Raw genomic sequence first — 138,752 nt, 5'->3', positions numbered from 1 at the left:
AAGATAAAAATATTTTCCAAATTGACATACAGATTCAATGCAATCCCTATCAAAATTCCAGCTGCCTTTTTTGCAGAAATCGACAAAGTGATCCTAAAATTCATACGGAAATTCAAAGAACTCACAATAGCCAAAACAATCTTGAAAAAGAACAAAGCCAGAGAACTCAGATGTCGCAGTTTCCAAACCTACTACAAAACTATAGTAATGAAGATAGTATGGTCCTGGCATAAAGGTAGACAGAAAAATGAATGGAATAGGATAAAGAGTTTAGAAATACTCTCACATTTATAGTCAATTGATTGTCAACAGGGGTGCAAGGCCATTCAGTGGTACTGGGACAACAAATGGTACTGAGACCACTGGGTAACCATGTGCAGAAGAGTGAAATTGGACTTCAACACCATAAAAAAATTAACTCATAATGTATCATAGACTGAAATGAAAGTGCTAAAACTATAAAAGCATAAAAAGAAAACAGAAGTAAATCCTTGTGACCTTGCATTAGGCAGTGGTTTCTTGGACACAAAACCAAAAGCACAAGTTATTAAATAAATAAATAAACAAAATGGACTTCATCAAAATTAATTTTTTTTTTTTTTTTTTGCTCTGTTACCCAGGTTGGAGTGCAGTGGCACAATCTCGGCTCACTGCAGTCTCTGCCTCCCGAGTAGAGAATCAAGGGATTCTCCTGCCTCAGCCTCCAGAGTGGCTGTGATTACAGGAAGCTGCCACCACGCCCGGCTAGTTTTTGTATTTTTAGTAAAGACGGGATTTCGCCATATTTTCCAGGCTGGTCTCGACCTCCTGACCTTAGCCTCAGCCTCCCAAAGGGCTGGGATTACAGGCATGAGCCACCACACCTGGCCAAAATTAAAATTTTTGTGCTTCAAAGGACACCAACAAAAATGTGAAAAGACAACCAACAAGGTAAGAAAAAATATTGGAAAATAATATGTCTGATAAGAGATTTGTACAGAATACTTACTAATCAACAATAGGACGATAAATCACTAATTTTAAAATAGGCAAAGGCCAGATTTCCTCTAAACTCTGCATGTGGTGATTTGGGACCACACACTGGAAATTCACGATTATATCTTGAGAAACTTCAACTTTAACCTCCTGTTACACACATAGGTCTGAAATACAATTGTGGAAAAGGTCATATTCTTCCATGGGACTGTTAAAGGCCAGACAAGTCGGCTATTTACCTTCTCAGGGTAAGATGGGCAAGAGAAAGAGTGAAAAAATAACGAATAGGAAAGGTCATCCTTGAATTAGGACTGTATTTGAAGGAATAGTTGATAATTTCCTGAAAATTAAAAAGGTTTTGTCAACACAAGGTACACATAAACTGCTGGAGGGCTGGGAATGGGAATAAGGTACTGCTACCTTTTCTGAGATTCAGTTCTGAGTCTGTAATCTTAGCACTTTAGGAGGCTGAGGTAGGAGGACCATTTGAGGCCAAGAGTTCAAGACCAACTTGGTCAACATAGTGAGACCCCATGTCCACAAAAAATAAAAAGTTAGTGTGGTGGTGCACACATTTAGCCCTAGCTACTCAGGAGGCTGAGATGGGAGGATCACTTGAGCCCAGGAATTTAAGGCTGCAGTGAGCTATGATCATGCCACTGCACTCCAGCCTGGGTGACAGAGAAAGACTCTATCTCTAAAATAAAATAAAATAGGCAAAGGATTTCAACATAAATTTCTCTGAAAAAATGATAAGCAAATGGCCACTAAGTACATGAAAAGATGCTCAATATCATTAGTCATTAAAGAAATACAAATCAAAACCACCAACAGATACCACTTCACATCCCTAGGATGACTATAATTTAAAAAAAAAAAAAAAAAGCACAGTGGCTCATACTTGTAATCCCAGCACTTTGGGAGGCCAAGCCGGGCAGATCACCTGAGGTCAGGAGTTCGAGACCAGCCTGACCAACATGGTGAAACCCCCATCTCTACCAATACTACAAAAATTAGCTAGGTATAGTGGCAGATGCCTGTAATCCCAGCTACTAGGGAGGCTGAGGCAGGAGAATTGCTTGAACCCGGGAGGTGGAGGTTATAGTGAGCCACAATCGAACCATTGTACTCCATCCTGGTTGACAAGAGCAAAACTCCGTATCAAAAAAAAAAAAAAAAAATGCAGGGCAAGGTGGCTCATGCCTGTAATCCCAGCACTTTGAGAGGCCAAGGCGGGTGGATCACAAGGTCAGCAGTTCAAGACCAGCCTGGCCAACTCGATGAAACCCTGTCTCTACTAAAAATACAAATAAATTAGCTGGGCATGGTGGCAGGCTCCCTCGGGAGCCTGAGGGAGATAACTGCTTGAACCCGGGAGGTGCAGGTTGCAGTGAGCTGAGATTGTGCCACTGTACTCCAGCCTAGGTGACAGAGCAAGACTTGGTTTAGAAAAACAAAAAAAAACAAAAAAACCCAGACAATAACAAGTGTTGGCGAGGATGTGGAGAAATTGAGACTCTAATACTTTAGTTGGAAATGCAAAATGCTGCAGCCGTTTTGGAAAATAATCTAAGTCTGACTGGGGTTGAAATAATTTTGTTCATGGCTCCTCCACTAAATGGCTTAGGCTCACGCCTGGCCTAAGGGTTGTGCTAAATGATTGTGAGCTCCTTGAGGTGGGCTACACTTAGTAGCCCCTTGTGTCAGACATGGTACCCAACACTTAGTGGGCACTAAATCAGTGTTTTTGGGGTTGAATGCTAAGGCACCTATGAGAAGTGATTTCACTAGATCAGAACCAAGTCTCAGAAAAGGCAGCACTATCCTATTCGCATTTCCAGCTCTGATGCGGTGTTATGTGTACCTTGTGTTGACAAAACCTTTTTAACTCTCAGGGAATTCCAAACACTCCTTAAAATACAGTCCTAGTTCAAGAACGACCTTTCCCATTCATTGCTTTTCCACTCCTCCTTCTGCCCATCTGTGCAGATTACTTAAATATCCTGACTTGTCTGGGGTCCTACAGTCCCACAGGAAGATCATGACCTTTTCCACAATCGTAGTTCAGACCTATGTATGTAACGGAAGGTTAAAGTTGAAGTTCTGATAGACCTCAAGATATAATTGTGAATTTCCAATGTGTGGTGCTACATCACCATGTACAGTGTTTAGAAGGAATGAATGAGAACTTGTTACATGATTCTTACAACCTCACACCACTTTGAGAACAGGGATATACAAGACTCCAGAATACAGGGGAAGGCATGAGATGCAGAGGCTGTCTTCGAAGAAAGCTTTGCCACACGCCCTCTTCTGACAAATCTAGCATGGCAATGGATTCTTCAGTTGAAAATCTCAGAAGACCCAAGATGTTTCTCTTGGGAGTCTGTGGGTGCTCTGGACTTGGGTCTGACTCTTGCCAGAACATTAATGGGTGAAAAAAGTTTGCCCAACTGCTTTGGTGGCCATGCCAAGAAAGGGCTGTAGCCTTCCTGGAGAATGGCAAAAGCTTTCAAAATTTATTGAGCTCATGGATAAATAAGTGTTTCCTTTGGGCCAGAGGTGGGCCTCACAAGACTCAGAGATGGCAAAGGGTCATCTTGGTTCCTTTCTAACTGAGCTGCCATGAGGAGGGCAGGATCCATGGTATTGAAAAGCTGGGGCAAATACCAGGGACTGGAGAAACCATGAGTTATATACAGAAGAGAGTAACATCTGCTCAGCCTCACAAACTCAGGAAAGCAGAGCCCAGCAGAGGACTTGCAGAAAGCCTACAAAACCACTCCAGAAAAGAAAAAGTCATCTTTAAACATTGCCAGGTCCAAAAAGCAGCACGCCAGCTTTCTACGGTTCTAGTTCAAGCAAGACCACTTCTTTTCCTTCCCTTTTCTAATCTTCTTTTTCTCCACCAACTCTAAAAGGCACTCAAAATGACTAGCAAGTTAGAATAGGGGGTTAGGGAAAGGAGAGAGAAACTTATTTGGCTGTTGACCCTCAGTATCATTTCTACCATTCCTCCATGTTGAAATTCTGCAAACCACATCTCCTAGATACCCTTGTTAGGAGCCTACAGTGAGGATCTGTCAACTGGAGGCATTAGTAGGAAATGAAAAATGGGAAGAAGCCAATTTTTTCTTCCTCTGGCAACACCTGAAGCAGCAGCAGCAACAACAGCAGCAGCAACAACAGCAGCAGCAGCAATGGACAGCTCCAGGCTTTGGCATTAACTGTGACCTTGAGCAGCATTGGTAGTGGTTTTGGCAGCATCGCTGGGAGTGCAGCCTTCTGAATTTCTGCTCAGCAGAACCAGCAGGTCCCACAGCAGCAGCAGTCCCATTTCTAGCAGATGAACAGCAAGTGTGGGGTTATGCGCTCCAGCTCACAGCTTCCTCATCACTTTCCTTCTTTTGCTCCTTCAGCCTTTTCCCTTTGGAGCCAATGTGCTGCATTAAATCCCTCCCTCTTGACATCTCTACAGCAGTGTCTATTTTTCTGACCAGACACTGTATGATACACTTCCTTTTTAAACTATAAGTTTCAGCCTAAAGTAGGACCAGATGACATCTGGGGAAAAGTAAAGTTAAATCAAGTTCGACATTTTAATTTGTTTTGGAGTAGATATTCTAACTTATGAATTAACTATGTTTGCCTTGTAAAGTGACAGTAGCTCTCAATGTTGTGTAAGAGTGAGCTGTTAAGTCATGGGCCTGCCAAGGGCTAGGAAGATCACCTTTGTGGAATAATTTTACAGGAATAGTAGGAGGCTACTATAAAATTGTGTTTTGATTGTGTCATGAGCCATGCTTGTGTAACATACTGTTTATATATGTAGACATGTGTGTTGAAGAAGTGGTCTGTCTTAATGACCAAAGTGAGAGAGCAGAGTCTAAGAGTGTGTAGTCACCAGGCTCTAAGATGGGCCCCAATGGCCTCTTTGTATTCATGAGCTTGTAAAATGCCCTCCCACATTGAATAGGGCTGACTTGTGTAATTGATAGGATATTCTGGTGGGGAAAAAAAGACACTGCAGCTTCTGCCTTGCTCTCTTGTGGATCCCTGGCTCTGAAGAAGGTCAGCTGCCTCATCATGAAGACTTTCAAGTAGCTTATGGAGGTGTCCATTTGATAACAAAGTGAGGCTTCCTGCCAATCGTCATGTGAGTGAGATCCTCCAGCTTCTGTAGAGACAATGACAGCCCTGGCAAACATCTTAAAGAGATCTCGAACCAAAATCACCCGCTAAGTTCCCCTTGGATTCCTGATCCACAGATAGTGTGTGAGATAATAAATGATTATTGTTTAGGTCTCTGAATTTTGAACTAATTTGTTATGCAGCAGTAGCTAACTAATACAGGGTAAGAGAGGCATTGGTTCTAGGTATAGGAGACAGAGCAGAGCACACAAGGACAAGGTCCTGGCTCTGCCACATGGTGGCTATTGATCTGATTTACATCTATACAAATTGGTAAAGTGAGTGTACCTGGTGAGCCCTATGGGACAGCCTGCCATAAGTGATAATGTCAAGGGAGACCCTGATGTGCTCTAGACAAGTAGAGAAGTGGGTCAAGCTTATATCGGAGACTATCTTCAGAGTCCTTCTACTGCTTTGTAACTCCTCCCAGACTCCCAAGAGACGTTTCAACTTACCCTCTCCTGGTGCAGTGCTACCCCTCCTTCCTTTATCTAGCTTGATGAACCACTTCACATCAACACACTCTGAGAGCTGGCTATGAGCAAGGCCCTCAAAGACCAACAAACCACTATTACCCTCCTGAAAGACCCTTCCATTTATAGACTACTTTGTGTTGGGAATATATTGAATTTGCCTCTAACCTCAAAGGTAGAGGTTAATTGCAGTCTCTTTCAGTGGGACCTGAGATTCTGCATTTCCAGGAAGCTCCTAGGTGACGTTGCTCCTCCTGGTCCCGAGACCACACTATGAGTATAAGGAACTGAGGGACTCTGCAGGTGTAGGGATAAAAGATAGAACAGGGTAACCAACAAATGCATGCACTCTCAGGAAAAAAGAAATTCAGTGACTCAAATCAAACCACCTGTATAGATTCTGGTTCAACTCAGGTCCAAGATCTGTCACAGCCACCATGACTGAAACCTGCAGCATGGCTGAGTCTTGTGTGTCCCTTGCCTGGGAGGCTTTCACAGAGAAACAGGCAGGATAACAAGGGGGCAAAAACGTTCCATTTTGTTCAGTGCATAGATCAAATATTTCAGGTTGGAAAGGACTTTCAAAGTCTTCTTCAGTCACCTAACCTGTGGTTGAATCACCCCCATTCATCCCTACCAAGTCATTATCCAAGCTGTGTTCATATACTTCCGGTGATGATAAACTCACCCTTTCCAAGACAGTCCATTTCTTGTTTGGGCAGCTGTGATTGCAGAAAATTCTGTAGAACAAATAACATTGTTTTGTCTTCAAGTTTGCAATGACTTTCTGAATGTTACCTTTAGAGTCATTTAAAACATTTGTAGGCCTTTATATATTGAAAGATGGCTCCCTAATCTGTATCAAATTTTCCTTTCTACAGGTTAAATATCACCAGTTTCTTTACCTGATGCTGCTTTGTCATGCAGCTTGGTCTCAGATGATTCTTAGATGGTCCCAATGAACATATTCCAGTGTTTCCATTGGAAAGAAGAGACTCTAGATGAAGCAGGGATAAAAGCAAAATTTAAAGGCAATTTTCTAGGCATAATGAGAGATATGTGTTTAAAATTCAGGATACTGAGTTCTAGAGGGTTCTAGCCACATTGGGTGAGGGCCATGCTTACTCTACACTCCCGCGAAGTTTACTTAGCTTTAGGCTCCTTTTACCTGAACTATGTAGGCCCGGGTGACCTCTTCTGTCCGGTAACTGTTTCTCAAAACCATGTCCTCAGAACACCTGGATTAGAATCACCTGGGGTCCTCTTAGAAATGCTGATTCATGAGTCTCACCTTAGTCCTATGAAATCAACAGCTTTTGTGGTAGGGACGGCGGAAGCTACTTTTTTTTTTTTTTTTTTTTTTTTTGAGACAGAGGCTCGCTCTGTCGCCCAGGCTGGAGTGCAGTGGCGAGATTTCAGCTCACTGCAAGCTCCACTTCCCAGGTTCACGTCATTCTCCTGCCTCAGCCTCCTGAGTAGCTGGGACTACAGGCACCCGCCACCACGCCCAGCTAATTTTTTTGTATTTCTAGTACAGACGGGGTTTCACCGTGTTAACCAGGATAGTCTGGATCTCCTGACCTCGTGATCCGCCTGCCTCGGCCTCCCAAAGTGCTGGGATTACAGGCAAGAGCCACGCCCCCGACCGGAAGTTACATTTAAACAAACTGTTCAGGTGGTTCTGCTGAATATGAAGGGGGAGAACCGTGGTTCTAGCCTGTACTCTCGGATCTCTGCTTGGCTTGCTCTTTATTGCACCAACTGAATGGGAATAATAGGAAAGCTCAACAAAGAAAAATGTCAAATGCTTCAGGAATTCTAAGAGGGAGAGCGAGGAACAGAAAAAGAAGGAGAACAAAAAGGAGGAGGAAAAGAAATAAAAACTTCCATTCCTTTTCTTATAACCCAAGATCCCCCTTCCGTAATCCTGTAGCTCCTGCAGGTACTTAAATTTGGCCTCAGCGGCAGCAGCTGCGGATGTTGGAGTAAAGGACCTCGCGCTCCCTCTAGAGGCCGACAGTAATAAGGTCACGGAGAACTGAAGGGTAGTTCAAAGTGAGGTGAAAAGAGAGGCTTGTTAACTAACTCCCTTGGCATCATTCACTCTATAGTCTTCTAGCCCATCAGTTCTCAAAGTGTGGCCTGGGGAACCCAAAGAAGGGTCCACAAAGTCAAAACTATTTTCATGATAATATAAAAATTTGCCTTTTATATTCTCATTATGAATATACAGAGATTTCCAGAGGCCACATGACATGCTGCATTCCCAACAGATGGAATATAGAAGCAGATATGAGAATCCAAACTTTTTTTAATTAAACCAGATATTACAGTTACTTAAAAACAATGTAGCTGAGCGCGGTGGCTCACGCCTGTAATCCCAGCACTTTGGGAGGCCAAGGAGGGTGGATCATTTGAGGTTAGGAGTTCGAGACCAGCCTGACCACATGGTGAAACCCCATCTCTACTAAAAATACAAAAAAAATTAGCCATGCGTGGTGGTGCATGCCTGTAGTTCCAGCTACTCAGGAGGCTGAGGCAGGAGAATAGCTTGAACCTGGGAGGTGGAGGTTGCAGTGAGCCAAGATCACACCACTACACTCCAGCCTGGGTGACAGAGCAAGACTTTGTCAAAAAAAAAAAAAAAAAAAAAAGGCTGCTGTTCTAGTTTTTTTTGAAAATATAGCTCTTTCTCATTTTTAAAAAGTTATTTATATTAACATGTAATAGGTTTGTTATTACTTTTAAGTGAATGAATTAAACTTTTTGTTTTGACTTCTAATACAGTAAATGTCTAAATATAATCAACATAAACAAAAACTCTGGGCTCCTCAATAATTTTTTTTTTTTTTTTGAGGCGGAGTCTCTGTCCCCCAGGCTGGAGTGCAGTGGTGAGATCTTGGCTCACTGCAAGCTCCACCTCCCGGGTTCACGCCATTCTCCTGCCTCAGCCTCCCAAGTAGCTGGGACTACAGGCACCCGCCACCACACTCGGCTAATTTTTTTGTATTTTTAGTACAGACGGGGTTTCACCGTGTTAGTCAGGATGGTCTCGATCTCTTGACCTTGTGATTCACCCGCCTCGGCCTCCCAAAGTGCTGGGATTACAGGCGTGAGCCACCGCACCCGGCTCCTCAATAATTTTTAAGAGAGGTGAGGGGTTCTAAGTTTAAAAAGTCTGAGAATCACTGTCTTCAAACTTGGCTGCCCATTGGAATCAACATAGGAAGCTTGAAAATAATACTGGTGCCTGGATTCCACACCCAGAGATCCCTATATAATTGTTCTGGTGTTTAGCCAGGGTATTGAGAATTTTTTAAGCTCTCAGGTGGTTCTAATGAGCAGCCAAGGCTAAGAACCACAGCCCTAGTCTAAGGACATTATGGACGTCAAAACAAACACGGCCATGGCTAAGGATGGAGAAAGCAAATATGGTCCATAACAGCAAATACAGACATAAGAGCAGGAAAGAGTGGACTATCATGTTGCCCCAAAAGTACAACAGGACAAAGGGGATATTTTGTAGCTCTAGTAATCAGACAAAAAGTTTTTCTCCTGCCAAGGATGTTGGATTTATTCATACACCACTGCTTCACCAGATGGGAAAAAGGAAACTAGATTAAAATGCCACCTAGGTGAGGAATTGAGCAGTTTGGGAGACATAAAGTAATAAAATCTGTCCGCACAGCCAGACCTCAAACATAGGAATCAAACCAAAGAAATATGCAGAATGCTCTTCTGGTTCCAAAGAGTCCTGGTGAAAGCTAGGGGTGTAGGTTAGGGAGGGGGATTCAGTCCCACCAGGAAACACCCCAGGGTGTGAGGGACACAGGTTAATTTTTATAGCCTTCAGCCTCTCTCAGAAGATCAATTCTTAGCATGACAAGCATGTGCCAGGGGAGGAGGAAGTAGAGCTAAGTCCTTGGGCTTCAATTGGGTCCAGAGCTACGAAAGTGAAAAGGGTGATGATCAGACAACAGCTCTCAAGCTGAAAGAGCTCTCAAGCTTTCAGATAACCTGCTGCCCTTCAAAAACTTAAATGTTGCATTAGGGTTTTCTACTCAGATATTATGCTCAGATTAGGCTTTGAAACTAAACATTCAATTCAGTTAAACAATTAGCTGTACACTAATTTACAATCATGGCAGCTACTATGAAGATGGTCTGTCTCTGGGTGGGAAGAAGATGAAAGAAAAGAGAAGCTCATAACAATTGTAATAACTAACATTTATTGAGTATTTACTATACCAGGTAATGTATTAAGAACTTTATATGCAGTCCGGGCACAGTGGCTCGCCTGTAATCTCAGCACTTTGGGAGGCCGAGGCAGGAGGATCACAAGCTCAGGAGATAGAGACTATACTGGTCAACATGGTGAAACCCCATCTCTACTAAAAATACAAAAATTAGCTGGGCGTGATGGTGCATGCCTGTAATCCCAGCTGAGGCAGGAGAATCGCTTAAACGTGGGAGGCAGAGGTTGCAGTGAGCCGAAATTGCGCTGCTGCACTCCAGCCTGGCAACAGAGCGAGACACCATCTCAAAAAAAAAAAAAAAAAAAAGAACCAAGAACTTTATATGCATTATCTCATTTAATCCTCTCAAGAACATAGTGGCTAGGAAATTGAGGCTAGGTGGCAGCCTGCCTCCAAGATGACCACCAAGAATCTTATCTCCCTGAAATTCACACCTTCACATAGCCTCTTCCACATTGAATCAGGGCTGGTCTGTGTGATCAATGGTATATGAAAGAAGTGACAGTGTGGGACTTCCAAGGCCACCTCATAAAATGCATTGTGTATTCCATTTTTATCTCTTGGATCACTTGTTTTGGAGGAAGCTGGCCGCCATATTGCTAGGACAATCAAACAGCCCTGTGGAGAGGCTCATGTGGAGAGGAGCTGAGGCCTAAGGCCAAAAGCCAACATTAACTTGCTAGCCACATTAGTGAGTCACCTTAGAGAGGGATCCCCCAGCCTCAGACAAGCCTTTAGATGATCATAGTCCCTGCAAACATCTAACAGCAACCTGTGAAAAACCTAGAGCCAGAACTGCCCAGACAAGCTGCTCCCAAATTCCTGACCCACAGGAACTTTTTTCTTTTTCAGTGTTCCTGAGAGAACTGAGCCCACACTGCCCATGCCAGTAACCCTGATAATGTACCCTTCCTTATACTCATTTTCTCCTTCCCTGCTCGTTCTTCCAGTTCCCTTTCTCCTGTTTCCTGGGATGGCCTCCCATGTTCTACACCTGAGTTCTTTTCTCAGGCTCTGTTTTTGGGGAGAACCCAAACTAACACAAACATCATGAGAAGTGTGCCTTTTTAACAGATTCAGATGATCTCCTGCTAAAAGCATATTAACCAAGGAGTTTAAATTTAGAGAACAAGTCCATCCCTATAAGGTTTTGTTGTTGTTGCTGTTTTTCCTGGCTACCAAGAAAATAGATTTAGAGATTCCTGAAAGCTTCACCCAAATTGATATGCATGACTCAGTTTGATTTCATTGGTGTTTGTTACAATTTTCTTTTTTCTTTTTCTTTTTGTTTTTTAGAGACAGGGTCTCACTATGTTGCCCAGGTTGGTCATGAACTCCTAAACTCAAGCGATCCTCCAACCTCGACCTCCTGAGTCACTGGGATTTCAGGCACAGACCACTGAACTTGTCTTTTATTGGCAATTTTCAACCATGAGTTTTTCCCACCTGCAGATTCTGACCTTGGAACTTTATTGTTAGTAAAATTTCTCCCAACTTCAAGGGCAGCTGCCCTGACAACTGGGCTTTTGGCCAGCGTGGCCTGTCTAGTCTTCCTGGAGTAAATTTTGACCAGAAACCAGAAATAATCAAGCTTTTAAAGAAGAATTTCTAAAGAAAGACTCTGGCTATTTATCGGCTCTTTTCTTGGGTCACTATAAAATCTTTCTTTGACTCTTAGCCAAGTCATGAATATTCTCTTGATGTCCTTGGTATCCCAGCTTTGGTCTGTGTAAAATATTACTGAACATAAAGATTTCCAGGAGAAGCTCTCAGAAAATAATATTAAGATATACATATCTGCCATACTTAAAAGCTGGATTGCATTGAGTAAAGTGAGCGCAAATACTTTCCAACAGTCTGTTTCCAAAGGTTCTAAGTTGACTTGAAATCAGTCACTGGGGGTGCAGCTATTAGAAACAGTTATTCCTAGGGTGATCAATTCATTGTGATTTGCCTGCGCCCCTTCCCAGTTTTAGTACTAAAATTTCCATATCCCCACATACTCTCAGTCCTGGGAAACCAAGATAGTTGAAGACACGACATATATCTGATGGTTATGTTTCCAGATTAGTTCACAGAAGCCTAATTAATCCTTGATATAATTGAAATTTAGTCCTGGATCATGGTTAAGATAAAACAGGTACTCTGGTAAGTTTGTAAATTTCAGGACTGATTAAGGAAAAGATGAGATGGCAATATTGCACAACAAGCTTATTCAATAGTGCTCTGACAGAGTTGCATAAGAAAGAAAGGAAATTCCTCCTACCAAGAGCTGGTCTAGAGAGAGCTGTGGGCATGGGGCCACCACCCGGAAGGAAGAGGGCAAGGGAGCTCTGAGTGGAGAGGAAAATGGGAGAGGGGGTACACGGGTCTAGGCAATGTCATTCAGCAGCAAGGTGGGGAGTCTCTGGGTCAGAGAGTTCTGAAGAGCAGCAGGTCTGTTGGGGTTTTTAGTAGCTACAGGATGTATCTTATATATGGCTAGCAGGTGTTGGGTGCAGTTTTGTGGGGTGTTCAAAGAAGTCAGGCTCTAATTGTCTAAAAATAGGCTTATTGGGGCTATATTTAAAGTAATATGTGTAAAAATTTTAATTGGTGCTGGCGGGCTTTGAGTTCATGGTTCTAGCCTGCTGCGAAGAAGTGAACACATGAGGACCAAGAAACAGGGCCCATCTTTGACCCATTTACATCACATATGCATTCAGATTCCTTTTTGTTTGTTTGTTTCCAGTTTCCAAAGGCTTTATTGGTAAATATCCTTCAGAAAAGAATGATCAATCCTGTTGCTTCCAAGTCAATGGAATGAAGAGCCGTGTCCAGGGACACTCCAAGTGGTGCTGATGGAGACTGCTGCTGTGTCCACCTCTTGTTCATAGGCCCAGTCATAAGCACAACACTTGTAATCAACCAGCTCTTCAGGTTAAGTTTTTCCCACCCACAGACTCTGACCTTGGAAATATTTAGTGCCATCAACTGTCTTGGTTTCCCAGGGCTGAGGGTATTTGGGGACATGGAGCTATAAACCATAGGCTGATTTATCTTTCAGCACTTTTTACTGAGTCACTGCCATGAATGATGTCCCTGCCAACCTGAATGCAGAAGTCACCACCAGTGGTGCCTGGCTTAGAATCCGTTGGATTGGTCTCCCCAAGCATCACTCGGCCTGTCTCCACTACACTCAGTCCCTCCTCCATGGCCATGAGTTCATGTACTTCACCAGCCCAGGGAGGAATGGACAGTCTTTCAGTTCAGGGTAGCGCTGCTTCAGGTGTTCCTCAGAGGCCCAAAGGTGGAATCCCTTCAGCTCAAAGTGCTTCATGACATTGCCCAGAAGGCCCCACTGCACACCGTGTGGCTTCATGGCAATTAAGGTGCGCTCGAGGTTGGACACGGTCTGGGAAGCTCATGGGGCAGGCAGTGGCTGCACTGCAGGAGCTGAGAGCTGCAGTGACCTGCACTCAGATTTCCTATCATGGGCATTAGAACACATATCACTCCTGCTTCAGCCTTGCCAGTGAGAACAAGAATTCTCCTCTGCAGATAGCCCCTGCCTCACTCCTTTCCATTCTTCTGCTTCCTTCTTCATACACCAGTGATGAATTTCCCACGACTTAGGGAGAAAAATCCAACTGGAAGTGGAAGGAGATAGTAGTGGTGGTGGGGGGGGGGGGGGGGGGGAGAGGAAGAGTTAGTGATGAATCATGAATACTTAGGTAATATAATGGGACAGGCCTGGGCAGGAAGAAACACTGGGGCAGGACAGTTTATGTGAAGAACAAAAATGTTGTTCTGGGAGATGTAGGTCAGAGCAGAGCCCTTAAGTCAAAACCACCAGCACTGTAGAGAGGAATATTGTAAACAGCTTTTATTTTAATTCAGGCTGTCCCCACATCCAACCCCCCTTTTTTAATTTGCAGGAATCCTCCACCTTGTGTGGTGTCAGTGGGATGTGGTACCTCAACTCTTACCAAGGAATATCAGGATGAAGTCTTCCTCCTTCACGCCCATCATGGAGGTGGGGGCACATGACCCAAGCTGGTTAATCCAATGCCCAGGGACCAGAGTTGAAGAGCAGTTAGTATCTTTCACCGTGTACCACATGGTTATGGTACCCAGTGATAGAAGAGGCATTCAGTACTGGCATGTCCTCTGGAAGTGGAGAGCTGATTTTAGATAGCCCCAGTCAGTTGCTGTTACTTGCATCAAGGAGTCCTGATTACATCATGACCTCTCTTTGATCCAGAAGCTGTAAATTTCTATATTCCTTCAGGCAAACTCAGCTCTGTCTTCAAATAAAATAGAGGCAAATCAGATACCTTTTTTCCCTTTAAAGACAAATTCCTTCCAAGGATTATCAATATGTTTATTAATCTCTTCTCTTTATGGGCAGAAAAAAGTCCCCATGAATTTAAAATGTGAAAATATTTTTATTGACTTAAAGATATAATAATTTTAGGGAAGCAAAATAGTTGTGTTCAATTATTGTCACAGCAAGATGCCTGTAAAATTTATATAATTGGATTGAATGGCACTGTTAATGACTCCAGATATGTACAAATCTAGTCATACACTCTAAAATTTGCAGAGACAAATCAATTTAATATGCTTTATTCACTTTCTAAGTTTAACATTGGGATATATTCTGATTGAATAAAACATTCAGACGTGCTCTAATTTATATTTTGCCCACAAAATAATTTCCAGTTCTGCTTCATTCATACCATTGTTTAGTATTGTGGTTGTGTTCATCATTTCTTAGCAAGGAGGACATAAGTTTCATCTATTACCAGCTGAATGATTTGACTCAAAAGGCAATTAAAAATCACACTCTTGGGAGGCCGAGGCAGGTAGATCATGAGATCAGGAGATCGAGACCATCCTGGCTAACACAGTGAAACCCCGTGTCTACTACTAAAAACACACACACGCACACACACACACACACACACACACACACGCACACACGCACACAAAATTAGCCGGGCATGGTGGCATGTGCCTGTATTCCCAGCTATTCGGGAGACTGAGGCAGGAAAATTGCTTGAACCCCAGAAGCGGAGGTTGCAGCAAGCCAAGATCACGCCACTGCACTCCAGCCTGGGCGACAGAGCAAGACTCCATCTCAAAGAAAAAAAAAAAAAATCGCATTCAACCTAGACAATGTCACCAATTGAGCCACAGGTCAAGCCCAGGTTTAATGTAAAAGAGGACCACACTGGGAGTAGGCATGAAAACTGAGAGTCATGGTTCGTTGGACACCATCTTTGAATGACTCGCTTGGCCACCTGCTTTTTATTTTCTCTATAAAATGGATTAACTATTGCCTGACTGTCAATCACTATCACTTTCAAGATATCTTCACTTAATAACAGGTTGTTATAAGGATTAAATAAAGCTTGGGAAAATTCTGGTGACTGCTCCCTATGGATGAACAGAGATAGACTCAAACTTGAAATGATACAAATCTAGTAGGCATAGAAAAATTCTGGATCCAAAGAGAAGACTTCAGTGGGTTAAAAGGATGGACTTACTTTAGGAACATGCAATTCAATAGAGGTAGAAGAAAACTCCAACAGTTTGATCTATGAATACTAATGAAAAAATTGATGAGTAGATGCATGACTTAATAGACCAATGTGGAAAAGAATGATAGGTTTAAGTAGATAATAAAACAGTGAGATATGAAGAACTAAAAACGCTTCATCCAGATTTTTTCAAATGCTTCAGTGGGACATAGTAGTTATCTTCAAATACGTGAAGACTTTCATATGCAGACATGGTAGGCTTGTTCTTGAAAGGGGTACCAGCGGGTTAGAGGTGAAAGTCTGCAAGAACAATTTCGGCTGCTCAAGAGATTTTCCAACTTGGCAAGAATGGAAAGAACCTTGGGACATAGTCTTGAGCTGCCCATCACTCTCAGGGCTTAAATGAGATTGAATATTCATTGCTGGAAATGTCAAAAAAGGGATTCAAAGATCAGTCGTCTGGCCAAGCAAGGTGATCTTTAGAGTGCCCTTCCAAACCTGAGATTCTAGATTTCCAAGCCTTGACTCTTAACATCTGTCATGGAACCATTATAGCACCATCTGCCCAATTTCCCCGCTGATGATTTCACCTGACTATGTAATCCTGGAAGAGGGTGTGATGCCCATTAACTTGTAGTTTGTTTACATAAGCTAGAGCAAGCTGTGTGGTTTGAATCATGTATGTGTCCATAGGAATCTAAAATAATTGGCCAACTGTAAGCAGCGTTGTTGAATTTCATATTTTGTGAATATGTAAAATGCTTTGAATTACACTGAAAATTCCTAGGTTAAATTTAATATGTTCATGGACATTCATTATTTTCTCATATTTCCACAAGTTAGAGATAACTTTCCAATGGACAAATCTTTGCCTTTTATCTTAAGGAGCTGAGGTGATTCAAGAAAGCCATTTGGAAGTTCATAATTTTGTGTTTTATTCCTTGTAAAATTGTCTTCACGAAGGAATTAAGTAAGCAATATTTGTTTGCATTGAGAATATAATTTTATTTACAACTGATCTATTGTAGAATTTGGGTTCAACCTAGGAAATTATTTTCCTCACATAAGAAAAAATATGTCCAGCTTCTTGCTAGAAAAATAATCACCTACTTTTTTTGTACATTTAAAATCATGAATTTCTATTCTACTGGTTGTCAAAATAAACATTTATTTTTTCCTCTGCCCTTGGCCCTTTTGGAGGGAGACTGGTCATTCCACAGTCGTTCATTCAAGCTTTGGCCACTAGGTGGAGTACTAGTTAAACATTGGCTGGCCTGCTTGCACTCTCACCTTACATTTGAAAAACGCCAATTTTTTAGTCTTGTTATCAAAAGGCCAATTTCATTCACTTTAAAATAATTGTACTTATTCTAGCATTTGTCTAACATGGAAGTATATATATATATTTTATCTGATAAATAATTTTTTATGTTGTCCTGTAAGAAAATAAGCCACTTAATAAAATGAGTTCCTCATCAAGGGAGCTGTCACAAGCAGAGGCTAGACAATCACTTGGCGACAAGTTAGAAACAGAATGACTTTTTCACTGTAAATATTTTCGTGTGTAGTATTTTCTGAAAGCAAGGACATTCTCTTACATAACCAGAGTGTGATGACCAATACCGTTATCTTACCCAGGGGGTGGCAAATTGTGGCCTGAGACTCAGTCAAATCCAGCCCACCATCTATTTTTGCAGGGCCCCTAGATAAGAATGCTTTTAGATAGTTAAGCTCTTTCTTTCCTTTCTTTCTTTCCTTCTTCTTTCTTTCTTTCCTTTTTTCTTTCTCTCTTTCTCTTTCCTTTCTCTCTCCTTCCTTCCTTCCTTCCTTCCTTCCTTCCTTCCTTCCTTCCTTCCCTTCCTTCCTTCCTTCCTTCCTTCCTTCCTTCCTTCCTTCCTTCCTTTCTTCTTGCTCTGTTGCCCAGACTGGAGTGCAGTGGCACAATGTCGGCTCACTGCAACCTCTGCCTCCTAGGTTCAAACGATTCTCATGCCTCAGCCTCCTGAGTAGCTGAGATTACAGGCGTGTGACACCATGCCTGGCTAATTTTTATAGAGATAGGGTTTCATCACGTTGGCCAGGCTGGTCTCGAACTCCTGACCTCAAGTGATCCAGCGGCCTCGGCCTCCCAAAGCGCTGGAATTACAGGCATGAGCCACTGCACTCAGCCAGTTAAGCACTATTTAACACATGAAAGTTATATGATATTCATGTTTCAATGTTCATACATTAGATTTATCAGAACTCAGCATGCTCATTTGTTCACACATCTGTGCCTGCTTTGTGCTGCACATGCAGAATTTACTGCTTGTGACAGAGACCTGCCGAGGTTCTCTCACCGTTTGGTCTACAGAGCCTAAAATATTTACTCTCTGGCCCTTTACAAAGAAAGTTTGCAGATCCCTGATCTAATCAACAAACGTTATTCAAATCTTTCCAATTGTCCCACTAATGTCCTTTATTTGGCCTGGAATCCAGCCTAGTTATTTAACTTCTGTGGACCTTGGTTTCTCTCTTTGTGCAGTTAAAATAGTAATAGTCTTTTTCCATTTAATTTTTGTGAAAATTTTATGAGTTGATTCAATAAATCTCTTGGAACAATGTTTGGCCTATAGAATAACCACCACATTAAGTGTTGGCAATTGTTACTACTTCAATCTTAGTTTTACTTTTCATTTTTAAAAATTCACGTATTTGGCCAGGTGCAGTGGCTCATGCCTGTAATCCCAGCACTTTCAGAGACCGAGGCAGGAGGATCACTTGAGCCCAGGAATGTGAGACCAGCCTGGGCAACATAGCAAGACCCCATTTCTATGGAAAAAAGAAAAAAAATTATCTGGGCATGGTGACACGTCTGTAACCCCAGCTACTCAGGAGCCTGAGGTGGGAGGATCGCTTGAGCACAGGAGGTTGAGGCCGCAGTGAGCCATGATTGCACCACTGCGTTCCAGCCTGGGCAACAGAGTGAGACCCTGCCTCAAAAAATAAATAAAATATGTATTTCTTAAATTAAGCAATACATACATTCAGTACAAAAGTTAAATGGTACACGTACAAAAGAGAATGCTGCGAAATGTAAGTTTCCCTGCTACTCTCTCCAAAGCCTACTGCTTTGGGAAATTTTAAACAACTACATAGTACTACATGGTATTTGTTAAAAACTTTTTTTTTTTTGAGATGGAGTTTCACGTTTCTTGCCCAGTCTGGAGTGCAATGGCAGGATCTTAGCTCACCACAACCTCCACCTTCCGGGTTCAAGTGATTCTCCTGCCTCAGCCTCCTGAGTAGCTGGGATTAAAGGCATGCGCCACCACACCCGGCTAATTTTGTATTTTTGGTAGAGTTCCTCCATGTTGGTCAGGCTGGTCTCGAACTCTCGATTTCTGGTAATCCGCCTGCCTTGGCCTCCCAAAGTGCTGGGATTATAGGTGTGAGCCACTGCACCCGGCCAAAAATCTTTTTAAAATTAATTATTATTATTGTTATTTTTTTCGAGACAGAGTCTCCCTCTGTCCCCTCTGTCATCCAGGCTGGAGTGCAGTGGCGTGATCTTGGCTGACTGAAAACTCCACCTCCTAGGTTCAAGCGATTCTCCTACCTCAGCTTCCCAAGTAGCTGGGATTATAGGCATATGACACCACACCCAGCTAATTTTTGTATTTTTAGTCGAGACAGGGTTTTAGCACATTGGCCAGGCTGGTCTTGAACTCCTGGCCTCAAGTGATCCGCCCACCTTGGCCTCCCAAAGTGCTGGGATTACAGGCATGAGCCACCGTGCCCATCCACTACATGGTATTTAACCAGTGCCTTGTTGGTGTAATTTTAGGTCATTCCCAATTTTTTGCTATTATAGTTACAAAAATATTCTTATGTTTGTGTATAGACTAAATTCCTCAATATGCTATGGAAGTACTGGGAAGGAAAGAGCATGATGCCTTTAAATGATATGAAAGCAAGGAAAGGAAGTGCTGGGTAGAGGAGGGCGTGCTCCCTGGCTAGGACTCTACTCCTACGGACCTAGATGAGGACAGGCATTTCCTGCCCAAATGTTGCATTTCCCAAGACCACCCTGGCCTGCCACGCCCCCATCCTGTGTCTATAAAAACCCGAGACCCTAGCAAGACAGACATACAAGCTGCTGGATGTTGAGAGGAGCACATAGATGAAGGAACACATGGGTGGCTAGATGTCGAGAGGAATGTACCAACAGTCACCAGTAGAACAACGAGGAGTTTTGCTGGGGCGGTCGGAGGAGAGCCCAGGCTGCTGAGTAGCCCGACTCCAGGGGAAAACCTTCCCACTATATCCCCTTCTGACTTCCCCCAAATTACCTCGACTCAGTAAAACCTTGCACTCATTCTCCAAGCCTAGGTGTGATCCGATTCCTCCAGTACACCAAAGCAAGAACCCAGGACACAGAAAGCCCTCTGTGCTTGTGACAAAGTAGAGAGTTTAAGCTGGTTAACACAAGCCACCTATAGATGGTGAAATTAAAAGAGCAAAACTAAAAGAGCACCCTGTAACACACGCCACTGGGGCTTTCTTAGGAGTCGTAAACATTCACCCCTAGACACTGCAGAGGGGTTCCAGACCCACAGCCTGCCATTCTGTATGCTCCCCTAGAGTTTGAGCAGCAGGGCACTGAAGCAGCTAGCCACATCCCCATAACATGCCCTACGAGGGGGACAAGGGAACTTTTCCCATTTCTACTGGGGGCTCGTGAAGGACATGAATATCTTTATTTTTGAGAGTTGTTACCAAATTTCCCCTTTGAGAGATTGTTCCAATTTACAGTCTCACTGGCAGCATATGAGGGAACATGTTTCTTCCAAATATGAGATTATTGTTTTAGGAGTTTAACAAACTGACGGCTGAAAATTGGTAGTTCCCTTTTTAATCTAAAAGTCCCTTATTATTAGTGAAAATGAACATCATTATCTATTAAGAATCAGTTGTATTTCCTCTTCTGTGAACACTCTATTCATATTCTTTGACCAATTTCTAAAAACAATTGAACATTTTCTTGTGAGTTACAGATATTAGACATTTACAAAATTATGGCCAGGTGCGGTGGCTCACACCTGTAATCCCAGCACTTTGGGAGGCCAAGGTGGGCGGATCATGAGGTCAGGAGTTTGAGATCAGCCTGACCAACATGGTGAAATCCTGTCTCTGCTAAAAATACAAAAATTAGCTGGGCGTGGTGGTGCTCACCTGTAATCCCAGCTACTCAGGAGGCTGAGGCAGGAGAATCGCTTGAACCTGGGAGGCAGTGGTTGCATGCAGTGAGACAAGATCACGCCACTGCACTCCAGCGTGGGCGAGAGCGAGACTCTGTCTCAAAAAAAAAAAAAGAAAAAAATTACTCTGTGATATGAACTGTATTTTTAGCCCAAATTGTCAATTGTTTTTCAATTTTGTTTATGGTGATTTTTAAATCATTTGAACTTTACTGTAAAGACACAGAATGATAATATGATACTTTATGGAAAGTTCCAAATTAGCATAAAAATCTCAGCTGGTGAAATGTCTTGACTTACTGGGGGGCAGTGGAGTGGCATGCAAAGAACCTGGGCTTTGGGTATTGTTAGCCTGTGTTGAATCTTCTGCTTACTAGTCGTGTAGCCTTTCTGAACCTGTTTCCTGATCTGTGCAACAGGGAATGAAGGTGGCAGAATATGCCACTCTAAAACACGTCTCTCTGGCATAGGGATTAGTTTGAGCTGAAAGCACTTGAAAAATAGCAAATGCAAGGAGAAGCTTTCTTTGAACTCCTCTTATTTGCCTAAAGATAGAAACTCCAGAAGGAACTCAGTTGTAATCAATCCCCTCCCCAGGAGTTTGATCAACCAGGGAAGATCAACTTTGATCACAAAATAGGAGACAAGAAGTCAGCACTGCACTCAGACAAACTTTGTCATGAACTATTAATGGGGTTCTGGACACAGTACCCCAAAATATGTTACCTTGGTGATATGGTTTGGCTGTGTCCCCACCCAAATCTCAACTTGAATTTTATCTCCCAGAATTCCCACATATTGTGGGAGGGACCCATGGGGAGGTAATTGAATCATGGGGGCCAGTCTTTCCCATGATATTCTTGTGATAGTGAATAACTCTCATGAGATCTGATGGGTTTATCAGGGTTTCCACTTTTGCTTCTTCCTTATTTTTCTCTTGCCGCTGCCATGTAAGAAATGCCTTTTGCCTCCCGCCATGATTCTGAGGCCTCCCCAGCCATGTAGAACTGTGAGTCCAATTAAACCTCTTTTTCTTCCCAGTCTTGGGTATGTCTATCAGCAGCCTGAAAACAGACTAATACAGTAAGTAAATTGGTACCAGTAGAGTGGGGTACTACTGAAAAATACCCGAAAATGTGGAAGTGACTGTGGAACTGGGTAGCAGGCAGAGGTTGTAACAGTTTGGAGGGCTAAGAAGAAGACAGGAAAATGTGGGGAAGTTTGGAACTCTCTAGAGACTTGTTGAACGGCTTTGCCCAAAATGCTGATAGCAATATGGACAATAAAGTCCAGGCTGAGGTGGTCTCGGATGGAGATGAGGAACTTGTTGGGAACTGGAACAAAGGTGACTTTTGTTATGTTTTAGCAAAGAGACTGGCAGCATTTTGCCTATGCCTAGAGATTTGTGGAACTTTGAACTTGGGAGAGATGATTTAGGGTATCTGGTGGAAGAAATTTCTAAGCATCAAAGCATTCAAGAGGTGATTTGGGTGCTGTTAAAGGCATTCAGTTTTATAAGGGAAACAGAGCATAAAAGTTCAGAAAATTTGCAGCCTGACAATGTGATAGAGAAGAAAAACCCATTTTCTGGGGAGAAATGTAAGCTGGCTGCAGAAATTTGCATAAGTAGCAAGAAGCCTAATGTTAATACCCAAGACCATGGGGAAAATGTCTCCAGGCCACGTCAGAGACCTTCATGGCAGTGACCCCTATCGCAAGCCTGGAAGCCCAGGAGGAAAAAATGGCTTCCTGGGCCAGGACCAGGGTCCCCCTGCTGTGTGCAGCCTAGGGACTTGGTGCCCTATGTCCTAGCCCCTCCAGCCATGGTTGAAAGGGGCCAACATACAGCTTGGGCTGTTGCTTCAGAGGATGGAAGTCCCAAGCCTTGGCAGCTTCCAAGTTGTGTTGAGCCTGTGGGTGCACAGAAGTTAAAAATTGAGATTTGGGAACCTCTGCCTGGATTTCAGAAGATGCATGGCAATGCCTAGATGCCCAGGCAAAAGTTTGCTGCAGGGGCGGAACCCTCATGGAGAACCTCTGCTAGGGCAGTGTGGAAGGGACATGTGGGGTTGGAGCCCCCACACGGAGTTCCTACTGGGGCACTGCCTAGTGGAGCTGTGAGAAGAGGGCCACCGTCCTCCAGACCCCAGAATGGTAGATTCACTGACAGCTTCCACTGTGGGCCTAGAAAAGCCACAGACACTCAACACCAGCCCATGAAAGCAGCCAGGAGGGAGGCTGTACCCTGCAGAGCCACAGGGGCAGAGCTGCCCAAGAGCATGGGAACCCACCTTGTGCATCAGCATGACCTGGATGTGAGACCTGGAGTCAAAGGGGATAATTTTGGAACTTTAAAATTTGACTGCCCCACAGGATTTTGGACATGCATGGGCCCTGTAACCCCTTTGTTTTGGCCAATTTCTTGCATTTGGAATGGCTGTATTTACCCCCATTGCATCTAGGAAGTAACTAGCTTGCTTTTGATTTTATAGGCTCATAGGAATAAGGGACTTACCATATCTCAGATGAGACATTGGGCAGTGACTTTTGGGTTAATGCTGAAATAAGACTTTGCGGGACTGTTGGGAAGGCATAATAGGTTTCGAAATGTGAGGACATGAGATTTGGAGGGGCCCAGGGCGGAATGATATGGTTTGGCTGTGTCCCCACCCAAATCTCACCTCGAATTGAATCTCCTAGAATTCCCACATGTTGTGGGAGGGAACCTGGGGGAGGTAATTTAATCATTGAGGCTGGTCTTTCCTGTGCTATTCTCGTGATAGTGAATAAGTCTCATGAGATGGGTTTATCAGGGGTTTCCACTTTTGCTTCTTCCTCATTTTCTCTTGATGCCACCATATAAGAAGTGCCTTTCACCTCTCACTATGATTCTGAGGCCTTCCCAGCTATGTGAAACTGTAAGTCCAATTAAACCTCTTTTTCTTCCCAGTCTTGGGTATGTCTTTATCAGCAGCCTGAAAACTGACTAATACGCTTGGCTTTTGAGAAAACAGCAGAAGCGGGAAGGTTACTCTCTGACCTTCTCCCACCCATCTCCCCTGAACTAGGTCAAAAAAGAATCCTCTGACCTTCCTCTGAAGCAGGTCATAAGACTCTCATTCTAGGGGTGGCCTCCTTATACCTGGAGAAAAGGAAATGTCCTTATCTCTGAAGACACGGGGACACAGAGAAGAATCTGACCAGACAGGCCTTGCTAAGTTCCCCCCAGTTTATTATCACTAGATTATACTTCCTTTGCCCAATTATACTTCTTCTGCACAACTGTCCACTTCATCAAGTCAAGCATAAAATACACACAGGTTTACTTATTTCTTTGGGTCTTCATTTCTGAAGGCCCCTATGTCACATAAACTTATATTAAATACATTTGTATATTTTTCTCTTGTTAATCTGCCTTTGTTATAGGGGCCTCAGCCATGAACCTAGCAAGAGATAAAAAAAGACATCTTTTCTTCCCTGCATTATCATAGCTCCCATTTATTCTTCCAAGAGCCATTCATCTTTCCTAAAAATCATTTAGTCTCCCTTAAGTGGCTGACATCTCTCCTCCTCATCTCCTATTAAAAGAGTGTATACACTCTCCAATCTCAGCACATTTGGGGGTATTCACATGTTTCCTGTGAGGCCCCCACACACCTAATAATAAAAATCAATAATTATGGCCAGGCGCAGTGGCTCATGCCTATAATCCCAGCACTTTAGAGGGCAGAGGCAGACAGATCGCTTGAGCTCACAAGTTTGAGACCAGCCTGGGCAACATGGCGAAACCCCATCTCTACAAGAAAATACAAAAATGAGCCAGGCATGGTGGCATGTTCTTGTAGTCCCATCTACTTGGGAGGCTGAGGTGGGAGGATGGTTTGTGGAGGTTTCAGTGAGTCGAGATTATGCCACTGGGAGGCGGAGATTGCAGTGAGTTAAGATTGCGCCACTGTACACCAGCCTGGGTGATAGAATCAGACCTTGTCTCAAAAAAAAAAAAAAATTAATAATCATGTATACTTTTTCTCCCATTGATCTGCTGGATGTAAGTCTATCTTATTGACCCAGCTATGGAACCTAGGAGGGTAGAGGAAAAAATCTTTCCTCCCCTATAGGATAAAGGACCTACCTCACAGGGTGGCAGTGAGGATGAGAGAAAATGGTGCATGGCCAGGAGCAGTGCCTGACGGCACCCAGAATCCAACCACTTCCTTCCACCTCCACTGCCACTGCAGTGGGCTAAGCACCATCATCTCCTCACACACCCCGTAGTCTATTCTGCACACTGCAGTCACAGATCCTGTTAACATTTAAGTCATATCACATCTGCTCAAAGCTTCCAACAACTCTCATCTCCTGGAGTAAGAGCCAAGGTCATCACAGTGGTCTCAAAGTTCACAAGATCATTCCCCACTCCAGCTACTGTCACTGTGTTGACTTTTGTCATGCAAAATTTTTTTTGTTTGTATAGCCAAATTTATCAATATATCAAGTGTTGGCGTAGTCAACTATATCGATCTATCTTTTATGGCATGTGAGTTTTGAGTCTTGCCTTCCTCATATGAGAGTAGAAAAAGGATTCCCCCCTTGTTTTCTTTTTAGCATCATTATGATTTCATATTTTATACCTGAAGCTTTGATTAACTCAGATTGAATTAGAATTAGTTTGAATTATATTTATTCTAGTGTGACGTATGAGAAAAGGAGTCCAAATTTTTCTTGCCAGAAGATAACCTGATTGTCCCAAATCTATTTATTAAGTAAACAGATGTTTTTCTTTTCGATGTTAAATGGGATTCTATTCTTTGACTATATCACAATGTATTTTCCAATCCCCTATTGCTGGGCACCAAGGTTATTTCTCTTTTTTGTTTTTTGCTATTTTAAATAGTGCTGAAGTATACAATAGTGAGTTTCCAGTTACAGTGTTGAACCTTGAACTAAATATTTAAGGATGATTCTCTTTTTTTTGAGATGGAGTCTCGCTCTGTCGCCCAGGCTGGAGTGTAGCGGCATGATCTCGGCTCACTGCAAGTTCTGCCTCCTGGGTTCACACCATTCTCCTGCCTCAGCCTCCCAAGTAGCTGGGACTACAGGCGCCTGCCACCACGCCCAGCTAATTTTTTTATATTTTTAGTAGAGAGGGGGTTTCACCGTGTTAGCCAGGATGGTCTCGATCTCCTGACCTCGTGATCTGCCCACCTAGGCCTCCCAAAGTGCTGGGATTACAGGCGTGAGCCACCGCGCCTGGCCAGATGATTCTCAACTATATTTGTACTCTCAAATGCTATGAAAATAAAAATGAGAAAAGAAAAACAAGTAGTCATACCTTATTTTCTGCTTTAGAACTCATTAGAATTGAGCAGTTTCAGAAAGGCCACAGAACTACTAGTTATGGAGACAGAAAAGTTGCAGATTAGTTTGAGGAAAGTTTAATAAGTTGGAAAGTCAGTGCTTTTTCTAAATCATACCTGAAATCCCATCATTCATTTCTTCAAGTTGTGACTTTGCATCTCCGAGAATACTTTGTAAAAATGGAAATGTCTTTGTTTAGGCATGACACTGAGGATTTGGCACTGGTACCTCATACAGGATTGGTTTCACATGTGAATACCAATGTGAAACCTGGCTGAGATTGAAGGGTTAAAAGAATTTTGAGTAACCATTGAGGAAAAAATGTAGAAAACAAATCTAGTCAATAGTTTGTCATTGTGGGAAGAATCTTATCCAATCAATTTGGCTTTGGATAATAGAACAAGTTTTAGCCCAGTCCAGAAAGGTAGGAGAGGAAGGCAGGAAATTCTGGTCCTTCCCAGTGTGGGGGCTGCACCTAGCTGAGATGTCATATCTCAGAGGAAGTGATACCATCCTATCACGGACTGCAGAGTCCAGCGGCATGAGTCACTCATCCTGTCCTCTCATAAACTGTAAAGGGACATTCAGCTACTATTGGCATGTAGCTGAGAGGTGGGCAGGAGGTGGCAATTATTTAAAGACAGATGGTTATTTCACAAGTGTTAAGTAGAAACATAAAAAGTACTAATTGGATAGTCAGACCAACTGATTGTAGTAACAGGGTTTTGTTTTACCTCTTCACTGAAGAATTATAACTCAAACTTGTCGTGTTGCATAGTGGCAAAAGACCCCACCTTCATTCCCATCTGCTTCAAGAAATCAGTTGCCTGTTTGCTATGGTCATAGGGAATAACAAAATTCAGTTTTAATGGCAAGTAGATCTTTAGTCAAGGGTTGTATGATTAGCAAAAAGAAGGAGGAGGAGAAGGAAGAGGAAGAGGTGGGAGGAGGAGGAGGAAGAAGGAGGAGGAGGAGAGAGGGGGGAGGGGGAGGGAAGGAAGGAGAAGTAGAAGGAAGAGGAAGAAGAAGAAAAGAAGGAGAAGCAGGAGAAGGAGAAGGAGAAGGAGGAGAAGGAGAAAGAAGGAGAAAGAAGAAGGAGAAAGAAGAAGGAGAAAGAAGAAGAAGAAGGAAGAAGAAGGAAGAAGAAGAAGAAGAAGAAGGAAGAAGAAGAAGAGAGAAAAGAAGAGAAAGAAGAAGAAGAATTTTTATTTTTTTTTTTTTTTTCTTGCCCTGTCGCCAGGCTGCAGTGCAGTGGCGCAATCTTGGCTCACGGCAACCTCTGCCTCCCGGGTTCAAGTGATTCTCCTGCCTGAGCTTCCCAAGTAGCTAGAATAATTATTTAATAAAATAAATCTTATGAGACCCAGGGCTTTGAGAGCCTTAAATGAAGGCAAAAAAAAAAAATGTTATTAAGAGGCCAACCCAGCTTCTGTTTTTCTCTGGGGCCTTGAAGTCTCTTCCATTTCTCCTGCTTCTACCTGCAGTTTGAATCTGCTTTCTCATCTGGCCCATTGGTGGCTCCAAACAGCCACAGGCAAATGGGAACCTTGGCCCCTGAATTCAAATATCATATGTGTCCAGTGACTCCAGCAAACTCTCTCAGCTTATTTGGGTCCTGAATCCAAATGCCAGTGTCTAGCTCATTAATAATCCTCTTGGAGCTAGTGTCATGCCAAAGGAGCATGGAGTCTGAACGAACCTTAGCTCTCTCATGTACTAGTTTTGCAGTGGCTTAACCTCTCTGAGCCTCAGTTGACCCAATTGTAAAATTGGGGTAGTACAAATTCACAATACTTATCTGAAACCCTTGGATCAGACATGTTTTAGAATTAAGAATTTTTCCCCCCAAAATACTGTGCTTCTACCTGCAGGTTGAATCTGGATTTCAATAACAGAATTAGCAATGTCTTAACATTTCACAGATTTTCTTTGGGGCCAGCTGCCCCATTCCAATCCATGTATTCCTGAATCAGGGGAAGACTCTCTCCCAGTGGTAACTTCATGGCCTAGACTTTTTACATCATGTTGCGTTGCCCTGTCCTGTCCAGCTCATGGCTCCTAAGGGTGCCCTGCAGTTGGTCTCCAGTCCACGAAGTCATCTTCAGAAGTGTGACTGCCTCTGCAGAGAAAAAATGTCATTTTTGACCGAATATACCACCATTTATTTCTTTTCTTCTATTTTCTCTTTTTTTTCTTTTTGAGGCTGGGTCTTGCTCTGTTGCCCAGGCTGGAGTGCAGTGGCATGATCACAGCTCACTGCAGCTTCAACCTCTCAGGCCCAAGTGATCCTCACACCTCAGCCTCCCAAGCAGCTGAGACTACAAGCGTGCGCCACCATGCCCAGCTAAATTTTTTATTTTTTTGTAGAGATAAGGGTCTCATTATGTTGCCCAGGCTGGTCTCAAACTCCTGGCCTCAAGTGATCTTCCCACCTCAGCCTCCCAAGCTGCCAGGATTATAGGCATGAGCCACCATACCTGGCCTCCATTTATTTCATTAAACAACATCTCCTTCTCTTAGTATTTCACAGGGATTCTGTCATGACTGACTCATCCTCAGTATCTTTTTTTTTTTTTTGAGACTAGGTCTGGCTCTGTCACCCAGGCTGGAGTGCAGTGGTGTAATCTCGGCTCACTGCAACCTTCACCTCTCAGGCTCAAGCCATCCTCCCACCTCAGCCTCCTGAGTAGCTGGGACTACAGGTGCACACCACCACATCCAGCTTATTTTTGTATTATTTTGTATTTTTTGTAGAGACAGAGTTTTGCCATGTTGCCTAGGCTGGTCTTGAACTCATGAGCTCAAGTGATCCACCCGCCTCAGCCTCCCAAAGTGTTGGTATTACAGGCATGAGCCACCACCTGTAATCCCATCCTCAGTATCTTTACAAGAGAACTGTCAGCAGAGGCTGATCTGGAGTCTTGGAAGATTCCGGGTTCAGGCTCCAGGTGCCCAGTGGAAGTGGAGGATGGCGTCTCTGGCCAGGCTTGCGGGATGGTAGAGAGTGGCCACATCCTTAATGAAGGAACAATGGTTTATCATTCATTTAAAAAGAAAATGGTCATTTCAAAGTTTATATCCTATCTCTAAAGAATTTACTCACCATGGGGGAAATAAGAAGGCTACAGAGGGTTTTAGGCTGGGCTCTTTGATTTGCAGGTGACAGAAACAAAGCTGGAGGTAACTTAAGCCAACCTCGGCTATCAAGGTGCCCCACAATATGTGGAGCAGCAGGAGCCACGGCAGCCCTGGGGCCTCGTGGGAATCAGGGAGTCACCCGTGCAGGGGCTACTCTGTCTGTCGCGGGTCCCAGAGTCAAGAAAAGGTCTCCGGGTGTTGATGGGTAGGGTTCACCCTCTCAGGTTTCTGCAAGTGGTGGGAACTTGGCTGGCATTTCCTTCCCCACCTGCTGGGGCAAGGCCTCCAATTGGCTGGGCGCAGTAGCTCACGCCTGTAATCCTAGCACTTTAGAAGGCTGAGATGGGAGGATCACCTCAGACCAGGATATCAAGATCAGCCTGGGCAACAACAACAAAAAGTTACCTTCCAAAGAATAGGAAAACCACCAATCTACATGAGACCCACAGTTTCTGCACTCAGTGAGCCTGGTGCCTTCTCTTCATTAGCTTACACACCTGATTACACCTGGTCCTTGTCATACCCAGGATGGCTCTCCTCACTACACCCACTCCCTGACCATACCAAGGTATTTGTTGGTAATACAAATTCTTGGGCCCCAGGACAAACCTACTGAATCAGAATGTATATGGACAAGGGCCTGGAAACCTTCATTTTGAACCAACACCCGTGGTGATTCTTACAAAGACTAGATTCATCCACTTCATTCTTATCTTACTTTTCCAGAAGTCGTCTTTATGATGAGCTGCTATTGCTCATGCTGAATGCTCTGCTCGACATACCTTTTTGAGTTTTCACATGGAAAATAAATTCCTATTCTTCCAAGCTTAGATGTCACTTCTGTGAAAGATTCACCACCATACTTAGCCCTCTGTAATCCCTGTGGACTATATACCCAACAGAACCCAGTTTCCCCCTTAAACACCCTTAGCTCTCTATACATCTGTCATAAACATAACATATTGTCTATGTATTTCCTCTCACCTACCATCCCAGACTGTGAGTTCTTCAAAGAGATGAATGTTATTTTTAACACTCAGAACTGACCCGTACCTGGTATTTATTATGCATTTGATGAAATGTTGCTTAAATGAATGTTGATTAAAATTTACAATTTCATGATTAGTAAATTAAATATGACTTACTAGGCCATTATTTTATGCTTTCTGCATGTACAGATTTCTATCTTTCAAAAAACCAACTAATTAACCATTTTTAAATCTTTCAAAAAACCAACTAATTAACCTTTTTTAAGTATGAAATTTACAAAGACATAAAAAGCATAAGAGAACAGCCAAGTATACTTCAGAGCAAACTGACTGATTAATTATAATTTCTTTTGGATTAAATTATGCCATGTTAAATGGTCTACAGTACTACAAACAACATTAAATGAATATTTTATATGCATTTATACTGACTTCTTATTTAGTCAGGGCAATAATTTTCTAGGGAATGTGAAGATTTTGTATGAGTCTCATCATGAGTTTCACCCATAAGTTACAATAAATAATACACCCATAAGAGATTGCAAAATTGTCCTGGATGACATAAAAAGCCTATTACCCAGCTTCAATAAATAAACAAACAACCTAAACTCCATAGCTTCTCTTTTACCCCCACATTTCTGAGTCACTACTATGAGATTTTACAAGATGGATAGCATGCCATTGCATTATGCCAGGACACGTTTATGATGCTGGAGGGTTTGTTGTGGTTATATAAATTAGTCCAAAATACATAGGTTGCCAATTCATCTTTCATAGTTCCACTAAGAAAGTTTATGAATTGAAAGAAGTGTGTGCACTTGTATTTCTGAGCCCCTTAATTTATCCTTTTGAGCATCCTTTTGAGGTAGGAGACAGGCAGGACTTGTTTTCTGGTCACAACCTTGCTGACCAAAACAGGATCTGGTCTACACAGGATAAAGTGAAGAAACTGGTAGGAACCAGCAGATAGCTACCAAAGCAATCCATAGATGCCCTCATTGCTCATTAGCATAAGACACTCCCACCAGCACCATGACAATTTACAAAAGCTATGACGATGACCTGGAAGTTACCACCCCTTTGCTAGAAAATCCTAAACAAACTGCCCCTCAATTTGCATTCACCCACCCCTTAATTTGCATGTAATTGAAAGTGGGTTTAAGTGAGTATAAATACAGTTGCCAAGAACCCATATGTTGTCAACTTTAGTTGCACTGCCTATGAGTTAGCCCTGCTCTGTAGGGAGCAGTACTATTCAATAAAAGATGCTGTCTAACACTGAATTATTTCCTGGATAACCTTCCTGGGCAAAGCTCCAATTTGAGGGCTCATCTGTTCTGCAATACTTTGATAAATTAAGCCTTTCTTGCCTTTATCTGTTTCTGTGCTTCAGTCAAGGTTTTCAAAGTGCTTTAAAACACAAAGCCATCCTTCACTTGTTCCTTAACTCAGGTGTGGACGAAACCAACTTTTGTGGAAGAAAAACAAAAACAAAAATCACCAAGGCCATTTGAAGTCTCTCAAGTGTTCCAGGACAGCAAATTTAGAACTTTGAAACACACACACACACACAGAATTCTTGCTTGGGTTATTCATTTATGGGTTTTATTTGACAGTATTTAACCAAAAGTCTGATCTGGAGACTGGCCCAGACTAAAAGGACAGAAGTTAATTTCACAGTGAAGCTACAAGTTCAGTTTTCAAGCAAGTGGATGTCATCTGACCAAATAACCGTCTTCCAGGGCCGTTATTTCTGCAGTTTGATTTGACTACTTATGACTTTGGGTTCTCCTTCTACAGACAGGGAACAAATGTTTGCTTGCTCTCTACAGAAGCCAGGCAATAGAGGAGGGCCCAAGTGGACTATGAAATTCTGTGTGATCTGTTTTTTTTCTTTTTTAATTGCATTTTGTACTGGGGAGAAAACATTTATTTAGTTACCATTGAAGAATTTCCCAACAAAGTTTTTGTTATAGAGAAAATGCTTTTAGCTCTCTATCTATACTCCTGCTCCAAAATTTAGATTCAACTATTACAGAAGCATGAACAATTTTTTAAGTATGATAAATGCAATGTAGTCTTACAATGTGGTAGTAGGTTAGGGCAGGGCTGGAGATAAAAGTGATAAGTCTGAATTAGCTTAAAAAATTAATTACACTTTAAAATGCTGTCCTATCAAAGACAGAGAACATCTCCCTTTTGTCCCGTTTTAAAATAAGATTAAAACAAAACACCTGCTGCCATTGGTGAGCGTTACCTGTGACGCTAAGTGGCCTCTTCATGGAGTCTTAGAACACCATAACACAAGTCCTGTTTTGCTACTGGGAGGTATTTATCTTATATCCAAATCTTTTTTTAAATTTAAATCCTGAATTTAGTACCATGCAATAATTTGCATGTTTACATATTATCTGTTGTAATACCCAGTGTCCACAATGTGCAAACTGGACATACATTATTGCTAAATTAAGCGTGTGAAATTACTTTTCTGGATATTTTACACTAAATTGATCTTTAGGAGAAAAAAAAGTGCTTAGTAAGTTGTGGGAAGCAGTTTCATCATGCCCACTGCATCTTGGGACTGCAGTTTCTACCTCTTGCATGAGTCTGGTGAGACAGAACAATCACACAGCAAAGTAAGTGAAGCAACTTTATTCCTCACAGATAGGCAGCAAGGGACAATAAAAGCTTAAGATTCATGGCAAGTCTGTCAAGGCTCAGGATAGTTTCCCAGGGCAGACAGAGTGAGCTACATGCAGTCTAGTCTGCATGTAGCTGAGGGACCTTCAAAGCATGCTCCACCCTGGGTTTTATACCTAGGGGATACTTGACGTCCTGGGCTAGAGCACCATAAGATCCTGTTTCAGGAGGGATGGGGACACAGCCCAGTCTGATCTGGCCACTTCCTCCTTATTTGAGAATGTTCCATTTCCAGCACATTCTACAGTTATTCTGAGAGCTACAAGAGAGAAAGGGGGGATGGGCTGGGTCACCAGTGCAATCCAAAGACTTGTTCTGCAAGCTGCTCAGACATTGGGATGAATTTATAGACCTAATCTACTACTCTCTTTATGCTTCATATTACAAATAAAAAAATGAATATATAATACTGTTGAAAAAATTAGATGCAAAGTGTTTCTATGTAAAGGAGGGTCCATAATATCACTTGATTTAGATTCTAAAATATATACTGATAAAAATATTTATAAAATTATTTCTATTTTTATTTGGTCTATATTAATTTTTAGGATAATAGCTACCAGATAGTGAGCACTCACTGTGTTCCAGCTGCTAGCTTAAGTGCTGTCTATGTATCCTTTTATTTAATCTTCATGACATGTTAGCTCCATATTACAGAGTTAGAAATGGATCCATGGAGGCTTAAAGTAACATGTCTGCCACCCAGCAAGGCAATGACCAAGCTTAGATTCAAACGTAGATCAAAAGATACTGGAATATTGCTTCTGAATTGCAGGTGATTCCTTAGAAGCTCAAGAAACCAACTGGGGAATCATCAGCACCATAAAAAAGTAGAGAATAAAATAAAATGACATAGAATAAAATAGTATAGAAAATAGCCCAGGGCATCACAAATAGAGAAAGTATTTTTCTGTGAAACTTTTGTTTTAAATACACATGCACATATGTCTGTGTGAACTGATTCTTCATATAAAGTGCATTACTCACTCTGGGTAATGTCTTAAAATATATAAAATATACACTATGCTGAAATCAAAAGCAATAGCAATCTGCTTCTAAAAGGCTGAACATTCGAGCTTAATTTTTAAAAGCTATGTATAGTGACTATCATAGGATGTTAGATACATGTTGGCTCACAGCTAAGTATTCTATTCTTTTTTTTAAATTCATGCTAAAAGAAGAAAAACCTTGTAAAATCAATTCCTCTTCCAGCAGATTGATAGAATTCACAACAAAACCAAACAGAGAGAACTCACAACAAAAAATAACGTAAACACAAAGTCTCATTTATTTTTGTCTGAAGCACATAGGAGCTCACTCAGCACAATAACAGTAAGCGAATCATACAAATATTGAGAAAAAATGTTCCTATGAATACATACATGTATATTCTTAAGAGTAGCGATCAGGAGTTTAACAACAAATGTAAAGTGGTTTTCTCTAAAGAATGCTTTCTGACAGGCTTTTGGGTTGGAAATGGACAGGTAAATCACTGTCACAGGTAAGCTAAGAATAACTTCTGTTACCCAAGTCATTTGAACCCTGTGGACTGTGAAAGCCCTCTTGGAGTTTACATTTAATTCCATCATTGGCCTGGTTGACTTCCACATTTCACTAAATTTGGACAAGATCCACAAAGCAACTCCTCAACTCTCAATTTTTCACACTCAGGGCTGTGGGAAGGAAAGGCAGTGAGACCAGGTGTGAACACATGCATGGAGACCAGTGTTAGGATTTTCTAACAGTATCCTTCTGTTTCTGCACTTCCAAAGTCATACCTAAACTGGCTAGTATATCTGAAATTGCTAACATCTCCTTGAAGCCATCCAAAAAATAAATTTCAAAAATTCTTAACAATCCATACAATTTAAAAACCATTTCAAGTCATTGCCTATAACATACTTCTTAGTTTACCTGTTAATAACTCACACCATTGCTTTTAAGCGTGTGAATGTTTCCAGCCATCATCATCAACTTTAAAAATGGACAACAATGAAAAGATGTCCAAGAGTCTCCAGAAGCATCCAAATTTTGGATCTCTCCCACGTATAGCACAAGGTAGAATTGATACAATGTGCCTTCCAGCTTGCCTTTAAAGCTCTCCATATGTCTAGTTCTGAGGTGAAAAGATTAAAAATAGGAAGAGCCTGGTAGGGAGTGAAGATTCAAAATGCATTGCTAGATCTCACACCGGTAATATTTCCTCTCTAAGATCTCAGCTGCAGTTGCCAATGGGGATATTGGAGGGTACACTTTAAAGTTGGCTAAGCATTACGGGGAGAGTTTCCCACCATTTCTTTCCCTTTAACCTGTAGAATTCTTTCTGAAGTAAAAAAGAGTTTTAATGGGGGCTCAATGCTCGCAGCATTAACTTAGAAAGACCCTTGGCATGAAGGGAGGCTGTTCCAAGATCTCCTCTTGGGGTCTGATAATTCAACGAGAGAAGCAGCCAAGAGAATAAATTAGGGAACAGTCTCCTTGGTCTGTTTAGGACAACCTTTCACATCCTAATCTTTTACTTCCCATGTTTCCCTCTCATTTGAAAATGAAATTTACCTTAGCTGATTAGCCTGCTTTTGTGTTTTTGTTGCAAAAATATTTTGTGAATTTATGATAGTCAATACTTTCAAATGGTTTTTACCTTTCAAAGTGTATTCTGTTGAAAATACCATGGAACGTTAAAGAAATGGTGGAGGGTGGGGTGAGGAGGCTGGTAAGTGAATTGTTTCTTTCCTGTCAGAGAGCAAGATATTCAAACAAAAAGTGACAAATAAGATTGGCTTGGAGAAGTGCCTCTCCACAATTCAGAAAGTCAACCTACATTAGGCAAAGGCAACATTTCAAAGTGCAGAAAATCTGGCCCCAGGTATAGCTAATGCCTGTGGTACAGAAAAAAAAGCATACATAACATTCAGGAACACCGCACTTGGAGAAATAAAACACATAAGTTATAAGTGATGCAGAGAGATCAAAGTACATATAAACATTTCAACACATCCTATTTTTACTAGGAAAGATATTCAGGTATTAACACACTATCAGAGCTAAATTTAAATGTTTAACAGGATGGTTGTATACGGCCATTCCTACTGCTTCTGATGCTACACTTATTTATATTTACTGCACATGAGTCCTAAGTCTACATGAAAACTGATGTTCAACATCAAAATGTACACCCTTAAAGAAGGTAAAAGTGTAGGATCTTGCAAACGCTAGAAGCAGCTACTGCCTGTAAGTGAATCTTACACATCTCATCTAAATTCCTAAGCCTACTCATTTGGTTAGGCACCATGTAATCAAGTTCCTTTGGCAGGGGTTGAGGGATAAAGCTGAAGATTCTTGCTAGCCCCGTAGAGAAATGGGGAGAAATTTGGCAAGGCATCTTTGACATGGCTCAGGAATTAGAAATATTGGAAATACAGACTAAGACTGGAAATTGGGTTTACTAAGCTACTTATCTCACAAAACAAACTCTGTTGTTTATTAAAAAAATAAAACTAAACTTTTGTTCCCTCTTTAGGTGACATGTATACATAATCAAACCTAAAAGTATTTCTATTAGGGAAAAAACTGGGCCAATTACTGCTAAATTAGCTAAGTATGTGAAAATAAAATTTATACTACAGGAGGGGGAACTGTGTTTTTTGTTCTGTAAATACGGAGTTAGCTATATTACATAAAGTTTTCTACTATAAGGTAATATTAAAGAGTCACCCCTAAGCTCTAGGAATGAGTGTTATAATATATTAAGAAAGTCTATTCCTTTTCCTTGCTCATTTATAGTATTTGTAACTAAATAAGAAAAATATAGAATTTAAATAACATTCACACCAATACTTAAAGATTTATCATAAGGTCATAATTTGGTTTTAATTCTAGGTTATGGAAGCATAAAAATATTCTTTGCTTTGTAATGTTCCTAGATGTCTAGTAAGAATTAAGTCCTATTAATGTAAATATTAAGTAGGACATTATATACTCTTCATTATCCTAAAATTCTAATATCCTAAAAATTATAAGGAGTTAAACAGAAAACTGGATAAAATTAGAAAATAGAGTGCTTTCAATACACAGGGTTTAAAGATTTTTAACAATATTTCTTTAGCAGGATTTGTCCTTCATTTTAAAGTTCTAGCAGACTGATATCTGAGTATGGAATTTCCAGAAACTACAACATATTGTTTGGGTGGAATAGGCCATGGCAATGGAACCTGTCGTGTTAGTATTGGCGGCTCCTGGATGCCAGCACTTGCCCCAGTTCACGAAGACTCCAGTCTACATAAATTCCATAAAGCATGGAATTTGTTTCTCTTCTAATAAAATGGAAGCAATAACATCTCACAGTTATAAGTTGATTTTAAAGTACACAAAAATACAACTATTTATGCCATGTAGTTACATGAATAATATTCCTAAGAGACTTTAAATCTTTAATACCCAACTTCTGTCAAACACTTTGAAGCACAAAACTATATTATGAAAGCATGTGGCATTCAATTTCTGACATTCATCCCCAAAGAAGGCAAAGCACAACACTAACACATCTCTGAAATGCAAATTCCATTAAGTGCAAATTTCTAAAACACAAGGTCAACCTAGAAACACGTTTTAAAATTCAACAAGTTCTCTTTTTAAATTAGTATGCTCGGTATATAATTTTCAAACACAATCTGAAGTGATTTTCTAACATTTGTTCTCAGTCTAACTTTTGCTCCCTCATAAAAATATACTCTCATTGGTCCATTTTCAGTCTTCTAATTTTTGCAATTATTAGCTCAAAATCTCTAACCTTTTAGGAACATCTTTTCTTTCCACATTTTCAAATATGATAAAGGCTTTGCTTAAGTCTTATCGTAGGAACACCACCAGTAATAGCATTCCCTTCTGTTTGAGCTTAAAGTAAGTCTGAGCAGCTCCAAAGGGAGACATTTTCATGAAATTTATGAACCCTCTCAACCAGAGTTGAGAATTAGTGCAACTTCCTTCGAACTATTTGTCAAGTGAATACTGTAACTAGACACAGAAAGGGATAGTCATCCCAAGAACAAGGTACTATTTTTTGACTTTCTAACTCCACCTGGGCACAAGGGAGATGCAGAACCACGCTAATCCCAGGAGAACTTCGTAGACGCCCGAGGGTCTTACACTGAGCTGGAAAACGGAACCACCTGCTTTCCGCCCACATAAACCTCCTCAATATTTCGATCATCTCCTGAAAGAAAAATCAAGGAATCATGTATAAAATCCTTTTGTGTCAATAAGTATCCTCCTTGCCATTGGGAGAGATTTTTTTAAAGATACTTCTAGGAGAGGAAATACTAAAAGCTGCTTTCCCCCCACCCTCAGATTGTTTATAATCTGAACAGGAAGATATGACCAGTAGAAAATGCCATAGCTAATTTGATGATTAGGGTCTGAATTCTGCACCAGAGGCAGAAATCATATAAAGTTGAATCAACCCCCTATAGCTGTCCTTTCTCAGCTGAAGTGGTTGGTTTACATTTTGCCCCCACTGAGAAAGAAATACCACTCTTTATGCTCCAGAATCAGCTCCACAAGAAGTAACGCATGTATCTTTCCATCTTGCGTTCACTCAGTCCTGGGCTTACTGAACAGAATGGGAGGCAGTGTAGAATCTTCTGCATTACTGTTTCTCCCTCTCTCAGTGAATGGAATTGAATGTGAGTACATCACCAGCACGTGTGGTGAGACTCTACTATATATTTGTCACAAAAACATGGTAGGGCAGAATGTCAGATACCGAATGTACGAGGGGGTTGAACATGAAGATCTCTTCACCTTTGGCCTTCCATTCTTCAGCTTAGAATTTATGACTAGAGGGAGTCATGTGCATTTCAAATAGAACCTTTAAATAATGTGCCACCAATGGGCTTGATGCTTCAGAATGTTAAAAAAATAATGAATCAAAGCAAATTATCATACAAAGAGTTTAATATATGGTAGGATAAATACATAGAGCCATACCCAAGAAAAAGACAGGGAAAGGTTTTATTTAATATTTAGCATAGAGACATACATCTACCTACCTAGATAGAGGAACTTCTGGATAACAGCCTAAAATGGAAAATAAAAGTAATAAGAAAGACTAATTTGTGCATTTAGAAAAGTAAATTCACAGCTGATAGTGGTTGACAAAGCCCAGAAATACAAATTTATTTCTCAATGGCAAAATCTACTGCTATTAATTAAAAAAGAAGTGGCTATGTGCTTTATAAAAACCTCCCAGAACAAAAAATAACCCACTGGCAATTAACAGAAGTTTACCTATTGCGTGAAAGTTCTGGGTATGTAACTTTTCAGTCATCAGAGAAAAGGTATTATATAAATTAAAGAAATTAACCTAGTAAAATAATTCAAATATTTCAAGAGGGGTATGATGTAAGACAAGCTCGTCCAACCTGCCTTATTTTGTTGTTGTTGTTCTGTTTTGTTTTAGGCTTTTAGCAGCCTGAAGCCATGGTTTTTAGTTTCTGTCTCTACTGATAAGCAGAAAAGAGGGATGAGGGAGGGGGCGTTACTGGCACAACCCGAAACAGAAACAAAGAACTCCCTTGGACAGCCCTGATGTAAGAAAAATGACTAGGACTATTCCCTAGAGCCCTATTCTTAGAAATTTACTCTAATCAGAGAGTAAAAGAATAAACAATATGAAAATAATGATGGGGTCAGGACACGCTACCCTCAGATCAAACACAGGAAGGTCACTCTGACCCTCCCCTTATCCCTCACCCCAATGCAGGTCATAAGACCATCATGTAAGGGGTGCCCTCCCTATACCTGATCTCTGAAGATAAAGGATCACAGAGAGAATTTGAATGAGCAGACCTTGCTAAGTTCCCTCTAGCTTATTACCACTGGATCACACTCTTTGTCCTATCACATTTCTCTACAACTCTCCACTGTTCATCAAACCTAGCATAAAAATACCCAAGTTTACCTGTTTCTTTGGATCTTCACTTCCTTATGAAGGCACCTGTGTCACATAAAATTTATATTAAATAGGCCGGGTACAGTGGCTCATGCCTGTAATCCCAACACTTTGGGAGGCCAAGGCAGGTGGATTACCTGAGGTCAAGAGTTCAAGACCAGCTTGGCCAACATGGTGAAACCCCATCTCTACCAAAAATACAAAAATTAGCTGGGTGTGGTGGTGGGCACCTGTAATCCCAGTTACTTGGGAGGCTGAGACAGGAGAGCTGCTTGAACCCAGCTCTCCTTTTAAAATCCTTTTAAAATCTTTAAAAGATTTGTGATATTTATTATCACAATTACTCTCATAAGTAGATCAATTTAGAAATGGCAATACTTAATTCTTTTTTTAGGAAGAACTCAATATCTTACAAGGAATTATTTTTCAGGTAAGATGAACTAGTTTATTTTATCCATAGAAAAACATCTTATAATAAGAGAAACAAAGTTCATTTTCTTATAAAATTAAAAACATTGACATAGCATAGTGCTCAAAAGCCTCGCCTCTGGTAGTCAGAAAGTCCCAGGTGTGAATCCAAACTCTGCCTACTAATCACTGGCTATGACTCTTTACGTAAATCACTTAGCCTCCCTTAAGCCTCACTGCCCCTATAAATTAACATGGCAATATTAATAGTATCTGCTCTCTTAGAGTTGCTCTGATGATCGAACAAAATTAGGTATGGAAGTGCCTAATCCCATGCCTACCCAGCACATAGTAAGTGTTCAATGAGTGCTAGTTACATTATGGCTGTTTGTAGCCAAATATATTCAAATATACAAACACATTCAAAATATAAAAGTTTTGTTAATACCATTATTCTTAACATTGTTGTCATAAAATTATAATAATTATCAAAGGGCTCTAGTGTCCTTTTTAAGATTTTCCTGCATTCCATTAAAATGTTTCGGTTTCTATTTCCTTTTCTACAGGGAAGCTATTATGACGACTTTATGAAATAAATGCCTTTTGATTAACTTTCTTTTACTTACCTCAGAAATATCACCAAAAAAGTCCCCATAAAACAGGTCAATGGGAGAGTCGGATGCTTTGGGGTTGATCAGGATGGCATCAAATTCCTTGCCCACTTCAAAGTTTCCAATCTCACCATCCAGCCCCAGAGCTATTGAGAACAAGTAAATAAACAGTCAGGATTGCAAGCCATCAGACCACACTAATGTCTCAGTTTGTAAGGACAGATTTTGCCAACATGTCGCTGAGAAAAAAAAAAATTAGTATCTTAACAGTGAGACAGAAAATCACTCTCATTCTAACAGGTCACAAGACTTCTACTTACATAAAGCGGAGTAAGCACAGGAAAGCAAAATCTGAGAATGAAAACAGTTCCCTTCATTACTGTATCATAACTCTGATATGTCTCTATTGCAGCTCTATCAGTGCACTTCATAGCCCAGCTGGTCTATGCTTTTCATTTATCCCTCTAAGAAACGTGATGATTAACATAATACCTTTATTCTTTTTCCCTTCTATTCTCCCCCCAACACTCCAACTCCTTGCCTTGCCTTGCCTTTTTTGTTCTTTCTGTTCCATGAAATAGCTGACAAGATTTATTTTCATGGCAGTGAAATGAACCTTGAATAAATAAAAAATAATTATCCTTTCGCATATTTGTCAATGCAGGCATATCCATCAGAAATTCCTTAGTTTAAATCCTTTGGGGAAAAAAAACTCACTTCTTGAAGTGAACAGATTCTCATAACTCAAAAGTCTCAATGCTTTTGAAAACAGACCAATCTCTTTGCAACCTCGAAGGTTTTCTGGTCACCAGAGAAGAATAGTCTTCTAAAATAGAGCACAGGCCAATAATATCTATTGACTTGGCTCATCTCATAGCTACAATTCATGTTCCAAGATTATTGGATATCAGGGAAGAACATCTCTCATTTTTATGATTTAGTTTCAGAAAGATGGGGGTAGTTGGCTTTCTTCGCCAACGGAGGTATTGGATCTAAAATTCCTTAAAGCCTGTAATCTGAGGAAGGTGTACACTGGGGTCACAAATGGAAGCATGGAAGGTTAACCAGAGTGCAGTATTATTTATTTCAATTTTCTTTCTTTTTTTTTTTTTGTTGAAATAGAGTCTTGCTCTGTTGCCCAGGCTGGAGTGCAGTGGCGCAATTTCGGCTCACTGCAAGCTGTGCCTCCCGGGTTCACACCATTCTCCTGCCTCAGCCTCCCGAGTAGTTGGGACTACAGGCACCCACCACCACGCCTGGCTAATTTTTTGTGCATTTTTAGTAGAGACGGGGTTTCACCGTGTTAGCCAGGATGGTCTCGATCTCCTAACCTCGCAAACTGTCTGCCTCGGCCTCCCAAAGTGCTGGGATTACAGGTGTGAGCCACCGTGCTCAGCCTTATTTCAATTTTCACATGTGTTTGTTGCATTCTATCACTGCTAAGATAAAGTTTCATGTGAAAATATTGAATCAATTACCTTTGTTAGGCAATATCTAATACATTATATTTCTACCTATAGGTATCCAGAAGTTGTGGCATTTCTCTAAACACTGACCTAGAAATCTTACTTGTTCTTAAAAGATTCTTTAAAGGGAACTCTTTAATTCTCAGAAAAGAAAAATGGCTTTTTAGCTAAAGTACTCTCTTTAGCAAGACAGGGGTATGAAAATAATCCGAAATGTTAAAAGGAGCCAGGTGACTTCTACTAATTTTATGGGAAAGGATTGAATGTAATAGAAAATCACTGGAAATTCTCTCCTCCTTCACTGATTACTTGACTTCTTTTTGCCCTTGACAAAGAAACATGTCAAGTATGAGTTTTTAATGACTGAATTCAACTGTATTCAACTGAATTAATGACTGTGCATTTAATAGACCAGATAACCAGGTGCAGTGACTAGGGTTTAGGCAAGTTTGATGGTATATATAAACCAACTAGGTTATTCAGTAGAACCTGGAGACTTCAGGAATGAACTAACCAAAAAAGACGCAATTCTTTTCAGTGAATTTGTAAACTGATATAAATTCAAATTGTTGCACAGAGATCGCACTGGGCTGGTAAGTGACTCAAATGCAGTTCAGGAAATAGAGTTTTGCTGCCTTTGGAGTAAATGTTGGTTCTGTGAAGATCATTTCTGCTCATCTTGATCTTCTTGAGAATAAATGTAAAGGCCATGGGAGTTCTGGGAAAATGCCACACTTTAAATACAGATCCATTCATCTCATTTTACTCTGACTATAGTAGAGAAACAAACTAAGGAAAAGAAATTCCATGAGTAAGCCCAGTGACCCAGAAAATAGATTTAAAAGCTACACAGCAAAGTAGAAATGATTTGGTAGGCACCCATGCTGACTTGATCAAGGAAACAGGATCCTGATGAAGTAACTCACAGAGAGCCTAGAATTCAAAAAGCACTCTTTAAATACAACTCGTTTGTACCACAAACACAGATGGTAGAATAACTACTCAAACTCAAATTCAGATGTGAAAAGACAGTGGTGGTGTGGGTGAAAGGTTGTAACACTTAAGAAAATAGTGGGTGATTTGAAACTTGGGATTTTGGAAAATGAACCATAATACTTTGGGAAATCAAAAAAACAAAACAAAAACAAAAAACAACCCTGTACTTGTTTTTCTTGAAATGTGCTTATGGTGTTCATCATAGTCCCCAACACTCAGAGAACATCTGAGAAGTTTCTCTTCTCAGGATAATCTTGGCTTCGATCATCCTCCATTTGTAAGACTCAGGGTATCTATCATAAATCTACACCCAAATATGTTTCTAAATCTATATCTACATTTTAATTTCTTACTAGCTACCTATGGTTTCATACTGTGTTTCACTATCATCCATTCTGATTACATTTATAATTCTAAAGTGACTTAAAGAAATACAATTACCAATTTTTATTTTTTTCCATAACAATACAGTTACACGTGAGAACTGGGAAAAGCTGATGAGCAATATTTGCCTATCAACCAACTAAATTTTTACATCTTTATCCTTTTAAAGAGGTTTGAGTAATTAGTGTACTTAAGTATATGAACCAAATGCATGGTCTTGGCAGGGATTTATACAGAAGATGCTATAGTGGAAGGGCAGAAGGTAAAAAATCTGCACGCTGGCATCAGATTAGGTGGATTCAAATCATAGCACACTGTGGCTTGACAGCTGTGTAAGCCTCACTCAGGCTCCTTGTTTGTAAAACGAAATGAATAACAGTGGTAGTGAGGATTAAATAACAACACATACAAAGTATGTGGTATGATTCTTATCACAGGGGAAGAGCTTAGCAAGCCTTGGCTACTATTTTACTATTATGATCATCACTCAGGCCACTGGAGAGTAAGTTACTTGACTCAGTGGAAAAATGGATTCCTTAATTTATTTATTTGGAGACAAGGTCTCACTCTGTTGCCCACGCTGAAGTGTAGTGGTGCAATCACTGCTCACTACAGCCTCTACCTCCCCGGGTTCAGATGATCCTCCCACCTCAGCCTCCCAAGTACCCAGGAATACAGGCACACTCCACCAAGCCCAGCTAATTTTTGTATTTTTTGTAGAGACGGGGTTTTGACACATTGCCCAGGCTGGTCTCAAACTCCTGGGCTCAAGCAATCTGCCTGCCTCAGCTTCCCAAAGAGCTGGGATTACAGATGTGAGTTACTGTGATTCTTAGGCACCTGGCCTAAGAATGGATTATTTTAAAGCACTCATATCCATGTAACCAATGTAATATCCATTAAAACAATTAATATGATAACTGTGTCTCAGACATCTATTCTACCAAAGACAGTGAATTCACTAAGGAATGATTCCTCCATCAGTGAACTTCACTTTACTGGCTGAGTTCTGGGTATGTTACATGAGATGTGATCATCACGAATATTGGATTTTCCTAATACCAATCATGCACCTTCATACTATATCCAAAGATACAGATCAGCATGGTTGTATATTGTGTGAGAGAAAAAAGTAATAGTCATTACCTTGGCTTCCTCCAAGAGTAGCTAGTCTGAAGACTTCTTTGAGGGTGAGGCTTTTCTCATTTACCTTATTAATTAAAAGGATATTGGAAACCATCACTGCTCTTCTGATTGCATCAAGCATGGAATATGAATAGCCACCAGCCACGTCTATAGTAGGTAAAATAAAACCAAAACAGTAACCTTGTGAGGATAAATGGAATAATACATATATAACATTGTTTTTATGACAGATATTCAGTCCTTAATATACTTTTTTAAAAAAGCTCTTAACTATAAACACAAGATAGCCATAGACTAAGATTTAAAGCAATTCAAAATCTGTAATTAGTGTCAAATGCATACTTGTATTAGTTTCCTACAGCTGCTGCAACTAATTATCACAAATTTTCTAGCTTAAAACAGCAGAAATTTATTCTCTCACAATTTGGAGGTCAGAAGTCTGAAATTAAAGTGTTGGCAGGGCCATGATCCCCACAAGAACTCTAAGGAAGAATTCTCCTTTGCTTCTCCCAGCTTCTGGTGGCTCCTAGCATTCTTTGGCTTGTGGCAGCATCACTCCAATCTCTGCCTCCATCCTCAAATAGCCTTCTTCTCTTCTCCCTGTGTCTTCTATTTGTCTCTCTTTTCCTGTCTCTTCTAAGGGTATTGATCACTGGATTTAGGGCCCGCTCTATTTTAGAATGATCTCATCTTGAGATCTCTTCCTTAATTATATCTACAAAGACCTCTATTCCAAATGAGGTCACATTTACAGATTCTGATAGACATCTTTTAGGGACCCAAAATTCAACCCACCACAATACTCAAATGGTTTAAAGAGCCAAAAGAAATTCTTATCTCTGAAGAGTCTATGAACTCTCACAGAAATTGTTGAAATATGCCTGCATAGTTATAAAGATAATTTAGATAATATGTGGTTTAAAATAAACTCACAGTTCTATTCACTAAAAATTTATCCTAACCTTGTTCAAATCTGGATGAGAACTTTGGGAAATTAAAAAGCCACTTCTTTATAATTTTTATGAAGAGCTTTTAGAATAAACTTGTATATTTTTGGAAATTAGTGTAATAAATGAGCAGTGCTAATGTAGACAGCTCTATATTTTGGTAGGCATCATTACATGAGGAATGAGATTTTAGTGATTTAAATAAAGTCCCTAATCATAATCAAATGAAATATTACCTTTAACAAGAATGAACATGGAGTTAAGTGAGTTTGTATAAATAAATTTCAAGTAAGTTAGTATGTTTTATTAAAGAAAAACACATTTATAGCTAATAAAGTAGGCTTCATATTTCAAGTGTTCCTTCTGTCAGTTCTAGGTAGACATATGTAATTGTTAGTGCCTCTATACATGTTGCCAAAATAAAATAATTGCCTATTTAGTAGTAACTCTAGATTGTAGCTCAATTTTATGCTCAACTATCCTACATGTCCTTAAACTTGTATTTAAATTAGAGAATCACCCAGCTCTCTAAAAAATTTCATTACATCTACTTAAGTTACTAGTCTGTGTTAATATGTAGTAACCATCCCTTAAATCTTCATTTTTATCATAGCTAGGAAAACAAATACTAAGAAAACAAATACAATTTGGGAACTACACACATTAAGCTTTGAAATAGTTTGTCTGCTGCTTCCTTCTTTATTGCTAAAACAACAAAAATGTTAAATATAAATAAAGGTGGAATAAAAATTATATCACTATGTGGTATAAAATATGTAAAGACTAACTATATTTTATAATATATGGGTAAAGACTGGAAGTAAACATAGAGAAATGAAAGCAATGCAGTTAGGATGTGTGAATATGGAAGACTTAAATACCTGCAGTTATAAAAATAAGGTATAAAATATCACAGAAAGTAGCATTTTCCTAAATACCTACTCAAAATTAACCTTACAGAAAGAATAAGTATAGATTAGGAAATCACGCTACGCAATTTACTGGAAAAAAATTGAGAGATGCCTTATGATGTTGATTTAATCATCCTATATTCTTCTGGTTGCCAATGTTATGTCAGTAGAATAACTGTAAACCAAAAAACAATTTTTGTGCTCATCAAAGAAAGAACTCTGGGCTGCATAATTTCATGGTATTTAGTAAGAGTCAAGCCTTTTTTTCCAGGGATTTCCACTGTGATAGTAACTTGCCGATTCTTCCTGACTGGATTAGCTTTGTAGTTTTCCCCTTCCATCTACAACACATTTAATGTAGGTGGAATCCCTACTTTATCATATGGCTAGAGGCACTGTGGTAGGATGGAAGGAGAAATCATGAATATCTACATTTTATAGACCTGGTTTTAAACTGTGCACATGGAACTTTTTGCTTTGTGGACCTTTGATCACTTACTTAGGACCTGTGAACCTCAATTTTCTCAGAAAATAGAAATAACATCACATATCTTAATAACTGCAGAGAAAATTCATTTACATAACCGAAGTGCTGAAGAATGAGGACAAAAAGGTGGAAACCGTGTGGAGGAGAGAGGAAAATTGAAGCATTTTCTCAGAAGATCTGCCCCCTTACCCCACTACTCCCCCAGGACCATCACAATGAAGACGGTATCATTACTTGCTCATCAGAGTCAACATTTGGACACTATTACTTACAAGAAGACTCTAACAAAATTATACAAGAGCAAAAACTTAAGCCAGAGGACAATGGAAAGATTAAAAAATGGTTTCATATGTATGTGCTCATTTACTATGCATTCATTCACTTATTCAGCAATCATTTACTACACCCCTTACATGTGCTTGATTTACTTAAGCACTTGTAAAAAAACCTATGGGCTCCCTACATGAGTAAGCTAACTATCTTGTTGGGGAGAAAGAAAAGAATCATATAAACAGACACATATTAACAATAAATTGTTTTCACTTTAGTGATAAAGAAAATGGAGATGAAGGGTCCATTTTGATAGGATGGTGAGGGAAGACCTCTTTAAGGCAATGACATTTAAACTAGGACAAGAATGAGAAGAACTCAGCCATATAAACAGAGGCATAAAGGGCATTCAGACAGAGAAACGATGCATACAGGACTTTTGAGAGAAGGGAGTATGATTTATAGAAAGGATAGGCAGGGTATTCATGAAAGCCATATCTATTCATAGAAGATAGTCAGGGTGGGGAGGAGAGAGTAGTGTGAGATGAGGCTGGGCAGTGGATGGATGTCAAACCATTGTGGAGCTTTGTGGGCCTTGTAATGAGCCTTACACACTCAAAATCCCATTGAAGGGTGACGAGCACGAGGGGTTGACATGATCAGATTTTCGCTATGATTCTTTTGTAAATCACAATGGACTGGAAGGGCCTAGGATGGGTATGAGACCCATTAGGAAGCTGGTGCAGCAGTTCAGCAAGAAAGGATGGCAGCTTGCATCAGGTGGTAGTGACCAATGAGGGGAAAGGGGATGGTTCTAGGAGATACTAAGGAGTCATGAGGTTGGACATTGTGCTGGGGAAGAAGTGAGGGAGAAGAAGGTCCCAAAGATAATGACCAAGTTTCCAGTTAGAGAAAATGAATTCTCTAAAAAGGAGAGCTATTTTAGAGAACTAGGTTTAAATGTGTTTTGGGATAGAATGAAGTTCAGGGGTTCCTTCAGGAGGGGTCTAAGAGAAGGGAGAATGTAGTCAGTTGAAAACATAGGTTTAGAATTCAGAGAAGTCTGGGCTGGATATAAGAACCTGTGTGTCATCTGAGTATATTAAATCACATGAAGCCATGGTTGTGGATGGCACCTCCTAAGAAGAATGTGTAAAGTCAAAAAAGAGACTGCCAAAGACTGACCCTTGAAGCAAGCTTTCAAATGGCCAAGAGGAAGAGAATCAGCCTTCAGAGAAGAGAAAGAAGGGAAGAACGAAGGTGCTTCATAGGATTCAAGATAAGATTATTTGGACAACGGAGAGAACAGTCAATCATGGCAAATACTGCTGACAAGTCCCATTGGATGAGGACAGAATGGCATCCTTTGGAGTTGGCAGCAGAGATTCCAGTGGTAATACCCACAGGAGAAAAAAGCAAAGGCAGTTGTCATGGAGGGTGGGGCAAGAATCCAGACTGACGTTGGTGGAGGAATGGAAAAGGGCCTAGAAAGTGGTGCCAGTGTGGATCCCCACTCTTTGAAGAAGCTTTGCCATGAAGGGAGGCAGACAGGTGGAGCAGGAGCATGAGGGGGATGTCTAATTAAGAAGGGGTTTTGTGCTGGGTGTGGTGGCTTATGCCTGCAATCCCAGCACTGTGGGAGGCCAAGGCAGGTGGATTACGTGAGGTCAAGAGTTCAAGACCAGCCTGACCAACATGGTGAAACCCTGTCTCTACTAAAAATACAAAAATTAGCTGGATGTGGTGGTGTGCACCTGTAATCCCAGCTACTCGTGAGGCTGAGGCAGGAGAATCACTTGAACCCTGGAGGCTGAGGTTGCAGAGGGTTGAGATCGTGCCACTGCACTCCAGCCTGGGAGAGAGAATGAGACTCCATCTCAAAAAATAAAGAAAAAAAAGAAGTGGTTTTGTTTCTTTGCTTAAAAGAAGATACTAGAGATGTTTGTGTACCAGCAGGAATGATCCAGCAGGAAGGAGACACTGATGATACAGGACGGTCTATGGCCAAGGGAATTAGTTTATTGAGATGCTGGGAGAGGGAAAGAATACAGAACACACATTGGGGTATTTTGGTATTTTTGCCTTTGATTGGAAGAAGGGTTTTGTTGTTGTTGTTTTTGCTGCAACAGGCCAAAGAAGAGAAAATCCCAGCAGATGCAGAAAGGTGTGTGAATTTCGTGGTGGGAGATTGAGGGATGGATTTCTGGTTGTTTCTATTTCTCAATAACTTATGAGATGAGGGAGGCCTTAAACTAGAAGTTGGGGTAGAAAGTTTAAGAAGAAATGAGAAAACGCTGTCTTGGAAAAAGGAGATATACGCTTATTACAGACTAATAACTATCTCTATTGCCCAAGCGGAGGGCCATTTGGGATTTGAGAACAAAATTTAAAATGAAAGCCCACTGGAGGATTTTCTCCAGCAACTTCCAGATGCTCTACTGCAGGTGCTAAGAAGGGGACTTTAGAGATAATCAAGGTTGGGGCTTTTGCAATGTGAATACAAAGAAAATGAGGGGAATATGAAAAGCGAGAATGTTTCCAAGGGAATGATTACAGTGATGTACTCTGACATCTAAGAGTTCGAATTAGAATAATGGATTTTGAGAAAGCATGGAGTCACTGGACTACAGTCCACAAGAGATCAAAGAGCTGTTGTTTTTGAAATAATGGAAGAAGTAAGTTAGGATAGGGAATTGTCACTGAAAAGTGAGGTACTGGCTCCATGTATGTTGCTTGTTTTAATGAGTTTATAGGTCTTGTTTATGTAAACTTGTTCTATATGTTTAAATTTTTCCTTCAGATGACTATTTTTGGTTATTTGCTATGTTTTCTTTGTTTTCATGGTTTTTTCATATTTCACATAGGAGGTATCCTATCTTTAAAATTCTTCAAGTAGTTATCTCTAGTATTTTTATACTGAAAAGTCAAAAGTAAAATATGTGCACTTTTCTCTTTTCTGAGACAAGGAATTTTTTTTTTTTTGAGTCTCTCTCTGTCACCCAGGCTGGAGTGCAGTGGTGTAATCTTGGGTCACTGCAACCTTCACCTCCTGGGTTCAAGCAATGCTTCTGCCTCAGCCTCCCATGTAGCTGGGACTACAGGCACATGCCACCACGCCCAGCTAATTTTTGTATTTTTAGTAGAAATGTGTCTCACCATGTTGGCCACTTGCCAAATACATCCTCCTCTCAGCCTTACACATAAACTACAACTTTTGGGTTTTGTTAATAAAATTAGAAGACAGAATTATGTATTATACTTGGAAAATTCTTCCTTGCAGAGAATATATTATTTTTTAAAATTTTGTGATAAAATACTGAAGACATTCAAATGACATAGGAAAGCATAAAACCAAAACTCAATGACCTAACACTCAGTTTTTAAAATAAGTGCCATGTATTTTGGTCCCAGGAACCTCTTTCCAGCCTGAGGGAAACATCTTCCTGATTTATGTTACCATTCTGATAGGTTTTTAACATTGTGCCTATTCTCTCCTGAGATATATTTTTGGCTTTTACTTTCATTTTTTAAACTCCTTTACAATTCTTTGATCTTCTTATTCTGATTGATGTTAGCTTTCCATGACATATTATGCCGTTATTTCCCCACATGGCCCTTCATTTGCCTCATCTTTCATTGAATGATATAGATTTTCAAGTAAGTTTTTCAAAGAGTTCCTAAGGAAAATATTTTCCAAGTCTTTGTATAGCTGAGAATTTTGTTGCCTTCCTACATAAAGGAGAATTTGGCCAGATATATTATTCTTGGCTAACACTGCTTTGTCTCCAAACTCTTTTCTTGCCTTTTGGTATTTTGTGTGCCAACAAAAACATCTGAAAGCAAACTGGTTTTTAATTGTTTTGCTGATAACTGACTTTTTCCCCGTGTCAATATTGTAGAAATTTTTTTATTGTAATTAAAATATTTTGCCACAACATGTTCAGTTATGATTTAGCATAAAACAGGGTAAGCACTTGCAAGGCAGTTCTTTCTTCAGCTCAGAAAAGATTTACCCTTCAAAACTCTGACTATTGCATCTGTCCCATTTGTTCTGGGTGCTCCATCAGAAAAAACCCCATGTGTTGGCTCTGTGCTTTCTGGGCTTTACATCGTTCATCCTCAAACACCCTCTATCATCTTTGGTTGACTTTGTTCTCATATCACTGATTTGATTTTCTGCAACAATAATTCTGCTTCTCTTAGCTTCCTACAGGGCTGGTGGGTTTGTCATTTTTTTAACTGAGGTATAACTAAAATATCATAATACATACATAACTTAGATGTTCAGTTTGGAGAATGTTAACAATTATATAGCATTAACTACTTTGCAAAAAAACTAAGATATTAAACATTTCTATCACCCCAGCAAATTCCCTCATGGCCTTTTCCTGTCAATTCCCCAAATTCTTACCTACAACATTTGGCAACCACTTTCTGATTTCTAACAATATCAGTTAGTTCTGTTGGTCTGTGAGTTTCATACAGATGGAATCATGCAGTGTGTGCTCTTTAAGCCCACACACTGGCATATATTTACCCACATTTTGCATATATCTGTAGTGTGTTTTTTACTGCTAAATAATATTTCATTATATGAATATACCTCAACTTGCTTATCCATCCTCCTGCTGATAGATGTTTGGATTGTTTCCGGTTTGGGGCTATTATAAATAAAGCTGATATAAACATCCTCATACAACTCTTTCATTTATTTATTTATTTAGAGACAGGGTCTCACTGTCACCTAGACTGGAGTGCAGTGGCATGAACATGGCTCACTGCAGCCTCGACCTCCCAAGCTCAAGCGATCCTCCTGCCTCAGCCACCCAAGTAGCTGGGATTACAAGTGCATGTCACCATGCCCAGCTAAGTTTTGTATTTTTTTTTTTTTTTTGAGACAGAGTCTCGCTCTGTCGCCCAGGCTGGAGTGCAGTGGCGCGATCTCGGCTCACTGCAAGCTCTGCATCCCGGGTTCACGCCATTCTCCTGCCTCAGCCTCTCCGAGTAGCTGGGACTACAGGCGCCCGCCACCACGCCCGGCTAATTTTTTGTATTTTTAGTAGAGACGGGGTTTCACTGTGGTCTCGATCTCCTGACCTCGTGATCCGCCTGCCTCGGCCTCCCAAAGTGCTGGGATTACAAGCGTGAGCCACCGCGCCCGGCAGTTTTGTATTTTTTGTAAAGACAGGGTTTTGCCATGTTGCCAAGGCTGATCTCAAACACCTGAGCTCAAGCAATCCTCCTGCCATGGCCTCCCAGACTGCTGGGATTACAGGTATGAGCCACTGCACCTGGGCTTCATACAACTTTTTCTGCAAACATATATCTTTATTTCTCTAGGGTAAATACCCAAGAGTAAAATTGATGGGTCATATGTAGATGTACATTTAACTTTATAAGAAACTCCCAAAACATTCTCCAAAGTAGTTGTATCATCCACTCTCCTTCCATCAGTGTATGAGAGTCTATGTGCTTTTTAATCTGATTTTTTTTCAGTTTTCTTCCTTGATTTCTAAAATTTCTACCACAATCTTTTCATAGTACCATGATTTCCTGTACTCCAGGGATGATGGCGATTTTCTGAAATTTTCTTCTGGATCCTCAAGCAGATCATTTTCAGATATTTGTTCACATTCTTATTCTTTGTGACATCACATTATCTTGTTTTGCTATATTTCTGTTACATTTCATGTGGGTTTCTTCTACCTAATATTTGTGCAAGTCAAGATCTGCCTGCACTTGTTACAGACAGGGTGTGTGAACTGCTCTTGGACCTGCTCTCTATTCATAGTATAAGGTATAATAATCTTTTAAAGTTTACAAATTGAAGGGTAAATTGATACATAAAAGTCACGTTTAGGAAATAGTAGAGTAGAGGGTGACTAAACTGCAAGAAGGACTAGGTAAAAATGAAACACCATCCTCTCAGTAAATAAGCTAATAGGTCATATTTAATCAAACGTTTGGTCAATACACCAACTTCGCCCTTTCCTTTTTAAGCCAATCTTGATTGATTTGTGTCATGTGCCAGGCAGGCACTATGCTAACCATTTTGCATGCATTTTAAAATTTAATTCTCTAAACAGCTTGTAAGATAGACATAGTTGTAATTGCTAGTTACTATTGTTGCAGAAATCAGAAAATGAATCCTTGACTAAAAACTGCTAGAAAATTAATTTTCTCAAGGTCTTACAGATAATAAGTGACAGCTAGCACTCGACTTGAACTTTATAGACCATCACTAAACAATCCAAAGTCATGTGATGAACTTAAATTATAAAGACCAAAATCCTAGAATATCTGAAAACAATATCTGACTGATTTTTATGTGTCTGCTAAATTTTTCGTATTAACTGACTATAGTGTGTAACCAAAACTTTTGGCCATTTTTTTTTCTTGTCCTTTGAAGCTTTTTTGTGAATGTAAAATCACTGGTTTCCTCCTTTAACACCTGTGACTTTATGTAGAATTATCGCAATCTTGATTTCAGGCTTAAATTAGAATTTTCAAAATCTTGATTACTTTGATTCCCATAAAATTGGGAAAAACTTCTAATCTAACATATACCTCTTTCAAAATATCAGTAAAATCATTATGCGTATTATTGTGTCTTACCAGTTAATTACTTTGTAAAATGTCTCACTATAACAAACTGAGACTTGAGTACCTGCAGAAAGTGACGAAAACCACCAGTGTCAACATGCATACAGCCTGATGCTCTTAAATATGAGGAAAACAAAGGCGTCAAGAACAGAAAACACGTCCTCGTGCCCCATACCCATTAAAAAAAAATTTTAATTCAGTCATTCAGTCATATAAGAAGCCTCACAGAGGACACCTAGAAATTTGGGCCTGACTCACACTTTCGAAGCGAGCAATGCTTGCACACTCTCAAGAAACACAATTAAAATGTACTGTGAGGAAAGGAAACATCACTAATCCGTCACTAATTCATATGCGCTTAGAACGTCCCTCAGCCTAGCAGACAAGCAGGCTGCCTGTGGATATGGAGAGGTCTCATTTGGCTAAACATTGCTTAAAAGCAAAACCAATTCTTAACATACGTCTGAATTCTCAATTCTGTCAAAGATTGAATCTGTGCTCACTATGGCAAGGACAAAAAAATTTCTTTTGAGACAGCATTTGTAATGACAGTTATTGAAAACTAAAAATATAGAAATCCAAACCATTAAAACCTAGCCAGAAGCACAAAACAAAACAAAACAAAACAAAAGTCAAGGACTGTTTTTAAAATACCTCTGAAACATGTCAGAAGGAATTAATCATCCTTTATAGCCTAATCTTTGAATAATAAGCAGGGATAACAGCTTTCAGGAGGTTAGTATCATCAAAACTTCTCCCTTTGCATACATTTTCCTTTTTTTTTTTTTTTTTTGAGACAGAGTCTTGCTCTGTCACCCAGGCTGAAGTGCAGTGGCGCAGTCTCAGCTCACTACAAGCTCCGCCTCCCGGGTTCACACCATTCTCCTGCCTCAGCGTCCCAAGTAGCTGAGACTACAGGCGCACACTGCCACACGCGGCTTATTTTTTGTATTTTAGTAGAGACGAGGTTTCCCAGGCTGGTCTTGAACTCCTGACCTCGTGATCCACCTGCCTCAGCCTCCCGAAGTGCTGGGATTACAGATGTGAGCTACCGCGCCCAGCCCAAAACTAATTTTTTTTTTTTTTAAACAGAACAGTCACCTGCAAATTAGTCACATTAGAAAATTACACCGTAATCAACCACTTTGCCATAGCTCCAAATGGTGAACTACTAACCTGTACCCAGCCCTATCTTGACTTCATGTTTCAGGACTTCTAGCACATTTAGAAATCCACTGCTGAGCCTGTAGAGAGAGGAGATGTCAGAACAAGGAGATCCATGTGGTTCCAATAAAAGATGAACACTAATAACAATGACGGTGACACCACCGAAAATTGTGCTTCCCAATATATCAGCTCTAATGTTGACACAAACATATTAGTCAAATCAGACCATCCAAGTCCTGGAGTAAACAGGATCATAAAATAGCCTAATCCTTGGGCCAAGGTTAATCTCAGGTGGGCACAAAGCAGCAAGAGCCAGAAGGAAAAGCGGGGGATCGTTTGTACGGGAAAAAAGTGAAGAAATCAAACCTTGCAATTAATACAAAAGTCTTATCTGTCTTTAATATTTTCTAACCAACACATCTTTTTATGTTAGGAAGCAGAAATTATAAAGCATTACCTATTCTCTCTGCCTGGAATAATTTGTTACCCTGAATGAGTAGTGACTTGTAAGATCAAAAAAGGGGAGTACAACTAGAAAAAGGGGTGGAGCCTAAAAAGTCAGAACCTGACCGTTCAAACGCTGCCTCCAAAGACAGAGAAAGTAGGAGAGATGGTTCCTGGGCTGAATTTGGGACCTTATGACCCTGAGCTTAAGAGATGTGCCAGCTATATATATATATATATATATATATTTTTTTTTTTTTTTTTTGAGACAGAGTCTCACTCTGTCACCCAGGCTGGAGTACAATGGCATGATCTCAGCTCACTGCAACCTTCTCCTTCAAGGTAGGTTCAAGCGATTCTCCTACATCAGCCTCCCAAGTAGCTGGGATTACAGGTGCCCGCCAGCATGGCCAGTCTCTACTTTTAGTAGAGACAGGGTTTCGCCATGTTGGTCAGGCTGGTCTCGAACTCTTGACCTCAGGTGATCCTCCCACCTCGGCCTCCGAAAGTGCTGGGACTGCAGGCATGAGCCACCATGCCCACCATGTGCTGCCTTTCTAAAGAGAAAAAGGAAAACTAAGGTGATCCTTAGAATTCTAAAAAGTTGCAAAGGTCAAAGTGGTCTGCTGGAAGATGCACATAACTCTAATTTCGAAAGCCCCAGTGCATACACAATAAATCTCTCAGTTGCTGGAGAAAAAACAGCAGTGACCATTTAAACAGAACTGTGTCCTAAAGAAATTTAACTTCAAAACTCAATTTGCAAAGCTAGATTATGCTTTAATTTAGAGGGTATTAACACCCAATGGGTGTTAAATCCTTCCACTATCAAGTAACTAGACCCTAATTATAGTCACTAAGCTGTACATAGACAAGATTCCCTGTAATCTGTCACTCCTTTAAGTCTGAAAACTCAGAACCTCTGGGGTCCCTAAAGCACTCCAGAAATATGTCACTGTGGCTCTCAGCACCCTTCCCATAATGACACTGACATATATCTTTGTAATTTGCAAAGTCCCTAGATTTCCAACCATGAATGCCTCCAGCTCTTTGCCTAGGAGCTTTCTTAGCTCTCTCCTGTGCTAGAGCCTGCTCTGCCCTTATTTGGGGACGGCCAGAAGTTCCAGGGAATTAATACTCTTCTCCACTCCACCCAGGAGCCCTCAACAACAACCCATAAGCATTTGGGTATTACTATCACAGCCAGCTCCCTCACTTCTTGGGCAGGATAACTTTGAGTTCTGTTTCGGACACTGGTTACCTGAGTTTCCTATTAAATAGAAGGATTAAACTCCGGGAGCCCACAGTGGTAACCTCCGTGATGATACAATCTTCACTGACTTCTTTCCCTTCCCTGTTTTACTTCGCTGAAAGTGTTTTGTTTGTTTGTTTGTTTGTTTTTTGAGACGGAGTCTCAAAACCTGTCGCCAAGGTTGGAGTGCAGTGGCGCGATCTCGGCTCACTGCAAGCTCCGCCTCCCGGGTTCACGCCATTCTCCTGCCTCAGCCTCACAAGTAGCTGGTACTACAGGCGCTCGCCACCATGCCCAGCTAATTTTTTTTTTTTTTAGTAGAGACGGGGTTTCACCGTGTTAGCCAGGATGATCTCGATCTCCTGACCTTGTGATCCGCCCATCTTGGCCTCCCAAAGTGCTGGGATTACAGGTGTGAGCCACCGTGCCTGGCCCCTGAAGGTGTTTTCTGAGATCACACCCACAAGCATGGGTTTTTAACCTAGTATCCATGGACTGGCATCATGAGATCTATGAATTCCCTGAAATTAGATGCAACACTTGTAATATCCATGGGCTTTTTTCCCCTGAAATTACAGGCTATAACTTATTTATTTTTCTGAGACAGAGTCTCACTCTGTCACCCAGGCTGGAGTGCAGTGGTGCAATCTTGGCTCACTGCAACCTCCGCCTCCCGGTTTCAAACGATTCTCTTGCCTCAGCCTCCTGAGTAGTTGGGATTACAGGTGCCCGCCACCACACCCAGCTAATTTTTATATGTTTAATACTGATGGGGTTTCACCATGTTGGTCAGGCTGGTCTCGAACTCCTGACCTCAAGTGATCTGCCTGCCTCCGCTTCCCAAAGTGCTAGGATTATAGATGTGAGCCACTGCACCCAGCCAATAACATTCATTTTATTCATTTATGGATCCATCACCTTTCAAAAGGTTAAGAACCAGTTAATAAATAACACCTCTGTATTCTGGGGAATTATAATAGGACAAGGTCCTCCTGGGCTTGCCTGTGTGGGCTGGCATTCCGTCAGGTCCAACAGGGTAACATACATCATAGTGCATTTGCTTTGGTATTGCTGTGTTCCTTCTCACACTACAGCACAAACAGTAATGGGAGTGACTACCCTCTTCCTGAATTTCCTGGCTGATATATGGGTTCTTTCAGTACTTTCACTGTGTATTTTTTATGTTGTATTCCCTATTGTTCTTTTTTTGTACAAACTCAGAGATTTCAGAAGATTCTGTGCTCTTCACATGTGTCCTCTGAGATAAATGTCCTCTCACGTGTTCTCTTTTACTCCTCAACAGCACGAGTAAATGTCTATCTATCTGGTTCCTGCCAAACACAGAATAGAGGAGAGATCCTGGAGGAATGACAGAGGAAACAAAGGCATTTGGCTGCTAATCTGCAACCCAATCATTCGTAATCTACCAAACAATCATTGTCTACTTACGATAAATTGGAATTGGGACAGTGTGCGATGGATGCTCCTCGTTCATGGAATACATTCAGTTCTTCTGCAGAGAGGTAGCAGCCATGTGCCATCACTGTCTGGAGAGAAGAGTGCCCTACGTGGAGTTTACCGCTCACAAATGATTAAGTGGGTACTCACTCACCAGGTATTTTGGAGGAGACCGAAGCTGTAGCTTGGCTGTTAGCATCTTCACAAGAACATTTATGATGATCTGTATGTACAAAGTTGCTAGGCACAAGTTATACCTTAGAAAAGGCCTGTAAACGCATTGTCTTACGAAAGTCTCAGCAAATTTGTGGAGTTTACTTAGGTTCTTTTTGTTGATCTATAAAGTAATGAGGGTTTGGTGCAGGTGATCTACAGCACAGAATATCCATCCAGATGGAAGATAACATGAGTTTCTCATCTCTACTTTAGAAGACTGTCAAGTTACTTTCTTTTCTAAGTTTATATGGTAAGTGGCTGGTGGTGGTGTGCGTGCTCCAATTCTAAAAAAACTTTCTAGAACTAAAAGTCCCTTCTCAGTATGTGAAAGCCGTGAGGGTAATCCTGCAAAGCGCTGTTCTTTATTTCTGCTCCTAGCTTCAATATAAGTGCCAATGGCCTTGATATTTTCAACTAAATAAACTTTAACTCACCTATGTTTATATTTTCATAAAAACTAGGAAATTTAACATCTTATAATCATTAATTCAGAAAGTAAAATTGATCCAAGAAAGCAGGCACTGCACACACGAGACCCCTCTAAATTTTTAATGTTGGTAGTATTTATTTGTAGATTTTCTTCAATAAGACTTTACTCTTTCAAAATTATTTTTCCCTCAGTACAAAACCTGTATCCAACTTGCTTTCTCCTTTGAGAGGCACAGTTCAGTGACTACAGAATTATTATTATTTTTTGGAGACAGAGTCTCGCTCTGTCGCCCAGGCTGGAGTGCAATGGCGCAATCTTGACTCACTGCAAGCTCCGCCTCCTGGGTTCATGCCATTCTTCTGTCTCAGCTTCCCGAGTAGCTGGGACTACAGGCGCCTGCCACCAAGCCTGGCTAATTTTTTTGTATTTTTAGTAGAGACGGGGTTTCACCGTGTTAGCCAGGATGGTCTCGATCTCCTGACCTCGTGATCTGCCCGCCTCGGCCTCCCAAAGTGCTGGGATTACAGGCATGAGCCATCAGGCCCGGCCCAGTGACTACAGAATTATTATTAAAATATAACTTTCCCAATCTCTGTGCAAATAAAATTAACATGCAAATGGGAGGTTAATTTATTAATCATATGGAAATACATGTAAAGAATGAAAATTATGGTGTAGCTTTTACATGATTTATGCAAAGTATTAACCTTTTAAATCAGTTATATTCATATCTCCATTCACACAGTCACTAAGAAATTATTTGCTACAGTAAACTCTCCATGCGGTTTGTACATTTCATTGAAGGCCAAGGCCAAGTAGTACATTATTGTAATGAGGTCTCTTCACACATATTAATTTTAATTTCAGAAGTAATGCATACTCATTTTTTAAAAGCACTCTCAGAGTATTTAAAAATAAAAAGCAGAAAGTCCTTCTGGTTTTCCCTCAGGAAGAGTCATTTTTAATACTCAAGTTATGTCTTTCAGACAGTTTTTTTCTAAGTAAGCATGCATCTATACATATGTACATACACATCAAATAATATTACACAAACATTCTTCCTTGTAAGCCTGCATACCTCTTTCTTTGTGAATGCTGGATAAAATCCTATGTATGCTCTGTAATTTAATCCCTCACCGATAACAATTTTTAAACTTTAATATATAATTAGCATCCCTATTCATATTACTTAGAGTGAATTCTTAGAATGCATCTGCTGACTCAAAGAAATGTAGGTTTACATTCTAATAGATAATGTTAAAATGTCCTTGGACCAAATGACATTCCCGTCTTCAATAAAGCCTTTACATTTAATTCACTAAGATGAAACTTCGGGCCCATTTTTAACTACACACACACACACACACACACACACACACACGCACACACACACACACACACACACACACACACACACTAGGCTTTACTCTAGTTTAAGAAATGTATACACATGTACCCCATAGATATATAAACCTTCTGTGTACCCACAAAAATTAAAACTTTAAAAAAATGTTTAAAAGAAATGTATTCATATCAGAAATCTGAAGATTACTATTGAGATTTTAAAATTTAGATAAATATGCCCTCCTTTAAACAGATTATGTCATGATATAAAACTTACCTTATTTGTCAAAAGATTGTTTTTATCATACACATCTGTGTAGTTTTTATAACTGGGGTATAAGTTTTTCACAGCTTCAACTTCATCACGATTTTCACTTACATGGCTCTACAAGAAAAAAATAATATTTTCATTTTTTTTCTGTAAAATACCATTAGAAAGTACACTTCCTACCTCAAAATGGTGTGAATGGTTTTCTACTTGCCTATTTAAGGGACCACATAGAAAGGCAATGAAGATTGCACATGCATTTTATTAGAAACAATTATATTCATCATAGATAATATAATGTATATGACAAAGAAACTGAATATTATGAACATGTAGTGTGTGTGTGTGTGTGGATGTGGGTGTGGGTGTGTATGTGTATGTATAATATCAAGACAAATTTTTCCAACAAAGTCTTTTCAAATTCTGACCTACAGCTAGAACAAATATGAAGTCCTCCTTGAAGATAGTCAGGACCCTAGCAACCTGCCTCTTCTGGTGCTGGCCTTTCTTTTGTTTTGAGATAGGGTCTGGCTCTGTCACCCAAGCTGGAGTGTAGTGGCACAATCTCCACTCACTGCAACCTCCGCCTCCCAGGTTCAAGTGAGTCTCCTGTCTTAACCTCCTGAGTAGATGGGATTACAGGCATGTGTCACCATGCCTGGCTAATTTTGTATTTTTAGTAGAGATGGGGTTTCACCATGTTGGCCAGGCTGGTCTCAAACTCCTGACTTCAAGTAATCTGCTGGGCTCAGCCTCTCAAAGTGCTGGGATTACAGGCGTGAGCCACCGTGACTGGCCATGCTGGCCATTTAAGAAAAGAGCTCAGTGTTCATAAAAAAGCGGACAGTGGGGTTCACTTATATGAACACTGGAATTTGAGTAAAGAGAGCTGGGTTTAAGCCCAAGTTCTGACAGCTATGTGTCCTAGAGAAAGTCATTCTTTTCTTTGGACAGCAACTTTCCCATCTTTCAAAAAAAAAAAAAAAAAAAAAAGGGTTGGGCTAGATGAGTGATTTTCCAAATTCTCTCAGCATTAAATATATTATTCATATAAAAATTCACAGAAATCCAATATATAAAAGGCATAAAAGCACTGCCCCTCAGGATGCAGCAGGATTGAGACTCTGGGACCCTGTCTCCATTCTGTGCCCTTTGTTAGTTTCCAGAATTAGTTCTGCAAAAAAGAGTTTGAAAATAGCTGAGCCAGAAAATTCCACAGTCATCAAGAAACAGCCCATAAGAATCCACATGCAAGCAAAACAATAAGTCCTATGCCCCCACACTGAAAAAGGCCCCTAAGACCTTTCTCTAGGGCACCACAAAACCTAAGAGGGCATAATTAATACTTCCAAGAATAGCAATGGCATTTAGAACATGTGTAGCTAAATTTTTAAAAGAAAAAAATAGCAATGTTCTGAAAACACGTGTTTTACTCAGACAATGAACTCCATCCCTGGCCTTGAGGAAATCTCAGACCACCGATGAAATGCATGGACAGCAATAGAAGAAAGGACAATCTGATGATTCGAGTCATTTGGATAAATGTGAGTAAATGTGCATACATCCACATGCATCTCTCTAGCAAGGATAAACTAGATTTTGTTGTGTGTTCTTCTCATCTTATTTTTCATGTATTTTTAAATGTTCATTTGTATTTTATTTTGTCGGCGACAGAAGCATTTTGTTTGCAAAGCAGAAACATCAGGTAAGTTTTGAATTTTATCTCCAGGACAGAAATGCGTGGGACTGAATTAAAAATTCAAAAATTATAGGCCGCAAATAATAATAACAATAATAGGGAACGTGAGAGCGGTTAATGGTTCCTAAGAAAATAGATCTGGGAAACAAAAACCAAAAAAACACCAATTTACAAATGGTAAAGAATCAATGTGTTGTCTCTGCCCTGATCTGACCTTTCTTATAAGACCGTCAACTCCTAAGAGGAGAAATTTTAGTACAGTATGTAATTAAGCTTGGATGGGAGAAGGGGAACTCTCAATTTTAACCCAGATATAAGCTTTAAAAAAGTGTTTTATTCCTAAATTGCAACAATTTAATGACAAAGCAAGGTATACTTTTTTGTTCTGATTTTAAATTAAGAAACTCAGAACAAAAGGGATTTTAAATGCCATTTTGTAAGGTGGAAATTAGGCTCTTTTTGCTTTTCAAATAATAGCTGGTTTCTCTAAGAATGAAGGTACAGAACACACTGAGAAAGTATCAAGTGAAAGAGAAGTAGGAAATAAATGCATTAAATGTATGCTACAGAGAATAGATCACAGTCTGTTACTGATCTTGCCAGTACTTATAACGATTTTCTTGTCTTTAGAAGACTGATCAGAAAACATTGAGGGTATAAGGAACTCCAGGTTTCTTATCCGCAAAATGAAAGAATTGGATTAGGTGATATCTACAAGGGTCTTTTCTCTCCTATTATGCTGTGACTCTAGGATATCTCAGTTGAAGAAATAGAGATCACTCAGTAAAACAACTATAGATTATTGGGGATGATGATTTAAGGGTGCTGAGAAGTCTTGCAGGTCTGCATAGAGGCATAAAGAGAAGAATACCCACCTGAATGTGCAAATCACGGGTTTTAGCAAAGTTGCCAAGTTCACCCATCAAAGTCTCAGAGCAGGAGAGGGAAAAACGTGGTGTCACTATGGGCTTCACTCTAGAATACTGGAGATAATTAAAACCAATTGATACCTCTTCCTTACATCATATACAAAAATTAACTCAAGATGGATTAAAGATGTAAATGTAAAACCGAAAACTATAAAAACCCTGGAAGGGCCAGGCGCAGTGGCTCACACCTGTAATCCCAGCACTTTGAGAGGCCAAGGCAGGTGGATCACCCGAGGTCGGGAGTTCGAGACCAGCCTGACCAACATGGAGAAACCCTGTCTCTACTAAAAAATACAAAATTAGCTGGGTGTGGTGGCACATGCCTGTAATCCCAGCTACTCGGGAGGCTGAGGCAAGAGAATTGCTTGAACCTGGGAGGCGGAGGTTGTGGTGAGCCGAGATCTCACCATTGCACTCCAGTCTAGGCAACAAAAGAGAAACTCAGTCTCAGAAAAACAAACAAACAAACAACAACAAAAAAACAACCTTGGAAGACAACCTAGGCAATACCATTCAGGACATAGGCATGGGAAAAGATTTCATGACAAAGACACCGGAAGCAATTGCAACAAAAGCAAAAATTGATAAATGGGATGTAATTAAACTAAAGAGCTTCTGCACAGCAAGTGAAACCACTGACAGAGTAAACAGACAACCAACAGAATGGGAGAAAGTTTCTGCAAACTATGCATCTGACAAAAGTCTAATATTCAGCATCTATAAGGAACTTAGACAAATTTATAAGAAAAAAACAACCCAATTAAAAAGTGGGCAAAGCACATGAACAGACACTTTTCACTGTTTTTCATATGATTGATGCAGCCAACAATCATATGAAAAAAAAGCTCAACATCACTGATCATTAGAGAAATGCAAATCAAAACTGCAATAAGATACCATCTCATACCAGTCAGAATGGCTATTATTAAAAAGTCAAAAAAATAGCAGATGCTGGTGAGGTTGTGGAGAAAAAGAAATGCTTATAGACTGTTGGTAAGAGTGTAAATTACTTCAACCATTGTGAAAGACAATGTGGTGATTCCGCAAAGACCTAGAGACAGAAATACCATTTGACTCAACAATCCCACTATGGGGTATATACCAAAGGGAAATAAATCATTCTGTTATAAAGACACATGCACACATACGCTCACTGTAGCACTATTCACAATAGCAAAGGCATGGAATCAACCTAAATACCCATCAATGATAGACTGGATAAAGAAAATGTGGTACATATACACCATGGAATACTATGCAGCCATAAAAAGGGAATGAGATCATGCCATTTGCAGGGACATGGATGAAGCTGAAGGCCATTATTCTTAGCAAACTAATGCAGGAAGGGAAAGTCAAATACTGCATGTTCTCACTTACAAGTAGGAGCTAACTGATGAGAACACATGGACCCATAGAGGGGAACAACAAACACTGGGGCCTATCGGCGGGTGGAGGATGGAAGGAGGGAGAGCATTAGGAAAAATAACTAATGAGTAGTAGGCTTAATACCTGGGTGATGAAATAATCTGCACAACAAACTCCTATGACACACATTACTTGTGTGAACAAACCTGCATATGTACCCCTGAACTTCAAAGTTTTTTCAAAAAAAGGAAACTATGGATATCATGAATGTGAAGGGTACCCCAAAATGCATATCATACAGCAAGATGATTTTATATCTCTATTTTGGGGAGCAGTCCTCCATTCTAACAGTCAGTGGAAGTACGGGATTTCATGAAAACAGCTCAAAGTGGAGAATAAAGGACGGTATCTTCTTCAGCACCCAAGTTCAACAAAAGATCCTCTCCCAAACGACAGACGCTCCTCTGGCTCCGATGAAGGCTAGACTGGGTAGGCTTTATGAAGAGAAGTAGAGGCCGAAGAAGTTTTAAAAGAGTGCTGGGGAGACTAAAAGTGAGGTGATAGCGGATTCCCTTTTGGGAATACATCTTGTGCAGGTGTGCTGGTTACAGCCTTCCTGAGAACTATTCAGTTGTAGGACTGGCTCTGGTGCCACCTGAGGTGAGTGGCCAGGCAGGAGAGAAGGACTCATAGAGGGGTGATGAAGATAAGGATCTACAAAGGTTCATCTAAATCTCCCAAGGTTAGATGGAAAGAAATTTTGAGATTTCTTATGATTTCCAATCAGGCCTCAAAAGATGATCAGGGAAGGGTCAGGCTTGCCAATCTAAGAGATTGCTTGATGGAGCCACATGCCAGCCTGTTAGGGGTGGAGGCAGGAAACAGCATTGTCTCCATAGGCTCACCAACACCAGGGGAACACAATGGGGGGTACCTGCTGCATGCCTGCAGGCCATGTGAGGTGTCACACACATAGGGACCAAGACAGCCAATGGCAGGGGCATAGGACTAGACACTGCCTGTGTTACAGAGCAGGCCAAGGGCACAAGTGGCCAGAGCCAATGTTGAGGTGGCCACCAAGCAGTCCCCAACTTCCAGGTGCCACCAGTCAGCCCACGCCCATCAAGCCCTCTCCCTGCTTGCTAGAAACCAATCCTGTGAAATCAGAAGATCCCAGAGGAGGGTAAGGAAAACCACTGAGGAAGGAAAACCTACCCTGAGATGGTAACTCTAACCTGGGCAGTGACTGAGATTGTCCTAATAAAAATTGGATCAACTAAAAGCTTAGTGAACTTAAGACGAAGTTTACCTGCCTGACAAAATTTAGTTTTTCTGTGGCATGTAGGCACGGGGTTTGGGAGCCAAGAAAAGTACACACAGTTTTAAGAATAAAGCAAGTTTGATGTTTGCACATATGTGAACGGTGTCTAAACAAATCCACTAAAATCGTTAATATTTCATGATTTTAAAATGTATTTAAAACAAAACACAGAGGGCTAGGTACAGAGCTGCCCCCAAGAAAGCAAAAAACACCTGACCTCTGTTTCTATAAGTTTGACTTTTTTTAGATTTCACAAATAAGTGAGATGATGCAGTATTGTCTTTCTGGGGCTGGCTTATTTCACTTATAGTAATGGGCTGCAGGTTCATCCACATTGTCACAAATGGCAGGATTTCCTTCCTTTTTTTGGTTGAATAATATTCCATTGTGTTTGTATATAGACATACACACTGCATTTTCTTTATTTATCTGTCTACAGACACTTAAATTGTTTCCATATCTTGGCTATTCTGAATGATGCTGCAATGAACATAGAGGTGCAGATATCTTTTCAAGATGCTTATTTTGCATCTTTTGGATATACACCCAAAAGTGGGATTGCTGGCTTATGTGGGGAGATGATGGTCAAAGGGTACAAATTTTCAGTTATAGCATGAACAAGTTCTGAGGATCTAGTGTACAGCGTGTGTGGGAATAGATGTGTTAACAAATTTGATTCTGATAATCAATAAACAATGTATAAATATATCAAATCATCACATTGTACACCTTGAGTGGATACAATTTTTATTTGTCAATTACATATTTTAAGATAATTTTTTAAAAACGTCTGACTTCACTGAGCTGAGGGTGACAGTCCACAATGACACATCAGGCTCTAGGTAAATACTTCTACATGCATGAGATAAGCCAATCGTACACAGACTATCACTATCAAGCAACTTTATGAATCCTACAGCTAATGCACAGGCAATCTAAAAGTGAGCTCTGAACAAAGTTACTCACGTTCTTTTGAAGCATTTCTGACACAAATCTGAAATAAAGCAACAAATGGGTTAGAAAACTTGAGCATTTTCTTTTTTTCTTTTCTTTTCTTTTTCTTTTTTTTTTTTTTCAGACAGAGTCTGGCTCTGTTGCCCAGGCTGGAGCCTAGTGACGCAATCTCGGCTCACTGCAAGCTCTGCCTCCCACATTCACGCCATTCTCCTGCCTCAGCCTCCCGAGTAGCTGGGACTACAGGCGCCTGCCACCATGCCCGGCTCATTTTTTGTATTTTTAGTAGAGACGGGGTTTCACCGTGTTAGCCAGGATGGGTCTCGATCTCCCGACCTCATGATCTGCCTGCCTTGACCTCCCAAAGTTCTGGGATTACAGGCGTGAGCCACTGCGACCGGTGGAGCATTTTCAAATAAACATCTTAATAAGGTAAAAACATGATTCTTACATATCCTGATTTTCATGCAAACATTTCTAATGATGCACATGTTCCACCACCACTAATTAAAGATTAACAAGTAGTAATTACTCTGCTTTTTTACTTGCAGCCAGAGATGGGGTGCAAAATCACAGGGAAACGTAATGTTATCATCTAGCATTGGTCAGGCTGTTCTCAAATATTCCCACAGCACTCAAGCTGTTCTACTAGCTTAAGCTCCGTTTGGAGAAATGTTGCAATATATTATGCTCTATGCATGTTAGAGTCATGAAGTCCTATGCACTTGGAGGCTTTTAGAAGCCATGAAGCTCTTTACTTCGAATTCTCCTAAAATGGAAGCTACTTGTTCCCACAATATCACCATTTATTTCCAAGGGCAGCGTTCTCTTGGGGATGAACGTTGGAGTAATGCAGAAGGAACAGGTGAGAGGTGGTTGTGAGGTGCATGGGGAATGGGATGGTAGTGATCCCACCAGTTTATGCCTGCAGGGATGGTGGCAACTGTAAAGACTATGAAATGGCTCTTTCTGCCCTCCCTAGGCAGCTGTAGTTTTCCACCTTCTGGTATTCCTTTGTTTCAGAACAAAATGAGAATTAAGGTTTATCACCACAAAAATGGATTAATTGATAAGCTGGGGTAGGCTGATGCTAAAGGAAGGCGGGTACTCCCTCCTCTCTGTGAGCATATAAGCAGCCCCTCTGCTCCCTTTTCAGAGGACACTTTTAAGGGGAAAGAGGTCTAGGGAATAGAAAAAAGCTGAACTTCTAAAACTTGCATCAGAATATGTTTGGTCTTGGGAAAGATTTGTATCTAAAGCATTTTCTTCTGTATCTCTTAGATGTTGAACAGAATAAAATTACATTTTGTTCAGGTGCAGTGGCTCATGCCTGTAATCTCAGCACTTTGGGAGGCTGAGGCAGGCGGCTCACTTGAGGTCAGGAGTTCGAGACCAGCCTGGCCAACGTAGCAAAACCCCATCTCTACTAAAAACATAAAAATTAGCTGGGCATGGTGGCAGGGGTCTGTAATCCGAGCTACTAGGGAGGTTGAGGCATGATAATTGTTTGAACCCAGGAGTGGGAGGCTGCAGTGAGCTGAGATCGTGCCACTGCACTCCAGCCTGGGCTACAGAAGGAGACTCTGTCTCAAAAACAAAAAAACAAAAAACAAAAAACAAAAAAAAGATACAATTTCTTGTCAAATCCTTAAGGTACTATAGAAAAGCCATTTTAAAATATAAGAAAAGTATTTATATGGTCAGTAGAATCTCCCCATGTTGTATGAAAAAGAACATAATGAAAATTCATAATCTCAAGCCATAGTATGACCCACAACCAAAAGTAATTTAATGAGCAGGCCATATGTGCTTAAAAGCAAATCCAAACTACAGGAGAAGCCCTGGTCTATAATGAAGGGTAGGGACAGGGTAAATAATTTACTTCATTTTACAAGAGGATTTAGCCCAGGACTCCTATAGCAAGTTCCTGCAGGCTTTAAATATAATTTGTTACACAAAAATTATATTGACATTCAAGTTGGACAAACCCACACAGTGACCTTGGCAAATGGGAAGAATGCCTCAGTGCATTAATTCATCTTTCAATTTTAATTCGATGGAGTATGTTAATACATCTTGAGCTTCTCAGGCCTTTTTTGGTTTTGGCTTCAACAATGTGTGATTAAGGGAGAAAAGTGAGGGGAAGAATGCTGGAAGCATCAAGAGAAGCACTGCTGTACCACAGGAGAAAATCACAGAGAGCTGGAGTCTCTGCAAATATGCTCACAGCTATTTATTCTGTACAAAATCTTCCTTTTAAAAAAATCTAATCACTTTCTACTCAACTCTTATCTAAAGTGGATGTGAACTAGAAAACACAAATGTACATGAACACAATCTCACCCACATACTCCTATTTTTAAAAACTATTTATATGGAAGAATAATTTACATACCATAAAATTCACCTGTTTTAAGTGCACAAAGCCATGATTTTTAGTAGATTTATTGGGTTTTACAACCACCATCATAACCTAGTTTTTGAACATTCTCATCACCCCAGTTAGATTCCTTGGGCCCATTTAGTTAATAGTTATTCATGGGTCGGGCATGGTGGCTCACGCCTGTAATCCCAGCACTTTGGGAGGCTGAGGCGGGTGGATCACGAGGTCAGGAGATTGAGATCATCCTGGCTAACACAGTGAAACCCTGTCTCTACTAAAAATACAAAAAATTAGCTGGGCGTGGTGGCGGGCGCCTGTAGTCCCAGCTACTTGGGAGGCTGAGGCAGGAGAATGGCATGAACCCATGAGGCGGAGCTTGCAGTGAGCCGAGATAGCGCCGCTGCACTCCAGCCTGGGTGACAAAGCAAGACTCCATCTCAAAAAAATAAATAAATAAATAGTTATTCGTACTTCCAGCCCCAGGCAATTGCTGGTGTTCTGTCTCTATGAATTTGCATTTTCTATATATTTCATACCAATTAAATCATATGATACCTGGCCTTTTGTGTTTGGTTTCTTTGTCTTAGCACAGTGTTTTTAAAAACCATCCATGTTGTAGTATGTATCAGTTCTTCATTCCTTTTTATGGCTGAATAATATTTCATTGTATACCACGTTTTATTTATCCATTTGCCAGTTATGAACACTTTGGTTGCTTCCACTATTTGGTGCAGGACAAGTTCCCATATGGCCTTGGTGACACAGTTTTGCCCCTTTTCTTACTTGTAGTTATCAGAATAACTGTAGAATGTGCTGGAAATGCAACCACCCTGAGATATGGAGAAACTGGTCAGAACAGCCTGGGCCCTGTTCCCATTCCTCCTAGAACAGGGTGTTCTGCAATGTTTTAGTTCAGTAAGACCAGTCTCATCTGGGTATAAAACCACAGGTAGAGCATGCTCGCAGGGTCCCTGAGCTGTGATGTGATGTGGGGCATGCACATATGAGACTCTTGGGCAACTTTCCTGAGCCATGGAGGATCAGTTCACCTAGGCTTCTATTTTCCCTTGCTACCTATCTGTGCATAATAAACCTGCTTTGCTTAACTTGTTGTATAAGTGTGCTGTCTCACCGGATTCGTGTAAGTGGTGTGCAGTATTGGTGAGGTGTTTAGAGTCCTCCCCTGGGATTGATACCTATGTGCAGTGAACCTGCTTTGCTCCACATTTGTCTTCTATAAATAATGTTACTATGAACATTTACCTGCAAGTCTTTATGTGGAAACATGTTTTCATTTTCCTTGCACATCTTTACCTTTTATGATTCTATCTGCATGTGGTACCCTATTCTTTGAGGTGGAAATCTTCCCGAAGTAGGCTGTCCACAATCTTTGGGAATCCAGCTCAATGTCCAGCAGCAGCAGAGTGGGCCTTGGTCCCTCCCATGGTCTCTCTCTAGCCTGTGTCACCACATAACATCCTCAGAGCTTTTATTACAGGTAGTAGAATGAGGCCCTATTCCCTATGAGCACAGATGTAGAACCAAAGCAGAAAAAGGAACCACATCTTCCCTCCTGTATGCCTGCATTTCAGCTTACAGAGATGTTCTTTCAGGCCACCTTTGTGAAGAGGGGATATTCTAGATCCCTACATTAGCATGTTATGGCCATTCCAGCATACATCCAGAACAACTTTCCTGTTCCCAACGTAGGACGAAATAGTAGTGAAGGATGCATACACCACCTTGAGAAAACAATAAAAGATACCCAACTATGGTAACTTTTGGTGGTTTCATTACAAAAAAAAAAAAATTCTTCTTTATGCCTTTTTGTGCTTCTCTAAGTTCTGGACCATGGAAACACATATTACTTTGGTATCTTTTTAAAAAATCCTTTTGTAGTGAAAGTCTTTCATTAACCTGTAAATACAACTCATTTTTCCTAACTTCTTGTATACTATTTTATTTCATAAATAATTCTTCATTTCCATCATCATTTTTAAATTAACATATGCCACAGCAAATATTCTTGCATACCCTCTGTTTCTCTCTCTTTTACTCTCTTTATTTACATTGAATATGAGGTGTGATCTATATCATGGGAGAAAGAACTTTGAGCCAGGCACAGTGGCTCATGCCTGTAATCCTAGCACTTTGGGTGGCCAAGGCAGGTGCATCACTTGAGGTCAGGAGTTCAAGACCAGCCTGGCCAACCTGGTGAAACCACGTCTCTACCAAAAATACAAAAATTAGCTGGGTGTGGTGGTGAGCGCCTGTAATCCCAGCTACTCAGGAGGCTGAGGCAGGAGAATCTCTTCAACATGGGAGGCGGAGGTTTCAGTGAGCTGAGATCACGTCATTGCACTCCAGCCTGGGTGACAGAGTGAGACTCTGTCTCAAAAAAGAAAAGAACTTTGAATTTAAAGTCATAGACCCTGGTTTTGAATTCTGGCTCCACTATTTAAAAGCTGTATGACTGTGAGCAAGCCTCTTAGCCTATGTCAGACTCAGCTTTCTTATCATAAAAGACAGATGTGGGCCTGGCGCGGTGGCTCAAGCCTGTAATCTCAGCATTTTGGGAGGCTGAGGCAGGCAGATCATGAGGTCAGGAATTCGAGACCAGCCCAGCCAACATAGTGAAACCCCGTCTCTACTAAAAATACAAAAATTAGCTGGGTGTGGTGGCATGCACCTATAGTCCCAGCTACTCAGGAGGCTGAGGCGGGAGAATCGCTTGAACCTGGGAGGCAGAGTTTGCAGTGAGCCGAAGGTTTCAGTGAGCTGAGACCATGCCATTGCACTCCAGCCTGGGTGACAGAGTGAGACTCCGTCTCTAAATAAATAAATAAAAAGACAGATGCTTCATGGAGATTTCTATGAGGATCAAGTGTGGCACTATGAAGGAAAGCTCTTTGTAAATCATTAATGATTATCAAGTATTTGATCAAATTCACTGTCGACTAGCTGACCCATTGCATTAAACAGAACACTCTGAGTCACTATGTGCACATCCCAACTGGGTGATAACAGTATCCTGTTTCATTTTTCCATCTCTAACTCCATCAGTGCAGCACAGTAATTCACCTGTAAGACAAATCAAGACAAATGGGCTTTTTACCTCTTGGTTTCCTTGATCGATTCCTCAGTGGTCTCCTTGTATTCTGGAAAAGTGTCATTCAAATCCATGCAAACTTTGCCCACAAATGCCCGCTGTCCAAATTTATCTGTAAAGTATACACAAAAAGAATATGAAGGCATGTTTGTTTCTGAAACAGTACTTTTTCTAAGCTTCTAACAATAATTTTTAAATTAAAATCATTTATGGAAAACATAAATGAAAATGTAAAAGATCATCCACCATCACACCACTTAAGAACAATAACCACCACAAACTCCCCACTATATTCCGTAAACAGTAAAAGTTTTTCTATTCATCCCTTTAACCCACCACCTCCCCCATCCCCATTCTCAGGTTGTCAGGTGGGTTTTTTGGTTTTTTTGTTTGTTTGTTTGTTTTGTTTTTGAGATGGAGTCTCGCTCTGTCACCAGGCTGGAGTGCAGTGGCGCAATCTGGGCTCACTGCAACCTCCAACTCCCTGGTTGAAGCGATTCTCTTGCCTCAGCCTCCTCAGTAGCTGGGATTACAGGCACGCACCACCACGCCCAGCTAATTTTTGTATTTTTAGTAGAGACAGGGTTTCACCATGTTGGCCAGGATGGTTCGATCTCCTGACCTCGTGATCCGCCCGCCTGGGCCTCCCAAAGTGCTGGGATTACAGGTGTGAGCCACTGTGCTTGACCAGGTGTTTTTAAGTTATTATTCAGTTTTTCCCTTTGCTTATCCAGTGTGTCTATATTTTCATTAAATGTGCAACTATCTTTGCTCTCATTTTATCACATGGTAAAGAAGCAAACAGCCTCAGGTCCTAAAGAAAGACTCTCTTAGTCATTGACATACCTACACTCAGCTTCTTCTCCCCCAACTTACAATCTCCCTCCTGTCTCCTACTCTACCACCATCCCTTGAATCTCTCTCTCCCTCTCTCTATCATGGTCCTCTTCTAGATAAAACACAGAATGGTTGAGGAATAAGGACATGAGCACTGGAATTGGAAAGATTTGGACTGATTCCTTACTCCTCTGATTACTCCAGGTTGTAGATATTATTTGGTTAAGGTCTAAATCTATATATGTACAGTGTTCTCTGCTATGTGTAGGGTTGTGAGGAATACATGCAATAATATATATAAGGTGTCAGGCATGTGGTTATCTAGGCAACATACTGCTACTATTCTTTTTTTTTTTTTTTTTTTTTTAAAGATGGTGTCTCGCTCTGTCGCCCAGGCTAGAGTGCAGTGGCATAATCTCAGCTCACTGAAATCTCTGCCTCTCGGGTTCACGTCATTCTCCTGCCTCAGCCTCCTGAGTAGCTGGGACTACAGGCACCCACCACCATGCTTGGCTAACTTTTTGTATTTTTAGTAGAGACAAGGTTTCACCGTGTTAGCCAGGACGGTCTCGATCTCCTGACCTCGTGATCCGCCTGCCTCGGCCTCTGAAAGTGCCGGGATTACAGGCATGAGCCACCACGCCCGGCCATACTATTCTTAACTGAAACAATGCCAATATTATCTGTGAGGAATTTTACGCAGTCTTACTAGCAGCTCTCAGCACTAGAACCTAGTCCTCATCAGAGGTGCTGGAAGAATTCTATTTCAGCAAGAAAATTGAGGCTATATGGGACAATGGTAATTGTTTTTACAGTGTCTCCATCTCTGTCATGAGGGATTTTCAAAAACCTTTCTGCCTCTCTCCTTCCCCTGTAATTCATTTTGATAACTGGCTATTAGATTAATCTTCCTTAAAATACCACTTTCATCACTTCACTCACACCTGGACTCAGAACCTTTTTTGAGTTTTTGGTGCATATTTGAGCTCTTCTACAATCTGAACCCTCCCATCTGCCTACCCTCTTCTCCCACTGCCCCCAGGCGATGAATCCACTCCTCCAGTTAAATTACTGTGGTCCCTGCATCCACTATTGACACTCCTGTTCCCATACCTGTGTCCATGTCATTTCCCCTATCTGGAAGACAGTTTGTCCTCTCCTCATCTTGTCTTTACTTCAAAGCCCAGTTTAAAGGACCCTTTCATAAAGTCTTCCCAGATGTCCTAGTTCTGGGTTCTCTTTGCCCTCTCTGAAAACTGTAATATCTCTTTTTCAGAATCACCCATTAGGTCAGGTCTTTTGCATAAGCAAACAGTGGCATCAGTGTATCAGCCAACAGTATTTACTGAGCACCTGCTATGTGCCAGGTACTGTGCTGGGTACAAGTTTTGGAATCATCAACCTGAATCCAGAATCAGCTCTTCTTACTAGCTGTGCAACCCTGGGCATGTTACTTATCCTCTCTGAGCGTCAGTCTAACCATCTGTAACATGAGGACATCAGTAAACACCTCAGAAGGCTGTTTGCTGCTGAACTAATTCTTACAGAGTGCTTTGCACAATGCTAGACGTCTAGTAACAGCACCATAGTTGTTACTAAGGTTAGTAATCAACGTGTGTAGGTATTCTGTCTGGCTTCTCAAGGGCAGAGACTATTTTTTATCTCATTGTGTTTCCAGCATCTAGCATAGTGCCCTGACTCTAGCCAACAGCCACCATGTATCTGCTGATATAAGAAACTATTACCACAGCTAGAATTAGTAAAGTTTCCCTAAAAAGCCCTAAATTAATACACAAAATTCAGAGTCATATATATCATTCTGTAACCAACAATTATAAGTAAATAATCAGAGTACTTAGAAAACAGAAAACACTCCATGATACAGTTTTCTATTTTCTAAGTACTTTAGAAAATTTCCTAAGGGCCACAGTGACACATAGACACTTAATTATTTGCAAAAAATGTAATGCTCATGTTCTAGCAATTAAAAGGCAGGTCTGCCCACAAGTACGTATAAGTTGTTTGCCATGATGGTCTGGCTGTCTTTGCTTGATGTGCCCATAAATCATGCTTTCATTTGCTCACCTGTAATTTCAGCAAGGAGCAGAGATGAGTCAGTGTGAATTGTTGCAAAGTAACAAGCTGTGGTTGTTCCATTCTTTAGTGTCCTCCTCTAAAAATAAATCACAAAAACCGTGAATTACGTGTGCTCAGAAAAGTCACATGGTATATATCCAGAGGAAAACAGAATTTTAGTTTTTAATTTTAAAATGTTTTTATTTAAAGGTATGCCATCTTGATGTAGAGTACAGTTAGGTAAGTGGCAAAAAGTATTTATATTCCAAAAGTTAGCTGGAGGAGAGGCTGATACTTCCGATTTTTTCTCGATTCACACAGTTCTGTGCTTCAGAATTCATTAAAATGTGATACTAATGAATTCCTTCTTTCTTAGGATTGTTTAAGGATATCCAAATTTCATTGCATCTGGGAGTACATAAATAAGGTTTTTCTTCTACTACAGAATAAAAATATTCAGCCAGACTTTAGCTCAACCTGGAAGGTTAATCACGTATATCTATCTCCTTTCCTTCGCAAATTACAACAAACATGACAGTAAAGGAGTACAAACGTTATTAACCCACAAGAAGAACATGAGAGGAGAGACAGGAGCAGAGAAGACATTTCAATATCTTTTTGGAAGACAAAAAACATGGAGGAGAACCTGGAAGCAACTTGGAAAGAAGGAGAGAAGTGTGTGGGTTTTAGCAGGGGACTGGCTGGAAGTCTATGTGGGTATGATTAAACCCTGGCAGGAACCTTGTTGAAATCAGCCAACCACCCTTAACTTCTTCCTTGTAAGAGATTTACTCTTTATAGAACCTGGATAGTATTTAGAGGGTACAAGCCCCAAAAGAGAAGGTAACGCAGAGGTTTAAGTGAAAATCTGGCTGACCTCAAGGGCACTCAGTCATTTTCCCCAGAATACCACGTGTACTACTCCCACAACTCCTGGCAGGGGACTAAACGATTCTTTTCTAGAGAAAATGAATGGCTCTAGAAGAAAGATGTCTTCACAGTGATATTTGGGACCTAAATTCACTGCCTTCACTACTCATCCTATAATGAAGTTACCATCAACAAGTGATACCTCCACCCAGATATTCCAATCAGCACCTTATAGCATCACAGTATGAATGTATGTCCAGGGTTTGATAGGCATTGGAGGGAATCTATTATCAAAAAGATAAGGAGGGGGAGAAAGAATCTGGAAAAAATCTTAGTCTATAAGGTCAGAAGAAAGCTCAGTTAAAAAAAAACAACTATGACTCACATCCTCAAAGAAATAAAAGAAACTATTGCACCCACAAAACAAGAACAGAATGCTATGAAAATCAGAAAGCAGGAGCTCTCCAAAAGTAAAAATATAAATGAAATGTGGAAGCCAGTAGGAGGGTTGTAGGATACATTACAAGAGAATTGCTCAGGAAAAGGAAAAGATGAAAATCAAAGGTGAGAACATAAGAAAATTAGGCTCAATCTAGGCAGTCCAACATTTAGAATAAGAAATCTAAATTTTTTTAAATAAATGGAAGGGACAAAAATATGAAAAATAATATTCATCTCCAAAATTAAAATCCTCATAGAATTGTCAGCACAGGGAATAAAAAGAGAAACCAAAGTAAGGCATATAATTGTGAGATATTAAGTTCGTACGTACAGAAAAGATGCTAAAAACTCCAGGAGAAAAAAAAACTGGTCACAGATAAATGACAGGACTCACAACGACATTGAATTTCTCACTAACAATGCTGGAAGCAGAACAATGCCTTCAAATTCAACTCATATATATCATTCTGTAACCAAAAATCCTAAGTAAATAATCAAAGTACTTAGAAAATAGAAAACGCTCTATTATATAGTTTTCTATTTTCTAAGTACTTTAGAAAATTTTCTAAGGGCCACAGTGATACACAGACACTTAAGTACTTGCAAAAAATGCAATACTCATGTTCTAGCAATCAAAAAGGAGGTCTTCCCATAAGTACATATAAGTTGTTTGTCACAACAGGAGTTATTTTTAACATACAATTTTATACCCCGGTAAATTATCAATCAAGTGTGAAGGTAGCATAGAAATATGATTAAGTACCGAAGGACTTGAAAATTTTACTCTCCATGAACTCTTTCTTAGGAAGCTTTTAAAAACTGGCTTTTAGTAAAACACGAGAGTAATCCAAAGTAATTCCTGGATCCAGGGAGCGGGCATTAAACGCAGGAAAGAGGCAACGAGAATGCCAAGATTACAGTAGTGCTACAGAGAATGCTGACCAGAAACAAGAGAATGGGAGGAGGTGAGAAGATCTTCAAGAAAGAAAATGGAACTGATATTGCCTGACCTGTCTGAGCACTTGGAAAAAGGACTAGTGGATTGAATACTTTGGAGCATATCTTTAGCAGAAGCTTTTAAAGTGCAGAGGAAAACCCTCCAGACAGTGGCTCTTGCTTATGTTTTGCCTGTTATTAGCTATGTGACCTTGAGAAAGTTGCTTACATTCCATGTTTCCCCCTTTGTGAAAAAAGAGGGTTTTCTTGACTAGTACAGACATCAGAAGCTCAAGTGTCTGCAGGATTGAAATAGTTTGGAGTTAGGATAATAGAAACAAACATGCCGTACCTTAGACAGTAGCCTCTAATTAGATCCAGTGTGTTCCATTTTTTTGTTGTTGTTATTTTGGGTTTTGTTTTTTGAGACAGGGTCTTGCTCTAGAGTGCAGTGGTGCCATCACACATCACAGCTCACTGTAAACCTTGAATTCTTGAGGTCAAGAGAGCCTTCCACCTCAGCCTCCCAAGTAGCTGGGACTACAGATGCATGCCACCATGCCTAGCCATTTTTTTTTTTTTTTTTTTAAGACAAGCCCTTGCTATATTGCCCAGGCTGGTCTTGAACTCATGGCCCCAAGTGATCCTCTTGCCCTCAGACTCCCAAAGTTGTTGGGATTACAGGCGTGAGCCACCACACCTGGCCCAGTCAATTGTTTCAAAAAAGCAAATGAGAACTGAGTAACATTGGTTAGTCCCAAAAGTCAAAAGAATTTGGAAACCTGTCAATTTTTACAAATATTAAGATAATTTTCATGTAAAACAAAAAGATCTGGCTACCAGCAGAGGATGTTTAGAACCCGTCAATTACAGACAAGGATGAGCTCTCCATCACAAATCCAGGTGGAAAGCCAATACCATGACAAAGGTGTCAAATTTAATCTCCAGCAACTAGAAAAGTGTATGGGTTCTAGGATGTGCTCAGTAAATATTTACTGAATGAACACCTGAGGAAGCAGAATTACTAAAACAACAAGAGACATAAAATGAACGAAAAATAGCATCCTTCGATGAATAGGACAGGATGTCGTATCCTTGAAAGAAGAACAGGTTATTATAAGTAGTAAGAGTGAGTTAATGATTTACAAAACTGGCCCATACCATTTCCTAAGAATGTAGTATGAAAGAAAAGTTTAGAGACATGAAAACAGAAGTTTCAATATTTTTCTAATAGTAATTATCAAAAGGAAGAATAGATTGAAGAGAGGAATATACTCAGAAAAAGAGAGAAAGAGAAATAACAGAATTCCTAGAAACAGAAGGGAGACAGAAGTTCTCTTATTGAAAGAACTACGTATTAAAGAGAATGAATTGAAGAATTAAACTGAGAATGAATTGGGATGATCAACAATTATAATTTCGGAATATCAGGAATGAAGAAAAAAATCTCAAAGGCCAGAAAATTAACTAGAAAGAAATGAGAATCAGATTGATGTGAGCACATTGGATGCTGATAGATAAATAATTTCAAATAGAAATCTCTCTACAGCTAAGGCATTGTTCAAGAGTCAAAAAAAAAAAAAAAGTAAGGCCATTTTTGATAATTCTAGGTTTTAGAATGTTTATCATCCACCATATTGGAAAGAATTGTCAGAGGATATATTCCAACAAAAATGAATGAAGATAGGGATCCAAGTAGCAAAATAAAAAGCAAAGCTCATTGTTAAGTTATAATTATAATAATTAGTATTATTGAGATGGAGTCTTGCTCTGTCACCCAGGCTAGAGTGCAACGGCGCACCTTGGCTTACTGCAACCTCCACCTCCTGGGTTCAAGCTATTCTCCCGCCTCAGCCTCCTGAGTAGCTGGGATTACAGGCACCTGCCATCATGGCTGGCTAATTTTTGTGTTTTTAGTAGAGGCGGGGTCTCACCATGTTGGCCAGGCTGGTCTGGAATTCCTGACCTCAGGTGACCCGCCCGCCTAGGCCTCTCAAAGTGCTGGGATTACAGGCATGAGCCACCGTACCCGGCCCTCATTGTTAAATTAAGTGAGATGCTAAAATAAAAAACTGGAATTAAATTGAGATAATTTTTTTAAATTAAACTTAAAGTTAAATATTATCTTAAATACAGTATACATGGCAAAAATAATGAAACTAAAATCTCAGATGATATAACATAGGACATAGCAAAAAGGGTAGGGATGAAGAAGGCAACAGAATGAAAATGCTCTTGTCTTACCATATGGGAGAATATGGAGCAAAAGAATAGAATTGTTCAAGACTTTTAACAACTTCATCTCATAGAGATAGAAAAAAACGTCAAATCAACAGAGAAAATACAGTCTTCTTTTAAAAAATCACAGAATAATCATAAAAATTAACCTTTTATTAGGTCATAAATCTCAGCTATCCCCAAGAAAAATGACACATTACATTTACTAACCAAACTAAAATAAAACTCAAAATTAAAACGGATATGTAATCTAAATTTTTCTAAATTTTCAAAATTTTAAGCACCTTTCTACAATCTTGACTTAAAGATGAAATCGAAATGGAAAGCTGGGGCTATTTAGAAGCACTACACAAACACTGACAGTAAGCCGCTTCCTCAGAGTCAGGCCTAAAGCGGGAGGTATAGGGCTTATATGGGAGAAGATTTTAGTGAATGAGAAATTGAAGCTTCAAATTGGACTGTGTTAAAGCAAGCTAAATTTGGCCTGAGCATGCTTCTCAACTTTGAGTTTATAAGGAACTGCAACCTAACTTAGTATATCGAGTCACTGAAAGCCTGATTAGTAATACGCTTTTGTAACAAATAGCTGAGTCTCAGCCAATCACAGCAGCTGAGCTCTAGCCAGTCACAGGTGCCAAGTGATCAGAACAAGTTTGAATAAGGCAAACCCAGAGCTGTAACAATCAAGCTGTTGCTGTACCTCACTTCCATTTTCTGTCTTAAATGCTGCCTGCCCACCTTGCTGGGCAGAGTTCTCTGAACCTTTCCTGGTTCTGAGAGCTGCCTGATTCTGGAATCGTTCTTTGCTCAATTTACTCAGTTAAATTTAATTTCTGTGAAGTTTTTCTTTCAACAACTAGAATGAACTGAAAACACTAGAAAGTTCAGGAACTGCCCTAATTACAGTAAACGGACAGGACAGGGAGACCCCTGAGAAAGGGAAGAAGGAAGGGAGGAAGGAAACCCAAAGCTACTCCGGTTTATTCCCACTGAGCTCATCCCACTGAGTAGGCTACGCGGCTAGTTAACACATCTCCATACCCTTAAACAGATGTCAGCCATACCCTCAGTGCCTCCAATTTAAAAGTTTGTGGGCCCACACTCATTCATTATCAGACACATAAGAAAGAACATAGGATATGTGCTCTGCAATTTTTTTTTTTTTTTTTGAGACAGAGTCTCGCTCTGTCACCCAGGCTAGAGTGTAGTGGCCTGATCTTGGCTCACTGCAACCTCCTCCTCCGGGTTCAAGTGATTCTCGTGCCTCAGCCTCCCGAGTAGCTGAGATTATAGGCACATGCCACCACACCCAGCTAATTTTTGTATTTTTAGTAGAGACGGGGTTTCGCCATGTTTCCCAGGCCGGTCTCAAACTCCTGACCTCAGGTGATCTGCGCACCTTGGTCTCCCAAAGTGCTAGGATTACAGGCCTGACATCAAATACTTAAACCACCACCACGCTCGGCCTGACATCAAATACTTAAACAAATCTCTGATGTCAGAAATAATTTAATGGAATATTGCCTGAAAAATATATAGTCCTTGATACTCTATCTCTCTAAACATAAAAGAATGATCTATCTGGACTTTTTGAGAGTATGGAATCTTTACAATATATATTTTGACAGCATAGTGTCTATCCATACTAAGGAATATTGAGATTAATTTTCTTAAGTTTCAGTATGAAGCATAGATATGCTTTACCTTAACAAATGTGTTTTTAAATCATAAAGCAGTGTAAATTTCATAACTGATTTCCCTCTTTAGGTCAGGTTCTATAAATCTAAAGCCAAATTCATGACAAACTAACAAATGCATGAACCCCCACAGTAGTCATCGATTTCTTGGTTTTATTTTACTTTTCCTTCCCCCTTTTTTTTCTTGGCCTTGATTTCATGACTCATTTTCTTTTGTTGTATACTATGCAATTTTCAGCTATCTCACATCTTTTTTAGAACAATGTGAGGTATAAATAAATTTTGAGAATAAAGATTTGGTGTGGTTAACACCATTCATTAACACAATGCGCCAGCTACTTTATACATAGCTTTAGTCCTTCTCAGCTTTTCTAGTGTCATGTGGTGCATGCTAAATATGTAAGATCCACAATTGCACTGAATTTATAATTATGTGAGGCAAGTGTATAAATGTTAGCACTTGCTCAGCTGGGCACGGTGGCTCATGCCTGTAATCCTGATACTTTGGGAGGCCGAGGTGGGTGGATCATGAGGTCAGGAGTTCAAGACCAGCCTGAGCAATATGGTGAAACCCCGTCTCTACTAAAAATAGAAAAATTAAGCCTGTAATCCCAGCACTTTGGGAGGCCGAGGCGGGCGGATCACGAGGGCAGGAGATCAAGACCATCCTGGCTAACATGGTGAAACCCCGTCTCTACTAAAAATACAAAAAATTAGCCGGGCGTGTTGGCGGGCGCCTGTAGTCCCAGCTACTCGGGAGGCTGAGGCAGGAGAATGGCGTGAACCCAGGAGGTGGAGGTTGTGGTGAGCCGAGATCGCACCACTGCACTCCAGCCTGGGAGACAGAGAAAGACTTGGTCTCAAAAAAAAAAAAAAAAAAAAAAAAAAAAAATAAGCCGAGTGCGGTGGCAGGTGCCTGTAATCTCCTCTACTCGGGAAGCTGAGGCAGGAGAATCGCTTGAACCTGGGCAGCAGAGGTTGCAGTGAGCCGAGATCATGCCACTGCACTCCAGCTTGGGTGACAAAGTGAGACTCTTGTCTCCAAAAAAAAAAAATAGCACTTGCTTTTACTCTTTAAGACTGGAATGATGCAAGACCAAAAAAACTGGCAAGATGGTTAGGTCAGTTGACGTGGAAGACTTATAATACTGCCACCACCACATGTAGTGAACACCTTAGGAGGAATCAATGGGTCCCACAAAAATCCATGAGTGTTTAGACCAAGTGCACTGAACACCAGGACATAATGGTCAGTCAGACAAGGCGGCATTTGCGCTTTAGCTCCTTTACTGCAGAAACTGTTTCTGATTCCTGAGTAGATTCTGGTTCTGGGCATAGGATTGGAGTAAGAAAGGAACTGATTTTCCTGAAAGAGGAGAAGGAAGGACACTTTCAGAGCCTTCAACATATGGCTGGCACACACTACTGCCACTGTTCAATGACTGTACTAGCCCCAGAGTTCCCTCTAGTGGTGTCAGTGCTCAAGTCATATTACCATGTGCCATGCAATATGGGACCATCCTATTTTCCTTCCTTGCAAAGCTCCCAGAATAACATGATATCCCTTCTAACAGTAATTTAAATTTTTAATTTTAAATTTCCTTGGGCATTTTTTTTAAGCAAACAAATAGAGCTCTTACCATGTGCCAGGCACTATTCTAAGAACTTCACAAATATTAACTTGCTTAATTATCATGATAATCCTGTGAAATAGGTACTATCATGATCTCTATTTTTTACAGATGGGAAAAGTGAGTCACATAACTTTGCAAAGGTCATATAATGAATCCATATGATCCTCAGAACAGCATTATGGATTGGCAGGAGTAGGGAAATACACATATTCATTAAACCCAGATTTGGTAAAGAAAACACAGGAAGTAAAAGAGTAATGTAAACCCACCAGATTGGGGTTTTGGAAACTTGGATTCAAATTCTCTCTTTGCCACTGACTAGCTGTGTAGGTGAGGTGGTCACAAACTCACTGGACTGTGAAAAAGAAACTTAAAAATTCTCTATGGCCCACCTTAGGCTTAACTGCTTATGCTTTATAATTTAAATCTGTCCTACGAAACTGATATTTCTATAGATGACCAAACAGAATACCACACTCACACACAAGATACTTACAACAACTCTGGTATATACTTCTTCTGCAAAGTCGATGTTCTGGAATCTGTGTTCTGCAGAAAATGTATACTTGGTCAGCCACTCCAAGAGTGGCAGGTCTATGTTACTTCCAGCAAAGGAATACTGAGAGGCATGGATGTGTGTATCAACCAGCCCAGGCATGAAGAACTCACTGGAAATTAAGATGAGAATAAAAGTATTTAATAATATCTTCAGTCATTTTCCATATTTTTAAATCATTTTCCCAAGCATGATTTCACTGTTCACCCCACACAGGTTTATAGGTAATGCAATCAGACAACTGTAAATTCTCCAATTATTTAGGGGTCAGGACATAAAAATGAAGCTCTGCTAGGAGAGATATAGCTCCTAGGTTGGAATGGCTGGTCGGGGGTTAACCAGTGATGACGAAGGGAGGGAAAAACACAGCAGTGAGCAGAAGCAAAGCAGTGGTGGCACGAGAAAGGACGGGAGCTCTGATTTAATCCTATGACTTTGTTCTCACAACTGATGGTTGTAGGTCAGAGAGCAAGAATGGAAGAGGAGGTCTTTAAAACTTCTAGAGCCGTGCTGAGGAATGTGCACACGAGTCACTAAGGGCGACTAAAGATGAGAAACAGACTGGCTGCAATTTCAGATTTTGTCTGACTACAAGAAACCTAGTCTTTTCCCACGTGTTACAGAAACTGAGTTCTGAAACAGAAGCAGCAAGAGCAAGCTGGTTAGGGACAGGCGATCTCAGGAGATGGACCACAAACGGGCAGTAGTGTAAGTGGTGAAGCGAAGAGGGAGTTACATGTGATGCTGTGACAACCATGCTCAGGATGCTTGTGATCACTAATGCTGCCACCATGATCCACCAATTAATATTCATATTTCTATTAATTTTTATAATTGGAAAGTCCTGGAAAGTGTTCAGAGGCACTACCCACAGAATCGAGGCAGTATGGTGCTAACAGACACTTCATGCTTTTCTAAGGAGCTAATGCAGTTCACCACAGTCACTATTAAGTATCCAACCTCATCCAAACAGATATTTGCCCAAAGATGGGACCCTCTACTGCCACCATTATCCTAGGTAAATATTCAATCACATAAGCAACTTGAACTTGAAACCTGACATCACAAAGAATTCCTCATGCTATCAAATCAAATGCATACATACAACCTAACTGTAAGCCTAATAAAGCCATGAGTAACTCTAAACGCTTTATTTTAAAACAAGAGCAAGGAATGGCAGACTCGGTGGTCACCTCGATCTTGTCTGCCTCTACATCACATGGAAAAGACTAGCTTTTTTGTAGTCAGTTATTATAATAATGATGGTGACAGCAGCTAATGTTTCCTGAATATGTACATTCACTAGGCACTGGCACAGCGTTCTACATACATCATCTCATCTGTGGGCAGCAGTTGAGTTAAAGTGTATACATTCTGGTTTTGGCCTGCTAAGATCTGAAATCAGGTTTGACCATAAATCAGCAGTTAGATATTTGACATACTAAAAAAAAAAAGAAACTCTGTGACTCAGTTTCCCTTTATGTAAAATGGAGATAGTAGCATCATAGGGCTGTCGTGAGGATGTATTTAGTGTGTGTAAGAACAATGCCTAGATAATGGAAAGCATCAATAAATGTTATGGATGATGATGATGATGTAATGTTCACAAGAAACTTAGTAAGTATGAGAGTACTGTTACCCTCCTTTACATAAGGGTAAGCTAAAGCTCAGGGAATTTATGTAGCTTGAAAAAAAGTAACTGTTAACCAGTCAGCTTTGGAGCTGAGATTCAAATCCAGGCAGTTTGTCTGTAGGTTCAGTACTCTCGGTCACTACGTTCCACGTGATGGAATCGTTAATTCACTAACTATGGAAATAAAGAACAGTGACAACTTTTTAAGGATGTCAAGAAGGCAGCATTAAGTGGGCCTATAATGTGGGAAACACTCTGAAAGGGAGGGTGGAATATGGATTTCTCTCAGGTATCAGTCACTGATCTCTCCACAATGTCAGTCCTTTGGGTCTTTGCTTTCCGTCCCATAATAAAACAGAATAGCAGTGTAACTTCCTCATGCAGTTAAATTGTTTAACCAAATAATATTTCCCAAATGTCTACTATATTTGGGAAACTGCCAAGCCCTGTGGAGAGTCCAGAGAAAAATAAGGCATATTGTCCTCAAAGACTTTACAATCTAGTTCAGGAGGTTACGGGTGAATGAGGGAGAGAGAGGGGAGGAGGAAGAAGAATGAGGAGAAAGAAAAAGGAGAGGAGGAGAAGAGGAAAAGGACGAGAAAGGAGGAGGAGAAGGAGAAAAAGAGGAGGAGGAGGAAGAGGAGGAGGGAAGAGAAGAGGAAAAAGAAGAAGAGCAAGAAAAGGAAGAAGAAGAAGGGAGAAGAGGCAGAAGAAAAGAAGGAGAGGAGGCTGGGCACAGTGGCTCACGCCTGTAATCCCAGCACTTTGGGAGGCTGAGGCGGGCAGATCACGAGGTCAGGAGATCGAGACCATCCTGGCCAACACGGTGAAACCCCGTCTCTACTAAAAATACAAAAATTAGCTGGGTGTGGTGGCGCATGCCTGTAGTCCCAGCTACTCAGGAGGCTGAGGCAGGAGAATGGTGTGAACCCAGGAGGCGGAGCTTGCGGTGAGCAGAGATTGCGCCACTGCACTCCAGCCTGGGTGACAGAGCGAGACTCCGTCTCAAAAAAAAAAAAAGAAGTGATTCAGATTTGAGGGTCTTCTCACATAGGTAACTCTAGAAGTTGGCGATGCCAGAGATCTCTGTGAAAGAAAGAACAAACCAACATCGTAAGCAGCACCTTCAACTTCAGGAGTAAGACTGAGAAAGAAAAGATCAGGATCAATCTTGGCAGAGTTATTGTCAGGAGGGTACAGGGAACCCAGGACGGAGAGGTGTCAGGGACAGTAAAGAAGAGACATTCAAGAAGGAGCAGGGCAGTGACTAGTGCCAAAAACTGCAAGGGTCAAAAATGCATGGCCTCAGGAATAATCCTAAGACCCCCAGTTTTGGAAAGATTTAGCTCTTCCTTTAAAAAGTAGTCACTGAGTCTCTAGAATGTTTTGGTTACTGCACTAAGTGCTAAAAAGAGAGTGCTTGAGGAAGTCCTGTGCAGATGGAGAGCTCCCTTTTAAAATATTTGGTAGTGAAAGTTAGGATGCAGAAGAGTTCAAGTCACTTTATGTTTTCCATGTAGGAGAAATGAGCATGTTCATTGTAGCTGAGATGAGAGAGTGAAAGATGATTCAGAGTACAAAGTCTTCAGAGGCAACAGAAGCTCAAGGATTTATTGCATCTGAAGTGTGATTTTTTTACCCAGAAAAGTTACAATCCTTTTAAGGAAATAGTAAGCATCGTGAAATGATTATTAATAAAAAGATTCCCAGAATCAAGGTTATAGTCCAGGATTAATTACAGATAATATTGGTACACACAGAAGCATGGAATGTGAGAGTGCATATGAGATTAGAGGTCAGTGAGCCCACCTACTCATTTAATAGAGAGAACAAAAGGAAGGTCTGGGATTGCAAGTTTATTTTTGACTTGGAATTTGTTGGCGGCTCAGCTAGGATTCAAACTCGGTTCTCCACTCACAACATCACTTATGGCTAAATTGTAGCTACTAAAGGCCCAGCTGCAGGCAAAGCAGAGAAGAGATCTGAAGGCAGCAGCAGAAGGTAAAAAAGCTCTCCTTTCTCCCTTCTTTTCAGCTTTCCTCTTCTCACTTTACTTAATCAGCATCATAATTTCCTCAGAGAATCTCAACTTCCCCCAGGTATTCCAAATCTGCAGTGTTGGCCAAGCCATATCATAACCTGAGCAAAAAAAATTATATATATCCCCCTATATGTGCTTATCAGAACATCCACCTATCTTTTCACCAAATGGAAAACACTAATAAAGTTTTATAATCAGAAAACAATACAGGTATATATCAATACATGTGTGTATTGCCCAAACCATCATCACCATCATCGACCTGCCCTACCAGTAATGCAATGGCATCATGGGCCTGGGAATCCATGTTATTTGAAAGTGACTGTTCCATTGCACAAAAAAAAAATGCATGGCTGTAAAACAAACAACATCCTGTTTTTATTTAAAATGTTGGTATTTTGTTCATCATGAGTTTTTGTATTAATTTTTGTTTTTTTTTTGAGATGGAGTCTCACTCAGGCTGGAGTGCAGTGGCGCAATCTCGGGTCACTGCAACCTCCGCCTCCCAGGTTCAAGCCATTCTCCTGCATCAGCCTCCTGAATAGCTGGGACTACAGGCTCCCGCCACCATGGCCGGCTAATGTTTTGTATTTTTAGTAGAGATGGGGTTTCACCGTGTTAGCCAGGACAGTCTCGATCTCCTGACCTCGTGATGTGCCTGCCTTGGCCTCCCAAAGTGCTGAGATTACAGGCGTGAGCCACCGCACCCGGCCCACACCTGGCTAATTTTTGGATTTTTAGTAGAGACAGGTTTCACCATGTTGGCCAGGCTGGTCTTGAACTCCTGACCTCAAGTGATCCACCCGCCTCGGCCTCCCAAAGTGCTGGGATTACAGGGTGAGCCACCACACCCAGCCATGCATTACTTTTTTTATTTTAAAATATTGTCTTAAAAGTATCTTGATTACTGAGTTTTTGCCCCTCCCCCGCTGCTTTTAAATTTTGTGCCTGAGGTGAATGCCTCACTCCCCTCACCCCAATCCTGGCCCTGCAAACCTGTCCACGGTCCATGGCCACCATCTGATTCACTCCTACCACAGCACTGCCCATGGTACTCCAGTTGTGATTTTCCTTTTTTGAAAATCCACATGGTACTGAGATAGACCTGCAGGTACACTGTGTATTGGGCCAAGTCTACTAAAAACTGTCTGAGACATCCCTTTATGGTATTTTAATCGTGACTTAAATTCAACTGCACATAACTTGTGTGCTTGATATAAGAATCTCTTTGCATTTTAAATATAATCTTTCTTCAAAGACTTCAGTCTTCTACTAAAATTTAAATTATTTCTTACCTTACTACTTATTTGTGTGCAGTACTTACATACGACCCCCAGAATCTGCATTTCTGATGGATTTAATTTCAAAAGCAACCTCATAAAGAGGAAGAAAAGGATGTGAAGACCCAGAGTTATGCTTACCCTCCTCCCCATCCTCCAACCGCTTCCACCATTCTCTCATCCCATCTCAGCCTCTACTTCAACTGCTTCCAAGCCTTCTACTCCTCCATCACAAAGACACGCAAGCAGGAGACTATAAATGTCAGTTGTTCCTCATCATAGATTCTTACGTGAAAATCTAGCAAGAGGAAGTAGATGGTAACAGCAGAAGCTACTATATTCATTTCCATGCCCAGCGCCCACACACTTCCAAGCCCATAGAGAGGCAGCACGGAGAGGGAAGGAGGCAAGGGATGTGAGTAAAACTACAGGTGGAGTGAAACTTTATAAACAGTTACTCTGTCTCTCTGGACTACGACCAGGGATGAGCTTCATAGTCTAGATGAGCTCCATAGTCTAGATGAGCTCAAAGAGGGAAAGTGGCTTGCTTGACTTTTAACATCTGCAAAGCTACAGTCTGTGGATTCAAACCAGGTATTTTCATTCCTAGTTCAATATTGCTCTATTACGTGAAACAGTGTTCCTCTATATTACGTGAAAGTCAATTCCCAAGTTATCAAAGTGTTTTCAGAATATAAATGGTACCACTTTTATTGGCCTTGGAACTTACTTGGCCTGAAACAAGATAAAATATTTTAGCTTTAAAAAAATCTTCCAATTCATGTCCTTTGCAGGGACATGGATGACACCGGAAGCCACGACTTTCAGCAAACTAACACAGGAACAGAAAACTAAACACCGCATGTTCTCATTCATAAGTGGGAGTTGAACAATAAGAACGAATGGACACAGGGAGGGGAACGTCACACACCGGGGCCTGTTGGGGGGTGGGGGGGCAAGGGGAAGGAGAGCATTAGGACAAATATCTAATGCATGTGGGGCTTAAAACCTAGATGAAGGGTTGATAGGTGCAGCAAACCACCATGGCACATGTATACCTATGTAACAAACCTGCACATTCTGCACATGCATCCCAGAACTTAAAGTAAAATAAATAAAAAATAAAATAAAAATTATAATCAAAAAAAGTTTTCCCATTTCCATAAAGCATATCAACCAGGCTATGAGGAAACTAAGCTTTTTTTTTTTCTTTTTTTTTTTTGACAGAGTCTTGCTCTTTCACCCAGGCTAGAATGAAGTGGTGTGATCTCGGCTCACTGCAACCTCCGCCCACCCCGGACTTCAAAAGATTCTCCTGCCTCAGCCACCCGAGTAGCTGGGATTACAGGCATCATATGCGCCACCACACCAGGCTAATTTTTGTATTTTTAGTAGAGATGGGGTTTTACCATGTTGGCCAGGCTGGTCTTGAACTCCTGATCTCAGGTGATCCACCTGCCTCGGCCTCCCAAAGTGCTAGGATTACAGGTGTGAGCCACCATGCCTGGCCCAATCATTTCTTAAAAAAACTGTATAACATATATTAAATATACGTTATATATAAAATACAACAAATATTAAAAACCACTAAAAGTAGTTGAAATATAATATCACAGCTCAAGTGTGCTTCTGAACTTCCCCAACCAATTGATGCTCAAATTTTCTTTCCTCCCTACTTCTTAATATTTAACCTCTACCATACCCCTCCCCACCTTGTTTTCTTCCTTATAGAAGCTATCACAATCTACCATGGTCATGCTCAGGTATCTGTTTGCTTGTTTACTGTCTTTGTCCTGCATAGACTGTAAACCGTGTGAGGACAAGGACTTTGAAGATCTTTTTCACCTCCAGACCCTCCAGTACTGCACATAGCATGCTCAACAAATATATGCTAAAGAAACTGATGAATGATGGCAGCCTCTAGCTCTCTAAGTTTCCATCCTTCAGCTTCCTGTTTACCTTTTCCTTCCCATCTCCTCCCTTAACAAATAATTAATACAAAATAATTATTGTTAAATTAATATTATTTTTTAAAGTCTGTCTCTCAAGGCAGGTTTTCTATAATTTAAGCTTATTAGTGGCACCCAGTAAAAGGGAAGAAGTCACAACTTACTGGTGGCTCAGTTCTCTTATTTCACATGGCTTGAAGCACCATTCTTTGGCCAGTTTTTCTTGTTGAGATGCTTCTTCTAAAAACACTATCTTTAAGAGAAAGAAAGAAAAGAAAAGAAACACATATTAGTGAGTCACAGTCATTTGTTTTTTATTAAATATGTAAATCTTCTTAAAAGAGACTATAGCTGAGTTAAAAGGTATTTGATACCAAATGGAATTGAGTTTAGAGGCAAAAAAAAGACAGGTGTTTGCTTTTGGTCATCCAAAGACAAGCTGTGTGTGATTCCTCCTTTTCTGCCATAATATCGATGTGGGACTTCAAAAATTCTCAATTGAAGATACAAGGTATTAAAAATGGCTAATTGGAGAGGCGGAGCAAGATGGCAGAATATAAGGCTTCACCAATCACCCCCTGCAAGGACACCAATTTGACAACTATATTAAAAAGCACCTTCATAAGAACTACAAATCAGGTGAGCAGTCATGGTACTTGGTTTTAAATTTATCTCGCTGAAAGAGGCACTGAAGAGATACAAAAACCAGTCTTGAATTGCATATGCTACCCCTTCCCTACCCCCCGGGGCGTGGTGGTGTGGTGTGGAGAGCATTTCTGGGCACTGGTGGAAGGAGAGCATAGAAATTATGAGCCACCGAACTCAGTGCTGTTCTGTTATAGCAGAAAAGAAAACTGGACCAAACTTAGCTGATGTCTGCCCACACAGGGAGCACCCAAACCAGCCCTGGCCAGAGGGGAATTGCTGATCCCAGCAGTTGGGACTTGAGTTTCCAGAAGCCTAGCCACAGACTACAGCGGGCTAAAGTGCCCAGGGGCCCTAATAAACTTAAAAGACAGTCTAGGCCCCAAGGACTACAACTCTTATGTGAGTCCTAGTGCTGAAATGGGCCCAGAGACAATAGACTGGGCCGGGGGGTGGGGGAACACAACCTCCTAAGACACAAATTGGGGTGGCTGCAGGAGTGCTGACATTCACGCCTCCCCTAACTCCAGAAGAGACTCCTTCCTTCCACTCAAGGAGAGGAGAGGGAAGACTGGGAAGGACTTTTTCTTGCATCTTGGATACCGGTCAGCCACAGCAGGATAGGGCACCTGTCAGGGGTGTGAGACTGTCTTTCCAGGCCCTAGCTCCTTGACAGCATTTCTAGACATACTTTGGGCCAAAAGGGAACCTGATGCCTTGAAGGAAAGGACTCAGTCCTGGTAGGATTCGTCACCTGCTAACTGAAGAGCCCTTGGGCCCTGAATAACCAGCAGCAATACCCAGGTACTATGTTGAGGGCCTTGGGTGAAACTTAGCACATTCCCAGCTGTGGTGGCTATGGAGCAAGACTCCTTCTGCTTGAGGAAAGCAGAGGGTAAATGGTACTTTGTCTTGCATTTTAGGTACCAGTTCGGCCACAGAAGAATAAAACATCAAGCAGGCTCCTGGAGTCCCCAGTTCCAGAACTTGGCTCTTATACAGCATTTATGGATCTGCCCTGGGCCAGGGGGAAGCCCACTGCTCTGAAGAGTTAATCCCAGGCCAGGCAGAATTCACAAGTTGACTAAGAATCCTTGGGCTTTAAGGGAACATAGGCAGTAGTCTGGCAGGACTTCCAGGGCACCTGTGGTGGCAGTGGACACAAGGTAAGGCTCCACCACCTTCACAAAGGGGAAGGAAGAGTGGGAAGGACTGTATCTTGTGGTTTGAGTTCAGCTCAGCCACAGTACAATACAACACCAGGTGGCTTTCTAAGGCTTTTGACTCTAATCGCTAGCTCCCTGATGGCACCTCTAGAACTGCCGGGGAGCTGGGGTGACTTACTATCCTGAAGGGAAGGATACAAGCCTGGGTGGCTTCACCACCTGCTGATTGTAGAGCCCCAGGGCCTTGAGTGAACATGGACAGTAGCCAGGGAGTGATTACAGCAAGCCGTGGACAACACCCAGTGCTGTGCTGGCTTCAAGTCTGACCCAGCACAGTCATAGTGATTGTGGCCACAAGGGTGATTGTGGCCACAAGGGTGCTTGTGTCACTCTACCCTAAGCTTCAGGTGGTTAAGAACAGAGAGAGAGACTGTTTGTTTGGGAGACAGTAAGGGAAGAGAACAAGAGTCTCTGCCTGGTAAACCACAGAATTCTTCCAGATCTTGTCCAGGACCATCAAGGCACTACCTTTACGAGTCTGCAAGAACCACACTGTTACTGGGCTTGGGGTGCCCCCTAAAGCAGATATAGCTTAGATCACAACACCAAAGTCCTTTCAAATACCTGGAAAGCCTTCCCAAGAAAGACAGGTACAAACAAGCCCAGATAGTGACAAGTACAATAAATACCTAACTCTTCAATGCCCAGGCACAAACAAATATCTACAAGTATCAAGACATTCCCAGGAAAAAAACGACCTTACCAAATTAACTAAATAAAGTACCAGAGATTAATCCAGGAGAGAGAAAGATATGTAACCTTTCAGAAAGAGACTTTAAAATACTTGTTTTGAGGAAACTCAAAGAAATTCAACATAACATGGAGAAATAATTCAGAATTCTATCAGATAAATTTAACAAAGAGATTGAAATAATTAAAAAGAATCAAGGAAAAATCCTGAAGCTGAAAAATACAATTGGCGTAATGAAGAATGCATCAGAGTGTTGTTTGTTGTTGTTGTTGTCGTTTTGAGAAGGAGTCTCGCTCTGTCACCAGGCTAGAGTGCAGTGGCGCCATCTCAGCTCACTGCAACTCCACCTCGTGGGTTCAAGCGATTCCTGTGCCTCAGCCTTGTGAGTAGCTGAGATAACAAGCCTGCACCACCACACCCAGCTAATTTTTGTATTTTTAGTAGAGACGGGGTTTCACAATGTTGGCCAGGATGGTCTTTATCTCCTGACCTAGTGATCCGCCTGCCTTGGCTTCCCAAAGTGCTGGGATTACAGGTGTGAGGCGCCATGCCCGGCCCAGAGTGCTTTAATAGTAGAATTGATCAAGCAGAAGAAAAAATTTGTGAACTTGAAAATAGGCTATTTGAGGCCACGCACAGTGGCTCATGCCTGTAATCCCAACACTTTGGGAGGCCGAGGCAGGTGAATCACGAGGTCAGGAGTTCAAGACCAGCCTGGCCAACTTGGTGAAAACCCATCTCTACTAAAACTACAAAAATTAGCTGGGCATGGTGGTGGGCACCTGTAATCCCAGCTACTCAGGAGGCTGAGCAGAGAATTGTTTGAACCCAGGAGGCAGAGGTTGCAGTGAGCTGAGATCGTGCCACTGCACTCCAGCCTGGGCAACAGAGTGAGACTCGTTCTCAAAAAAAAAAAAAAAAAAAAAAAGTCTATTTGAAAATACACAGTCAGAGGAGACAAAAATAAAAAGAATAAAAAACAATGAAGCAAGCCTATAGGATCTAAAAACCCACAGATTCAATAACTCTTAGATTTGCCTCTACAGAGGAGGTAGGAAAAGAGATAGGGATGGAAAGTTTATTCAAAGGGATAATAAAGAACACTCCAAACCTAGAGAAAGATACCAATATCCAAGTACAAGAAGGTAACAGAATACCAAGCACACTTAATTGAAAGAAGAGTACCTCAAGGCATTTAATAATCAAACTCTCAAAGATCAAGGATAAAGAAAGAATCCTAAAAGTGGCAAGAGAAAAGAAACATGGCCGGGCACGGTGGCTCATGCATGTAATCCCAGCACTTTGGGAGGCCGAGGTGGGTGGATCACCTGAGGTTAGGAGTTCAAGGCCAGCGTGGTCAACATGGTGAAACCCCATCTTTACTAAAAAAATACAAAAAATCAGCCGGGTGTGGTGGTGGACACCTGTAATCCCAGCTATTTGGGAGGCTGAGGCAAAAGAATCACTTGAACCCAGGAGCTGGGGGTTGCAGTGAGCCAAGATCGCGCCATTGCACTCCAGCCTGGGCAACAAGAGCGAAAAGAATCAAGCTACTTGGGAGGCTGAGGCAGGAGAATGGCGTGAACCTGGGAGGCGGAGCTTGTAGTGAGCCAAGAGAGCACCACTGCAGTCTGGTCTGGGCAAAAGAGCAAGACTCTGTTTCAAAAAAAAAAAAAAAAAGTGCCTTCTCTTTACTTTCTCCCTGTACTTTTGCCCAGGCCACCAGCCATCTTCTTCCTCCATTTTCCTTGTCGACGTTAGATTCCACCATCTATTATTTCATATTTCCATTGTCTCTTACTTAACATACACCTGGTAAAAATAACTGAACCCCACTTTCCCTTTTTCTGGGCTGCACCTGAGTAGCCACGCGGTACTGGAATGAGGCACACAGCACAGTAGATGGAATAGCCATAGTCACCAAGCTCAAATGTGCCCCTACCAAGGCTTCTGCCTAGCACCCTATGATATTTCTCTAGCATTGTGGTCTTTAACTGTCAATAAAATGATAGAAGACCTCATTGCTTATCAATTGACAGATCACTAAAGATATTTTTGATAGATTAATATGTAATTTTATCACACGACAAGTTCAAAGAATTGAATGATATTGCTACAATGAAACTTCTTCCATTCACATCTACTTGATTTATGTTAAAATTATTCCTGGCCGGGTGCGGTGGCTCACGCTTGTAATCCCAGCACTTTGGGAGGCCGAGGCAGGCGGATCACGAGGTCAGGAGATCGAGACCATCCTGGCTAACACGGTGAAACCCCGTCTCTACTAAAAGTACAAAAAATTAGCTGGGCGTGGTGGCGGGCGCCTGTAGTCCCAGCTACTTGGAGAGGCTGAGGCAGGAGAATGGCGTGAACCCGGGAGGCGGGGCTTGCAGCCAGCCGAGATCGCGCCACTGCACTCCAGCCTGGGTGAGAGAGCGAGACTCCATCTCAAAAAAAAAAAAAAAAAAAATTATTCCTAAAACTCACATCTATAAAAATGGAAAATAAGAAAAAATTGATGCTGCCCCTTATTTTATTCTACCAACAAGTAACAATCATTCATAGATATATTATCAAACTGAAGGAAAAAAACTTTTATTTTACACTTAACAAATTACTTTCAAAATGCGTAATACAATTTTTTTTTAAATTTTCTTATATTCCCAGGCCATTGTAAATGCTTAAATCTATGTACAGACATTTTACTGCAATGGTTGATCAATAGAAGGCTTTCAAGTATAAAAATATATTGCATTAGTAAAAAGTCTGTGAGAGAAGTAGAATAGAATTAGTAATTCAAGAAGAAAAGGGGATTACAGTTGCCCCTTGAATAATGCAGGGGTTAGGAGCACCGTAGTCTAAAATGAGTGATAACTTTTGACTTCCGAGAAACTTAACTACTAATAGCCTACTGTTGGCCAAAGACTTACCAATAACATAATCAACATAATCAACATAAAGTTAACTAACACATATTTTCTATATTATATGTATTATATACTGTATTCTTCACTAAAGTAAGCTAGAGAAAAGAAAACATGGGGGGGTGAAGTGGCTCATGCCTGTAATTCCAGCACTTTGGGAGGCCAAGGTGGGTGGATTGCTTGAGGTCAGGAGTTCGAGACCCGCCTGGCCAACATGGTGAAACCCCGTCTCTACGAAAAATACAAAAATTAGCCGGGCGTAGTGGCAGGTGCCTGTAGTCCCAGCTACTTGGGAGGCTGAGGCAGGAGAAATTGCTTGACCTGGGAGGCGGAGGTTGCAGTGAGCCAAGATCATGCCACTGCACTCCAGCCTGCACAACACAGGAGAGACTTCGTCTCAAACAAAACAAAAACAACAAAAAAACAAGAAAAGGAAAGAAAACATTAACAACCTACTCTCACAATAACTAACCCACTCCCTTCATAATGGCATTAATCCATTCATTAGAGCTTCATTCCTATGACCCAGTCACTTTTTAAAGGCCCTATCTCTTAATACTGTTACAATGGCAATTAAATATTAACATGAGTTTCAGAGAAAACAAACATTCAAACCATAGCATTCTGCCCTGGCCCTACAAAACTCATGTCCTTTTCAAGTACAAAACATATTCATTTCTTTTTTTTTTTTTTTTTGAGATGGGGTCTCACTCTGTCACCCAGGCCGGAGTGCAGTGGCATGATTTCGGCTCAGTGCAACTTCCACCTCCCAGGCTCAAATGATCCTCCCACCTAAGTCTCCAGAGTAGCTGAGACCACAGGTATGTGCCACCACACCTGGCTAATTTTTGTATTTTTGGTAGAGAAGGGGTTGCACCATGTTGCCCAGGCTGGTATCGAACTCCTGAGCTCAACTGATCTTCCTGCCTTGGCTTCCCAAAGTGCTAGAATTACAGGCATGAGCCACCGTATTTGGCCTAAAATAGATTCATCTCATTCCAGTAGTCCCAAAAGTCTTAAGTAGTTGTTCCAGCATCAACTCAAAAGTCTAGAGTCTCAGGTCAGGCGTGGTGGCTTACGCCTGTAATCCCAGCACTTTGAGAGGCTGAGGTGGGAAGATCAATTGCACCCAGGAGTTTGAGACCAGCAGCATAGCAAGACCCCATCTCTACTAAAAAAATCAAAAAAATTAGCCAGGTATGGTGATGCACACCTGTAACCCCAGCTATTCAGGATGCTGAGGTGGGAGGATCACTTAAGCCTGGGAGGTCAAGGCTGCAGTGAGCTGTCATCACACCACTGTAGTTCCAGCCTGTGTGACAGAGTGAAACCCTGTCTCAAAAAAAAAAAAAAAAAAAAAGTCTGGAGTCTCCTCTGTATCAGATGTGGGTGAGACACTAGACAGGATTCATCCATAGGCATATTCCTATAGCTGTGAGCCTGTGAAATCAAATAAGTTATCTACTTCCAGAATACAATGGTGCGGCAAGCATAGGATTGACAGTCCTGTTCCAAAAGGGAGAAATAGGCAAAAAGAAAAGAATAACAGACTCCAATTAAGTCCAAAACCCAGTGGGAAAAAACACTTTAAGCCCTCAGTTTAGAGAATAATCTTTGACTCCATTTTCTGCATCCTGGGCACACAGGTCTTGGGCAGCCCCACTCCTATGGCTTTCCTAGACCCAGCCCATGCTTCATAGGTTGGAGTCTCCTGCCTGCTGCTCTCCCAGGCTGAGGTTGCACGCTAGTAGCTCCACGATCCTGGAGTCTCAGTGCCAGTCCTGCTCCCAGGGCTCCACTAGGCATTACCCCAGTGAGGACTCTCTGTGGCAGCTCTGGCACTAACCCCAACCCCACATTTTTGTGCAGTATTGCCATAGTTGGGGCTCTCTGCAGCGGCTCTGCTTCTGTGACAAGTCTCTGCCTGGGGCTCCAGGCTATTTGCAACGTACTTTGAAATCTAGGTGGATGAAGCCATGCCCCCATAGATCTTGCATTCTGCATGCCTGCAAACTTAACACCACATGGATGCAACCAAGATTTGCCACTTGCATCTTCTGAAGTTGTGGCCTGAGCCACACATGGATCTGCTTGAGCCATGGTGGGAGCAGTGAAAGAGCTCTGTGCTGGAATGCAGGAAGCAGAGATGTGAGGTGGGTCTGGGCGGTGAGCCTGTGTAGGTTGCTCCTAGCCCAACCCCTCAAACTATTCTGCCCTCTTAGAACTCTGGGCCTGTGATGAGCAGGGCAGCCTCAAAGATCTCTGAAATGCCTTCAGGGTCTATCTCCCATTGTATTGATGGTGTCTCTCTTCTGTCTGTATTAATCTCGTCAGTAAATGGTCTCTTGGTTCCACACTAGAATGTTTTTTTGTTGTTTACCTAGCCAGGCTGCAAATTTTCCAAATTTTTTCACATAGCTTCCTTTTTCATTATAAATTCCATCTTTAAATCATTCCTTTCCTCTAGCATCTTACTATAAGCGGTTAAAAGTAGCCATGCATCAGCCTGAATGTCATGCTGCTTAAATATGTCTTCAGCTAGATATCCTATTTCATCACTTTTAAATTCCACCTTTCACAAAACCCTCAGTTATAGACACATTTCAGCCAAGTTCTTTGCTACTTTATAACAAGGATGGCCTTTGCCCCAGTTTCCAATACTTGTTCCTAAGTTCCGTCTGAGATCTCATCAGAACAGCCTTTACTGTCCATATTTCTATCAACATTCTGATCATGACCACTTAGGTAATCTTTAAGAAGTTCAAAACTTTCCCCAGTCTTCTCTTCTTCTGAGCCTTCACCAGAATCACTTTCAATGCTCCATTTACAGCAATCTAGGCTTTTTCTAGCCTGCTTCTCCAAATTCTTCTAGCCTTTACTCATTGCCCAGTTCCAAAGCCACTTGCATATTTTCAGGTATCTATTATTCCAACAACCCTGGTCTTGGTACCAATTTTCTGTCTTAGTACATTTTCTCCTGCTACAACAGAATACCACAGATTGGTAATGTATAAAGAGCAAAATGGGTTTGGCTCACCGTTTTGGAGGCTAGGAATTCCAAGAGCATGGCACCAGCATCTAGCCAGAGTCATCATACAGCAGAAAGGTGGAAAGGCAGGCAAGAGCATGTGAAAGAGGGAAGCACGCGAGGCCAGACTCATTTTATAACAATTCACTGTCAAGATAACCACTACCATGGTAACAAGATTAATCCGTTTATGAGAGCTCAGTCCTCACGGCCTAATCACTTCTGAAAGGCCCCACCTCTTAATACTATTACAATGGCAATTGAGTTTCAACATGAGTTTCTGAGAGGACAAACATTCAAACCATAGCAGGTGTCTAAATAATGACAGTGGTTGTCTCTTTAGGAAAGAAGTTGAGAGTGACTCCACTTTCATCTTTACTCCTTTTTAGATACAGAGTTGTTAATAATAAATGTCTTATTCTAACCAATATAATAAAAATATGCATTAAATGTAAATGAAAATGCAAAGTATGAAAAATAGAAATATATATGCATAGTCTCTACTCATAGAGCTTAAGGTTTAGGAGTTAAGACAGGCAGAGGTAGAAAATGAATTAGACATGAGAAGGGAGGATGAGGAAGTGCCTATGGGTTCCAATGGAGAGATAGTAAGTGTGATCAGTGAAGATTTCAAAGAAAAGGCAGAACTTGGACAGTGATTGGTAGGATTTGGTACTTGGTAAGTATCCAGGGTTGTGGGAAAAGGGATGGAAGGGGTAACAACAGGAGCAGTGGCAAAGAGGCAAAAAGCTACAAGATGTGAAATAGACAGGAGTATTCTATAAATAACATGGAAGCATTGGGTTGGGGAAAACCTTAATTCACAAATCAAGTACTTAATAGATTTTTGTCTGCTTTCATTCATATTTTCACTCAGAAAGTACTTCCTGAGTGCTTCCTGTATGCTCAGGATTATTCCAGAGACTGGGAACAATAAATTGATAAAGATATACTGCATAGTGAGTGTTATGGTGAAAATAAAGGGAGGTAAATGACTAAAATGTGGAGTGCGATGGTTTCTCTGAAGAATGAGGTTTAAGCAGAGACTTGCATAAAAGGAGAGAGTGAACCACTTAGACATTTGGGGAAGAGCATTCCAGGCAGAGGGAATATCTAGCAAGGACCCCAAAATGGGAGTGTGCTTGGCAGGTTCTGAAACACCAGAGAGGCTAGTGGGGGTACAGTACAAGAGCTACAAGAAAGACTGATAGGAGATCAGATCAGAGGTAGCCAGGGATCAGCCCTGAGATTTATTTTCAGGAAATATCTAAAAAAATTTGGAAAGCAAATGTGGCAAAATGACAAAGTATGATTGGTGCTTTCTTCATAGGGCTACTGCTTTTTCATCCCAAGGTTTCCTGGATTTATGCAAGAAACCTGTTCACTCATTCACCATCTAGTGGGTACCCACCATGGCCAATTGGCCTTCCCCTTCACAGGCCACACTCTAGGTGGGCTGTTAAGCGTATAAACAAGTCATTAAAAACCAAGTTTCACAAATAATAAAGTCATGGATGGTCCCAGCTGGCAGGTATCTTCTCAACTGACCCCTTGTTTTCCAGATGAAATTGATTCCCTTCTGCTAAGCAAACAACTCCAAGTGCTTTCTTACTTGAAACTGGGATTATTTAGGATGAGCAATAATGAGAATGTCAGGAATACTAAAGCCAGAAGCAGATGAGTAATGGCTGTCAGCTAATGAAAAAAACTGCTGCAAGATACAGGCTTCAAACACCAGATGGCAAATTTGGGCAAGAGGCTTGTTGCTATGGAACAAAGTAAACTGCTCTTTGAGCCACTGTGAAATAGCTCAGCCATCCAACAAAATAAAATAACATATTTCAATCCATTATACAAAATACACTCTTATGTCACCGTGAGGGGAGATAAAACCAGATAAAAATATGGGGTCTCAAAGATTTCTTGAAGTTTTTGAACAGAGACAAAAATTGCCATATTAGCTCAATTCATGTCAAACAGATTAATGGCAAAGAGAAATGAAGTGAGATTGCCTTAAAATAAAAACCAAAGCAGGGGAAAAAACTCTGTCAGACTAGTACAATGGGGCAAATAATGTTACAAAGGCATCAAAGAATAGCTTGAGGCATGAGGGACTTAGATCTTCAGATCCAATATTCTCATTTCATAAATAAAGAAACAGGCCAGGCTATTTTAATTGCCTAAAGTGCAGGGGAAGCCAGGAATATCTCCTAAACTACACATGTCTTCCGAGATTCTTCCAAAACTTTATGATTGCTTCTCTAATAGTATAAACCAAGGATCAGCACAGTTTCTCTAAAGGGTGAGACAGTAAATATTTTAGGCTTTGCGGGCCATATTGTGTCTATTGTACTACTTAAATCTGTTGCTGAATTGCAAAATCAACCATGGACAATATAATAGCAAATGGCTATGGCTATATTCCAATATAACTTTATTTACAGGAGCTGAAATTTGCATTTTATGTAATTTTCATTTGTTATAAAATCTTCTTCTTCTTCCTCTTCTTCTTCACTTTTTTTCAATCATTTTAAAACCATACTTAGCTCACAGGCCATATAACTCAGTCAGGGAGCTGGATTTGGCCTGTGGCCTACAGTTGCCAACCTCTGATATGAACTCCTAAAAAGATGCATGTAAATTAAAATTACATAACTTGAAAACCATCCCAGTGGCTTTCACTAGCATTTCTCTGAAACTTTATATTTATTTATTACTAGCTTCCAATTGGAAATAACATTTAACATTTTTCTTTAACATCAGGGACTGATCAAATGCCCTTGGTATTTGATCAGAGTACAGACTCTGGTGGCTTACAAGTATCATTTTGCAGTAGAAAACAAACATTCCTTGATAGATGAAGGATGTACCTTTAGGAAACAACCAAGATGTCCTTCAGTAGAAGAATGGATAAATAAACTGTGGTACATCCAGAAAACGGAATATTATTCAGCAATAAAAAGAAATGAGCTATTAAGCCATGAAAATACATAGAGAAACTTACATGCATGTTACTAAGTGAAAGACACAAATCTGAAAAAGCTTCATATTATATGATCCCAACTATATGACATTCTGGAAAAGGCAAACTATGGAGACAATAAAAAATCAGTAGTTGTCAGGGTTGGAGGGGGAAGGATGAAGAAGCAGAGCAGAAGAATTTTAGGACAGTGAAAACACTCTCTATGATACTATAATGGTCAATACATCATTATACAAGTGTCCAAAACCACATAATGTACAAATCCAAGAGTGAGCCCTAGTGTAAACTGTGGACTTCGGTTGATAATGATGTGTCAATGATGTAGGTTTATCAGTTGTAACAAATGTAGCACTCTGGTGGGGGATATTGATAATGAGGGGGCTGTGCATGTGTCCCAGAAGCGGATACATGGGAAAGCTCTGTACCTTTCTCTCAACTTTGCCGTGAACCTAAAACTTCTCTAAAAATTAAATTTTTAAAAGATAAGTGCAAAGATTCAAGATTTGTAATAGTAATTTAATGTAATGCTTATGTTGCAAAGTGGTATAAGGTATAGACAGTCAAATCTGAATAAAGAAAATAATATTCATGGCAGGAAAAAAAGTAACTTTAATAATTCTTCTGATCTCTGCAGAAGACACCACTAATAAATCATTGGTTTTTAACACATTTTTATGAGAAATATAAAGCAACATATTCTAAAATGATGGGATGTCTGATAATAATAAAAAGATTAATATATATTTCCTATGTGCCAAACACCATCCTACATACTTTACATGCATTAACTTGTTTAAACCTCACAAGAACCCTATGAGGCACTATTACTAGCCCCATTTTGCAGATGATAAAATTGAGGCACAGAGATGTTAAGTACCTTGCCCAAAATTACACATCTGGCAGGTAATAAATCCTGAATTTGAACCCCAGTCTGCCTACAGGCTAAGGGCTATTAGACACTACATTATGTATTTTTTCATATAATATTTTAAAAAACAAACAGCCTTTTCCTTTTCTTTTTTTCTTTATAAACTATTTCTTTGTGCCTTTCCTTTCCCTTTCCTTCCATTCATACAGCCCCAGCAGGTGGGCCTGGTGGATCCAGGAATGCAGAGGTAGTTGGGGCTAAGGGAGCAGTCAAGGCTGAGAATGCTAATAGGGTCAGGGGAACTGGGGTTGGAGAAGTGCAGTGTCAAGGAGGCAGATGGAATGGGCAAGGCTGTAGCTGAGGAGACAGCCACCAGGGTCAGGAGATTGATTACATATAGGAGTAATATATATTTACATATATTTACATACATACATACATATACATTACATGCACACACATACTAGCTTTATCTGCTGAGAGGCCTAGAGACAATGAAACCCAGATGCAATCAGCACCCCTAGTTCTCAGATCTTGGTTTCTAAATACCATTCTCCACAAAACAGAACCAAGTGACTCCAGGGCTCATTCCAGGGCTCTGGTAAAGAAAATACAAGATGAATCTAGAACATAATTTTGTGCCAAAAGTAAGGAAGTGCTAGAATATAGTCAGAAAGTAGTCAAAAGGACAAAGAAGCCACTCTAAACAAACTCGCACTAGGTAAATCTGGGCCAATTTGAGCATCAAAATAAATAAAAATACTAACAGATTAAAATCCAATGAATAATATGGGAATCCATGAGTCCACAATGATAAGTAAATGAATGAGTACATGAGTGAGAACGGAGATTTCTTTCTTCCAGTGGAATACCAACTAATATATGTGGAAGAAATGACACAATTAGAAAATGAGCATTTGGCATCCATCATCATAAAAAAAATGATTCATACAAAAATCATCAATGAACACTAAAACTAGTGAGTGAAAATTTGTTGAGAAACAGGATATTTATATAATTATCAAAGTATCTCCCCACAAAGTTTATTTTACAAAGAGAAGTGCAGAAAGCTGGCCCACACCACCTCAGCCAAGTGACCAAAGTTAACATCACCAATAACGGGACAATTCCACATCCTGTGCCTCCTGATATGATGCACCAAGAGCACACCATCATTTCTCCGATGTCCCTGCCAAAAATGCATGACCTGAATCTAATCATGAGGAAACATCAGACAAACCCAAATTAAGGGACAGTTTGAAAAAATAAGAAACTGTTCTATATTCTTGAAAATTATCCAGAGCATGAAAGACAAAGAAAAACTAAAGACCCATTACAGATGAAAGGCAACTAAAGGAATGTGATACATAAATGGATCTTGTGGTTCTGGAGTGGATTCTGAACAAGAGGAGGGGAAATAGCCACCAAGGGCATTATTGGGCCAGTGGGCAAAGTTTGAATGGGTCTAAAGATCATGTGGTAGAATTATACCTATGTTGATTTCCTGACCCAGATAATAATTCATGATTATGTAAGGCAATGTCCTTATTTTTTAGGGAAAAAAATAAAGTATTTAGACTCCAACAGCATGTCTATAACTTACTCTCAGTCCAGAAAAATGTGTGTGTGTGCATGTATGTGTGTGTCTACCTATATATGTAGAGAGAGTAGAGAATAATGAAGCAAATTTTGTAAAATATTAGCACTGAGAATCCAGGTGAAGTCTATAGGAGCGTTATTTTGTGTATTCTTGTAACTTTTTGAATCACTTTTTAATGAATTAAAAATAAAAAATTTTAACTGAAAAACTAAACAGTATATTATTTAGAGACGCAAATATAAAAAGTGAAAGTATAGGCTGGGTGCAGTGGCTCACACCTGTAATCCCACACTTTGGGAGGCTGAAATGTGAGGACTGCTTGAGCCCGGGAGTTCAAGGTTGCAGCGAGCTACCATCACGCGACTGTACTCCATCCCAGGTGACAGAGCAAGACTCTGACTAAAAGAAAAAAGAGAAAGTGAAAAAAGATAGTGAGGCCGGGTGCAGTGGCTCACGCCTGTAATCCCAGCACTTTGGGAGGCCAAGGGGGTGGATCACCTGAGGTCGAAAGTTCAAGACAAGCCTGGCCAAGATGGTGAAACCCTGTCTCTACTAAAAATACAAAACTTGGCCGGGTGTGGTGGCGGGCGCCTGTAATCCCAGCTACTCCGGAGGCTGAGGCAGAGAATTGCTTGAACCCAGGAGGTGGAGGTTTCAGTGAGCCAAGATCACGCCACTGCACTCCAGCCTAGGCAACAAGTGAGACTCTGTCTCACACACACACAAAAAAATAGTGAAAGTATAAGTAAAAGGAAGGACATGATAAGCATAAAATTTAGTATAATGGTGATAAGGGAAGGGAATGGATATTAAGAACACACAGAGCTTCAAAGATAACCACAGTTCGTCACATCCTTATTCATTACACCTTACATAGACATTAGAACTGTACTTTCTTTACCCAATGAGTTAATTAAAAAGAAGAATCATTTCAAAAAAATAAGTAAAATGCACAAAGATCACCAGAAAAATGTATGAGCAAAACCAAATTTTCTACTCACAATAAATGTTATTTTTAAAAAATCAAAATCTATTTCATGTGAAATGCACACATGGGTAATCTGTGGAACACCCAAAGTGACCAAAAGGAAAAAACCACAGAAGAAGCGAAGGCAATGAGGAAACACAATAATACAGATCTCACATTTGTAGCACCTCAACACCAGCAATCTAAAACAAGGTCATAATCAGTCCCGTGTTTTGATAAGTAGTCGGTAATATGCTAAACAACCCTCGGATATACTTGAAAACTTGTGAACCACTTTGGGATGCAAACTGTTACTGCCTAATTTATTTATTTTTTCCTAAATTCAGAATCCTTTGATGCTTAACCAACTTGTGGAAGAAGGAAACTGCTTAGATGTGTGTAAAATTAACACCAAGCTCGGATTGAAATTCACCATAAATCTCAGCTCTAAAGTTAAATGACACATTTGAATCCTGAAATCATCAAACAAGGAAATAATTTCAGCAGCTGCCTCACAAAAGACATCTTCAGAGACTACATTCAGCAAGTAGACAACTAAGAATTAATTTAGGAAAAGCATTCACTCTCTTTTGAAAAACTGAAAGGCAGTATCAATTGACCATAAAGATCTCAATAGACTGTATCAGATACATAGACATAGATTTAAAAATGCAGGCACACACAAAAGTACTCCCTACACAAGCCTATTCCTTTGGGCCTTTTTTATTTTTATTTTTATTTTTGAGAGGGACTCTTGCTCTGTTGCCCAGGCTGGAGTGCAGTGGCATAGTCTTGTCTCACTGCAACCTCTGCCTCCCGGGTTCAAGTGAGTCTCTTGCCTCAGCCTCCTCAGTGGCTGGGATTACAGGCGCCCACCACCACGCCTGGCAAATTTTTGTATTTTTAGTAGAGATGGGGTTTCACCATGTTGGCCAGGCTGGTCTCGAACTCCTGACCTCATGATCCGCTCCTCTTGGCCTCCCAAAGTGCTGGGATTACAGGCGTGAGCCACCGCGCCTGGATGGCCATTTAAAAAAAAACTTGAAATCTGCCTTAAAGACCTGGTATAAATTGAACCTCCCCTCTCACCCCAATTTAATATGTTACAGTCCTAACACCCCCAATAATTCAGAACGTGACCTTATTTAGAGATAACATCTTTACAGAGGTAATCAAGTTAAAATGAAATCATTAGAATAGGCCCTAATTCAGTATGACTGGTGTCCTTTTGGACACAGGAACACACATAGAAAGAAAATGATTTGAAGAGACATAGAGGGAAGACAACCATCTATGAGCAAAGAAGACAGGCCTGGAACAGATCCTTCTCTCAAAGTCCTCAGAAGAAACCAACTCTGCTGATTCCTTGATCTTGGACTTCAAAATTCTAAGACAATAAATTACTGTTGTTTAAGCCTCCCTGTTTGTGGTACTTCATTACAGCAGCCCTGGGAAACCAGCACAGATCCTACAGGAGGAGGGTTATAAGACTGGTCTGTCCTAATAAATCGACAGGAAAACACTGCAGAAACTCCCTTTTTCTTTTCTGTAGTCACTTCATCTGAGATAGTTTGAGATGGTCAAACACACTGGATTTACTGAAGGATCAAGATTCTGCTATTTACTAGCTCTATGAACAAGGGCCAATCCCTTAACCTCTCTGATTTACCATTTTGGAAAATAAAGTAATGATATCTGCCATATCTCCCTTCAACTCTATATAGACAAAATATTTTAAAATAGAGATATGCCAAACACTCCAGTGAACTGTAAAAGTTCTCTGTAAACATAAGGTATTATCCATAGTGTTAATTTTTGGTAGGGTAACCAGAGTGGCATTTCAGGACACCACTACTGATATAATATGCTTTGATTTCAGAAAGGCATCTGATGGCACCAGACGGATAACTTTGTTGGACAAGCTCGAAAACGTCAGGCTGGATGACAGCAAAGTTGGAGAAATTCATAGCTGCTACATATTCCTACTTAAAAGGCTGATTACTAGGATGAGGGAAGTATGGCTGGAGAGCTCTTAGAGAGCTCTGGAAACATATCATTGAGCTCGGCCCCAGCCATATTCTTGCTAATAATGGCTTACTGTGAAAACGATAACAATTTGGAGAAGACAGTTTGTTTACTAGATAGCACAATCCAGCTTTAAAAAGGCAGAGACCCCATATATATGTACAAATATTATGTATCAGAAAATTTTTAAAATGTCAAAAATATAGCCACAAGCTAAATGGAATGTATGTAAAATCCTACACTTATATTTTACACAATTCAAATGCATAGGTAAAGACATATGAGACTTGATCACAGCGAGGACCATGAGCTTAAAATAAGCAGCATAGAACAGTCGCCCATAAAAATCGATTCCAGGCTGGGTACAGTGGCTCACGCCTGTAATCCCAGCACTTTGGGAGGCCAAGGTGGGCAGAACACCTGAGGTCAGGCGTTCGAGACCAGCCTGACCAACATGGTGAAACCCTGCCTCTACTAAAAATACAAAAATTAGCCAGGTGTGGTGATACATGCCTGTAATCCCAGCTGCTCGGGAGGTTGGGGCAGGAGAATTGCTTGAACCCGGGAGGTGGAGGTTGCAGTGAGCCGAGATTGCACCATTGCACTCCAGCCTGGGCAACAAAAGTGAAACTCCGTCTCAAAAAAAAAAAAAAAAAAAATATCGATTCCAACTCCAGAACAATTCGTAAGCCTACAGGCAGACTTTGCTTTGCATGAATCTGATGTACATAAATTTGCAATACCATGATTTAGTTAAATAATACCAGTCCCCTAACAACATGATTCAAATATCAATTACCACGGTATATTAACTGTGAGTAATTGAATAAAGTGCAAACTTAGCTTCTAGTTCTGTAGTCCACAAATCATTACATACATAACAGGCGTGCATCATGATCAGTAACCAACCACACTCCTTATTCCGAAGTATGTGTGGCTAGTCACTGTGCATCTATTATTCAGGTCACACGCTGACATCAAAGCATGTAGCTGTGTTGCTTCCTTGCTTCCCAGCAGTAAACCCATGTGGCATTTTATAAGAATGGATAATTGAGAGAATGAATTGGTCAACAAAGATGAAAGTACAGCAAAGAAGTGAAAAAGTGACCACACAGTAGTGAGGTGGGAATCGGACCTAAATGTAATTATACAGCTAACCATAGCAATGTAGTCACTGACACTGTCAGAGACTCTAAAGTCTACAGCCAGAGGAACTTAGCAAAGGTGAACTTATCAACATAAATGCGGATAGTGATTAAAGGTGTCTCCAAGGAAATGATACCAGCAAAAACAACTTCACATTAAAGGAACTCTCAGAGATGTTTTATAATACTGAAAGCTCAAAGGATATAATGTTGAAAGCTGATACAAATTTTAAAAGCAGGATGACAATTTGCCAAAGCAAAAATACTCACTCTGTATTATTAGTTGTACAAGAAGAAGGAGGTAGCAAGCACTGTTCAATCTACTATTGATGATTTTGTTTGTTTTTTTATTTTGCAAAAGTATTTTAATCCTCTGTATTTTAAATTCTCTATATTTTTAATGCAATATGTAATATTTTAATTACTGATTACTAATTAATACTAAATGAACACTAGTTTTACTAATTTTTGCATTTAAATTTGAAATAAAATTTTTAATTTTAACAAGTTTTAAAGTTTTAAAAATAGATGTTTTGTCTGGGCACAGTGGCTCACGCCTGTAATCCCAGCACTTTGGGAGGCCGAGGCGGGTGGATCACGAGGTCAGGAGTTTGAGACCAGTCTGGCCAACACAGTGAAACCCAATCTCTACTAAAAATACAAAAAGTTAGCCATGTGGTGGTGTGTGCCTGCAATCCCAGCTACTTGGGAGGCTGACGCAGAAGAATGAAGTGAACCTGGGAGGTGGAGGTTGCAGTGAGCAACAATCGTGCCACTGCATTCCAGCCCAGGCAACAGTGCAAGACTCCATCTCAAAAAAAAAAAAAAAAGCAGTTTATAAAGGTCTCAGAATGATCATCATTTTTCCCACTAAAATCACTTTGCATTATTTCAGGTTTCACAGTCATTTTTCAGTCCTCCACTATTATGCAAAGTGAGGAAACCCTTGCTGTGTCCCTTTATACTTAGCTCGGGCTACAGAATTAGTAGTGTGTTTTCAGTTTTGGAAGGATAAACTGAATCAGAATGTTTTCACAAGGAGGTGACCAGAATGTGGAAGAAGCCTGGAATTAAAACACGAGAGGAAGCTCTGAATGGAACAGACAAAATTTCATCTGGAGAAGAGAAAAGTTAAGATTACCACAGTTGCAAATATTGGAAAAGCCATCATGTAAAAGTGCCATTCTAGAGTAGCGGAACTAGCTTTAATAATGGAATATCCACAATAGAGCTTTCAAAATCATGAACAGAAAAAGCTTCTAACAATTAACACTGGATATAAGTGGAATTCACTGACTCACAGTGTAGTGAACTCCTTGTAGTGGAAGTGGCAAGCAGAGGGCTGAATGACCATCTGTCAGGGATGCTGTACCCAAAATTAATTCCTACACAGGGTGAGAGGGGAGGCCCCATCCACAGCTCAGATTTCAAACACCCATGTGGTGTTCTAAAATATGCCCACAAAATCTTCAACACTCTTCCCTTCAGAAGGTGGAGCTGAGTTCCCTCCTTCACCCTTGAGGTGGGCCAAAAGTAGTGACTTGCTTGGAATGAAGCACTCACCACACTGTGTGACTTTTAAGACTCGCTCATAAAAGGGATGGCTTCTATCTGGCCCTCTCACTGTTGGGTTGTCTAGGGGGAGCTTTCTAGTCATAGGGTAAGGACACTCAAGTAGCTCTGAGAGAAGCTCTTGTGGCAAGAAACCAAGGATTCCTGCCAACAGCTAACACTAGCTTGCAGTCATGTGAATGAACTTTAACCTCAGAAGTAGATCCTACAACCTCATTCAAGCTTTCCAATGACTGAAGAACTCACTGACATCTTGACCGGGACCTCTTGCCTCCTGAGCTCAAGCCACTCAGCTAAACTGCTCACAGATTCCTGGATGCACAGAAACTGTGAGGACAATACATTTTTATTGTTGTTTCAAGCCCCTAAGTTTTGGGGTAATTTGTTATACAGCAATAGCTAACAAATACACTCCCTTTTGACTTGAACACTGAGGTTACATTGCAGTCTTAAGAAGCCTTCTCACACAGCTTTTTGGTTATTTGTTTTTTGTCTTGCCAGTTTCCTTGTAACAGACTCAAACCACAATTTCCAAAAACTAGTTCCTATTATTGAAAGATAAATGATTATCCAAAGGTATTCTGTTGTAAAAGTAGAAAGTGGTGAAGGACTCTAAAATTAATTCTTCCCACTGTGACTGATTTTCACCCCACATTCAAATCTACAACAAAAGATTAATGCAGTCTCACAAGTAGAACTTAAAATTCTCCTTAGCTCAACAGAAGTCCTTCAAAAGGTTCATCTTTCAATTGCCAAAAGTCAGTGACACAAGGGCTGGACTTAAAGGCCCAGCCCAGACATCTTCTATGAACTCTGGATCCAAATATTTGAAATTTTCCTTCACATCTCATTTGTGTTTCTCAAAGTCAACAGGTCCAAAACAGAGTCCATAATCTTATTCCTGAACATGTTCTCTTTCCTGGGTTCCGTTCCAGAGAATGAGACCATATCAATTCAGGGCACAATCCAGAAACCTCTGACACATCTCTGTCATACCCCCTGAATAGAATCTCAATGGGGCTGGGTGTGGTGGTTCACCCCTGTGGTCCCAGCACTTTGGAAAGCTGATGCAGGAGGATCGCTTGAGCTCAGGAGTTCAAGGCTGCAGTGAGCTATGATCATACTACTGCACTCCATCCTGGGTGACAGAGTGAGACCCTATCTCAGAAAAATGAAACAAAACAAAAACTCAATGGCAATGGCTTCCCATTGCATTTAGGATAAAGAAAAGGGTTTATAATATGTCCTATAGGGTCCTGGGTGATTTGGCACCTACCTGCCTCCCCAGCCTAATCCCACTGCAGCCATCCTATACCTTGCTCCTCCCTCTGCCTTTGCTTTCTTGGCTCCACCTGGTCCCATTTCAGACCCCCTAAGCACTCTTCTCCTCACCTCCATACAGCCTTGATACATGATCTTCCCTCTGGATGGAATACTTTTCCTTTCTTCTTGTCCAATTAATGCCAAGATATATTTCCAACTTCAGTTTAGCTGTCCCTTCCTTAGGAAGCTTTTCCAATTCCCCATCCCCACTCTGTCTCTGTCTCTCTGTCTCTCTGTCTCTCTGTCTCTGTCTCTGTCTCTCTCTCTCTCTCTCTCTCTCTATATATATATATATATATATATATATAAAACCTCAACAGTTCCCAATATATAGCCTCAACAGTTCCCAACAGACCCGGCATACCACCAAGCTGTGTACCTCCTCAACACATCACTCATGAGGCACTTTTGCTTCTCTCTGTGCTTCCTGCTACCCTGGTCCCACTCCCAATTAACGATCCTCATAGCACCAGGCACTTCTCTTTTACCAAAATATGACAGTGGTTCCATACACAAAATCCAGAACCAAGCTACCTGGCTTAAATCCTTTCCAGCTGTGTGAATTTGAATCACTTAAACTTTCCCCACCTGTTTTCTCATCCATAAAGTAGGAAGTAGCAGTTATGAACAAGCTGTGAAGATTACAAGAGACAGTATATGTAAAATTCTTAGGATGATGCTAGATGGATGGCAGGCATTACATAAGTCTGAGCTGCTGTTTTATTGCAGTTGCAATTTCACATTTCTTCATAATTATTATTTTATTCATATCTGTCTTTCCTATTAGACAGCAAAATCCCCAAGGGTGGACATGCCTACTTTTACCCACTGTCATACTCTCAGTCCCTGGCACAGTCTTCACACATGAGAAAACCTAGTGAGCACCTGCTGAATAAGTAAATGAAGCTGATATAGGTCTTGAACTCCAGAGAACCTTGAAGTGTCACGTTAAGGAGTTCAGAATTTATTCTCTAGAAGTTTTTAAACGACGGTCATATAGAACAATTAATGGAACAATGGTTGTAAGGTAAGTTGGGAGGAGAGCTTAGAGACAGGGAGAATGCTTAGCTGACCATTTGAATGTTTATCTGAATAAGGGCATCAACCAGTGTAGAGAGGAGCAGAGAAAGAGAAGAAAAAGAAATGCCCCATGGGTGGTATTTTGAGGAAGGACCCACACAACTTGCTGGTACACCAGGTCTGGAGGAAACTGTTGAGGATACACACACACACACACAACACACACACACACACATATAGAATGAGAAAATGAGGACAAAAGAACAGAACCATAAGAGTCAGGGATCTGTGAATGTTACCTTATATGGCAAAAGAGACTTTGCAGACATGGCTAAATTAAGGATCTTGCTATGGGAAGATTATCTCAGATTAGCAGGGTAGACCCTAAATACAATCACAAGTGTCCTTAGAAGGGGAAGTCAGGGCTAGGCTTGGTGGCTCACATCTGTAATCCTAGCACGTTGGGAGGCTGAGGCGGTTGGATCACTTGAGGTCAGGAGTTCGAGACCAGCCTGGCCAACATGGTGAAACCCTGCCTCTCCGAAAAGTATAAAAATTAGCCAGGTGTGGTGGCACACGCCTGTATTCCCAGCTACTCAGGAGGCTGAAGCTGGAGAATCACTTGAACCCAGGAGGCGGAGGTTGTAGTGAGCTGAGATCGCACCATTGCACTCCAGGCTGGGCAACAGCGAGACTCCATCTAAAAAAAAAAAAAAACGGGGGAAGTCAGAGCAAGATTTCACCGGAAGAAGGCAATGTGATCACTTACGCAAGATGCTGCATTCATGGCTTTGGAGATAGAGGGAAGTTCCTGGAACTCAGCATAAAAGGAATGTGGCTCTAGAAACTGGAAAAGCAAAGGAGAATCTAGAGATTCTCTTCTAGAGCTTCCAGGAGACTGCAGCCCTGTTGACACCTTGATTTTGGACCAGTGAAACAGATCTCAAATTTCTGACTTCTAGAAATGTGAGAGAATCTGCATGTGTTGCTTAAGCCACCAAGTTTGTAATAATTTGTTATGGCAGCCATAGGAAACTAGTACAAACACTTAACTCACTGTGTTATAATTTGCAGTTAGGGTATTTGTCTCCCCACTAAAGTACAACCTTCTCAAAAGACAGTTATGTTCTTGTATCTTGGTATTTCCAGCACCAAACAGAATGCTAGACATATAAAGGCACTCAAATAAATGATTACAGGAGGGTTGGAAGGAAGGAAGAAATTAGAAAAAGAAGAAAAGAGAAGAGGGAGTTTCAAAATAGAGTAAGTGGCTAACAAAAGCCTATCCTTAAACACATGAAACTAACAAATACAGATGCAGAGAAGATGGGCAAGGTTGAGTTTTGTGCCCTCCATCTCATTCCCCAGGAAGCAGCAATCCTAAAACACACTTGCACAGGCCACATCCAGGTATGGTGTAGGGGTTAGAGAGAAGATCCTAGCGCAAACCCTAAACCCCAGCCTTTACTCTAACTCTTGTCCTAATCTACTACAGAGGAGTTAAAGATGTCAGCCCCAGTCAGCTCCCTGTGAAAAGCCAAAGTGTGCAGGCCCAAGAGCCACGAAGACCTAGGTTTGAATCCTAGCTCTGCTTCTATCTGCAAATTCTTGGACAAGTTACTTAACTTTTGTAATACTCAATTTCTCACTTACAAAGTAAAACTAATAATTCCTCAGAAGAACAAATGAGATAATGAATGAAAAGTAACAGGCACAGAGTAAGTATTCAAGAAATGTTATTTTGTTATTTCTATTTTTCTAGCAAAATCAGACACATAATGTATAATAAATATGATATACTATAATATACATATATTAGATTGTATGTTTTGTACACGACCTCTAGAAAAATACCTAAGAAACTGGTAATAGTTGCCTCCTGGGAGGGGCAATGGCATGTCTAGGGCACAGGAACAGAAAAGGACTTACTATTCACTATATAGCCTTTTGTACACTTTGAATTTCCTATCATGTGCATAAATTTTTTTGGTGTTTCTTACAATCCCAGCTCTATTCGCTGTGTAACATTATCAACTCATGTAGCATGTATCAGCTGTGTAACATTGGCAACCTGTTACTTAATCGCATTGCACCTCAATTTCTTCACCTGTGAAATGAGAATAAAAATGTTACTTTTCCTCATGAAGTTGTTGTGAATGTTAAATGAGCTAACACAAGTAAAACGCTCAAAAGAATGCTTGGCACAGGGTAAGCATTCAATAGCATCAGCAATTTCACTTTTAGAAATATGGTGGGCAAGATACCCTGAGGGGCCTTTAAGTTATAAAATAACATTATAATGTACAAGACCTTTTAGGTAGCACTTTGCAGGACTTAAGGGAGAATATGAAGTTTAAAGGGGAAAAAAGAGGAAGAAAAAAAGAGATTCTAAGCTGAAATGGGAGCCGTGAACAATAAACCCACACAAAATGCATGGTGGCCCCAATGGTCACTATCTCTGAACAGGGAAAAAAAAAAAATGTTTTCTGGAGGATCACATATTGAATTTCAGCCTCCAAGTTTTCCCAGGTTAAGATTAACCAAAACTGAACCCATAAAAAATAGGTCACCAAAATCAAAAGGAACAAACCATCCCAGGTAAAGGCTAGCAGAAGCTACAAAGTCCAGATTTAGAAGCTCAAGGAGTCTAGATGATCTGATACAAAGTATACACAAGTATACATGGTATGCTTCAAGAAATAAAGAATGGAATCATAAAATGGAATAAGCAACAAGAGACAATCAAAAATGATCAGGCAAATTTGAAAAAGAACTAAGTGGGACTTTAGGAATTAAAATTATAGTTGTTGCTATAGCAAGGTCAACAGATGGAATATACAATAGATTTGACAAGATTAACAGATGGAATATACAATAGCTGGAGAAAGTATACATGAACTATAAGAGAGCTGAAAAAAATGACCCAGAGCACGGTGGAAGGTGGCTCAGGCCTGTAATCCCAGCACTTTGGGAGGCTGAAGCGGGAGGACTGCCAGAGCTCAGGTGTTTGAGACCAGCCTGGGCAATGTGGCAAAACCTAGTCACTAAAAAATATACAAAAGTTATCTAGGCATGGTGGTGCACACCTGTAGTCCCAGGTACTTGGGAGGCTGAGGTGGGAGGATCACTTGCACCCCAGGGGATTGAGGCCGCAGTGAACTATGATCGGGCCACTGCTCTCCAGCCAAGGTGACAGAGCGAGGGCCTATCTCAACAACAACAATAATAGTAATTCATTGGCCTCACTTGATCTCATGGGTAGAGAGACAAGGCGCCTTCATCTTTGTGGCCCCATCACCTATCATGGGCCGGTACACAGCAAGCACTCCTTAAATGTTTGCTAACTTGTAGCTCTTGCTGATTTGCTCATTGGAAAACAAAAGAAGAACTCTAAAATGCAAAGGTTATCAGGAGACATATATTTGAAATGGCTGGTAAGGAAATAGTAAGCAGCCCCATATCCATTTTACAAATGAGGGAGACAGGCCCACTGACAAAGGATACTGACTAGCCCATGATCACACAACTCTCTGAGTGATAGAATGCCTTTTATATAGCTCAGCGATCCCAGCTTGTGCCCAAATATATTTTTCACATTATTTAACTTGTAAAATCCACAAAAATCTAGTTGTGTGCTAAGAAAGATCTATACTGGTATGAAGACAGTTATGAGCTTTATTTTTCTCTTTGTCTATATATACCTTCACTGCTTCTTGCTGTATCTTTTATATAGAACTAGGAGGGCCATTTTTGCCAAGCAGGATTCTATCTTTAAAAGTAATATGCACAAGTGCCCCAGAAGCTACTGCACTTGGTTCATTCCAAGAGCTCAGGAATAATTATGTGTTTTCATAAGCACAGCATTCGTTAATCAAATCTGCGGGTCTAATTCAACTTTACTGCTGTATTTTTATGGCAACCAGAAAATGATCTTCTTTGTCATATCCCATAATATTAAAGGGGAAAAATCTTTATGCCCCATTGTGTTTGTTTAATTTACAAGTTGTCTCTCTTCATTGCATTTGGTCACTGGGACACAGATGTATGGAATACAGAGAACACCTCCTCCTGGACGCTTAGATACAGAGGACCATTATCTGTCCTCAGAGCTGAAGGATGCATTTAATTACATTTTTTTGTCTGTCATATATGGTGCAATTGAAAACTTTGCCTCAGTTTTCCTTCTGACACATTAATTACAAAACCATTCCCAGTTCCCCTGGAAAACCAAATGTTTTATAATTTCTAATTCTAGTGTGAGCTTATTAGCTTGTTTGTTATCAGATTGACTGCATAAAGGAAGTTGGATGATAACAGAAAAGCAAAATGTTGGTCCAGTTTGTTTCTGCCCAACAGAACTTCCAAGACTTTGTGCCTGCAATTTGAGAGAGCAATTCGAGAGTCGCACCAGGATATTTGGTCCACAGTTTGATTTACAAAGCCTACTTATAAAATTTATATGAACCTGCAAAGAAATTATAGTGGACATGGAGAAAGCATGCATTCAGAGTAGCCACATTAAGTTAGATCATGGCTCTATTTCCAAAAGAATAGATTTAAAAAATAAAATCCGAGTCCAGTAAGAAATATTTTGGGTGACTTGACACTCCCTCCCTCCTTGTTTATCTATGTCCTCTTCACAGTGGCTCAGAAATAGACTTGGCATTAGGTTTCACATGATCAGCATATTGTGAGCTTTATTTACTTAATTCAACAAGCCTAACTCCTGAAACTAATAAAAGAAACTCAGAACAAGCCCAGCTACTTGCCTTGCAAATTCCTCTCCTGTATAAAGATGCTAGCCATGCATCAATTACTAGTCAGCTTTCCCCCACTCCCCAAAACCAATATCTATTTCACCTGCTTCTAAAGCCCTGACATGAAACAATGTAATAGTGTCAATGAAAACTGCTTAAGAATTAGCAATTTGGCAGTCTTGGAAGGGGTTTAGAAAGTTTGCTAACAAATTACCAGAATCCCTTAGGAGTTTGCCTGGGCAAGACAAAAAGCCAAAAGCAAAAACAAACAACAAGCTTGTAACAGAGGCTGGTGACTATATCTTGAGGCTTTCATGTCCTCCCACATATCTGAATAGCAGTATAGCATTTAATTTATTCCATATGAGAGCTGTTAAACGTAGTCAGACCATGTGGATTATAAATCATAACTCTACCAGTAACCAGCTATGTGACCTTCAACAAGGCACTCAAACTGTTGGTGACACAGTTTCCTCATCTGAAAAATAGAGATAAATAATAGTTAATTTATAGGGTTGTTGCAATGATTAAATGAGTTAATATATGTAAAAGATTTAGAGCAGTGCCTGGCACATAGTAAGTGCTATACATTCTTCATTTGTTTGTTTGAAGACAGGGTCTCAGCACTTTGGGAGGCCAAGGTGGGTAGATCACTTAAAGCCAGGAGATTGAGATCACCCTGGCCAACATGGCAAAACCAACTCTACTAAAAATACAAAAATTAGCTGGGCGTGGTGGTGCATGCCTGTAATCCCAGCTACTTGGGTGGTTGAGACACAAGAATCATTTGAACCTGGAAGGAAGAGGTTGAAGTGAGCTGAGATCATATCACTGCACTCCAGCCTCAGCAACAGAGTGAGACTCTATCTCAAAAAAAAAAAAAAAAAAAAAAAGACAAGGTCTCAGTGTGTTGCCCAGTTTGGAGTGCAGTGGTGCAATCACAGTTCACTGCAGCTTCCTGGGCTCAAGCCGTACTCTACCTAAGCCTCCTGCGTAGCTGGGACCACAGGCACGCACCACTATGCCCAGCTCGTGTTTTTTTGTTTGTTTCGTACAGAGGGATCTCCCTGTGTTGCCCAGGCTGGTCTCAAACTCCCGGGCTCAAGTGATCCTCCTGCTTTGGCCTCCCTCCCAATCTGCTGGGATTACAGACACAAGCTACCTCACCCTGCCCAATCTTTTCCTTTTATTAGAAATAATCATTTCCTTATTTAGCCATTCCTCAAATATATGCTGAGCACATTCTATCTCCCAGGTGATGTACCCCAGCACTAGGGAATGATGTGAGTAACACTTAATCCCTGCTCTCAGGGAGCTGATAGCCTATGGCAGCAGCAACACTAGTAAAAATTTACTACTTCGATAGGTGCACATCTTCCTTTGGTCAGCAATTTTCTCAAAACCACTGTAACACTTTACTAAAATGCTAGGCTTTGATTGTTTTTCAACTACTTCTTGAGAGTTTCTGCATATATGACAAGGGCAAGATATTACACTGAGGTATTGATGCTGATGAGCAGCAAGGCTCACTGGCTGGTGAAGGGATACTGATTAGCACACCAGTGTGCTGCTCTGGAATACACACCTCCACAAAATTACAAATTATCTTCCAGGTTCATTTGTGAAAGTTATGCCTGTACATTCTGAGGGCCTGTGAGAGGCTGTATGCCAATCACACATTGCAGGCAGAGGCTGGGAGCAGAAACACCAGTGTTGGACAGAAAGTTGCTTAAGCTATGCTTCTTAGACCACTTTTTGCCATGTTCAGAAATGCAGCATTTCAACTGATAACAATTCAAGGAATCCTTTATTTCTTAAATGTATGCCCATCAAACTGCTAAGGGTTCAGGTAAATATATAAGAAGTTGTTACCGAAACACCACTGAGACAACGATTATCACCAAGGAAGAAGGCTTTAATCGGGTTCTGCAGCTGCGGAGATGGGAGATCCTCTCAAATCTATCTCCCTGATAGACTAAAATGAGGGGTTTATATAGCAGGGAAGAAAGGTATGAGAAAACAGGAACTCTAGAGGGGTTAAGGAAGCAATCATGATGAATGAGAGGCCTGGCATTTCATTGTCTGGATGCAGTATCTGGTTAGTTTCAGTTCTTTGATACTTTTGAGAGGCCTGGGGGTCATTTCCTAAACAAGGAACCCAAATAAAACAAATGTAAATTTCAGGCTTTAGACCAAAAGCGTCAATTTCTATGTTCATCCAAAAACAAACAAACAAAACAACAACAACAACAACAAAAACCTGTCTGTGGAACTATTGGGTCAGTTTCAAAATCATCTTTGCCTGTCAAGAATTTACTTTCTGGTAGAGAAAATAAAATTTACATGCCTATGAAAAATCGAGAACAATGCACAACGATATGTTTCTAAGCACCAAATTGACATTATGGACTGATCTATGAAAACGCTGAGAAAAAAGAAATTGGTGAGGACAGAATAACCCAGGTGTTTCTAGAGGAAATGATGAGTATGGTAAATATACGTGAGAAAACAGAGTAAGGGCATGAAGAGTGTGAACAAAAAGGTGGAGAAGTCAAAAGACATGAACAAATATAAATTGATACATAAGTTTATATTGGCACAATTACATTTTTAAGTTTTTTTACTGATAAATAATATATTACATATTTATAGGGTACATGTGATATTTGTCACATGCATAGAACGTGTAATGGGTATTTGATCCCTCATCTTGAGTATTCATTATTTCTATGTGTTGGGAACATTTCAAGTTCTGTCTTCTAGCTACTTTGAAATGTAGAATACATTGTTGATAACTTCTATCTAGCTGCCCTTGTACCCACTGACTAACCTCTCTTCATTCCCCCACCCCCACCCCACCCACACATCCTTCCCAGTCTCTGGTATCTAACATTCTGCTTTCTACCTCCATAGGATCAACTTTTTCAACTCCTGCATATGAGTGAGGACACTGGCGTAACTGTTAAATCATTTCCTTTCCAAATCTTGTTCTCTTATTGTCTTCTCACTTACTCTATCTGCTCAATGATTTGGCACTTTTGAAACATCCAATCCTGTCTAGATCACAGGGATAGATTTCCTTTTAATTGCAACTGAAATAAATCTAGCATAAATCTTATTTTTCTCCTTCCCACTTGATTGTTAGGACAGTGAAAAACAAATGATTATACAATCCTCCATTCATACATACAAAGGTTGTATGTGAGTCATCTATGTGTTGTTTTTCTCAACTAGATTAAATCTTCATTGTACAGTCATTCACCCAGAAGGGAAGAACAGAAGGAGGGGTAAGATTTTCTCTCTTCCCTTGGGGAAGAGGGGAAATCTTAAAATGCTTAACTAGGAACAAGCTGCATTTTTTGTTTTTTTTTGAGACAGAGTCTCGCTCTGTCACCCAGGCTGGAGTGCAATGGCATGATCTCAGCTCACTGCAACCTCCACCTCCCGGATTCGAGCAGTTCTCCCCGCTCAGCCTCCCAAGTAGCTGGGATTACAGGCACCCGCCATCACGCCCGGCTAATTTTTGTATTTTTAGTAGAGACGGGGTTTCACCATGTTGGCCAGGCTGGTCTTGAACTCCTGTTCTCAGATGCTCCGCCTACCTCGGCCTCCCAAAGTGCTGGGATTACAGGCATGAGACACCACGCCCAATCCAAATTGCATTTTAAATTTTATTTTTATTTTCTTTTTAGCCATTCCCTACACATACCTCACATACCAGCCGCATTTTTAAATAGAGAAAACATCTGCTTCTATTGTCTTACCTGGTTTTGTTTGTTTTCATTTCAAACAACCTCACGTTTATAGGAAAATAATGCCTTACTTGCTTGACGTTAATAAAATGAAGTGTTTCACTGCTGGTATCCTGTACTTCCAAACAAAAATACTGACTACCTACCAAGATTTCCAGTGACGCTGAAATGCTAGATTATATTTGAGATAAAATAGTAAAATGATTATTAAGAAGGCTGCAACTAACTATAAGCTCTGACACATATATTTGCCAATGCTTTGGCACCCTTTGAAATTAAATACTTGTAAATGGGCAACAGCAGCACGCTTTCTTAACTTTTGAAACATCCTTGGAAGGAAGTTATTCACCATACAATACAGGAAGGCTGGGGAAAATCATACAAATACAGGAATATGAGCACAAGTGAATTGTGATTCAGTAGATTGAATGTGCACTTAAGTCACCCGAAATTTAAAGATTCACAGAAACCTAAGCAAAGTATTTGAAGTCCAGAGGACAGCCAGAGCATTTTTTTTTTTGAGATGGAGTCTTGCTCTGTCGCCCAGGCTGGAGTGCAGTGGCTCGATCTTGGCTCACTGCAAGCTCCGCTCTGCCTCTTGGGTTCATGCCATTCTCCTGCCTCAGCCTCCCAAGTAGCTGGGACTACAGGCGCCCGCCACCACGCCCAGCTAATTTTTTTTTTTTTTTTTTTTTTGTATTTTTAGTAGAGACAGAGTTTCACCGTGTTAGCCAGGATGGTCTCGATCTCCTGACCTCATGATCTGCCTGACTCGGCCTCCCAAAGTGCTGGGATTACAGGCGTGAGCCACCGTGCCCAGCCCAGCCAGAGCATTTTTTCCTCAGAATGCTACAAATGCAAATGTTTGTATAAAAGTCCTCTGATAACTTAAGCAGTGGGAATAACAGGTACGTAACTTATTTGCATTTTATTGCTGTTGGAAGCAATTATTTTTCTCATATGATAAAACACTACACATTTTTTTTAATCTCAAAAGAGTTGTCTGTGATTACTATCTGCCATGTCCTTGTCTTCCACTCATTCCAAAACCTAACCCAAGCTGATTGCCACCCTCTCCCTGTGCTAAAATAAGCTTCCTAGGGTCAACAGTTACCTGAGGTTTCTAAAGCCACTGGAAATTTTTCCAGTGTTGTTCTTATGCCTCAGTAACATGACAGCCACCCTACTACCTTCATCTTGAAGTATTCCCATCTCTTGCCTTCTATGACAATACCCTCCCGTTGTCTTCCTCTGATATTTGGATTGTCCTCATCCTACTCATTCTCTTTAACTCTAAACTCAACAAGAGGAATTAGTCTAGTTCCTGTTGTCTTCTCAACCTTTACTCTACATTTTATATCACCCGTTCAGATATCTCCTCTGAGCTCCAGACCAGCAAGTCAACATCTGCTTCAAATCTCCATGTAGATGTCACAAAAGCATCTCAACTCAGCATGACCAAAGCAGACCTCTGGATCCACCCTCCCTGGCTGGACCTCTTCTTGTTTTCCCTATGTGAAAGTTAATCAACAAATGTGTCATTCTTGTCATACCCAACTAAAACAGAGAGGTCAGGGGTAAAAGCACTCAGGGAACAAAACATTGCTCCAAGAACGTAATTCTATGCAAGCCTGGCTGCTGAAACTGCCTCCTGCACCTGAAACAGTTTTATCTAATAGCTGCTGAAACAATCTCCTGTGACTTTAAGAATAGTTGGCTGGGCATGGTGGCTCACGCCTGTAATCCCAGCACTTTGGGAGGCCCACACAGGCGGATCACAAGGTCAGGAGATGGAGACCATCCTGGCTAATACAGTGAAACCCCATCTCTACTAAAAATACAAAAAATTAGCCAGGCATGGAGGCGGGCACGTGTAGTCCCAGCTACCGGGGAGGCTGAGGCAGGAGAATGGCGTGAACCCAGGAGGCGGAGCTTGCAGTGAGCTGAGATCGCGCCACTGCACTCCAGCCTGGGTGACAGAGCAAGACTCAGTCCAAAAAAAAAAAAAAAAGAATTTTACCTGTTACTGTCACTTACCAGTCAAAACTTGCCAGCTCCCTCAAACCTTACTAGTGCCAATGAACTTTCTCAAAGAGCAATATGTAACATTTCTCTTTTTTATAAAACTTCTAACTTTCTCTTTGTTCATGGGACATACTGAAGGCCAGTTGGTCTGTGCGCATGCCCCCCAAATTGCAATTTTTCTTCCCGAATAAAATGTTTTCATTTCAGAGATTTGTCTCTATATTTTATTTGACTTCAAAAACTCAGTGACAGCCACCACATCCATCCAGTTGTACAAGCCTAAAACCCAGGAAAGCTCTTCCCTCTCCTTCTGTATCCATTTGTCATCAAATCCCATTGATTTACCTCCTTCTCATCTCCCAGATCTCCCTGTTTCTCTCCATGTCTATTACCATCTACTTGTCTCTTTTGTGGTCCACTGCAGTCATTTTCTAACTCACCTCTTCCAGCAAGTCTTCCTCTGCTCCATTCTGCTCCTTACTCTGAAATTATTTTTAATATATTTTTTAAAAGTAAATCTGACCTACGTCAAGGCACGTTGGCTCACGCCTGTAATTCCAGCTTTGGGAGGCCGAGGCAGGTGGATCACAAAGTCAGGAGATCGAGACCATCCTGGCTAACACAGTGAAACCCCGTCTCTACTAAAAATACAAAAAATTAGCCGGGTGTGGTGGCGGGTGCCTGTAGGCCCAACTACTTGGGAGGCTGAGGCAGGAGAATGGCGTGAACCCGGGAGGCGGAGCTTGCAGTGAGCCGAGATAGCGCCGCTGCACTCCAGCCTGGGCAACAGAGCAAGACTCCGTCTCAAAAAAAAAAAAAATGTAAATCTGACCTATCTTCCTCTGACACCCTTCATAGGCTTTCCATTGCTCTTGGGCTAATGGGAATGACTATTGTTTCTCTCTGCCCTCATCTAGTTCCACCACCTCCTCCTCCTCCATTCTTTGCCACCTGGTTCCTGGTTCCTCCTCCCCTCTGGGTCTTTGCACAGGCCATTCCCCTCCCTCTCTCTGCCTAGTTAATTCCCATTTAACCTTCAGACTCAGCTCCAACATGACTTCTTTGGGGTTACATTCTTGAAGCATCTCCTCAAAATAAGCCAAGTCCTCTGATTTACATCTCCAGAGCGCTCTGCATTTTTTCCTTTTAGAAACTGTATACTGATCCATACTAATTTGATTATTGACTCCGAGTGCAAATAAGACAGGAACCGCACCTCTTTTGCTTACCATTTTATCCCTAAGACCTTGAGATCCTTGCTCTCCATCAGCTATTGTCAGCTCTCATGAGCTCCAAGCATAGTAACGCCACAAACCATTGAGCCCACGCTCTGCAGGATGGTGAGGAGGCACAAGTGTCCCCACTCATCTAGGAACCCAGAATGGCTTCTGTGTTTTGCATTTCCAAAAAGGGTTAAAGGGTACATGAGACCACTCTACACAGGCTAAAAGGAAACAATTTATAGGTTAAATAGCTCAGGAGAAAAACTCTGCAGCAGTGTGTGGAAGTAACATCTGCAGTAACATCACCAACGATGTTACTTCTTGTGTTGCACCTTCAAGCACATTGGCTACAACCATCTGAGAATGTTGATTAACTATTTCTTGTCTACTCTGTGCAGAGCATATACCCATTCTATTCATTCTTTCATTTAAAAGCATGCATTGAATGCTAGTTTTGCGCAAAAGCTCTGTGTAAAGTACTGTGATGGACAGGCGATGGATAACAAGAGCTATTGCTTATGGAGGGTCTACCATGTTCCAGGACTGTAAATTGTAAGTGGCATTTACAAGCAACATTTCAAGTAAATTACCATCTTATGAAAAAGCAAACACTTAATAAACCATAATACAAAACCAAAAGAAGCAAGCAGGCCTTTATAATCTACATTATTGCAGGTCGTTAACATAGTCAGAGTTAACGGCCTTTGAGAACTTCATGAGGTCTCAGAGTTCTAATTAAAATGTACTCTTCTAGGGTTCTTAATTACTCGCCAGGACATAAAACTAATTACAGCTCCCAGTAACCACATACATTGGCATCTAGATTAGAAAAAAACAGAGTTCTTATTCAAACAACTGGTTATTTGGAAGATAACCTGGTTATCCTGTGGTGAAAAAAATCCAAGCACCAGTTACTGAAGAAATATTCATCAGAGTGCCCACCATGTGTTAAGTGCTGTCAACACAAAGGTGATAAAGTTGTGAACCTGCCTTCAAGGTCAGGTTTTGGGGAGACTCATGAGATCAAGTTAGAGTTGTAAGGAGGCACTGAGTAGAGAGTAGGACACAGGCCAGGGGCGGTGGCTCACGCCTATAATACCAGCACTTTGGGAGGCCGAGGTGGGCAGATCACCTGAGGTCAGGAGTTTGAGTCTGGCCTGGCCAACATGGTGAAATCCTGTCTCTACTAAAAATAGAAAAAAAAAAAAAAATTAGTTTGGCGTAATGGCAAACACCTGTAGTCCCAGCTACTTGAGAGGCGGAGGGTGGAGAATTGCTTGAACTTGGGAAGCGGAGATTGCAGTGAGCCAAGATTGTACCACTGCACTCTGTCTGTGGAAGGAAGGCAGGAAGCTATGCCAGCAATGACCTCATTGAGGAGGTAACACCTAAATTTAGTCTTGAAATGTGTATCCATCCAGCGGATGGAAGGTGAAAAAGGAGCATGGACAAAGACAAAGACACAAAGGAATTTAACAACATGGAAGGTTGGGCAAACAGTCAGCAAGGCCAGGCCTGGGTTTATCACAGGGTTAGGCAATGGGAAACCATAAAAAGATTTTTTTTAACCAGCTGCTTTTTTAAACATGTGCATGAAATATTTATAGCAGCACTGCTGACAAATAGCCAAAGGGCAGAAACAACTCAAATGTCCATCAACTGATGAAAGGATAAACAAAATGTGGTATATCTACACAATGGAATATTATTCAGCCATAAAAAGGAATGAATTGTGACACATGCCACAACATGGATGAGCTTTAAAAACATTATGCTAAGTCTAAAAAGCCAGACACAAAAGGTCATGTATTATATGTGTCCATCTATCTGAAATATCCAGAATAGGCAAGTGGATAGAGAAAGCGGATTAGTGATTGTTGCAGAGAAGAAGAGAGGAAATAAGGAGTGACTGCTTAATGGGCAATGTGTTTCCCTTTGGGGTGATGAATATATATATATTTTTTTGTTTTGTTTTGTTTGAGACAGAGTCTCGTTCTGTTGCCCAGGCTGGAGTGCAGTGGCGCTATCTCGGCTCACTGCAAGCTCCACCTCCCGGGTTCCGGCCATTCTCCTGCCTCAGCTTCCGAGTAGCTAGGACTACAGGCACCCGCCACCATGCCCACCTAATTTCTTTTTGTATTTTTTTGTTTTTAGTAGAGACGGGGTTTTACCGTGTTGGCCAGGATGGTCTCGATCTCCTGACCTCGTGATCCACCCGCCTCGGCCTCCCAAAGTGCTGGGATTATAGGCGTGAGCCACCGCGCCCGGCCGATGAATATATTCTTGAACTAGATCATGGTCAGTGTGGTGGCAGTTGTACAACATTCTGAATACAATAAATGCCACTGAATCATATACTTTAAAATGGTGAATTTTATGTTATGCATCTTTTACTGCAATTAAGAAAAAGAATACAAATTTTAAAATAAAATAAACTGGTTTTACATTATAAAAGCAAAACAAAAATTTTAAAAACTAGCAATACAAAAATAAAAATTATCCTCCACAGCTCCAAATCTCCATTCCCAATCTACAAAAGTAATTATTTAAGTTTTTATTTTAATACCTTCTTCCAGAACTGTGTTTCGTAGATGAGTGTATAAGGGTGTGCATGTGTGAGGGTGGGGAAATGTATGATCTTATGATGCACTTTATTTTTCCATTTAAGCTTCTGGAGAATCTTGGAATTTTAAAATTCTTATATCATTATATGTAAGTTTAGAAGAACTCACTTTAAATTATAATTACCTTGTGATTGCTTTGGCCTTCAATTTTTTTTTAAACTCATGAATCAATGGGCTGTAAATAAACTCATTGACACAGTTGGGTTTTAAGGTGGGGTTTGCTGACAAAGGTTTGTTCTATCAAACTCATTTTTTTTCTTTTTTTCTTTTTTTCTTTTTTTGAGACAGAGTCTCGTTCTGTCACCCAGGCTGGAGTGCAGTGGCACAATTTTGGCTCACTGCAACCTCCACCTCCTGGGTTCAAGCAGCTCCCCCCCATCAGCCTCCCGAGTAGCTGGGATTACAGGCACCTGCCATCATGCCTGGCTAATTTTTGTATTTTTAGTAGAGACGGGGTTTCACCACGTTGGCCAGGCTGGTGTTGAACTCCTGAGCTCGTGATCTGCCTGCCTCGTTTTTGTATTACACATCACATTCAACACACTTTACTGACCACCTACTTTGTGCTAAAACAACATGACAATGTTGAAGGGGCCTTAAGGACAATAGAGTTTTGGCCCTCTCCATGACAGAAGACAGCAGGGTCTCCTGGAGAGCACGGACCTTGGACATCAGAGAGGCATAGCTCTGAGTCTTGCCTTTGCCACTTATTTGCTGTGACTGCAGCCAAGTAACTCTCTGAGCCTCCGTTTCCTCATTTGTAAAGTAGAGATGATGATGATGATGATGGTGTCCTTACCTTGTCTCAAGGTTGTTGATTTGTAAGGGATTTGGCAGAGTGTCTGAAATACAGTATGACTTAGTAAGGGTTACCTTTTCTCCAGTTCACCTCTCTTTTTCCAAAAACTTTTAAATCATTTCAGTGAGTGAGAACATTCTGTAAAGCTAAGTATACTCAAAGGCAAATTGGAATAACTACTTCAGAGAAAGAAAAATAATAACAACACACTATCTCACTTGCCTCCCAACTCTATCAAGGTGCTATTAATCCACATTTTTTTTTTTTTTTGGAGACAGAGTTTCGCTCTTGTTGCCCAGACTGGAGTGCAGTGGCATGATCTCAGCTCACTGCAAGCTCTGCCTCCCGGGTTCAAGGGATTCTCCTGCCTCAGCCTCCCGAGTAGCTGGGACTATAGGCGCCTGCCACCACATCCAGCTAATTTTTTGTATTTTTAGTAGAGACGGGGTTTCACCATGTTAGCCAGGATGATCTCGATCTCCTGACCTCCTAATGCACCCACCTCGGCCTCCCAAAGTGCTAGGATTACAGGTGTGGGCCACTGCGCTCGGCCTTAATCCACATTTTTAAATGAGGATGCTGAGGCTCAGCTATGTCAGAAAATTTGTCCAAGTAAGTAGCAGAGTTTTGATTTGAATTCACATAATCTGACTCTAGAAACCATGTTCTTAACTACCTGTAAAATACTGATTTGAAATATATGAAAAATTTTATGGAAGAACAGAGGAAGGGGCAATTTATTTCAACTTGGGAATGGTGGTCAAAAAGCCTTTGTGAAAAAGAGAAGATCAGAGCTGGGCCTTAAAGGAAGAGCAAGATTTCATTTTGATAGAAGTAAAATGGAAATGGGGATATAAAAAGGAGGACTATTCCAGGCAGAGAAATTGGTGCCAACAATGTGGAGGCATAAAAGGACATGATGTGCTGCAAAACAGGGAGAAATTTGCATGGATAGACATCCCTTGGCTCATGGATACAATATGGTGTAAACCAGTCATGGTAATCCTATTCCCACTTGCCAGACAGAGAAATGAAGCAACAGAAAGAATTAGAGAATAGGTTGGGGCCAAATAATGTCATGCCTAGAACATCTTCCAGGACATTTGAACCTTAGAGGCAATAGTGAGCCATAGATGGTTATAGAAGAGTAGATACATGATACTACCCATGTCAGTAATGTGGGGGAAATATTAGAATGAGAGAAAACAGTTAAGGGTCTCCTGTTATATTTTAGTTCAGAGACACTAAAGGGTAGATGGGGGCAATGGAAGTGAATATGCACACAGATATCCCACAGGAAAATTGGCTGGGCTTGACTGTTGATACGGGTGCCCGGAAAGGCCAATAAGGAGAAGGAGAAGGCAGTTATTCTTGTAAAGTGTAAAATATTGTTCATTGAAAAGCAGTGTAGTAATGAGGGTGCATTGGGCTGCAATGAACAGTACCCAACTAACAGAGATTTAGACAATAAAGACATTTCATATCTCACAAGTCTGGGCTGGGTATGGTGGCTCACGCCTTTAATCCCAACACTTTGGGAGGCCAAGGTGGGTGGATCACCTGAGGTCAGGAGTTCAAGACCAGCCTGACCAACATGGTGAAACCCCATCTCTACTAAAAATACAAAAAATTAGCTGGGCATGGTGGTGAGCACCTGTAATCCCACCTACTTGGGAGGCTGACGCAGGAGAATCGCTTGAACCCAGGAGGCAGATGTTGCAGTGAGCTAAGATCGTGCCACTGCACCCCAGCCTAGGCAACAAGAGTGAAACTCCATCTCAAAAAAAAAGGAAGTCTAGAAGTCTGATGGTAGACAGTTCCAGGGGTAGGGGTAGTTCAACTGCTCAGTGATGTTAGAGAATGGGCTGGTGTCTCTGAAATCCCCTTAATCTTTTCCTCACAGTCTCACATGGTGGCAGCAGCAGTTCCAAGTATCTTTTCTTCATATGAGAGTATCCAAAAAAGGCAGGGCTTCTCTTCCCACATCCTAGAAGCTCCTGAGCAAACTTCCTGTATGTCAGAATGTTATCACTAGCCACCCTCAGCTACCAGGAAGCTGGAAGAATAAGTATCTGGTAAATGGAGAAAGGATTACCATGACTGGCTTACACCATGATGTATCCACAGGCTGAGTCTATCATGGACTGATCAAATTCAGGTGTTAATAAGGAAAAAGAGGTCATGACTGCTGAGTGGGTAACCAACAGTGTTTGCCATGAGCATTTTGAACAAGCAATCAGCCTTCTAGAAAATGGGAATTTGCAAGATGATCTTGTAATAATTGGGAGTGAAAGCATCTTTCTGATGAAAGACAAGCTCCTATTCAGCAGCCTCAGAAGGGAGGGATTAGCCCAATTTCCTTTCTCAGGACCAACAGCATATTTTGAGTTGCTGAGCCTGGCAGAAGTGGAGGAAAGGATGATACACAATCACTAGGATTTGTGATTCAGACTGAGAGAACTTCTGGTAAAGTAGCCTCAGGTGAGAAAGAACTCTTTCTCCTCCCAGCAGTCTTCAGAACTGAAGAACAGTGGGTCACTCTTTTCACCAGGGCTATATAATCCTCTTTTGCATGTTCCAGTCCTAAAAGGTCCAATTCAACTACTACTTCTTTCAAGAAGCTTTTCCTATCACTGGTCAACTTGTGCCCCACTGTACTATTTACACACATTTACATACATTTTGCGATCACTCTTGATGCACTTGCCTTCCAACCTTACATATGTAAGCTATCATCAAATCCAGTCAACTTGATCTAAATAGCTACTGATTCTATCCACCTCTCCATCTTCATTACTGACAATAACTGCTGAAGTCTAATGGACATGTACTACATGCCAGGCATTATTCTATATATTTTACACTTATTAATCCATTTTATCCTTTCAACAACCCTACTAGGTAGACCATAGTAATTATTTTATGCATAAAGAAATTTGGAGATACAAATGGTAAGGAACTTGATCAAATTCACACAGGTAATAAGTGATAGAGGTACTCTTAGGAGTTCACATCTCAATTGATAACTACACTGCCTCTCTCATCTAAACCACATTCCATTTTACCTAAATACTGCAACAGGCTCCTATCTGACCTCCTTGCCTGCACTCAACTTCTCTTCAATGCATTTATCTTGAAGTTAGAATGACCTTTATAACCACAAAATATAATCATGACACAATCCCACCATCCCTGATGCCCTCCATAACATAGCCCTGCCTACCTGTCCTGCCTTATCCTGTGTTAGCCTTCTCCTCAACCTTTGGACTCTAACTACCTTGACTGTTTCATTCCTTCCTACCCCAGGACCTTTGCACAGGCAGTCACAGGCAGTTCTCTCAACCTAGAAGGCTCTTCTTTACTTCCAATCCTGTCCACCTTACCTATTGGTATGGTTTGGATGTGCCTCCATCCAAATCTCATCTTGAATTGTACTCCCCTAATTCCTATGTGTTGTGGGAGGAACCCAGTGGGAGAGAACTTGAATCATGGGGGCAGTTTCCCCCATACTGTTCTCATGGTAGTGAATAAGTCTCACGAGATCTGATGGGTTTATCAGGAGTTTCTGCTTTTTCATCTTCCTCATTCTCTCCTGCCGCCGCCAGGTAAGAAGTGTCTTTCACCTCCTGCCATGATTCTGAGGCTCCCCGATCATGTGGAACTGTAAGTCCAATTAAACCTCTTTTTCTTCCTAGTCTTGGGTTGTTTTTGTCAGCAATGTGAAAATTGACTAATATACCTACTTAACTTCGCATTGTTCACATCGCAATGTTGATGTCACTTCACGCTAGGGAAAGCCTTCCCCTAACTAGTTCAAGTTCTGATAGGTCATGGCAGATTCTGTTAATTTATTACCAGATCATCAGCCTCAAGAGGGCAGGGCAGTATTTGCATACTTTGTTCATCAATTTATCTCCAGCAATAACCCCAGTGTTTGGCTCAGGAATGAGTCCACCTTTATTACAGCTACAAGTCTTAGCTCCCTTGCCAAAGTGCAGATTCTTTGAGGTCCAGGACTGTGCCCTAGAGAAGCAGTCAGCTACAGTAAAGAGAACGTGGCCTTTGCCCCATACTAATTCAAAATCCAGCTACACCACCACCGTATCTGAATGAATGACTTCTCAAGTCTCAACTTCCTCATCTGTTAGTGGAAATAATGACATTGTCAAGTCTAAAAGAGATACTAAAGATAGCTTGCTAGTGAATCTAGCACCAAATGCTTCTTGATCTTTCTTCCGGGGTGCATCTTTGGGTCCCAGGGGATCAATGACATAAGCAGTGAGAATAAAAAGCTAAGGTTCTGCGACCACCCCATACAGTTCATCACAGGCCGTGGCTTCCTTCTCTACCTCTTGGCATGTCACCATGTGAAAACATGCAAAATGTCACAGTGAGCAAGAGGTTAAGGATTTGCTAGGAGGCAAAGGGAATAGAATGAACATGGTACATGTTAAGTATCCACTAAGTGCCAGGCATTTTCATACATTATCTCATTTAATAAATAGCAAAAGGAAATCTGACTGTACAAATGAGGAAATGGAGGCTCGGGCAGGTTAGGTCTCACCTGTGGTCTCAGCACAGGTAAGTGGTAGAGACTCTGACCTGAACCCAAGTCTCTATTTCTCCACTGGACTTGCTCCTGCCACCCCAGGGCACAACCTCAAAATGAATCTCTTCCTCACTCTTGTTTCTGGGTAAGTGTGCATTAAAAGGCCCAAGGCATGTTTATGCATCTTTACTGTCAACCTGACCCTGATGTATGTGGGAAGAATCAGGCAACTTAGTAATATTTGAGCATGCAATATCTCAAGATTAAATATTTGCAAATGAATTAAACATGTTAGAGTCTATATTCTTAAAAGCTACATGCTACTTGAGCAGAAAGTATAACTCTGTATTTTGCTTTATATCAAAAAGTTGGCTAGATAATTTCTTTTAATTAACCTGCTTTTGAATGAGCTTTAACTTGATGCATTAAGAGCAGTTAGTCATTAGCATTCTCTGGGCCTAAATGAAGTTATACAAAATAAGGAATAAAGTTTAAAAGCGAGACCAGAAGAACAGAGTGAGCTCTGTGCCCTCTCGCTGAGATGCTACCCCAGATCTGAACTTGCAATGGAGAAATAAGCTCCTGATACTTCACACAACCTGTCCCATCACAGAAACTATGTGCTACAGTTACTCAAAATGTAATCCACCTGCTACTATAATCCACCCGCTACCTGCATCTGAATCTCCTGGGATGCTTGTTGGAATGCCACTTCCTGGGGCCTACTCCAGGTCTATAGATTCAGAGTATCTGAGGATGATGCCCAGAAATCAGCATATTATCAAGCACCCCCAGATATTTCTGATTCATTGCAAGGTTTGAGCTCCTAAAAATTTAGGAGTAAAAATTTACAGATCACTGGCTGGTGTGGTGGCTCACGCTTATAATCCCAGCACTTTGGGAGGCTGAGGCAGGTGGATCACGAGGTCAGGAGATCGAGACCATCCTGTTAACACACTGAAACCCCAACTCTACTAAAAATACAAAAAAAATTAGCCGGGCATGGTGGCGCCTGTAGTCCCAGCTACTCGGGAGGCTGAGGCAGGAGATTGGCGTAAACCTGGGAGGCAGAGCTTGCAGTGAGCCAAGATCAAGCCACTACACTCCAGCCTGGGTGACAGAGTGAGACTCCATCTCGAAAAAAAAAAATTACAGATCATAATAATTCAACATATTTCTGTATTCCAAAGGGGTATTATGATCTTTTTCGAACCTTGAAATATTTAAATAAATAATATATTTATCCCAGCAACTCTAAAAGTAAGATATTCTCCGTTTCGAAATGGGAGATGTCAAGTTTTGAAATATGTATGGCATGCCCTCTCTTTAAACACAGCCAGGTATCAACTGCCTTGCACCTAGGAGGAGAGGAGAGCAACAGTTAGCAATCCACTGGTTCAGGAGCTGTATACCATACATTCCAGCCACTGACTAACTCACCTTTGTATTTGATTCCTAAGTAATTTCGTCTTGTGGGGGAAGGGCACGTTTTCTAAATTTATAACTTCAGTATGATTTTTAGTTAGGAATAGACTCCCTGACTCAACTACTAATAGCGTGTTCGGGAAACTCTTTTATTTTTCTTCTGTACAAGCACCAGAAAAGGTATTTTTATTACTTCCTTTTCTTATTCCTCTCCACTGGTAAAGCCAGTTGCCTGCTACCCTACCAATTAAAATTCTGGATATGGGAAATTAATTTTTAAAAAAGAAACCCAAGAGTTGAACAGCTTCTTGTGATTAAAATAACACCTCTAATCTTCCACCAGTTTAGCAATCTCCATTCCTTTGCTTCCTGGGACTTGCCCCAAACCTGAGTTCCCTGAAACTTGAGGACCAAGTCCCCAAGCATGGGTTCATCAGTCTCAGGGTTTACCAGAATCTCCCTGGGAGAGCTCTGAGAGTTTTATCACCTTGGAAACACAACAGCAGGCTCCCTGAACGTGCATAGAAAGAGTATTTTTTAAAGCACCATGAGAAAACAGGGTTCAGTTACCCCCAAATGTAAGAGTCACGATTCAAAACTGTCACCGACTCGGTAGCATCTTAGTCAAGAACAGTATCTTCAACTTGACAAATCACAAGTATGTGTACTTTTGCTAACCAAACCAGTAGTTGGAAAACAGCTCAAAAAATCCCATCTCCATATTTATTTTATCATTTTTTCTCTTCTAAAAAATGGAATGGCTTCACTTATCAAACTTGCCAGGCCATGGCTGATATAGTCACTATATGTGTGTATGGAACAGTAAATATTAGACATCAAGTTACCTGTGTCATTTGTAGAAATCCTGATTTTGGAAAAGAAAGTGTAAAAGATACATTCAAAGAAGACATTTTGAACCTTAAAATGGAACTGCTTGCTTTGATGCAAATGGCTATGGTGTGTGTGTGTGTGTGTGTGTGTGTGTGTGTCTACGCGTGTGTGTATGAGAGAGAGAGGAAGGAAAAGAGATGGATGAATTATTTCTTTCGGACTATCCCTTCTAGTATTACAAGTTGTGGAACCTGCATTGTTAGTATATTATCTCTGTTGAATGATAGGGTGAATGTAATCAGTTCTATTTATTCTATGTTCTGGACACGCTAAACAACATCAATCAAATGACCCCCTCCTCTTATTTCTTTCACAATAAATTCAACCACATTTATGGAGAGCCTCCTGTGCCAGGCACAGTGCTAGGTGTTGGAAACAAAGATGATTGAAGCAAGATTGAAGATTATTGCTGGTATCTTAGGATTGGAACGGGGGGCGGGGGAGCGGGGGGTGACATCCTTGCTCCCGGCTCTACCGCAGCCCGGACTGCTGTCGAGCCAGTTGTGGCGTTAGCACACCACTGCTCCCGACTTCTGGGAACTCCCCAGCCAGCCCACGAACCTAGCGCCAGGGTTCTCTCTGCGTTGCCCAAGAGCCAAAGACTCAAGTTCAACTCCGGAGCCGCGGCGCTCCCTGCGCACCGAGCTAACGCCGGGCTACGCGAAGCACCGCACCAGGTTCCTTGCACCTATCCTCCCGCCCGTCGGAGTGCGCTCGACCCTGCGCCTGCTTACTTTGCCGCTGTCGCTCACGCCGAGGAGGTGATCCCGCAGCACCTCCATGGGGCAGGTCCAGGTGGAGTGGACGAACGTCCCTCGGAAGATGTGCGCCAGGGGCGGCATCTGAGCGGCACACATGTCAGCGGCGGAGCGCAGCGCGGGTCCGCGGGTCGAGGAGGGCGCACGCGGCGGAGGCGCAGCGGGACTATCTGCAGCTGCGGGCGGCTGCCGGGCGGACACCGGCTCCGGCCTTGTCCTGCCCCCGCTTACCCGGGCGGTTGCCAGTACCCTGCAGGCCGCGCCCAGGGGCTGGCTCCCTACCTCCTCAATGCCAATAGGATTTTTCTCCCGCGAGTTGGCTCCGCGCTCCCGTGGGGTGTGGTCTTTCTCCCCACCCTTGCGTTAGTTTTGGTTGTGTTAACTCTTTCAGTTATCAAGATCGACCACAGCTGAGGCTCAGAAGATCAGCTTCCTCCACCTTCTATGAGTTGTGTCAGCCTGGCTCCTCTGACCCTTCAACTCCTAGGATCACTTCTTCAACCTGTAGCACCCAGGTCCTGTACTTGCATTAGTTCAGGCACAGGTGAAAGGTCAGCTGGGGCTGCCTACCTTATGACCAGTTTCATTTTTAGTTTATGTAGACTGCAGAATTAGTATTGGTCCTCACCTGGATGGTTCTGGAAGCATGTCTTACAGAGCCTCTCTGGGGACCCCTAAACTGGGTGTCATTGTGGACCCCAAGTTTCCTCTCTTCACCTTGAGGCTAATGTTTTTGGTTCTTGTGTTTGTCCACGAACAATTCCAATACCAATTTTTCTCGTGTAAAATGAATGAATCTCTTTTATTTACTTCCAGTTGTACAAGGGGAGAAAATTAAGTTCTCAAGTCAAATAGGCAGCAATGGTACCATGGGTGCTGAATTGGGAATCAAGAGACTGTGGACAAGACACGTGGGCCTCGGTGTCCTTATCGTCCCCACTTATGAAAATGGAGCTTGGACTGGGTCATAACTAGGGTCAGCGTTCCCACCCTACACAATGACCACAGGGTCCTTCACTAAGTTCCTCCATGAAACCCAGCTGGCTTCCATTCAGGGCCCTCTAACGTGCTGTTCCTTCTGCCCCTAATGCCTCTCGTGGCGCTTTACTTGGCAGCTCTTCTCACCACTGATTTGTCTCAAATGTGAGGCTCTTTGGAGTCACCTTTCCTGACCACCAAGTGGCACCGGACTCCCAGCAGTTTCTACTCCACTAATCCATCTTGTTTCTGCCATTGCATTTATTGTGTCCATCCTTCTTTATTTTGTGTTTTTTAGTTTATTCCTGTTTCCCTCTCACCAATACACACACACACACACACACACACACACACACACACCCCAATAACAGAAGCACCACAGGAGCAGGGAATGTGTCTTATGCCTAGAACAATGCCGGTATTCCATACATGTTTATTGAATAAATGAATGGGTGGTTTTTCTGTGAGCAGAGCCATAACCTGAGACAAATAACTATTTTGACAACTACATAAAGGGTGAGGGTTTCATTGCAGTGTGTGAGCAGTTTTTCTCTGAATTGCTGCTTCCATGACACAGGGCCGGCTTATAGAAATGATTCGTTCCCTTCTCAGTTCCTTCAGCTCACTCATAACCAATGTCTAAGGTGACCAACTCATCCTAGTTTACCAGGCACTTTCCTGGTTTTAGCACTGAAAGGCCATTCAGGAAAACCCTCAGAACCATGCACACAGATGCTTGATCACCCCACCAGGGATCCAGAATTAGGAATCTCTGCAGCTGAGGTCATTATACTTGTCCCTGCTCCTTGTCACTTTCTCGTGATTCTGCCGACCACACTCCCTCCTGGCAGTACCAACAGCCAGCACACTGAAAACATTCCCTTGTATACACAAAAACCTCAGACAGAAAGGTGAAGAAAATGGCGTTTGAGATAGGATTCAATCAGATGTTTCCAACAGATGTATTACTTTCCTAAAACAGATACGGTTAATAATTTTTTTAATTATTAGGTTTTAATGAAAACCTAAATGTCAAAAAAAATAGAGACTAGTTTTATGAACTAGAATATACCTACTTGATAGAACATTATCCAATTATTAAAAACAACAGGAGAAATATATAGCCACAATATTAAGCTTTCAAAAATGGCCTCTGGCCGGGCACGATGGCTCACGCCTGTAATCCCAACACTTTGGGAGGCCGAGGTGGGTGGATCACGAGGTCGAGATTGAGACTATCCTGGCCAACATGGTGAAACCCCATCTCTACTAAAAATACAAAAATTAGCTGGGTGTGGTGGTGCGTGCCTGTAGTCGCAGCTACTCAGGAGGGTGAGGCAGGATAATTCCTTGAACCCTGGAGGTGTGGGTTGCAGTGAGCTGAGATCACACCACTGCATTCCAGCCTGGTGACAGACCAAGACTCGGTCTCAAAAACACAAAACAAAACAAACAAACAAACAAAAAACAGCTTCTATGCTACAATTAAAACCATGAAAAGCTATAAGCATATTGGCTGGAATTGAAAAGGTACATCAAACAATGTATGCTGTTCTGTTGAGATAACGGAATTGCTAGGTAGAGAGTTTTGTTTTGATGTTTTTTAATGTTGTTACTATGTGGTTTATAGGATGAATAATCATTATGATGCTTTTAAAAAAATCGTCTTAAGCAGAAGGATTGGCCATGAACCTCCAGGTGACATGGCATTAGTGCTCCTCAGGTAAATTTTAGCTCTTTTGAGCAACGCATAGTTCCACTTCCACTCCCAGTCAAGTTGTAGGTACCTGGGCCCAGGATCCAGAAGCCCTGGGTGCTATACTGCCAGGCAGCAGGGCTCAGCCACATGTCAGAAGTCTTGGCTTCCCAGCAAGCACAGTGGCTCATGCCTGTAATCCCAGCACTTTGGGAGGCTGAGGCGGGTGGATCACTTGAGGTGAGGAGTTCGAGACCAGCCTAGTCAACATGGTGAAACCCTGTCTCTACCAAAAATATAAAAAATTATCCAAGTGTGGTGGCGCACACCTGTAGTCCCAGCTACTAGGGAGGCTGAAGCAGGAGAATCGCTTGAACCCGGGAGGCAGAGGTTGCAGTGAGCCAGGATTGAACCACTGCACTCCAGCCTGGGCAACAGGGTGAGACTCCGCTCTCGGACTTGGCAACTCCTTTAAATTGCTGGTCCTCCTGCAATTTTGACTCCCATTCTGGTATCCCCAGGGAAATATTCTCCTGGCTACAGAGGTTTGGAGGAAAGAGGGAGTACAGAGCTTTCATATTCACCCTCAAAACACAGCCCAAGCATCATTAGTGCTCCACCCCCACATCTCACTTCCTTCAGAAAAAAGAGCCCCGCCTTGGCATGGAATATTCCCTGGCTGCTTCTTCAGGCTTGGCTACCTCCACT

At 41.1% G+C, this 138,752-nt stretch overlaps 1 protein-coding gene and 1 pseudogene across 4 annotated transcripts; both read right to left on the bottom strand.

The window, feature by feature from the left end:
* Nucleotides 1–12,689: 12,689 nt before the first annotated feature.
* On the bottom strand, nucleotides 12,690–13,996 carry LOC116475407 (nucleoside diphosphate kinase B-like; annotated as a pseudogene).
* A 20,114-nt stretch (nucleotides 13,997–34,110) lies between these two features.
* Nucleotides 34,111–135,644, bottom strand: GDA (guanine deaminase). 4 transcript variants are annotated; one of them, XM_032164287.2, is made up of 14 exons: nucleotides 135,347–135,644; nucleotides 90,715–90,803; nucleotides 83,588–83,759; nucleotides 75,285–75,372; nucleotides 72,369–72,474; nucleotides 66,883–66,910; nucleotides 63,177–63,284; nucleotides 60,612–60,719; nucleotides 58,336–58,433; nucleotides 55,200–55,267; nucleotides 44,806–44,952; nucleotides 40,829–40,959; nucleotides 38,893–38,920; nucleotides 34,111–38,057 (listed from the first exon to the last, which is right to left on the bottom strand). In XM_032164287.2, the coding sequence occupies exons 1-14, from the start codon at nucleotides 135,467–135,469 to the stop codon at nucleotides 37,987–37,989; spliced, it is 1,365 nt and encodes a 454-aa protein (XP_032020178.1). In that variant the 5' UTR covers nucleotides 135,470–135,644; the 3' UTR covers nucleotides 34,111–37,986. The 4 variants fall into 4 exon arrangements, with proteins under 4 accessions (XP_032020178.1, XP_032020180.1, XP_058301846.1 ...); XM_032164289.2 differs by having other exon boundaries at nucleotides 34,111–35,578; XM_058445863.1 differs by having other exon boundaries at nucleotides 90,715–90,799.
* Between the last annotated feature and the right edge of the window lie 3,108 nt (nucleotides 135,645–138,752).

This window comes from Hylobates moloch, unplaced genomic scaffold, assembly GCF_009828535.3.
Source record: "Hylobates moloch isolate HMO894 unplaced genomic scaffold, HMol_V3 SCAFFOLD_10, whole genome shotgun sequence".
NCBI lineage: Eukaryota > Metazoa > Chordata > Mammalia > Primates > Hylobatidae > Hylobates > Hylobates moloch.
The sequence above is the reverse complement of the archived record's forward strand: the minus strand, read 5'-3'. Positions and strand labels throughout refer to the sequence as shown.

What these genes read in the sequence shown, in the direction of transcription:
- GDA (XM_032164289.2), bottom strand. Translation starts at nt 135,469, where the DNA reads ATGTGTGCCGCTCAGATGCCGCCCCTGGCGCACATCTTCCGAGGGACG. An exon ending in GCTCCTTGCTGAAATTACAG is followed by an intron (nt 72,475 to 75,284) that starts GTGAGCAAATGA and finishes TATACTTTACAG; the next exon opens with ATAAATTTGGACAGCGGGCA. An exon ending in TCGATCAAGGAAACCAAGAG is followed by an intron (nt 66,911 to 72,368) that starts GTAAAAAGCCCA and finishes GCTTTATTTCAG; the next exon opens with ATTTGTGTCAGAAATGCTTC.